The sequence below is a fragment of the Pogona vitticeps genome, chromosome 6 (assembly GCF_051106095.1).
Source record: "Pogona vitticeps strain Pit_001003342236 chromosome 6, PviZW2.1, whole genome shotgun sequence".
In the NCBI taxonomy this organism is placed as follows: domain Eukaryota; kingdom Metazoa; phylum Chordata; class Lepidosauria; order Squamata; family Agamidae; genus Pogona; species Pogona vitticeps.
Window position 1 is genome coordinate 83,536,336 of NC_135788.1, and position 144,179 is coordinate 83,680,514.

The following is a 144,179-nucleotide window of genomic DNA, read 5'->3' on the forward strand; positions in this document are numbered from 1 at the left end:
ACTACGCAGCGCCAGTAGTTCACAGACATTATGGGCAGAAGGATCTTGCTTCCATCTGCAGGAGCCTTTATGGAAACTAGGTGAAGGAAAGTAGGCAATGGAGATTTGCAGCACCATGAAGAAGGAAAAAAGTCAGAGGTAGAGGGAGAAAAGAGAGATTTTGGTACATCAGTTCTGACCTTCATCTCTCTCACGCACTCGTTTGGTAAGCTTTGGGAAAAATAAAAATAAGAAAATTCTAGAACACAAATCCTAGCTAGCTATGATGACATGAGTCTTTTACTTTGCCCTACATGTACAAAAAGTCACTGGCACAGCAGCTGCTAAGGAATATATAATGCACTGCTGCCTCAGTCTGAGCCCTTCTTAATGCCTCAGTGCTTGGCGTGTCCAGGAACTTCATGAAGGGGGTGTTTGCTGTCATTCACTTTCCCCTTTGGCATTATCAGCTCAGTCTTTTCAATTTCTCTTTCCTCAATTCAGGTTGCTGAATGTCCTTGGTTAAGAACTTTTAAAGCTCACAAATGCCTTGGGGAACATGGTAGGTCTATAGAGATGTTGCCCAGCCCTGAGAGCTACCAGCAGTTCTTTGCTGTGCCCAGTAGCTGCCCCAGAATCATAAGTTATCTCCAATTTGCACCATATTCCCCTCGAATTTACTTCAACATGTAAAGCAGCTGTTCCCAAACTCTGTGTTGGAGTGGGTTGTGCTCCTGTGTCCCAACAGCAATGTTAATGTGCCTTGAGATGCAAAACAATTAAGTAATTAGAGGCTGTTGTACACCTAAAGTCTCCAGCCACAGAGGAAGATGTCTCCAGCAATTCTGCATGCTATACCACTTGAGCTTAGCAGTTTCCTGTTAGATCTGCACTAGGGATATATAATTTAGCCATGTTCACACTAGGGATGGAAATGCTCACCGGTCTCATTCTCACATATAAGAACAAGACACTGCCGTTTCCCCCCTCCTTCTCTGCAAGATATTTTCTGCAGGTATCAATAAGAGGCTTGACACCTGTGCAAAATTAGGATAGCTACAGCCTTGTTAGATGGGTTTCTGAAATTTAGAAGCAATTGATACATTGTTTATATATTTCATCACTGTTCACTCTGCCTGCATTTTGTTTCATAAATTGAAAAGACACTAGTACTGTATATTCAGTACCCATGGTTTGGAAGAAGAAAAAAGGCTTGTTTTCCTGGTCTTGTATTGGAGTGAAGAACATTTGTAGAGGTTAACAATTCCACCATGGGCTGCTTTGACATATCAAGAGGCAACCTGCCTTGTTGTAAGTGCGAAATTTTGTGCATATCCTACATACTAGATAAAAGGGAATCCCACTCCAGCTGTTGGGCCTTTGTTTAGAAAGGTATGGCATACGCCATCCAAAGACTGAGGGTAAGTAGAGATGAGTGTGGATAAGAGGCCAAATGGTGAGAACAGATGAGGAGGCCAAACCCAAGACAGTAGCAACGTAAAGGACAGCCCAAGAGTCTTGTCGGTGATGACCTAGATCTTGCATCATCAGCATTGTGATATCCAAATAAGGAACAGAAAGTATTTCAGAGCAGCCAGCAAAAAGGATAAAGACAAGGATCTGGGAGACAAGCCAGGGCAGACAAGATGGGAGAGATGGAAAATAGCCGGGGATGAGCAAATAGCAAGAACAGCAAAGGTAAAGAGGCTAGAAGCAAGAGGGAGGAAGCAGAATGTGGGAAAATAAGAAAAGTAGGGATGAGAGAGCTGAAAGGCCCCAGTTGTGAAATGACCAGTCTGCTAAGACTTTGAAGTCACTGCAGGAAGCAGGGAACACACAGACAAGCCTTTCAAGCAATAGAGGATTGCCTAATTGATTTTGGAAAATAAAAATCAAACATTAGAATGAAGACATGGGGACTTGTTCCCTTATAGCTTTGAGTATCAGTTCTCCCCCCCCAGATCTGTATTTGCCCCCCCTCCCACCTCTCCAGCCAGTCCTGGCAGAACTGACAGACAGCCTAACTGTCCATGTTTCAACTGTTCTCAGCCACAGACTTAACTGTTAGACTTCCATAATCTGCCTTTCTTTCTGGGTCCTGTAATCTGCACAGAAAGTTGCCCATTGAATTCAAAGCAGAAGTCTACAACTGTAGTATAGTTGTGTCTGAGCAGCTACTGCACTTTCCTACTGCACTCTCCCCAAAACCAAAGCTAGAAAAGAAAGACAGAGTTTCCTTATCTGACTATTCAGTGGGAACCTGGGAGTTCATTGCCAGCCTTCCTGGTAGATGTCATATTTCTCTATGTTCAGCTGCTTCCACCATTCCTGGAAGAGCATGGGTCCTTACCAGTCTTATTTTGTTGTTGTTTTAACAAATTTCCTTTTTCTTTTAATCTATTTGGATGCACAATTCTGTGTGCGAGCCAGTTTGATGTAGTGGATAGAGTCTAGGACTCAGGAGACCTGGGTTCAAATGCCTCCTCAGCCATAGAAAGTCGTGGGGGTGGGGGATTAGTAATGGTAGATTGCTTCTTGAACATCTCATGTACCTCAAAACCCATATTAAGATTACCATAAGTGGGAAGTGACGTGACAGGACATAAAACAGTTCTGCATACCTAGAAACCATGTAATGCTCTTCAAACCTATTGAATAAGGGGACTTCATGAGTGGAAAAGGAATAGACAGATACCTTTTTGTCCTCTCTCCTAATATCTTCCTCTATTGTGATCTGTAATAGTAGAGGGCTGTCAAACCTGAACTGGAACAATTTAGGGCTATAAAGCAGAAGGATTGGGGTCTTCAATTCCAAAGTGAAAAGTGGAAACACATTCATGTTCTCTTCCTTCTCCTGCACTGCTTCTGTGCAGTGTGGGAAGGAGTCTTTTACCAACACAAATCCTCCTCAAATCACCTTAAAGAATGCTTATGGTATCTGGAGGCTCAGCAAACCAGTTCCATCCTCTTCTACTACCTTCTACTTTCACCAATTCAAATCCTTCTATAATCTTCCCAAAAGACTGTGTATTTGAACGTTATCCATTATGGGCTCAATCAGGAATGATGGGCAAATAAACTCGTATGTCACAATTGCGCAGATCTTTGTTGGCAAATCTTTGGGTTGAAATCCCAAGTCTGAGTTTGAGTCTTTGGTACCATATCCCAAGTCCTAACCCCCAATTCTGAGTCCCTATCAAATGTTTTTTTCCCATAAAAAAGGGAAGGGCTGGGTGGGTTCAGAGACACAAGTGAAGTCCACATGACAGCCTGACCCCCATCCATGCCTACCTGCACTTTTCTGCATCCCTGATAGGAGCTACTGTCTTTTTTAAAATAGAAAACGGGAGAGCGGAAGTTCACATGCTGCAAGAACCTAGAACAAATGTCCACAAATATTGGGAACTGAGATTTTTTTAAAAGATATTTCATACCACCTTTTATCTCCCTAAGCCATGACCTAACTTTTCACAGCAAATTTTAACTTTGTCTGTCATTAGTGTTCATTATATTCTGACACATTGCATTAATCACAATTCTCATCTAACCTAGTTCATATCATATTCTTGTATTCTTTCTATCCCTAATCCTATCTGTCTGAAATCTTATATCTCTGTAATCCAAGATCTGACATCCTAGCCACTCACTCACTCTTATATTCTCTCATCCTTCTGACTGCTTTGGCTGAGGAAAGCAGCCACTAAAGGAGGGGGAGGACTCTGTTAAGGCCTCTGCTTTTCGCTTGAACCTCCATAGCTATCTTACCTGTCACTGGACCCATTCATTCCATCTTGTAAACAGCTAACTTATCTATTTGTAGGTGTCATCCACAAACAAAGAAGGAAGGACCCCAAATCATAACAGGAAGTAACTTCCAATTCCTACTTTATTTAGTAGTACTGTGTTTCCCCCAAAATAAGACAGGGTCTTATTAATTTTTGCTCCAAAAAACACATTAGGGCTTATTTTCAGGGGATGTTTTATTTTACAGTCATGCCATCTTCTACTGGTTGCTGCACAATGGTGGAGGGCAGGGTTTCACTTAACAGCGGATTATTTTTGGGGTAGTGCTTATATTACGAGCATCCTGAAAAATCATACTAGGGCTTATTTTCAGGTTAGGTCTTATTTTCAGGGAAACAGGGTATTGACTTGTTTCCAAGACTTGGCCGGAGGTACCAACAGCCGATGTCACGAAACGCATACAATGCAGAACATAGTCAGGCCAAGTCCTTTTATGAAAACAATGTGCTTAACAGGTGTAACACTCCACACGATCTCTTGCTTTCAGTTGCATATGTTGGAGATTGCCCCATTGAAAGCAGTGGGGCTTCTGTATGCATGAGGGGGAGTGAACACCTCTTTGCACAAGTACTGGAAATGGAGAACAGTGTGCACAGTGGAGCCTTCAGTGTTTGTGAAGAATGAAGAGGATTCTAGCCTCAATGTCAAGTGTCAGCCTTTATTGTATGAATGCCACAGGTTAAAGTACAAAGTATGTTATGATGACTTACAAGCACAGCCTGTAAAATCTAGATTTTAGCAGTTTTGAAATCTCATATTTTCATTACAGAGTTCTACTAGTCAGAGGAGTAATATACTGGTTAGCAGTGGCCGAAAGTTGGGGTTTAATGCTAGCTTTTTTTAAAAAAAAACACAGCATTAACCTTACTAAAAACCATTAGTAATTACTAAGTGGAATATTGTTAGCACAGATAATGAGATGGTGTTCTATAAACAGGACATTCATTGAGAGATGATATTTAAGTGATGGTAGTAGATGTATCAGCACATTTCATGAGGATGTCTCATTCTGGGCCAGGATTATGGCTTCAGACCTCTTTGTCATCATCAATGGCAGATTTCCTTAAAAAAATAAAACAGTTTGCTTTATTTGCAACATGGAGGGCTCGGCTGGGTTGGACTCTCACCAGACCTGTGCTTTGGCTTGCATGTTGTTGCTGTGGCTGCTTTTATGCCTTAGATCAATAGCTTGGAGAGAGATATGACCAATTAAAGGCACAAAAGGAGAAGAAGGGAGAGTTATATATGCCCTGCAATGAAGGGTGCCAGATTTCTGGATACTTACAGATTTCTCAGGGAATTGCCGTGCTTCTCTGGAATGGGGAAACACAACTCAGAATGAAGGTTCCTGTAGACAAAGAAAGGTTGATATTTGTGTTCAAGCTGGCTTTAAAGTCTTCATCTCCACCCATTCACATCCAGAACTGTTTGCAAGTGTGTTTGTTTCTCTTCCAACCCACGTTTGCCGTGCCTCTGTGACATCACAAGGACCTGCCCCCTGGTCTCAGTTTTTTTGCCCCCAAATGCCCTAGGATGGGATTCTATTGGTTTTGCAACTCTATCTGTAGGGCAGGGCTTGGCAGATTTCAGACTTGCCTAGTTGCCTTTTTTTTTTAACTAGAATTTTGTAACATCCATAGAAAGACAAAAAGGGGCAAAGACCCTCACAAGTTGCCCTCCCCCACACGAAATGCTCTTTGGGCTCCATGCTTGACCTGCCCAAGTTTAATTTGGCTTCAGGGATAGATTTCTATTGTTGTAGGTTGAAAATGTGAAGAAGATACAATACAACCAGCCACATGTTTGCACAGTTTTCCCTACCCACCAATTTGGCTCAAATATCACACAAGATGGGGATGACCAACTCAGTCTAGATGTCACAACAGGCTCATTACTGAAGGGAATGAATTAAACAGTCATGATGAGACCACTGGAAATAATGCTACTTAGATCAGTAAGAGTGCTCTGCCTTGCAGCTGGATGAAGATCTTAATCTTTGCCAAGATGTTTGAGTGGGTGGTGGCCATAAAACTATAAGTACTCTAATTTTGAATCAATTTGACTTTAGCTCCTGACCTACTAAATGGCCTACACACACACACAAAGACAAAGTGCATAACTCCAATAATTCTGATCATCAAAGTGGCTTTTGATGCCCTTGACTATAGTATCTTTCACCTCTCATTCAGGATAGGTGCTGGGAGCAATATGTGTCCCTGATCTTGTTCTTACTTCTTGGCTTGCTTCCAGAAAGTGCTACAAGAGGGGTATTTCTCTGTTCCATGGTATTTGTATTATAGTATCCTGCAGGGCTCAGTTTAACTTCTATTGCTTTATGTCAACATGTATATTAAACCACAATGTGAGGTTATCTAAGGCTATGAGATGAGATGTCATCAGTGTTATAATTACCTTCGGCTCCCTTTCTCCCTTTCATCAAGTAAAGGTGGGGCAGTTGATGTCTCTCCATTCTAAACAGCACAAGAATGAAACATAATAGATGGTATCTTAGATGCTAGGTTTGCACATTCTCATTCTATAAGGTAACAAAATGCAAAGGAGAATCCAAGTGATAACAAATATGTAGATGGGAATTCCCCGTCAAGAGAGATATTGTCTAGCCACAGCTTTGATTTTGTTTCACCATTTAATTTTGATTTTAAGATTTTCCACAATCTTTTGATGTATTATTTTTGTCAGTTCTTTATCTTTTGTATGCTAACTTCCCCAATTTCTTCACTGAAGGCCACTAAGAAGTTTTCCATTTTTTCACGTTTTTCTTGAGGAACTTCTGAATATTTTTACTAATCCCAAAAATGTTGGGGCAGGTGTTAATCCAGCTGTGTGGGAATGAGTCAAATGCCTTTTTATAGTCTATCCAGGCCATGTTAAGATTCCCCCCCCCATCTTTTTGCATTCTTTTGTATAATTTTATAAATAAGCAGCTGATCTTTTGTGCCTCTTGATTTTTTAAAATTCCCTTTCTGTTCAGTTGGATATAGGGAGTTTTCACTCAAATAATTATATATTGATTTTGCAAGTACTCCTGTGAGGAGCTTGAACATTGTTGGAAGGCATGTAACTGGCCAATCATTACTGGGTTCTTTGCTGTTTTGATGATTTTATTATCAGGAATATTTTATTTTATTACTAGTCTGTTTTCATCCAATATTCAGTTGTAGAATTTTGAAGTAAGTAATTAATTTGCACTGCTTTATGTTGATGGAGACTTGTTAAATGCTTTAACCAAAATCCATGCAGCTCATCTGGCTTTTCACATCATTTACTTGCCTCTTAATCATTTCAGTTGTTATTCATATGTTTTTCATGAGTTTCTTTACAAATGTCTTTAATCCACAAGGCATTTTTGCTATGTCCAGTTGGGCTTTCCCAAATTTCTTTCCAAAATTTTAGAGCATCATCTTTACATAGGTCTAATTTCTTTTGCTCTGCATTTTCTCCTAGTAATTTATAGAATAATCATTGGTAATTTCAAAACTGTGTGTTTTCTCTATACCGTTTCAAGTGTCCACCATATTTTTCAAATTTCTTTGCTGTAGCTGTTACCCATTGTTTTAATTCTTCCTTAATTTCCACATTTGTTTTCCATTCTAGGTCATATATTTTGGATAGTCTGGCTTTTACTTTTTCATGTTTAAATTTTGAATCTTTCAAGTGCTCTAAGTTGCTAATGTCCGCATGTAATTTATTTATTTTTCTTTCCAACCAAATTTCCCATTTTGGACTGCCAGGAATTTTCTAGGGTTTTTTGCAACCAAATTCCATGGTTATTATGGTAGCTGTGCTCTACATGAGCTTGTTTATTTCTTTCAGTGTGTTGGTTGGGATTGTTCTGATTACTACATTTGTATCTGTTGGCAGATCTTTTACTGGTTTATTATTATTATTATTATTATTATTATTATTATTATTATTATTATTATTATTATTATTATTATTATTATTATTATTATTATATCTACCTTAATTTTTTTAATAATAAGGTGAGATATAACTATATAGTTATAGTTATAGCTCCCCATATATATACTGCACGCACACACATACGCGCATGCACAACTTTGATCTATTTTAAAAATGTAGACCACAGTAATGTAGACCCATTATTGCTGAAGTGAATAATATTTATTTCAGAATGAAAATGCAAACAGTATTTGGCCAAATCAGATGATGTTTTAAAGCTGAAGAATGACAGATGTAACATTGTAATCAACAACGGCGCAAGTCTCACAGCTTTGCAACTTGCAAGTCAACAGGCTTGGCTTGGCCTTGGCCTTCAAGCAGAATGTGTACATTTACCATTTTTAAAAGTATCATGGATATGCACAGAGGTACATAGGTTTGAACTTAAATTGCAAGTAAAGCAAAAAAAACCAATATTCTGCTTTGAGAGAGAAAGAAATTATACGTTTCTATAAATGGATGTATTTAAACTGGTAGCCTACCTTTCCACATATAAAAAATGTATATCAGTGATGTGACAGGTACTGGCCAATAGGCATTTATCAACTGTTGGCTTTCCCCTAGTTCGAAACTGAGCATTCTGAAAAGCTTAAATTGGGATAGCAAAAAGATGTTTCACTGAGCACTAGGCTACTCTTAAACAATAACCCTATATTTTTTTTCAGAAGTAAGTTGAATCGAGTTTAATGGGAGCTAATTGCCATATAGTTGGGTATATGACTCCAGCATTTAACATTCATTGTCTGTTCACATGCTAATACCACTGGGCATTTTCAATGCAAAACGTGTTGAAAATCACAAGAGGAGTCACCTCTCCCGTTTCCCCTAAATAACTTTGGGAGAAAGTAATCACTGGGGATAATGACTCATGTTTTCTTACCCCAGGCAATAAAGCTTCTGTGATCTGCCCTTTCTCTCTCCTGTGCCATGATAAGGCCCACTTTGCCTTAGGAATCAGAGAAGCGCAGCCACTCCCACTACCGAGTAGGTGGGGTATGTGAAGCGCAGTGTAGGTCGCCCGAATAGCTCTTTCATCTCTAGGGAGATGAAAAGGACCACTGATTGTTATCATCTTATCATTGGAAAGATCTGACCTGCCAAACCCCATGCTCAATCAATTCAGCTAACATCCGAATACGCTGTTAAGTAAGCCCATGAGACATATTAAGGGTCCACAGAACAGCTGGATGCAAGACTTAATGTTTGAAATACAGAAAAAGAAAAACTGGATTTCAAGACCATACGCCTGTTTTCCATCATTAGGCAATTCTAAGCAAGATACAAATATTTACAAAGAGCCTAATTCCAACAGGATATTTACAATTTCAATATCCTGTTTACTAGCTGATGCAAATAGCGCAGGTCCAAAAAAACCCCATGGTTTCCCTTCTATTTCAGTTCTCATAAAGTACGCACAAACTGCTAACATTTACAATACAGATGGAGTCTCACGTTCGTTGACATTAGTGATTATGAAAATGATAATCAAAGGGAAACTCTAATTGGTGCTCCATTGCCTAAGAGCAGCACATATAACATGTAGTCAGGTTGCCTTAAAGCGCACATTTTAAGCAAGAGATACCTCTGTGGTCATTGAAGTGATGCTTTTAGAAAGGAAAAACATTACATTTCTGAAGCTCATAATTTCTCTCTAACTAAATTATGTAGTGACAGTGGGAACACTTTACTATGAGGTCTGCAAAAGTAGTAGTAGTAGTAGTAGTAGTAGTAGTAGTAGTAGTAGTAGTAGTAGTAGTAGTAGTAGTAGTAGTAGTAGTAGTGGTAAATTGTTAAGTCAAAATCAAAGAAATTTTGAAATATGGACCCAAAATGTCACATTTTGGAAGGCAAGGTTGCAAGTGTCAGAAGACATTCAAAGGGTTTCAGTGCCACCAGAATCACTTTAGAGGAGGTCCCATAGGTCAGTGGTAGAGTACAAAATCTGCACACAAGAATTCCCAGCTTGGCATCTCCAACTAAAACAGATCACATTGTGGCAGTGAGAGAGTTCTTTGCCTGAGATCAGAAACAACAGACTTCACTGATAAATTGTCCAGTATCTGTTCTGTTATAGAAGTGTCTCGTATTCCAAATTTGAATTTTGCTTTACCTTCCTTATTCCACATTGCAAAAATAGAAAGTGGAAAATGTAGCATAGTCTAATGTGCAATAAATCTTCCTAGTTATTCAGCAGACAACAAAATACAGGATGAGACTATCCTGATGTGATTGAGACAGGATTGTCCAACACAACCTCACATGCATTATGATAATCACATTGGAACAAAGCATGCAAAGTGCAAAACCACAATTCTTTGCCCCCATGTTTTAACAGCTGTATAGCCTCATGATCTCAACACTACTGGGAAAAATGTCTGGACATCCCTTCTCCATCCACATCTAACTTTTTATGCCACCTAACCCAATAAACAGCTTTGCAAAATTGAATGCTTGGGCACTTCTATGAAATTTTCCTATTCTAATTGAGGCATTGCCCATCTGTGATTTTTTTTAAATTAATGAACAGTTCAGTATAGGAGTGGCTTATGAACTGAGCAGGGGGAAGCACCTCATCCACAAATTTGGGGGACACCTCCTCCCAGGCTCCCAAGTAGCCTATCGCTCAGTGACCACTGCTTATGTATAGAGATGGCCAGTGCTCTACTACCATCCTTGAGGTCCATCAAACTGGCACTATATTGTCATGTGGGATGCGATTCATCAGGATATTGTTCTATAAAGGTGATCAAAAGCAGTTATCCAGCTTGCCCTGCCATGTTCTCATTTCTCTTCATGCTCTGCCTAGGAACAGACACTTTCTGATATTTTATGAGGGAAACTTTTAAGGTACTCTAGGCAGTAACCAGTCTATAAATCTGAAACTTAAATAATCCTGGAAGTATTTCCTTTAATTGAAAGAAGGGATATAGACCTGTAAAATGCACAAATAATCTAGATTTACAAGATTGTATACAGTAACAAGGTTTGTGATCTTGGGTGCTTTGCTTTGGGTCTGTCTTTATCAGAAAAACAAAACAAAACAAAAACTATTGCATCCTCAGGCCTAGGTTTCCATTTTGACTTTAGGTGTTGCCAGGATAGAAATGATTAGCAATAATTGTAATAACATTAGGAGCCTCCAATTATAGTGCTATGGAAAAAATAATTCCACAAAATGCTGGCATCTTCTTTGCTGTCTCACTGCATGTTACCAGGCAAAACAAATACACCCGATGGCTTGAGACGCATCTTGGAACCTGCATTCTTGGACTACCTTTCTTCCGATGACTAATTATAGTCCTCAAGGGAAGCACAGTTTCACAAGCCATTTGCTGCATAGTATGAGATGGAAACCCCCAAATAGAGGCAAGGCCTACACTAGGGGCTGAGAAAAGTGTCTGTGTCACAACAATGCTGTTTTTGTGGGCCATATTCTTTCAATTCCCCCTTTTTTTCTAGCAAACAAGCAGAACTCCAAGACTGCAGGATCTGTGTTACACTATTTAAATGGGTCACAGGCCCTACGTATACTGTTTAGCGCATCCAAAGTAGAGATGGGGGTATTCGTTTATAAATACAAATATCCCCACACAGCTGGAGTTAACAAGGGTCCAGCCCCCGGGGCCAGTCCTCCCTCCCTCTGCCAGGAGTGGCTAGATGACCCGGAAGAGAAAAGCACTTGGGGGCGATGGGAAGGATGAGTGGGGCTGGCGGCAGACGTGTGAGTGGATGGTCCAGCCCCGGGGCTGGACCCTCATTAACTCCAACTGTGCAGGGATACTCATTTGAATACGAATATCCCCATCTCTAATCCAAATACCCATGTTTCAAACTTGTAGGCATACATCTAGTCACTTTGAGTTTCTCTTTCATTCCCTCATTTACTTACTTAGAACTTTTTGTCATTTTCAGTGCTGTGTATGGCCCCTGGAGAGTTGCAGGGGTAGAAAATTAGCTCCTAAACCCATCTAATTTGCCTGTCTCTACCTGCCATGTAATAGCCCTAGTACACTAGAAAAGGCTACTTGATAATGTATTCTTGATTTCTTCCCTCTTAGGCCTTGGTAACATGAGGGAAATGTTCTCTGGTTATCACCCAGTTTGATTGTTGGTTTTTTTTCCCCAGTCACACAATACACAGTCAAGATTGAAATATTTTCCTGACCAGCAATATAACTGTAGTTTCTTTTCCACTCCCTGGGAGGGTTGTATTATTTTGTACCTCTGTTGTACCTCTGTTGTATTCATGCATCCCTTACCAGAATTACTTGTGTGTGTGGCCTGTCCTGCTTCAATTCAGTATTGAAGTCAGGAAGGTGGCCGCCATTATTGTGGCACACACATTTATATATTATCGTTTATAAATACAAATATCCCCACGCAGCATATAACACAGCAAAAAACAATGTGTCAAAATGCTGCTATTGTAGCAATGACTCAAATTGCTCTGTGACATACTTTTACCAACATATTGATATATAGGTCATTATATATATATATCAATATGTTGGTAAAAGTATGTCACAGAGCAATTTGAATCATTGCTACAATACCAGCATCTTGACACATCATTTTTCGCCAATCATTGTGAGAAGAAAGTTGGGGGGGGGGGTTGCAGCAGGGGAAAAGAAATGGCAGATTAAGCTGAAAGGCAGAGGAAATGGTGGGGGAAGTAGAGGGACCAATGCGATTCTGCAGGAGCAGCCAGCACAACAAAGGACATATTCCCCTTCCCTATCTATCTATCTATCTATCTATCTATCTATCTATCTATCTATCTATCTATCTATCTATCTATCTATCTATCTATCTATCTATCTATCTATCTATCTATCTATCTATCTATCTATCTATCTATCTATCTATCTATCTATCTATCTATCTATCTATCTATCTATCTATCGGGGCTGAATTACCTCATAAAGCAAGAGAGAAAACAGACTGTTACAACTAGATGTTCTTGGGACATTCGCCCCGGTATATACACCATGTGACTGAGAATCAGCACAGTAGAGGTATGGAAAGTATTGGAAGAACTAGAGAATATTTCCGTCATGTGACCAGAGCTTTAGACTTGAGCCAGAGCTTGACAAACTACTTTTTGGGGCTACATCTTTCACACTCTCCCAGCCAAGCTGATCATTAGGCCATGCTAACTGGAGGATTCTGGAAGTTGTACTCAAAAAAGTAAGTTTTCAAAGATCTATTTTTAGCAACACAAAAGCTGGGGATTTGCTTCATCCATGAAGACCAGAGAAGCCCCAAAGGCCACATTTGGAGAATTCCTTTGGAGAATGTAAATGCATTATGCATTATGTGAAAAAGCTAAACAGAGCAGAAAAGAAAGCAAAAGAAAATATGTGAAACTACAATGTGAGAGTTCCCTCAGTCATGGTGGGAGGAAAATAGAGTCAACAAACCTGTGAAGCTAGTTCCCAAGGAAAATTACCACAGTCATCCTGAACTCCTGGTATTTCCCTTCACACTCTTCCACTGACAGGGAAGCCTCCCTTATATAATCTCTATGTTACTTTTTCTTCCATAAAAGTGCCAAGTACTGTTATTTGGTATTGCTGGGTGGATGAGGACTTGAACTTGAAAAACGCTGCTATAAATGCTAAGGATACATTTTCTTTCCTAAGATAACTTACATGTAATGTGTCTATAATGTCTGGTCTATAATGCAGTAGTAGAAATCCTGGGGGTGGGAGCAGTTATTCTAGTCACAAGTAGTACGATGGGTCCTCACAGATGAACCAGACATAAAACTGCTACATCATTAGATACAAATACTCTTCTTTTGAGCAGTCAGAGGTTTCAGGGGTACAGGACACACAATTTTTGATTTTCACGGTCAAGCATTTTCAGAGATTGACAATAGTGTAAGCTATTATGCTTGTCGAACAGATGCAGGAATATTGCTTTGTCATCATCCTTGAGGGAACTGTATTTATTGAAAACCTGTTATTAGAGGTACTTTCTTTAACATCCATACAAGTGGTCAACTGCAATTTCGGTACTACATGAGTAGTAGTACTAATAATATCTATAGAATGGAGCATTACAACATGCACAAGGCACCTCAGCTCTCCCACAACACCAAAAATGTGTTTGTTTGTTTGTTTCTTTCGGAATATTCCCTTTTGCCCTTCAGAGGACATGGACTACACCCAGGACTCTCCCCTGCTCCATGCCTCCCAAACATTTTTAAAATATTTTTAGAAGATTTTTTTGCCATTAGAGAATGAAACGGGGCTTTTTCAGTTTCCCTGAAGTCAAATTTATTTTTCAGCTAGCAAGAAAGCATTGTAATGACATTTATTTAAAAAAAAAATAAGCAAATTAACCTTATTGATAATACCCCTCCCTCTTTAGCACCTCCTTGTGGGAGTGAGAACTTCAGATCACAATTTTAATCTGTAAATTCCCAAGAGTATTCATACTAAAAGGGAGATAGATAGATAGATAGATAGATAGATAGATAGATAGATAGATAGATAGATAGATAGATAGATAGACAGACAGACAGACAGACAGACAGACAGACAGACAGATAGACAGATAGATAGATAGATAGATAGGTGGTGCTTAAAATTCAGTGTATTTAATAATTAGCTAACCAGCATTAGCAATAAAAAGGGTGCTATTTTGGCTGATATTCAATTCTTTTAGAAAAAAAATCAGTCTCTTTATGAGCACTTGTCCCATAAGAATACAAGTTTTTGCTTCAAAATTTTTTGTTATCTGGTGGTTTTTCCAATTTGATACTGGATGCACTTTTTAGATCTAGTATTTCATGAGTTTCACTCTGTGTGCTTTTTAATGTGAAGATTTTGAGCATTATTTGCTTGAGGAACCTGTCTTATTTTATCAACAATATAAAAGGTACACATGAGCAATAACAAAAAAATGTGTACTGGATTTAAATGTCTCTTTAATTTCAATCTGTTTGTGGCACACCCTGGATAAAAGAGCTAACTCCATGATCTCCATAATATGTCAGTCCAGTATTTTTTTTTTCAAGACTTGGACTCTCTCTCTCTCTCCCCCACTCCTCTTCCTCCTCCTTTGTCCTTCTCTCTATTTTTATCCTTTATTTGTAACCAGGAAGTAAAACTAACTTCTCTGACAGGAACCTTTGCCAAATCCCAGGCACTTTGGCTCAGAGACTCAGGTCTCGAAGCTTCTCCTAGCATCCAAGCCTACAATGTACTTTTCCAAACTGCAGCCGGCCCACCAGTACACCTGTGTTCATGTCTTCCTCATTCAAGTGATCTATTTACCTGGAGCACGGGCATGGCTTCCTATGTGTATATTATTGTCATTGGGTTCTTCAAAAAAAATTTGACAGTTCCAGGTTTTGCACCAGAAAATGACTCGTAGACTCTTTCAGATTATTAACAGGTTTATTTGGTACAACTTTAGGGTAATCAATGATAACTTCGGTTGGATCCATATAACTCAACTCGGGAAAGTGCCCATTCAACTCAACAGACATACTCGCGCGCACATTGTCTTTCAATAATGGGGTGCCGGTCCAAAACGTTCTTTGTCCATCATCTTTTGTAGTGGAGCACTCCTCATGGCACACACTGTGCCACAGCAAGGGTGGCGAGCCCCGTCCCCCTCGGGTGGTGGTTGGTTGTAAGCGGGGTCCAGGGATACCACCTTCTTCCAGCGTCCATGACTCCTCAGAAAGACCACCACGGTCCATTCAGAAGTCTCTGTAATGGTGACTTCTTCTTTATTCTTCTCTGGGTCTGGCAGCAATCCTCCCACTTTCAGGTTCGGGAAATCCTTTAGCAAATCACATGTGCGCTCATATTCCCTTCTCATTTCTCCCTTCAGCATCTCCCCTGGGATACTGAACTGTCGCTCCCCTGACTCTCCTCTTATATCCTCCTCCCAGACTGTGAGCTTTAGCTCCTCCTCCTTTCCTTTCCCTTCCTCTACCAAACACACCTCTGTTTTAACCCTTCCTTCTCTCATTATCTCTGTTTTCACCTCTGTTACGTTTTCTTTTAATTCTACAGGCTCACGTTTCCTTTTTGGAGGAGACGACGCACTCTCCTTTTCTGGTCCTCCTTCACAATTATACATCAAAGCTGAAAATGAAAAAAGGGAAAAAAAATCTCTCCACCTGCCATTTTCATTGCTACACAGGTAGGATCCTTCAGGCCAGAACCTCCATTTCATACAGGCATAATCCAATGTCCAGCAATGACCAGCAGAAGAAGCATCTTTTTCCACCCACCTTCTCTTTTTCAACTCTCTTGCTGTCCATCTCACCTGTTCCTCTTCCAGCCAAGGCCTGCAGGGATGGGGGTAGGTGGGAAGCTTTCTGTAATCATCAACTTCTTTCCTCTTTGCTGAAAGAGGGCAAATAGGAGAATAGGGTGAAAGGGCTTGTCTGCTATTTAGCAAGATGCCTGAGGAAGTCTTGCATGGCAAATAAAGAATGTGGTAAAGAATCAATAAAAAGAACTTTTAAACCATTTCATGCCCATGAACTGTGTGCATATTCCTTAACTGCATGCCAACTATTTTTTAAGCAATTCTCTCTCTATTTACTAGGAAATGCAGATTTTATGGCAATTTTGTTCTCCTTTATCCTCTTTTCTGGTTTCATCTGAGGCACCACCGAGTCCCAGATGTATGATTGGCTTCCATGACCTGCGACTAAATTGGACATTTCTGTTTCACCAAAACCCGAGGCAAGGCATCACTAAACAACACGACACAAGGGAGTGCAGACTGCTAATTTATGTCTGAATACAAATCTGGAATGTGGGACGTGGTGGCGCCGTCGGCTAAACCGCAGAAGCCTTTGTGTGCTGCAGGATCAGAAGACCAGCAGTCATAAGATCGAATCCATGCGACGGAGTGAGCTCCCATCACTTTGTCCCAGCTCCTCGCCAACCTAGCAGTTCGAAAGCATGTAAATGCGAGTAGATAAATAGGTACCATCTCGGTGGGAAGTTAAACAGCGTTCCGTGTATAGCCGCGCTGGCCACGTGACAATGGAAACTGTCTTCAGACAAACGCTGGCTCTATGGCTTGGAAACGGGGATGAGCACACACACACCCAGAGTCGAACACGACTGACTAAAATGTCAAGCAAATTAACTAAAATGTCATTTACCTTTTACAAATCTGGAAACGATGACTACAGTTTAAATTGCAGTGCAATGCATCAATCTGAGGCCAGAGGAATAAGCAGCCTCAGGAAGCAGCCATAATAGTTAGTTAGGGACCTAAAGATTCTCTGCATGTGGAACTATAGTTGCCCACTTCCCCAAAGGGGCAATCAGTAGGGGGGAGATTACATTGAAGAAACATTGAAGAGTGTGCATAGCAAAACAAAACTATTCTTCAGAACTGCTGCTCTGATCCTCCCCTCCCTCTTCTAACTAAAGTTTTAATCATGAGTCTTCCCATTTCCTCTGTTTTGAGTAAGTGAAATGAACTGGGTGTGAGTGAAAATGAATGGGATGGGGAGGGGGTGCTTACATAGTGAATTTGGGAAGAACTTGGAAAAACACCCAGAGGCCAAGCTGGCTGGGGAATTTTGAGGGTTGTAATCAAAAAGCAATGTTTCCAAGTGAGAAGGTGAAAGAGTGAGTGAAGGGCTATGCAAGAGAAAAGGACTGGCCCATTTTCCTGGCCCTTCTCCTGGGCCAGGACTCCAAAGAATACATTGCCTGGGGATCACCTGTTCAAGTGAGGTGTTTTGCATGGATCTGGTAGGAATTCCTGACTAGCCTCACATCTGTGAGTATGCATTCTTAGTTCTTGTATGAATGGTTGTGGTACAGTTGGATTCTAGACTGTATGACACTGATAACTGTTGGCCTGGCATTATGTACACATAGGGCAGGGCAAGGCAGAGCAGGGCTGGGCAGGGCAGGGCAGGGGACTTCAAAGCATATGCAATAGCTCAATGTACAATTTCAATGAACACAGCCTTTCCCACCAGACTCCTGGTACCAGATGTTTATCTTCTATAAATCAGCAGCCTTGTGATGTCATCCCTGATGGATGATGTCACCAGGCCCAGCCTTGTAAGTCTTAAGCTTTAAGATGTCTTACCACTCCTACTGATACAAGTGTAAGTGCATACATAAGTGATAAGCATTTCATATTAGTAATAATTTTAAAATGTGACATAGGGGGAGTAAGAGACAATGTGGCATAGTGGACAAGATGTTAGATTAGGAATCAAGGGTTCAAAGCCCTGCTGAGCCACGGAGACCTACGGGGGGGGGGGGAGTGCAATGCTAAACCACTTCCTGGACACCTCACATGTTTTGAAAACCCTACTAGGTTTGCCGGAAGCTGTAAATGACTTGATGGCAATAACAATATCAAAGTGGGGGAAAGCAAAGATCTAGCAGTAGTTGAGAAATAGATAAACAGTATGTGAAGGTGCTGGAAGTGAATAGGATGGAAAACATGCTTGAAGCTTGCAACTGATTAACAGCCAGACTCCCCTGTCAGCCAGATGTATTAAGACACATCTGAAATACCAAACAGAGCAAAGCTGTTCATTACTAGAATAAACAACAACTATTCTAAAAATACACTCCACGGTTGTGGGATCCAGTGCTTGTATACTCTTCAGAAAGCTTCTGTGACATCCTCTACCACTAATCGGATGGTCATCCATGGGATAACAACTTGGACACACACATACACACACACACACACCGTGTTCATGTCAGAAAGATAACTCTATAGGCCTCACTTTTTAATGGTGGTAGAGGAAGAAATAAATCAAACAAGAAGAACCTGATAGCTACGTCTTAATTGTTACTGTGAAATTACAACATAATGTTCCTCTTCTTTCCTCTATTTCTACTGAATACACCATTGTAGAAAATAATGCAAATGGCAGGATGACTAGACTTTTCCGTTCTACCTGGTTTGGGCACTTAGATATCACCACAGGCAGTTCACAAAGGCAGTGAAAGGTAATGGAGAGGGAGTGAGGGAGGGAGGGAGAAGATTGGGAGTTAGAGGGGCAGCTTTTCTATGAAATACCAGCAAATGTGTAACCACTGACAGGTTAATCTATTTAGCCCTAACTAGCTTTAACATTAATTCTGGCACTGTGACCAACCGTCAGTCTCAAGGTAATCAGATCAGTCATCCCTCCACTCTAAATCTGGTGCTGTTGAATGGCAGGTCTGTATTCAACAAATCCCAGATTATTCAAGAGCTTATTCTGGAGGAGGATGCAGACCTGGCATGCATAACCAAAACTTGGATGGGAGGGGAAGGGGGTGTTCCCTTGACTCTTGCCTGTCCTCCTGGTTATGCAGTCCAGCACCAGGGTAGACTGGAGGGGGGGGGTGTAGCCATTGTTTATAGAAATACTCTGGAGGTTGTTAGGTACTCTAAGGTGGTGAAGCTAGGTCTGGAGGCCCTCCATGTGTCGATTGGGGCCAGGGATGGTATTGGGATCTTGCTGGGTTATCGCACTCCCCACGACCCAGCCATTTCCTTACCGGAGCTGGCGGACTTTGTCTCCCGGCACTGTTGGAATCCCCGAGGCTTCTGGTCTTGGGTGATTTCCACATCCATGCGGAGGCAGAGGTTTCCAGTCCAGCTCTTGAGTTCTTGGAAACCAAGCTTCCTTGGACATGTCCCAACATGTTACTGGCCCCACCCACATGGGTGGTCACACACTAGACCTGATGTTCTCCACTGAGCGGAGTGAGTGTGGTCTGATGGTAACTGACCTTGTGTCAGTTCCCTTGTAATGGTTGGAATGCTGTTTACCTTCCCACCAAAGTGGTACCTATATATCTACTCGCATTTATATACTTTCGAACTGCTAGGTTGATGAGGAACTGGGACAAAGCAACGGGAGCTCACTCTGTCATGTGGATTCGATCTTATGACTGCTGGTCTTCTGACCCTGCAGCACACAAAGGCTTCTGAAATATTAGTAAGAGCCCCATTACTTAGACCAGTTGCGGATAGATCACGAACTATACGGAAAAGTTCCGCCTGCTGATTTGAAGCTTTGCTTATCCAGACAACGAATTACCGACATCTCTTGATCCTAGATTTCTCGACATATCTAATGACAATATAAGTTCTGAACTGATGCCTTCTTTTTCAGAGATGAACAGAGAGAGAGAGAGAGAGAGAGAAATACTTTTCTTCACAAGGTAAGAAACCCTGAAGCCTTGGAAGAGGTGCGTGATTTGCTATTGAAGAGTAATGTTGCATTCCCACAGGCCTCTTTCAAATCCTTCAAAAGACATTCCTCAAAGCAGGGAGTGACCGACCAGTGCTCCAACACCCACAACACACACAGTGATAGCTCCTGGAAAGAAGACTGTCAAGTTACAAGCTAGGGACCCATCCTTTGAAGGCTTCCCACTTTGTGGGCAAGGATGGAGTCTTGGGCCACATATATAAAAGGCCTCAAATGAGCTCCAAATTTGGTCAAAGCAAGGCACTCCCTGGGAGCTATCCTTGGTGCTAAGATCATTTCTCTCAGTCCCACTATCTTCACAGGTGCATTTGGTGGGGACACATGGGAGAAAACTTTTTCTGTTGCTGTTCCCAGACTTTGGAACTTCCTTCCATGGGAGGCCTGGCTGGCCCCATTTTTGCTATCATTCCACAAGCAGGTAGAAACCTTTTTCTTCAGGCAAGCTTTCCCTGAGGGACCGGCTGCCTGTGGGTTGTGGTGTTTTGTTTTGTTTTGTTTTTAATGGATTGTTGTGCCTTAGTGCTTTGAATGTGTTTTTGATGTTGCTTTTGTTTACCTTTTTTTGAGTGTGGTATTTGTTTAATCCTCTTTAATATTTGTATACATACTGTTTATACCTCTAAATATTGCCTTTTCTTAATGTAAGGTGCTTCAGGTCCTCTTTAAGATGAAAGGTGGACTAAAATAGTTTAAATAAATAAATAAAATACATATATGACTTCTGGTGGCCCATATGCCCTCCAAACTGCCCTGGACCTGACAGACAATGGGCAAAAACCCTCTCAGTTCCTTGAAAGTTGTCCACCCCTTACCTAGAGGGGGATTCATTCATCGAATGAGTAAGAAAAATGATATGTCCATTACCCTCCCAAATACGTTCGAGGAAACCAGCATGAACACAGAAGAATCAAGATGTTTATCTGCAAATGAAATACTAATGCATTTGTCTGCAGCACATTGTTTACTGATTCATGCTTTTATTTTGGGTTAATATTGTTGGAACTAATCCACTCTGAATGGGTATAATCAAGTGGGAATTTTCAAGAAATTAGCCGTGTTGGTCTGTTTCAGCAAATGCAGTATAGCAGAAATAAAAACAAAAATATAGTGACGTTAAAGACTAACAGATGTAATGGATTACAGTCCGCTTCATCAAATACAAAGATCATGATCCACAGAAGCTCATCCTGAAATGGACCTTTAAAATGTGTTTGCCCTTTTTGTTTTTAGCCAACTGGGAAAATTCTTTTGTGATTTCAGACATACACAAAATGTTGACTTTTGTTCTGGAAGCTGGGCCAGTCCTTCTGTTACACAGAGTGAGGCAACTGCCTCATGTAGCAAATGACCAGATGATGCAGGGGTAGCACAACATGCTCTGTCTAGTGATCCTTAAACTAATTTGATGCCCCTGTGTATAGTGGAGGACCCCTGGTTTAATTTCACCAAAAGGGCTTGGCCTGCCCTGTCTGGTTTTCACATTGAGCAAATGTAATACTATTTGCTATGTGAAAATAGTACACCCTGTATTAGAACGAGCAACCAACACTTTGAAAAATGGTAGGATTATGAAATTAGGTGATGAGGTGGTGATATTATATTTATATCATTAAACTAAATATGAAAGAGGAAGTTCCAATGAATGGCTCTAGTTGTGTTAGTATTAAATGAATACCTGTCCAGGGCAGTAATCCAATGTTTCCTAGCAATCATAAACAGACAGTCTAGGAGAGAACTTAATTATAGGGTTAAAAGTCAGTGGAAATGTTTGGGTGACCCTGCCCCATACACAGGGTGAAAAAATCCCCATATGAATATCACCCTGTTTCTCCTCTCATTTGTGGTGAATAATACTCAGTGATATCACAGGAACATGTACAAACGCACTGCATTTGGGCCAGTATACAAATCTCTTGACCTTCCTTCAGCTGCAGAAAAGCTGAATGACTCACGGGCAAGCAAGCTCCAGGATGTTGTTCTCATTGTTTTTCAGCCACAGCAACGGAGGCTTTAACCTGAAGAAGGCTCCTTTACTGAATTTTAAGGGACTAGCTGCACCCTCCTTCAGACATCTCTATTCATTCTGAATTCAATGGGTCCAGGAAATCCGCTACATAGGTTTACAGCCTGAATTCCAAATCAGTGTGCATAGGACTGCAGCCCCGATTAATGGGTTTTGCTGCCCCTGTGACTACGCAACTCAACCCAAGAAAGATATTCCATTGTCTTTTGTGGCAGGAGTGGGGAGCCTGCTTCCCTAAGGGGCTGTAGGACAACAACTCTCATCGCCCCCAGTCAGACTGTGGCCAATAGTCAAGGACAATTGGAGCTGTAGTTGCACAGCATTACAAATCACAGGTCGATGGTCCAAATCCAAAAAAACTCATGATCCTACTGCTGGATTATTCCTACAGTAGGACCAGGACCAGACCTGGCACGGGTTATACCTGTTCAGCAAAAGGATGATTGTGCTTCATGCTATAGGTGCCACCATCTGGGCACTAAAAGGTATAGCTAGATCTAACCAGCTCCCCAAACTGTGCAATTCATCCCTTACAGATACTGCAGCCTGCTTCAGAAAAGTATGAATATTTAGGTTAGATAAACTGCTTCCCAAAAATGCATGCATTTTAGGAGACTGAGCTACATTCTAATCACTTCCATCCAGTCTATACTGCACCCCTATACCATCAAGAAGACATATGGATTCTCAACATCAGCGGAGCAGGACTGCAACCAATAGGTAGTATTATTTTCACTTTAATTTGACCCCAGTTGGCTAAAGTTTAGCCGCTAAACTAGTGAGTTTACTAAATTTTCACCCCAATCCCAGATAGAGGAACTCCAGGTTTTCTGTGTCGCCCTGTCCCCCCAGCTAAACAGAAAAATGTAGTTTCAAAAGAAATTAAAATGGTGTGCATAGGCCTCCACTTCATTGTTTTAAGAACTGGTGTGTGATATTCAATCCACAGCTTCCTGCGCTGTAACCTTAAAGCAACAACTCCAATGCAGCCTGCATCTTACTTACATCTCAGAAAAATGGCTGGCAAAATCCATTTTGCCAGGAACTATTATTTTAAATTCTTTACACCACTACAAGCCTGATGAAGTCATTGGTACTGATCCACAAAAGCTAGCAGACTGTATGCTTTTTAAATTTGGGGGGGGGTCTATAAAGGTATCTCTTGATAAGATGGATTTATTTATTTATTTATTTATTTATTTATTTATTTATTTATTTATTTTATTTCTATCCCGCCTATCTGGACATATTAGCCCACTCTAGGCGGCTTACAATAAAAGAAACAATATAATTTTAAAACATTGCACCTAGACTGAGATAGAAATCAAAGAAAGATATAAGAAAAGAAAAATCGTCAGGAGTTTTCTGTTGGGAAAGCCTGCCTATACATCAATGTTTTTAGTTGTTTCTTTAAAATGTCCAGCGAGGGAGCCGCGCGAATCTCAGGAGGTAAGTTGTTCCAGAGACGAGGAGCCACCGCCGAGAAGGCCCAATTTCTGGTCTTCTCCTTCCGGGCCTCTCTCGGCGCTAGGCTCCTCAGCCTCACCTCCTGGCTCGCACGAGTGACACGGGTAGATCTTGGTGGGAGAAGGCGTTCCACCAAGTATCGAGGTCCTAAACCGTTTAGGGCTTTATAGGTAAGCATCAACACTTTGAAGTCGATGCGGAATCGGATGGGCAGCCAATGCAGTGCGGCCAAAGTGGGCGAGATATGTTGGAATCTTCTCACTCCAGTAAGTAATCTGGCCGCAGCATTCTGCACCACCTGTAGTTTCCGCAGCAACCTCAAAGGTAGCCCCACGTAGAGCGCATTACAGTGGTCTAATCTTGAGATTACGAGCGCATGCACCAAGGTAGTAAGCGCCCCCACATCAAGGTAGGGTCGCAGCTGGGCTATCCGCCTAAGATGGAAAAAAGCGGTACGGACCACAGACGCCACCTGAGATTCCATAGTGAGCGCCGGGTCCAGATGGATCCCCAAGCTGCGGACCCCATCCCTGGCGGGCAGAGTCACACCCCCAAAAGTGAGGGAGTTTCCCAAGTCCCCAACTGTGGGAGCGCCCACCCTTAGTACCTCCGTCTTGTCCGGGTTCAGCCTCAGCCCGTTCTCCTGCATCCATTCCAATACGGTCCCCAGGCAACGCTGAAGGGACAGAACGGCATCTCCTGCAGTTGGAAAAAAGGAGATGTAGAGCTGCGTGTCATCCGCATATTGATGGCACATCGCTCCACACCCCCTGATGACCCGCCCCAGCGGCCTCATATAGATGTTAAACAGCATTGGGGAGATGATCGACCCCTGTGGGACCCCACAATTGAGGCTCCACGGGGCCGAGACATTCTCCCCAAGCTGTACTCTCTGGGGGCGGTCCTCCAAGAAGGAACGGAGCCAGGCGAAAGCCTGGCCACCTATTCCCAACTCGGTGAGCCTCCCCAGGAGGATACCGTGGTCAATGGTATCAAAGGCCGCTGAGATATCGAGGAGGACCAGCAGAAACATTTTGCCCCTGTCGGCCTCCCTCAATAGGTCATCACACAGGGCGACCAATGCCGTTTCTGTTCCGTGGCGCGGCCTGAAGCCCGACTGGAATGGATCCAGGGCATCTGTTTCATCCAGGAACGCCTGAAGCTGATCGGCCACCACCCTCTCGACTACCTTGCTTAAGAAAGAAACATTGGCGACGGGCCTATAATTGCCAATTTCGTCCGCCGCCAAACTAGGTTTCTTTCTAATGGGCCTAATGAGTGTTTCCTTGAGGGCAGAGGGAAATCTGCCCTCAAGGAAAGACCGATTAATTATTACAGTAGCCCATTCCGTTGTTGAAGGCCTGGCTGCTTTGATTAGCCAGGCCGGGCAAGGATCCAAGGAGGAGGTGGTGGCACGACAGCGATCAAGCGTCCTGGCGACAGTATCGGACGAAACAGGCTGAAAGGTATCAAAAATCACCGGACAAGACGGAGCGCTGGACATCTCAACTCGACTCGCTGTATTCAAAAAAGGAGCGAGGTCCCGGCGGATGGCCTCCACTTTAGATTTTAAAAATGCTGCAAATTGGTCCGGTGTAAAACTAGGGGGAGGCCTATCACCCGGGCCAATTCCGGATAGGTCGCGTACTATACGGAATAATTCCGCCTGCTGGTTAGACGCCTAGCTTATCTGGTTAGCGAGGTAAGTTCGACTGGCAGCCTTTACCTTAGCCTGGTAAAGGTTAGTAGCGACCTTAACAGCTATACGATTGAAACCCGTCGGGTCCTTTCTCCATTTGCGCTCTAGCCGTCTCCTGACCCGCTTCGACGCCCGGAGATCCTGGTTAAACCAGGGCGCCGGGCGATCTCTGCGGCGGAGAGGGCGTTTAGGCGCGATCGTGTCTACGGCACTAGCCGCGGCGGTGAACCAGCCGTCAACCAGTGCCTCGACAGGAGCACCAGCCAGGTCAGCCGTAACTCCTCTCATGGCATCCTGGAATCCAATCGGATCCAGTAGCCTTCGAGGGCGGACCATGACAATAGGTCCCTGCTCCCTGCGAGGGGGGAGAGCCATCTTGGTGACACATTTTATTAGGTGGTGATCCGACCATGACAAGGGAACCGACTCGAGGTCAGTCACCATCGGACCACTCTCACTCCCGTTGGTGGAAAAAACCAGGTCTAGAGTGTGGCCGCCCACGTGTGTAGGGCCGTTGACATGCTGGGACATGTTCAAGAAGGCCATGGTCTCCAGGAACTCAAGAGCTGGTCCGGAAGCCTCTGCCCCCGCATGCATGTTGAAGTCCCCCAGGACCAATAGTCTCGGGGAACCCAGCAATGCCGCGGAGACAAAGTCCACCAGCTCCGGAAGGGAAATGGCTGGGTCGCGGGGAGCACGGTAACCCAGCAAGATCCCAATTCCGTCCCTAGCCCCAATCCACACGTGGAGGGCCTCAAGACCCGGCTTTACCACCGAGGAGCGCCTAACTACCTCTAGGGTAGACTTGTAAACGATAGCTACTCCCCCCCCCCCGTCCCTCTAGTCTACCCTGGTGTTGGACAGCATAACCGGGCGGGCAAATGAGGGCTAGGGGGGACCCCCTCTCCGCCAATCCATGTTTCGGTTATGCAAGCCAGGTCTGCATCTTCCTCCAGAATAAGATCATAAATTAGCTGGGTTTTATTAGATACAGACCTGGCATTCAACAACACCAGGCGTAGAGTAGATGTGGTCAAATAGGAGATGGCAAGAATAAACATTGACATCCTGGGCGTCAGTGAACTAAAATGGACGGGAATGGGCAAATTCAATTCAGACGATTATCATATCTACTATTGTGGGCAAGAATCCCATAGAAGAAATGGAGTAGCCCTCATAGTCAACGAAAGAGTGGGAAAAGCTGTACTGGGATACAAGCTCAAAAATGATAGAATGATTTCAAGATGAATCCAAGGCAGACATTTCAACATTACAATAATCCAAGTTTATGCACCAAGAACCCATGCTGAGGAGACTGAGATTGACCAATTCTATGAAGACTTACAATACCTTCTAGAACTGACACCAAAGAAAGATGTTCTTCTCATTCTAGGGAATTGGAATGCTAAAGTCGGGAGTCAAGAGATAAAAGGAAAAACAGGTAAGTTTGGCCTTGGAGTTCAAAGTGAAGCGGGGCAAAGGCTAATAGAGTTTTGTCAAGAGAACAAGATGGTCATCACAAACACTTTTTTCCAACAACACAAGAGGTGACTCTACACATGGAAATCACCAAATGGGCAATACCAAAATCAGATTGATCATGGTCTCTGCAGCCAAAGATGGAGAAGCTCTATACAGTCAGCGAAAACAAGACCTGGAGCTGATTGTGGCTCTGATCATCAGCTTCTCATAGCAAAATTCAAGCTTAAACTGAAGAGAGTAGGAAAAATCACTGGGCTAGTCAGGTATAATCTAATCCAAATCCCTTATGAATACACAGTGGAAGTGAAGAACAGATTTAAGGAACTCAATTTGGTGGACAGAATGCCTGAAGAACTTTGGATAAAGGCTTGTAACATTGTACAGGAGGCAACAACAAAAGGGATCCCAAAGAAAAGGAGATGCAAGAAAGCAAAGTGGCTGTCCAACAAGGCCTTACAAATAGTGGAGAAGAGAAGGGAAAGAAAATGCAAGAGAGGCAAAATTTAAAAAAAAAATGAATGCAGACTTCCAAAGAATAGCAAGGAGAGACAAGAGGGCCTTCTTAAATGAACAGTGCAAAGAAACAGAGGAAAATAATAAAAAGGGAAAAACCAGAGATCTGGGAGTGCCTGACCACCTTATCTGTCTCCGGAGAAATCTATATGTGGGACAGGAGGCAAGAGTTAGAACTGGATATGGAACAACTGACTGGTTCAAAATTGGGAAAGGAGTATGACAAGGCTATGTATGACTCCTTGCTTATTTAACTTATATGCAGAATACATCATGTGAAAGGCTGGACAGGATGAATCCCAAGCCGGAATTAAGATTGCTGGAAGAAATATCAACAACCTCTGATATGCAGATGATTCCACTCTGATGGCAGAAAGTGAGGAGGAATTAAAGAACCTCTTAATGAGGGTGAAAGAGGAGAGCACCAAAAATGGTCTAAAGCTCAACATCAAAAAAAAACTAAGATCACGGTCTGTGGTCCCATCACCTCTTGGCAAATATAAGGGAAAGAGATGGAGACAGTGACAGATTTTACTTTCTTCAGCTCCATGATCACTGCAGATGGGTACAGCAACCATGAAATTAAAAGACACCTGCTCCTTGGGAGGAAAGCAATGACAAACCTAGACAGCATCTTAAAAAGCAGAGACATCACCTTGCTGACAAAGGTCCTCATAGTCAAAGCTATGGTTTTTCCTGTCGTGATGTATGGAAGTGAGAGCTGCACCATAAAGAAGGCTGACTGCCGAAGAATTGATGCTTTTGAGTTGTGTTGCTGGAGAGACTCTTGAGAGTCCCCTGGACTGCAAGGAGAACAAACCTATCCATTCTGAAGGGGAAAAAAAACCTGAGTGCTCACTGGAAGGACAGATCCTGAAGCTGAGGCTCCAATACTTTGGCCATATCATGAGAAGAGAAGACTCCCTGGAAAAGACCCTGATCTTGGGAAAGTGTGAAGGCAAGAGGAGAAGGGGACGACAGAGGATGAGATGGTTGGACAGTGTCATTGAAGTGACCAACATGAATTTGACCCAACTCTGGGAGGCAGTGGAAGACAGGAGGGCCTGGTGTGCTCTGGTCCATGGGGTCATGAAAAGTTGGACATGACTTAATGACTAAACAACAACAAAGGTATCCCCTGCTCTTACATTTGTATTATCTAATGACTACATGACTCTCTTTTATTTCTTTTTTTTTATTTCAAACACTGGCCCAGCTGGGCCACTGCCTCACCAGGATCTGATGAAAAAAGGAAGAAGAGTTAAGTGTTATAGTTATAAAGGTATCTCATACTGGATCGTCACCTATCCTCACTTAGAAGATTCCTTTAACATCTAAAATAACATATTTTAGGTGTTAAACATAACCTGAGATGAAAACAAAATACTGGGAACACTACATCTCACCATGTTGTGGGAAAGAACAACAGTCTTGCAGCCGGCACACCTTCCAGAAGAAAACTCTCAGCTAAGAGGAATACCACAACTTTAGCATGGTGCTTATGACCGCCATTCTTCCCAGCTTGTTCTGAAAAAATACTGTATTTAATGTTATTGAACATTAGGAGACCAGGAGAATCCAGAGGTTTGCACTCCCCCCCTTGTCTTCCCAACACAAAATGTCTTTTTAGAGTGGATCCCATACTGAAATAGATCTAGAATGATTAATATCATCAGTTGAATCTCCTCACTGAAAGCAGGCATATTTGCAGTTGGCCAACAGTGGACACAGCCTTCAGGGTTGAAGGAAGGTCTTTGCAGCAGTGATTCTCATCATTGTTTCAATCAAAATGGCCAGGAGGACCATTCCTTTGGTCAATGAGACATGGATCCTCTTTTGAATGCATTCTTACTCTGCGTTCCAACTTGGGTCGTTTGCACAGCCAGGCAGTCTTCTGTGCATGGCAGTTTTTTCAGGGCTAATGGTGCTGGTCAGGCCAAGGATATAGAAGAGAACAGATGATCAAAAGGAGACAAATAGCTTGGTCAGGCTGATTGGGGGATCCTTGGAACTGTAGTCCATAAAAAGGAGCTTAGAAAAGCTCATTTGTTTGTCTAATGGTTACAACATCACGAGGAAGAAGCAAAATATTAAAAGTTAGGTTTTGGACTGCAAATGTCAGAATGGGCCATACTGGCTTGGGGGAATTCTGGGGCTTGTAGTCTCAAACTAACCATTTCCAGTTTTGGACAATAATTCCTTTCCTTTGTTTACAGAGCCTCATAGATGCAGAGGCGCCTGATACAATTCCTGTCTTTCATTTGAGGAACCTCACATCTCATGAATGTAGTCTGAAATTCACACACCACAAGGTTTTGGGACTGGAGTAAAGCTGAATTGCTGATTATTCTTCCCTTATGTCCTTTTACACACACACACACCCTTGTCTTTCTGAAACAAATCTATATTTGAATATACATTTTGGACACAAGGAGAAAAACCTGGAAATTTATGTTTTAGACTATAGCTGCATGAATTCTCTAGATAGCATAGTCACCACACATGAGGGCACACCCATGTGTCCCAAGGAAGTTTCATGTACAGCTATTTCCATGCCCGGGTAGTTGTGTTAAAGAAATTCAGCTGGGATCTCTGCAGATACCCTGATGGATACCTAAGCACAAGAGGTTCACATGACAGTGCAGACAGAAGGACAAAACCAATATCATGTGGAAACCTTGACCTGAATCCAGTGGCTAATCCCAACTATAGATCACTCATTGAATCAATTGCTGAATGGTGTATCAACACATAAATGAATCCCATTGATTTTATGGATCTGCCAGTATGATCGAGGCCATATGTTTCAGGAGAGGCTTTGTCTTGACTCCAAACATCCACCCAGCTAGCTGCTTTCTGTCAATTTTGTCTGGAAGAAGTTCTGGACACATTCAGACTCCTATTTTCCCCAGGCTTACAAACTTCATTTTCATGAGAGATGCCGAGGACTGAAGCAACAACTTTATGTATGCAAATCAAATGCTGTACCTTTGAGTTACAGTCCATTTTTAAATGTTCTCTAAAAATGTAGGCTTTACTTCCTAATTCACCGTAAAGGTAACACCAAACAGTTGGCTCTGACTTAGAATCTGAAAATATTACTTTGGGGGCTACATCACTCAGATCTCCTAGACATTTTCAGTGCTAGGTGGTGGATTTAGACAGTTGTATTCCAAATAAATAAATAAATAAATAACTTTCTAAAATTCATTTTTCTAGTGCCACCCAACACATCACATGCTGTAGCTGTTGGCCACCTTCTACTCCTTAATGGCTGCTTGGCAATAAAAAAACATAACAGCGGAGAAAGGAGGGAAGGGCGACATATGATGTTAAAATTTGTAAAAACTTGGTGAATGAGGCAGAAAGCATACACACAAACTCCAAAATAGAGGGAATCCCACAGGATATGAACCTCAGATCTCTCTTTTGCCATGAGCAAGAATCATGTCTATCTGTTCCTCCTGATTTTCTGGCAATGACCCCGTCCACATGGGCATTTGTCCTTCTGTTTGGTATGGTGATGGTTGAGGTTGGTCCACTTTTTTTCCCAGCGTCCACACATGGACATTGCCAGAGCAGAAAACTTTGCCTCAATCCCACCTTTTTGAATCCATATGAGGGGTTTTAATTTTGGCAGAAATTGGAAAGCCCTGGATTAATCTATTCCCATTAAGTGTGGTCACTTGGAATCAACTAAACTAGAGCATTGCAGCTCTTTCCAGCGTCAGTTTCCAGTATTCTGAAGTGGTTTATAACCTATTAGAAATTGACCCCTTCCCCTGATCGTCTGCAGAGGGACAGGGGAAGTAATTTTTTAAAAATTGTATCTGCTAGATCATTGCTGATACAATGAATCACTTCAATTAATTTTTTTTTAAAAAAAATCTTTGCCTTTCTATGTATTGCCAGTCAAAATCCTGGCTGCTTTTCAATCGGCAATACACAGACAGGCAAAGAAAACTATTTTTTTTTTAAAAAAAATTAAGTGATTGATTGCATCTGCAACAATTTAGCAGATATTTAAAGAATAATTTTACTTCCCCTGACCATCAACAGATGGATTTTACTTTTCTGTCTCTCCTTGCCCTCCCAAAATCTGGCCATCAAGCTGGAGATTTTAGCAACTATAGTCCAAAAACAGTAACTTTTGTCAGCTCAGATCTACACTGGGTTTATATTTCATGGAGGTTATTTCTCTGTAGATCCTCCTGCCAAAGCTAAGAGGGAAATATGTACATAGCAAATAATAAAACCATGGTGCTGCTCTGAGTTGGATCCCACAGAATTGATTTGATGAGCTTACACTCCTCTCTGGGCGTGATGGCGGTGTCTGTGTGTGTTTTCACTCTGTCTTGACTTCCTGTCTCTGAGGTTGTGCCAGTGTTGATTATAATTCTGCCAAAGTGAACTCATTTCAGATCCTCAAAATTGTTCCCTACAAAGCACGGGGCAGTGGTACTTTGAGTGTGCCTATAGTTTTGGTATGCATTTCCTCAGTTCTGACTAGAGATGCAGAGGAGGGGCAGGATCTGTTTCGATCATCCCAAAGTACAGGATACATAATAATGGGCTCAAGTTACAGGAAGCCAGAATTTGACTGAGTATCAGGAAAAACTTCCCAACTCTTCTTAACAGCTTCCCAACAATTTGAACTTCCTAACAATAAAAAAGTGGGATCAATTACCTGGGGGGGCGGTGAGTGCTCCAACACTGGAAGCATTCCAGAGAAAGTTAGACAGCCATATGTCAGATATACTTTGCTTTGGACTCCTGCATTGATCAAGGGGTTGGACTTGATGGCCTTATAGCCCCCTTCCAACTCCATTATTCTTCTGCATGATTCCATGTGTGTTTAGTCGTTTAGTCGTGTCCGACTCTTCGTGACCCCATGGACCAGAGCACGCCAGGCCCTCCTGTCTTCTACTGCCTCCCGGAGTTGGGTCAGGTTCATGTTGGTTGCTTCGCAGACACTGTCCAGCCATCTCATCCTCGGTCGTCCCCTTCTCCTCTTGCCATCACACCTTCCTAGCATCAAGGTTTTTTCCAAGGACTCTTTTCTTCTCATGAGATGGCCAAAGTACTGGAGCCTCAGCTTCAGGATCTGTCCTTCAAGTGAGCATTCAGGGTTGATTTCCTTTAGAACTGATAGGTTTGTTCTCCTTGCAGTCCAGGGGATTCTCAAGAGCCTCCTCCAGCACCACAATTCAAAGGCATCAATTCTTCGGCGGTCTGCTTTCTTTATGGTCCAGCTCTCACTTCCATACATCACGACAGGAAAAACCATAGCTTTGACTATTCTGACTTTTGTTGGCAAGGTGATGTCTCTGCTTTTCAAGATGCTGTCAAGATTTGTCATCGCTTTCCTCCCAAGAAGAAGGCGCCTTTTAATTTCAGGGCTGCTGTCTCCATCTGCAGTGATCATGGAGCCCAGGAAGATAAAATTTGACACTGCCTCCATATCTTCCCCTTCTATTTCCCAGGAGGTGATGGGGCCAGTGGCCATGATCTTAGTTTTTTTGATGTTGAGTTTCAGACCGTTTTTTGCACTCTCCTCTTTCACTCTCATTACAAGGTTCTTTAATTCCTCCTCACTTTCTGCCATCAGAGTGGTATCATCTGCATATCGGAGGTTGTTGATATTTCTTCCGGCAATCTTAATTCCGGCTTGGGTTTCTTCCAGTCCAGCCTTCCGCATGATGTATTCTGCATATAAATTAAATAAGCTGGGGGACAATATACAGCCTTGTCGTACTCCTTTCCCAATTTTGAACCACTCAGTTGTTCCATGACCAGTTCTAACTGTTGCTTCCTGTCCCACATATAGGTTTCTCAGGAGACAGATAAAGTGGTGAGGCACTCCCATTTCTTTAAGAACTTGCCATAGTTTGCTGTGGTCCACACAGTCAAAGGCTTTCGCATAGTCAATGAAGCAGAAGTAGATATTTTTCTGGAACTCTCTGGCTTTCTCCATAATCCAGCGCAAGTTAGCAATTTGGTCTCGAGTTCCTCTGCCTCTTCGGAATCCAGCTTGTACTTCTGGGAGTTCTCGGTCCACATACTGCTGAAGCCTACCTTGGAGGATTTTGAGCATAACCTTGCTAGCGTGCGAAATGAGTGCAATTGTACGGTAGTTGGAGCATAATAGGAATAATTTTGGGACTGCACTTTGAGGTTACTTTGAGTGCACTTTGAGCCAACTGCACTCAATACTGAGGGTTTGTGTGTTACTGTAGCTAAAAGAGAATCCTATGAATAAGTATGCGGGTTGGTTAATTTCCATCTCATTGGATTCACTTTACTTTTTTGCTAGAACCCAGAGGCGCACGAAACCAAGTAGTTCAAAACAGTGGGTGAGGACGGCAGACAGTCACACAAAAGAGTGACTCAGGAAAGAAGACAACTCCCTTCTACACTCCCATCCAATGAGCCTACTTAGAAAAAGTATACATCTACCTAGACAGTATTTTAAAGATGTAACTGGCAGCGATGCATCCCCACTTCTATCTGTAGGTTAAGTGCAAGAGGACCCAATCCAGTCTGGGATCTTAGTATGTGAGGGGGCAGGGTTAAGAGAGTGTTATTTCTAAAAAACACACATGATCCTTTTTAAAAGTCTTGAGATCAGACATGTAACAGCAGATCTCACAGGCCAAGTCTGCTGCTTCTGGAATATCTGCTGGCACAGGAGTAAGAAGGCTTGGGTGCTAGGTCTACCAAGATAGACATGGCCTCCAAGAAATCTATCTATTAGATTCTTTTCAGTTGTTTTTAACTGGGGAGATGTGTTATCTAAACATCTTTCTACCAGCAGGTGAAATTCCCTAAATTCTTTTCCTCATTGCTTTCATCTCATAATGACCCTTGGCCATAGTTAATAAGTGAACATGGAAGGTTCATTGAGCTCACCATCCCTGAAGGGCTGCGCTCTACATACCACACACAAAAGACTCAAGTGTATTCGGAACCATAAAGAAAAGTAGTGGAGTTTGCCATAAGAAACAACACAAATCCATAATCCTTACCGGGCCAATAATTTTAATAGCCCACCTCAGAAATCACAAAAAATGGGGAAACATTCTCAATTATCGGATTACTAGATCTCTTTGTCAGACAAAAAGGAGAAAGGACAGGTGAGGAGGGGGAAAGTAAATGCTGACTTGATATGGAAGTCACGAAGTCTACATGGTCCAAATCTTAAGACGAAATATACACTCAGGCATGCAAATTGATCTCTGGTGATGTGAATGGTTCTTAAGTTCCACTTGTGACTGCTTCTAGGTATAAGCAGCTTGTGCCCCTTACAAGGAGGCAACTGGCATGTTTGGAAGAGGGCTCTCCCTCTGTTCAGCCCACAAAGCTGCCCCTGTTCTTAGAACTGCAGGGAAGAATCATCCTGGGATCATTTTGAAAATACCAAATCCAGCTGTTACTCAGAATTTCCATCCTGGGGTGAAGCACACTTGGTTTGCAGGAAACAGAACTAGGAAGGAACTGGATATTGACAAAGGCACACTGCAGATCATTTTAGAATTGGAAATTAGAGGGGAAATTGTGGATAAAAGTTAAATTGGACAGCGGATTCTTATTAAAATGGATGAGAAAAAGCACTGACTTCTAAGGAGCCACAAGGCATGTGACTAATGTTTACTATCTCTTTTTAAGCTATATGTGAATACCTGCACATATAGCTTTGTCTATCCCTTAACACCTTTCATTGCTTCCACAATTAACTGCATAGCCCCAGTCCTACAAAAGCTTACTCCATCAGGAAAATGAAAAACAACACTGGCTTATACTGCATATTTGTCACACACGATTCCCCCATTCCAAACCCTGGAACTCCCTCCCACAGGACGCTGGCCTGGCCCCATCTTTGCTGCCCTTCTGCAAACAAAGACCTTTCTCCTCAGGCAGGCTTTTCCTTAGTGACTGTGTAAAAGACAATGAACTGGATTGTTTATATTTTGTTACATCTAAATCTGCTTTACCTTATTTTTTAATATAATGTTACTAATTCTTTAATAGCTGAATAATTTCCTGTTTTTAGCTTTTAATATTGTGTTTTCAATTATGTCAGATGCCTTGGGTCTCTTTTTAGGAGAAAGGCAGGGTAAAAATATTTTAAATTAATAAACAGTAGCAATAGGGTTATAATAACAGCACTATTTTTCATAGTAATATGTCGAGAAATTCCCAAATAAGAGAGATTTGAATTAGAAGGATTACAAAGCTCTACTTTTTTTGTTGAAATGAATTTGAAATAACTACTGATAAAATTTAAAGAAGAAACTGCAAAGGGTTACAACTGAACAGTAAGAAGATAAAAATCCACACAAGAGTTACATGACAATGTTTACAATGAAGAAAATGACACTGTTAAAGATCTTCTTGATCCAATCATCATTTCAAATGAAGAATGCAGGCAAACAATGAGAAGAAGATTGAAACTGGAGGGACAGAAATGAAGGAACTAGGGAGAAAAAAAATCAGATGTAATTATGTGTCACTGGACACCAAGGTCAAGCTCATCCAGATGATGGTATTCCCAATTGCTGTGTATGGGTGTGAAAGCTGGATAGTGGGGAAGGAAAATAAAGTTTAATATGCAATGTGATGTTGGAGGAGAGTTTTACAGATACGTACAGTGCAGCTCCAGAGAGACAATTAAGCAAGTTCTAGATCAAATCAAGCCTAAGCCCACTAGAATTACTACAATGACTAAATTGAGCCTACTGTACTTTGGACATGTGAGAAGCGAAGACTCACTGAACTCCTGTTGCTTAAAACAAGAAATTACAACTCGAGTAGGACCACTGAATTAGTGGAGATTTGGTGAGTCAATGCCTCCATAAGTTCCATTGATTCAATGGGTCTGCTTTAGTTGCAGCTTAGTACACTAAGTAACAGGATTTCAGCCATTGAAATCCCATGCACACTCTACTGTCACATGTCACATCAGTTCTGTCTTATGGATGTCTAGCTAGAGTTTCTGAATTTTGTGAAATATTTAAGGGGTTGTTCTTTCCAGTGCTACCTCCCAGAAAGTTTCCATGGCTAAGTGGGGGTTTGAGCCCAGGTCTCCTGAGTCCTTCCAACACTCTGTCCACTTAGAGTGAAATCAATGGGCAACATTTGATCCCCACGTAGTCATGCTTAGAATAGATTTGTTTAAATCAGTGAGAAAAGTTAGATCCAAAGTCATACTTAGAGAATATTGATCTTGGCAGTTTGACTAGAATCACACATGGTTTGCATAACTCACCATGACTATTTGCAGCTAACTGATGAGGGTCCAAGGTGCATTGCTGTTATGTCCCTGGAAACATGACCAGTCACATGACGAAGATGCGCTGAAGCACCTTCTTTGAACACCATCAGGATTCTAGCCACTGATTTAAGTGGGCTGATTATAATTACTAGCTCTAGTTCTAACACTTACTTCTGAGTAAAAATGCTTTGGAGTGGGATTCCTAGCCAGCATTTTGTTTTCCCACTCTGTGGATTAAAGAGCTTTGTTGAGTGGGTAGGCTGCATTTGACTTTAGTATTGCCTTCTTTTCACTTTCTGTGTTGTGTTGTGTTAACAATGTAGAGATGTCTCCCTAGTGGAGGCAGAAAGAGCATGTTTATGGCAGCTGGTGGTAGCACTTCACTATTTGTGGATTTATCTGCATTCCAGATTGTCCAGTCTTGTGACCTTCCCCTTATTGATCAACTGAAAGAAACGGAAGAGATGGGTAGCAAGTACTGTGAGTAACTTCTTGAAGCAGGGTTGGCCAAAAGTCCTGTCCCACTATAACCCCCCCCCCGCTGTGCCCATCCATGAACGATCAGATTTCAAAGTGGCGAGAAAATCCACACTGTGTATGCTCAGAGACAACCCTGCATCCCTTGTTCCTATGCTGTACAGAAAGCAGGGACTGGGAGGGAGCCAGGCCTCAGGTCAAGCCCCCTGTGGTCATTGAAGTCCAAAGCCGGCAGCCATGGGCTCTGCTTAAGAACAAAATCAAACCGAACTGCATTGGTTTCGAAGTTCTGGGAACCTTGTTCTTTCCTAAAGGAAAGCATCATCTTAACTGCATTTGATAACTGGAAAAATACTGTATATCTTTAGGAAAACTCCGCAAACTCATTGCTAAGGAAATATTTCATTAATCCGAGTCTAGGTACCCCCAAGCCCCTAACAAGTTTTCAAGGCCTCTTGATCTACTCAAGGTTCAGGTACATTGCTTCCACAGCTGGAGGCTCGGCCATGCCCTACAGGCGTCGCCAGAGCTGTCCTTTGTGACTTTCCCTCCTCCCTTGAGGAATCCTTGCCGCGCGTCTCTGTGCCTCCGGTGTGGCAAGACAGGTGGCGGGAGAGAGAGAGAGCGAGAGAGCGAGAGCGAGCAACGCCCCGCGGACCGAAGGCCAGCCAAGTAGGTGACGGTCCTTATCTCCCACCCACCCCTCTTCGTCCGCCCGCCAACCCCCGCGCCCCACCTCCGCCCCCGAATTGCATCACTAGGGAAATTCGAGGAGGTCCGGTAGACTTCCGCCGCTCCCGGCCTTCCGCCGCTCCCGCCCCCGTTCGGGGACGGTATAAACTCGAGGGAGCGCCCGCTGGAGAGGAGACTGGCGAGGACTCAGCCGCGCAGGAGCAGCCGGAGAAGCGCCCGACTCTGCCTGCCTCGCTCTGCTCCTGTTCGACCGTCTCTGCTTTTCCCCAAACTTCTCCCTTTTCTGCTCGCCTTCCGACGGCCCCGGAGCCACGATGGCCGGCCAGATCTCCCGGAGGATCGCAGGCGCCCTCCTTCTCCTAGGTAAGCCCGCGCCTCGCCTGCTAACCCTTCTTTCGCTCCAGGATGGCGCTGTCCAGCACGGCCAGGATCGCCCGGCGAGCGCCGTCGGCGCGCTTCTCTCCTCCAGAAGGCGTCGTCTCCGATCAATCGTGACTTTCCCTTCTGCGCTGCGGCGGGGAAGGGCGACCGGCCGAAAAGCGTCCGGTCCCGGCTTGCTTGCCGCCTTGCTGTCATCTGGCGATCCCTTCCCAAGTGACAGCTACCGACTCTTTTCTAGCCGGTCTCGGCTTTGCCTTCTTGACAGCCAGAAGCCGGCGTTTTTCATTCATAGGAGTACAGTACAGAGAAATGGTTTGCGTTGCGTAGAATCATAGAATGATCTGTTGTCCTTCATCAAAGGGGCAGCAGCTTTCCCAGGTTTCAGGCAGGATTTTTTAAAAAATCTTTCTCTCCTTGGTATGTCATCCAAACCCTGACCAGGTCTGATTTTACTTAGCTTTCAAAATGAAGCAGAATGGCTGTGTTCCGGGTGGTTTGCTGGTTATAATGTTTAGCTTTGGGTGGGTTTCCTGCTTTACGACCATTTCAGTAGATTCAAGACTGGTTTCCTTCCGTGGTCTGGGTTAATTAAAAGGATCATTTGGCCAGCAGTGTAAGGAAGGACAGTTTATAACACCTGACCCTAAGTGGGCTTACTTGGAAGTAAGGAAAAGAGAACTCTGAGGAGCAGGGCACAACTTTTACTTAGAACTGGTCCACATCAGGATTCCTGGAACTCCCAGAGGGAGATCAGAGGAAGGAAAATTTACCTTTTGGACTACAAGTCCCAGCATCTCCAGGATGGCATGACCAGTGGCAATACTGGTCAAGGAATTCTGGAAGTAATAGTCCAAAAAAAGAAGAGGGGAACAATTCTAAGCACTCTCCTTCTGAGTTCATCTGTTCTTTGAACAGTTGATTGTTCAGATTTTAAACCCAGACTGTAATATAGCTTTACATTTTATGTAAGATATTCAGAATGCATTGTGTAGAACTGAAAACTCAAACCAACTAAACTAAAGTCAAATTAAACCAATAAAAAATAAAAGCAATATGAATATTAGCGATGAACAGTAAATAAGTGTCATTTCAATTCAGCCAATGTATTTGCGAAGGCTTTCACGGCTGGCATCTAATGGCTGTTGTGGGTTTTTTGGGCTCTTTGGCTGTGTTTTGAAGGTTGTTCTTCCTAACGTTTCTCCAGTCTCTGTGGCTGGCATCTTCAGAGGACAGCACTCTGAAGATGCTGGCCACAGAGACTGGCGAAACGTTAGGAAGAACAACCTTCAGAACACGGCCAAAGAGCCCAAAAAACCCCACAACAACCATCAATTCAGCCACTTTGCCACAATGCCAAAAGCTAAGGAACCATGAGGACATCTTTTTACTTTTAAGTTTCTTTAGGAACCATCAAAATGAAAGATGGAGCAAGCCCATCATATCTCTGAAGGGCAGTGGCCATCTTTCATGCCAGGCAGCCCAACTAACTTCCAGCTTTTTGGCCATTCAAGCTGGGCCTCCATAACTGACCATAATAGTTGGGTAGGTACCTCCAGACCTAGTTGGTGCTCTACATTACTTGCTCTGAAGTACAGTAATTTTTGAAGATTAATACTAGGTGATGTAGAATTGGCATAATGTATTCCAAATTCTAAACTCCCATCAGCATCTGGGCATCTACATTGTGCACCAGAGGAAGCTTCCGAACCATCTTCAAAGGCAGCCACATGTAGTGCCCATTACAGTAGCCTATTCTGGATGGAACTGGGACACAAATGCCTAGGATCTTTGATAGACTTTGAGTTGGCATATCGTGCTACTCCTTGCCACTGTTGCCACTGGTGCTTCTACTCATTAATGTCAGAAATCATTGTCTGCTGTCAAGGCTTTGCTGCAGATTGCTTTTGTTTTAAAAATCACATTTGCTGAGTCTGTGTATATCTACAGGATTACACTGGAATTTTTCAGCTTTAAGATAACAGGACCTTTGTAATAATTTTAGTGCTATTGATCTTTGACTTTGAGTTATATAAGGAGAAAGACACAGATAAGCATGTGTTTCCTAGGAATGAAATGGCTCCATACCTAATTATCTAACTAATTTCTTGCCACTTAGTTCACAACATACCCTCCAAAAATCTTCAGGAGATCAAATTCTACTGCAATCAATTTTTCATGCATTCCATTCCCAAATCTGTCTATACTTGTAGTGAGACCATTTTGTTGCCTACAGATATGGTTCCGCATGAATGCATCTGAGCAATGCTGTTTTGCCAGGCCCATTCATTTCAATGGAGTGTCCCCTGGAGAACTGCCTGCAGGGTTGTGCCCATGATCATTATTTCAGACTAGTAAAAGCAAGGACTGTCATTAGGAAAGACAGTGCACATGTGAAGGGAGCTTGCTTGTATATTGCAGGGAATCTTTGGAGATCCAGAAGGTATCTGTGTTTCTCTACAGAGATCTCACATGCATGCGCAGACACACTTAGCCGCTACCCACATGCATGGCCCTCAGACCAATGGATGTAGCCAATCCCTGCTCTAGTCTAGCACTTTGGTGTTGCCTCCCAGCACCTGCCACGCTCTCACTCTGCCCAATAGCTGGGCCAGGCCTAACTTCCTGCCAGCGAGGATCAGGTTACAAGATCGGACAAGTCTCTCCCCACTGTAGTGATTCCTGCCACAATGAATTTGCTGTTTATTAGAGCATGGAAACGATTGACTGATTTTAGATTACAACTCTCAGAATTAGCCCTCTGTTTGTTGGAGAATGCTGAGAGTCGCAATCGAAAAAAACGAACTTGGCCAAATCTAGTTGTTCTCACTCACCTTTCCTCCTGAGGAGTGAAAGGCAACCATACTCTGACAGAGGAGAAAATTAAAGAAGCTCTTTGGACTGCCAGTGAGGTATGATTTATGCCTTTCCCCTTACCATGGAAAAAAACCACTCTTGAGAATTCAACCAGCTGCTTATCACAGCTTGGAAAGTCACTTTTTAGTTCCCAGAATCCTTCAGGTAGCATGACCAATGACCATCCTAGCTGGATATGGTTTCCAATCTCTGCACAGCCGCAACCTTGTTTTCTCCTTTTCTTTCTCCCCTCCTCCCCGATCAGCTTTATATGTTAGAAATTGGGGAGGGGGGGGAGTTGTAGAAAAGTGTTCCCAGTATTTGCTTCCAGCAGTATTGTAGCAAACAGATTTATTGTGGTGGTATCTTTACACTTGACAGTTCAGGTCCAGTTGTGTAATCTGGTTGCATTTCAACACTGTAGGCTTCAGGGAACTAAAGTGCATCCTGGAAGTTGCAACAAGGTGCTAGAAACAGGTATTTGTATAGGTCTACACCTCTATGTCCTCCCGCCCCCCCTTTTTTTCTTGCTAAGATTTCTTAACCGGGTTGTTAAATGACCCAAGAGTTGCGTTATGCCCGTGTCCTTCTGACTTGCAATTCTGAGCTTTTCTCAAGGAAATGTGGCCACTCCGGTTGCACCTCCTAATTACAGGGCAGGTGTTTCTTCCCCTGCCAAGCCCATTTCAACAGGAGCTTCTCAGTTTCTGTTGTTGTTTTTAAAACACCGAGCCAGGTAATTCCCCATCACCTTACATCCCAGCTTTAATAGAAACCCTCTGAGCCAACATGTGAAAAGTAGGCAGGAGGGGGACAGAGTCATGATGACACCCGGGCGCCACTGAACATGCTGTACAGGTACTGGGAGTATTTTTGGCCCATCTTATGGCTGCAGTGTAAATTACAGGAATGCGGGCCACCATGCTTGGCATAGGTTGGGTAGGATCTGTGCTAAGTACTCATGAAGCAACTCTCTTGGGCAAGTCCCCGGTCCATGGACTCCTATTTGCTGGCTGCCCTTCCCAGACAGCTTCAATTGATGTACATTTCTCACTGAGGCCAGGAAGACAAAGGTGTTTCAAGAAGAGCTAACATGATCACATGTGTCACAATCAGAGCTCAGAAAAATTACTTTTCAGACTCTGCTTTTTAGAGTCCCAAACTAGTGCCACTGGAAATAGATAAGGGTCCCAGGAAGGTCCTGTGAGGAGCTACCACTGTCCATCAATGGTGCAGTAGAACCAGGGCTTGCAGGGTCAAAGCCGTGGACCCTTCCGAGTAGCACTGTCTGTGATGACATCTGTTCCCTCCGTAGGCTTCTTTTTTCCCTTCTGAACGTAGCTGTAATCATCATAGTAGCTGAGGGAAAAAAAGGCAATTACAAGTTCTCCTTGTAATGAAATATATGTGTGGGTGGTTTGTTCTTGAATGAACAATTAAGAGCCTTTAACTTTACAAAACGATATGTTCCTTGTTTGTTTTTATGGATGGATCCAGTTGCCTGCATTTTTTTTAACTGTCCTGAGGTGGAGGCTATCGCAATGAGCTTTCAAATTCACCACTTCTACCCGCCAAGTGCAGCCTGAGGCAGTTGCCTCAGTCTGACACATATGTTGATACGGAATGAACACTAGCAGCCTATCCACTTCAGTGATGGTTCTATATCCTTCAGAAGGACTTTGTACCATTTAACATATGGAAGTGTATTCCAGTGACACTCCAGAGGCCATATTTGTGTACAAGACTTGCAACCAAAATGTTGCAGTATCAAATGTTCATCATTCCTGCCAGACAGCATGCCCTCTTCCATTCAATGCCCCCCACCCACCCATTCTCAGTCTTCCATTGATTCTCTGGCCCTAACCATAGCATGCTTATGACTCATTTAGAGCCCAAGATTTTTTTTAATACTCTGCAAATTATGGGGTCCCACTAAGAATGCAAACACTTCCCATGACCTTCTTTGTGGTGTCATTTTGGATATAACTGTGTGCATGCTCACTTATAACATCCAGTTATTCTTAGTAGTAGGTGATCAGAGTTGTGGACATAATCTCTATACTGGAATTCTTAAGGCATAATTATTACAGTATTACTTTAAATCATCTGTGGTGTTTAGTTTCATGTAAAATTCTCAGGCTATCAGAAAGAGATAGCATGTATGAGAAAGCCAGAAGCATAAGCCTCTATCAGACTTGTGGCATTGAAAGCTTAGATGCTGACTGGTTGACCTCATGTTGGCCATAAGCCTTCTATTCCCTTAAAGAATAAGAATATTTCCAAACAAATAACCATAGTGCAGCTGATGGACAGACCAGCCCTACCATTAGCCATAGGGTGCTGTGAAAAGTCAGCAGATCTTTAGTTATTCAATATAGATGGGTTTGTGGTCTGAATGGAGGGCAGGGTGCCTCACCCTGGAATTCTGATAGATGACCCATCTTTTGCTTGGTCCATGAGCTGCTACTGCTATTTAACATGTTATTGGTACCTGTGGGATTTTCTGCCTCAGGAGTTAAAATAACTGGAGCAGTTTTGATGACAAGAGGGGGCTGCATATGTTGGGTTATTCTGCTTTAAATTGAAAAATGACTTCAGCCAGCTATGGGGATAAAACCTCACAGAGGCTGTATGGAACGAAGAGCTAAATGTGTTAGGCTGAAGAGTGGGAATTAAACTGAGAAGGACGATTAAAACCTAGGGGTACCACGGAGCGAAAGCTTCAGAAGCTGAAGGCAAGGGACAAAGGACACAGCAAAGAGAGAAACAGAAACATGAGGGAAGCACAAATGGATGAGATAAAGGCTTGAGGGAAAGCATTGAGGTCTGTGAATAAAAGGACACAGAGCTATCAGGCCTAGCCAATTCTTTCCCTGACCACATCTGGTCTTTTTAGTTTACCCCTTGCACCCATGGACTGACTTGGTTTTGACTAGCACAGAATTTGGGGTGAAGCTGAAAGTTTGTATCACTAATTTCTTCTGCCTCCCTCTGTTTAGTGGTGTGCATTTTCCCTTTATAAAGACACAAGCATGCACCAGCCTTTATATTTCAGTATGGGCAAGCCTGCTTGCAATGCAGAGCAATGCTACTTTTCCAGTAGAGCAGGAAGATAAACATCATGAACATTCCACCAGCACAGCAATAACAATAACTATAACATTCCAGTAAGGCCATATTAAGCAGCCATCCTCTCGCTTATAAAGGATAAGATAACAGTATTTGTTTAGTAACCCAGGTAATAGTATTAAATGCAAACATAACTCCACCTTCTTCAGACTTGACTAATCTACTAGATGCGCTTGAGAGCAAGGGGAGAGAGAATGGTGTATCGAACTGACCAACGGGTAATGATTAGAGGAAGGACTGCTCCTTAAGGCAAATACCTTATCCATACTTGGGATCTCCTTTGCCCTATCATTGACATCACCGGGACTTAATTAGGAAGGGCACTTGAGAGCAGGGAAAGTAATGCAGATCAGGAAGATCATTTAGAGGTAAGAGACTGGTATACAGAGAAGAATATAGGAACGTGGTTACACCAGAACCTAGAAGCATTTTTCCCCTTTGGCCGGTCACTCCCAGAATGCCCAAGAATGCCGGGAGTTGTAATTCAAGTTACTTTGGTAAGGGCTACAATTCCCAGAAGATTTTGAGAATTGTTATTAAGGGGGGAGGGAACGTTTTTGCAAGCTCTGATGCTAGGGATGGTGGCAAGTCTTTGGATCCAAATCCCAAGTCCAGGTCTTTCGTACCGAGTCTCAAGTCCCAAGCCCCAAGGCCAACTCCCTATTAAAAATAAGTTCCCTGCCCCCAAAAAAGGAGAGGGGTGGATGGGTTCCGAATCACAAGTAGAATCCAAGTCACTGGGAAAAAAGTCAAGTCCAAGTCAGGTCACCAGTGCAACTTAAGTCTGACTTGACAGCGAGTCCCTCAGCTCAAGCCCCCATCCTTCTCTGATGCCTACCAAGCATTCTTGGGCGCCTTGCATTTTTACCTCCATTCTATCTGGCAGCAATTGCTGAAGAACCTGCTTATTACAGGGGTCTGTGTCACCCTTTGCCTGATTTACGGCTTCCCTCTTCCCATTCCCTAGCCCTAAATACTTGACAAGTGTAGTTGCTTGCAACATCAACACCCTTGATCTTCCGCCATGGCCATGTTGTGAATTTTGCATCCGGCTAAAGGGTCACCAAACTCTGTCTTCCCACAGCTGTGTTCATCACCTGATTAAGCATGTCTTGAAAATATGAACAGATCAAACATCACTAATAGGACATATATAAGTTCTTGAAAGTAAAATGTTTTCAGTGGAATCAGTTTGCATGCATCTGCTAGCCATGAAGTCTAGAAAAAAAGTTCAGATTATGTGCAAGCTTCCCTTCCCTTCAGCTTTGTAAGGAAAGGATTAATTCTGCTCCTGCATATACTTGCAGGGTGCCCTCGTTGCTTATAGTCATTAGCCTCCACAAAACCCACTATTGGTATTGTGTGGTATTATTTAATTTGGCTGCAGGGTGGTGGCTCAGGTTGAGTCAGCAGAACACATTCCACCTCTTGAGTCACTTTTTCCATCACTGTTGCGGATTCTCTTGAAAGATTACCATTCATCTAATAGGAAGGGTTCTGTTACCTTTGTCTCCCTTTGCATAGCCTCTGTGTAATATTTCTGTTAAATTCTGTATGATTGTTTTGAAGCATGTCAATGTTGCCCCTCAATTAAAACAAAATATTTAATTTATATCCCATGCAGTCCTTAAAGATACAAACAAGACTTTTATTTCATAATAGTTCCTTGAAACGTACATAAAAGGTTTATTCACCTTAATTTAGTACAGTAGTTTCTATGGACGGAAAAGAGCAGATACGGATTAAATGGTTTTCAATGCATTCCTATGGGAAATGCAGATTCAACATAAGAACTTTTCAACTTGAGAACCACCTTTCAATACGGATTAAGTTCTTAAGTAGAGACCCCACTGTAATCCTATAATAAGAGCCAGTTGTAATAAAAGTCCTAAGTGAGCTTTAGATAGCTCTGCATAAGTCTAAGATGGTCTAACATAGTTCTACAGAACTGATCCAGAGCAGGGTCTGGACTGCAGCTCCATAGTCAACCTGTTATTATTAAAATATGTGAAATCATTTCTATGGTGCCTTTGGGAGAGATGAAAGATTGCTATCAATGCATCCAAAAAAAACATGACCCACAGTTTAGAGAAGTTGCTTTTCTGCATTACAACTAAGAATTCTCCTCCAGCATAGACACTTTCTGGGAGTTCTCACTCAAAACGTGATTCTTCCAAGTGCCGAAATCCCATTGAATCTTGACATTCAGTAGTGGTTTCGCTTTTCCTTGCGCCTTCTGCCACAAGCACATCTGTGTAAGCAGGAGAAAACGTATGAAAGGAAAATGCACGTTTATAAATCTGTTCTGAAACCTTTAATGGCATTTACAAGTTACAACCACACAAGCAAAATAGAAAAAGTGAAATTACACAGATTTCACAAATTAGGAGCGAGAAGCAGGGGACAATTTCAGAATTGCAGATAGGAAACCTGCATCAGCAGCAGTCAGGGCATTACATTCATTGCTCATGAACAGGTTTAGAAATCTGTAGGCAAGTACAAAGAGTCCTGTTTGGTTTGGGCTTCCTAGGGTGTGACCACCTGTGTGACAATACACACACACACACACCAAACAACATAAAAAGGAATCAGCTTCCGATCAGAATTGGGTGTAGCATTGCTATTTTGAGTGCTGATGGGAGTGGTATTATTGGCATAGGTAAATCTTGTGCCAAATTTTCAGCTGAAGCAGAATGGTGTGAGTGGCACAAACAGGGCAGAATGCCTGGATTTGTCAGTGCTTGAGAGACCTCAGAAATTCCCCCTTTCCCTATGCCTTTATATTAACTCGGCACATTGTTTTTTTCTCACTAGGTGTGCAGCTCTCTCAAGTCATTCTTGGTACAACTGTGATCCCATTATGTGGCAGAAACAAAACAGAAAACTGCACAACTGCTCTGGGTAAGTCCGACTTCCTATGACTTAATAAAATATTGAAAATGTTATCAGAATCCCCAGTTCTTCTGGCTTTGCCTGTTCAGATTAAGTTATCTCTTAATCATCTATGCATATATAAGTCCATTTTCATCCTTCTTGTATTTAAATATCTTCCCACCCATCTTAATTTTGTAAATATTTAACCTGTATGCTCCTTGGTACAGGTACAGTTCTGATGAAATTACTTGGTAATGTGCCACCTAGATGGCTGATATTCATGCACATGAGTAATCATACTTTAACTATTTAAGGACCAGAGCCATTTATTTTCCTCAAACCTTCCAGGCTGTGACCATAGTGGCTGAGGGATTCTGGGAACTGTTGTCCATAAGAAGTAACATTTCTACATTCTGTGAAGGACATTCCCAGATGGTCTTGTTAGCAACCCTGTGTTATTGGGCAGATCTCATTCTTTCATTCCAAAAGAATATGTAGTACATTTTAAAGGTGGGCTGTATCCTTAATTCATGCATATTAATAAGATAGAGACATAGCAAAAACTCAACTGCCACGCAGTAGGGATGTGATAAATATTCTCAGATTTTTGTTTTCATTTATGTTGAACTTCAAGGTTTCATCCTTGCAAGGATTCCCTCCAAGATGACCATAGACAAGAAACTGAGCAGCATCTAATATTCGACCAGCAGAAAAAAATTGAGAAAGAGTTACTTTTTAATATACAGCTTGCATAATTCCCTGATCAACATGGCCTGCTGCTGGGGAATTCTGAGAGCTCTAGTCCGGGAAGTAACTCTTCCCCTACCCCAATCCTGCCATATTGACTTATCTTCATTGTGTGAAATGGGTCTGACTGGGAGTGGGGAGATGGTCCCAGGTCAACCACTGAAAATTCATTCTTAAGCCTGGTCCTTTCCAAACCTAAAGCAGCACTAAGCCTGGCTTTCTTCCAACTTCATATAAGTAATGGAAAGTTTATCATTAATTTGAAAAATAAACTGTCCCCATCAGAGATAAGCAAGTACTAAACGAGGACATAGTAAAGCTGCCTTATACCCTTGGTCTGTCTATCTCACTATGGTCTACACCAGTTGTGGCTAATTGTGGCCCCTATGGATTGTTGTTAGGCTGCAGCTCCTTCCCTCCAACCCTAGGCAAGGTGGCAAATAGTGAGGAATTTTGAGAAGGACAGTCCAACAACATCTGAAAGGCCATCCTTGGTCTGGCAATAGGACTGCAGGGTCTTAGACCATGAGCTGCTAAAGATCAAACCCAAGAGATTTAGTGAAAGTGTGTACTTCACCTTTAAGCTATGATGACCTCTGCACAAAGACAGTAACTTCATATTGCCTTTTTTTTTTTTGTCATTCCAGTTCAAACAGGAAATAGTCCACGGATGGCTAAAGTTCAGATCATAGATTGCAAGTCGGAGATGAAAAACTACTGCTTGAATGGCCAGTGCATATACGTTGTTGAATTAGATCAGCACTCATGCAGGTAAAAGAAACTGTTGTGGCATAATACAATTATTCATATCTTTGTACTGATCTTCAAGTATCTTCCCCCCCCCCTTTTCCCCCTTACTGGATAGGCTCCTGCACCTTTGAACAACAGCCTGGTACAGAAATAATGGAGGGGAATATTCTTATCTTCATACTAAGAAAGGTTTCACCTGTCTAATTTCTACCAATCACACTGCTGTTCAAGGCACAGGAGCAGCAGCATCGAATTTGGGGCCTTTGTCTTCGAAGTCTGGCTTGGTGTTTGAGCTACAACGACTAGAAGGTGGAAAGGTTTTTGGACTGCAATCCCCAGAATTGGAGATCGCAGTCCATAATGGGCCAGTACTGAGCCAGTATGGGAATTGTACTCCAGAAAGTCAACAAGTTTTCCATGCTCCCCTCGGAGCCTGGAATTCCAAACCCAAGATATCCCACATAATGTAAGAGGGGGCTTTGATCATAGATGAGTCCAGGAAACTCTGAAAAAAACTGGGTGTGCCTACATTCTGTTCCTTGCTATACTCCCCTGTCTGTGAGCATCTCTCAGTCTTCTTACATTCCTTTCATCTTCATCTGTGCTTAACTTTGGATAGCTCATACATATGCATACGCAGGAGTGCAAATGTACTGTTGGACTTAGTCCTCTATTTACATAACAAACTAAGGACATGAGGTATATAAATATCTAAACGCATTATGGAACATCTCATAAAGTGAATAATAAAGTGCCCTACTATAACAGATTAAAGGACATAATTCTACCAAAGCTGACAGCAACATTAGAACTCACTGATTTACAACCAAATTTAGTACATAGGTTTTTTTGTTCGCTGAAACCAGTGAGATTCTAAAGTAATTTGTTTGGACTGGATTGCTCCCTATTGAGACCCATAGAACTACTCCACAGAGCCCAAGAACTTAAGTCAGTAGCAGAGCTAGGAAAAGTTACTTTTAAGGACTAATACTCCCAGAATACCCTGTGGCTAATAGTGTGTATGCCCCATCCAGCTCTTCCTTTTCTGGTGTTCTCTTGGCATGTAATCTGTTTGATACTGGAAAGCAGGCAATATTTCTAACATGTAATCTTCTTTCTGCTGTCCTAGGTGTGATGCAGGTTATGTTGGCGTCCGGTGTGGCCACTCCACTTTTGAACTTGTCCAAAAGCCCCTGAGTGACGAATACTTGGCACTCACAATACTCTCAGTTCTGTTGTTCCTTGTTGCAATTTCACTGGCAATCTACTTCCTCTACAAATGGTAAGCATCTCCTCCTTTAAAAAAAAAAATCTTAGAAAATATGCATTCCAGAGCTATAACCACAATTGTAAGAGAAGCAGAGCCTACATCCATGTGTAGATGGCATTAAGGCATTTCACCTCATACTTCATGTGTACACTGAAAGTATCAGAAGGACGATTTATGGCAGATATTATTGGGACCAACTTGCTAGAGGACTGGAATTGGCAGTAGCTTTTAGTGGAGCATATAATAATAACAATAATTATGTGCTTTCAAGTAGAGGAGCCTTGTGGCACAATGGTTAAACTGCTGTACTGCAGTCAAAACTATGCTCACGACCTGGGGTTCAATCCCAGGGAGCCGGCTCAAGGTTGACCCAGCCTTCTGTCCTTCCAAGGTCGGTAAAATGAGTACCCAGCTCTCTGGAAAGGGGGCAATGTGTAGCCTGCATAATTGTAAATCGCCCAGAGAGTGCTTTAAGCACTGTGGGGTGGTGTATAAGCAGCACACTTTGCTTTGATTCTAACTTATGGAGCCCCTTTTCAGGGTCTTCTAGGTGGAGGATACATAGAAGTGGTTAATATTCCCTTCTCTTCTGGGACTGTGCAGCTGTCCCAATGCCACACCGCCTGGCAATTCTGGAATTCACAGTGGGAAACGGAACTCCGAACTTTTGGCTCTGCAACCAGAAACCTAAGCAACTGAGATATATTCTCTATCAAATCAAATTTCTTACCGTGCTTCTAATGCCTGCAATAACCCATTCGTGGAAGGAAACTGTTTTGAAACATGGCCACCTCTGTCATTAAAACTGTCTAAACATTAACAAATACATTTCCATGTCATAGGCCTAAAGCTGAGTTCTACCAGCTCCGCCTCTAGTGCTTTTATTACAACAAGAAGTAAATAGGTGAACCCCTTTTTGGTGTGAAAATAAAATCACAGGAAAAGCTGTGCCTTCTAAGTCTCAGCAAGTTAAGATGCTGTTAAAGGGGCACAAACTAGTTAGGTTTTTATCAGGGAAAGGCAAAGCTCCCAGAATATCCCGACCGATATGCAGAAAGTTGCTACAGCTCTTTGGTATAGTTAATTCTTCCCCAAAGGTGCTTATGAAGTTGTCCAGGTTTGAATCCCTCCCCTCTCCTTGAATTACAATTGGCCCCAAATCCTCTTGGGATTTTTACATGTGCACAAGAGGAATCGTATGAATTGCCATAGCCAAATGATGAGGCGCCAGGCACATGCCAGCCATGCCCTACAGTCATGTGTGTGACATGCATCTTCCATTTCCTCCATTAGCTGCCATCAGCCAAAGTAACTGATGCCTCCTGAATGTACATAAAATCCCAGCAGGTCTCTTGGCCATGCTATGGTGAATGGCAGCGTCAAGATAGTAGCACTAGACTCTATTTTTCTATTTTTCTTTCCTTTTTTTGGACCTCATTTGCAGTTGGCAGGCCACATGTGTCCAAATACATGTCTGTTTCTGTTAAAACATTCCACAAATATAAATCATCATACAACTGAGTTGAGTCTTATCAAGACACAAAGAAGGTGTAGTTTGTTTGGTTTGGTCTGATTTTTTAAAAAATGCACATCATGCTTCAATGCCAACATTCATTTGAGAAATTTTCCAGCTTAACCTGGAAAACTGTAAGTGTACATCTGACAGAGCCAATACTATGGAACAATTCCAGAATAGGGAACCACACTCTCCATGCCTTTCTCTATCTAATTTAAAAACTAAGGAAATGCCCTGAAGAAACAAATGATACTAGTTCAATGGGCTCTACTGTCCATTGCCTGTAATGTAATTTACATTTTTCTAAAGAGACGCCTCTCTTTAATCTTCACAGGTACCAGAACAAGAAGCGGAGACTTACTGCAAGCAAAGAATACAAAGAAGTTGCTACGGATACTGAAAAAGACAATAAGCTGCTTCATGTGTGAAACAAGAGATTCCTAGATGCCTTTTATTTAATATTATTAAATACTTATTTTATTAATAATATTTATGATCTAAGCAACCAAATTTCAAAGTGATGCTGGTCAGAGAGAGTACATGTACAGGTCAAAGGGCTATTTTTTTAAATAAATAATATTTGTATTTGTATTTTATTTTTTATTCTATTTTATATCTGTGCAATGTTTTGGTAATGTCATACAGCATTTTCCTTCATCAGTAAGTTTGTGAATAGTTGTACGTGAATGTAAACACATATATAATATGAAAGAATGTAATCTCTGCTTGCACTTAATGCACTTAAATGCACTGTGAAATGCATAATTTTGTATTTTTGTCCACTTGAAGAAACTCAGTATGACTGTAAAGATTAAATTTATCAAACCCTTCTAATCATGCTGTCGTGTCTGCAGTAAATGACACATTAACCTCTGTATTTAGCAATCCAGTTGCTTTCACACAGTGGATGAGCCAAGATGATGATGCAGTGTAGGCAAGGTTCACGGGGTCAGATAGAGGGATTAGCTGGGATGATGACATCTACCATCCCCTCTAGGCTTCCCTTTCCCTCTAAATTTAGCTTTAATCCTCACAGAATTGAGGGAATGGAGAGAATCAAGTTTTCCCAGAAATGTTATTTAATTTTGAGAGATACCTGTTCTTACGCATTTGAGGGCTGACTAGTCTGGAGTAGGCGATTAAGAGGCTGCACAGCATTACACAGAGCTTGGGAAAAATTACTTCTTTATTACACCTCTCTGAATCTCCCAGCTAAGATGACCAAAGACCCAGTCATGGTAGAAAGGAACATTGCTAAAATTGGTTTCTAGATATGGATCAGCATAGCTGTTGGCATTATCATATCTTCCTTTGGAGCATCAAGATGGGAATTATCATGATGACAGACTGCACTTCAACACTTACCACTATGCCACCACTGTAGAACCCTGACCTTCTTTGGAGGCTTGCCATGTTTCCCAACAGAAACAATCAGCAATGGCAGAGAAGGTTCCCTTGAAGACAACTCAGTTTGAGCTAAAGATCTTCCCTCACAATGCGCAGCTACAAGAGTGTGTTAATAAACACAGCTGCTCATCTCAACTTGGAAAACAGTGAGGCCCCACCAGAAGCTTAATAATATCAAGTTCCCAGTAGCTCTTGTGATGTATAGGAAGTCCACAGGAAATGGAAAAGCCTGGCAGCCTGAGAACCCAAGCATCAGTGCCCTGCAAAACCTATACACAGAGCACAAGGCTGAATGTTCAGGCTGAATGTTCAGGCTGGCAGATCTCACAGAGGCAGGGCAGGCAAGTGTTGAGAGGGCCCCCAAAACTGTTTCTGAGTGAGCTGGTTGTAGAAACAGGCAGAAGGGAATACAAGTTAAATGGCATTGAGAGGGAAAAATCAAAACTTTTGGAGGCAAGACAAGATCATAGAATCATTATTATTATTATTTATTTTATTTATATCCCGCCTATCTAGCCAACTCAGGACCACTCTAGGCGGCTAACATCAGGTAATAAAAGTATACATACATACAACAACATAAATAATGAAAACTTTACAAAAATAGAAACCAAGTGCAGCGGAAAAGAAAAGAAACATCAGGAATTGTCTGGAGGAAAGGCCTGCCGGAACATCCATGTCTTCAATTGATTCTTGAAGATACCCAGCGAGGGAGCCCCGCGAATCCCAGGAGGTAGATTGTTCCAGAGGCGAGGAGCCACCGCCGAGAAGGCCTGATTTCTTGTCTTCTCCTTCCGGGCCTCCCTCGGCATTAGGCTCCTCAGCCTCACCTCCTGGCTCGCACGAGTGACACGGGTAGAACTTGGTGGGAGTAGGCGTTCCGCCAGATATCGAGGCCCTAAACCGTTCATGAATCATGAAGTTGAAAGGGGCCTATAAGGCCATTGAGTCCAACCCCCTGCTCAATGCAGGAATACAAATCAAATTATATCTGAGAAATGGTTGTCTAATTTTCTCTTGAATGCCTCCAGTGTTGGAGCACTCACCACACCTTGAGGTAACTGATTTCATTGCTGTACTGCTCTGATAGTTAGGACACTTTCCCTGATATTCACCCAAAATCTGGTTTCCTGTAACTTGAGCCCATTGTTGAATGTCCTGCACTCTGGGATGATCGAGAACAGATCCTGCCCCTCTTCTGTATGACAGCCTTTCAAGTATTTGCAAAAGATAATCATATCAACCTTCTGTCTTCTTTTCTCAAAGCTAAATCTGCCCAATTCGTTCAGCCTTTCCTCACAGGGTTTGGTTTCCAGCCCCCTAATCATCCTTGTTGCCCTCCTCTGAACTTCTTCCAATTTGTTAGCATCCTTCTTGAAGTGCAGTGTCCAGAACTGGACACAGTATTGAAATGAAGACTTATCAGTGCAGAATACAGGGGAAATAGGGCACTGCAGGATTTGGAGACTAGACTTCTATTAATGCAGCCTAAAATTGCATTTGCCTTTTTTTGTAGCCACATCACACTGTTGACTCATATTCAGCTTGTGATCTACAACAATTCCAAGATCCTTCTCACTTGTAATATTGCTGAGCTAGGTATTCCCCCATCTTATTAACTATGTATTTTTGGTTTCTTCTTCCTAGGTGCAGTACTTTGCATTTATCCCTGTTGAATTTCATTCTGTTGTTTTCAGCCCAGTCCTCAAGCCTATCTAGATCATTTTGGGCAGCAGTTGCTACCATTCCTGCTAATACTTGCATCCTTCCTCTACATGGCATTAGGAGAATTTCTTCCAGGCCCTGCATTGCTGCTTGCTGGCAACAAGAAGGCTCGTGAGATATCATGCTGGTCCCTCCTCCGTCACTTCCCCTTGCTCCTCCATTTCTGGGAATGTACAAACGGCACTTACATACAAACACAAGTGAGTTCTGGCACCAGCCAAGAATGGATAGAAAGGGATGCCCACGGTTCAAAGTCATCTAACACACAAACATATGCAAATTCCAGCTTTCTCCTCACCCTGAGATTTGTCTTCCTGTTTTGGAGGCCCAGTTAAGCATTATAGTTTATTGAGACTTCAACTGACATCTTGACACAAGCCAACCCTAATAAGGACAAAAGAAGCTCACAAGGCAGACAAAGAACCTCCATGGCCAAATGTATGTTTGCAGATCTCCCTTTCCCCAAGACTCAATGAAGAAATTGTAAGTTTTGCCTCCAAGTTCCTTTGATCTGCTATTCCCGAGGAAGATTGGCAGTAATGAGCTCAGGAATGCAAAGGTAAGTGTTGGTGAGCAGGAATCAGAAGTCTTATTTTTCAGGAGTCATTATAACCTTCACTTGCCTTGGAGATGGTGTAAGGAACTGCAGTGCTAATGGATGTTTCCACCTCTTGATACCATCCATGTACATAAGTGGCTCCCAAACTTGGATCCCCAGATGTTCTTGAACTAAAGCTCCCAAAAATCCTGGCTTCTGAGAGTTTTAGTCCAAGAACATCTGGGGACCCAAGGTTGGCAACCACTGATGTACATAGATCAATCACACTGTATGAATAATGACTTCAGAGTTTACTAAAGTTTGTTCGTGTATTATGCTTAAAGGCCATTCACAGATGTGTTCCCATTATATCCCGCCCATCCTTCAAGATTGTCATGTTGCCATATATCAAGGGTAGGCTAATCATGGCCCTCCAAAATTAGCATTAGCCAGCATTCCCAGTCCTGAGGAATGGCAGGCATTGGAGGCATCAACATCTGGAGGGGTGCATTTTGCCAGCCTTCTAATATATATGGAGATTTTCCATTTTATCTTCAGAGCTGCCAAGTGAAATAGATTAGGTCTCCATCAGTGCTATTAATTACAGTACACAGACCGCATCTCAGGAGCTGTACCCATCTCATAATTCCTGTTCAGGTGTTATAACCTGAACATGGAAGACCAGCAATCATGGGGAAGCTAGATGTATGCATGTAGGTCCTACCTTCCATTCTTCTGGCGATTTTATGAGTATTCAGCAGTTATAGAACTGTAAGTCAGTGCAATTGCAAGCCCCTTTTCAGATCTTCAAGCTGAATGCATGAAGGACTAATCGATAGCCAGGGAGGACACTGGAGACTTCTGTGCATCCTCACATCTCCACTGCATTCACAACTCTCCTTGCTTTGGGGCTAAAATACTCAAATACATAGGCTATAATCACACCTGTATCATCATAACTGGCCTATTAATGCAGTGATCCCCAACCTTGGGCCTCCAGATGTTCTTGGACTACAATTCCCAGAAGCCTTCACCACCACCTTGGCTGGCCAAGATTTCTGGGAGTTGAAGTCCAAGAACATCTGGAGGCCCAAGGTTGGGGACCACTGTATTAATGGACTGTGCTAGAAAAGAAGGTGTTTGCAATCCTTCCACTAGAGGCTGCTGCAACAACATCAGAGGCAGAATAGAGGAAATAAAATTGATTTGAGCTAGTATGTAAGTAGTTTTAATGAAATAATTCAACCATGCATAAATGCAATATAAAAATGTATCATCTGCTTTACAACCTAGCCACTCAACAAAGGTTTCATTGTATTTTCCCTTTCCCCCCATTCATATTTTGTGAGTCACTTTAACCCATAGCCTTTCCTTTGTTTGCATTTCTATAGTGTGCATATTTCTGCTGTTAAAGAAGAGAGACCAGCCTTCACAGTGCATTGTGGGGTTGCCAATTGAATGTAAAAATAATCAGCCTTGACTGCCTGTTTTTATGAAAATCAGCAGGTGGAACATTTCTGAACTAAATGTTAGGACCCAGTAATTATTACAGATCAATATTTCCTGGAAAAGACAGATTCTGCATCTTGATCAAACACTAGCAACCCTACTTCTTGATTAATCCTATATCCTCCAATCCTATATCATGGTAATACACAGGAAATAGACAAAGCTGCTTATTTTGCTTTCTCTCACATTTTGAGTTCTTAAAACAATATCATATGGTTCAATTTATGAAGACATTTTTGAATGGATTGAAATTCTCACCCACCTGCACCAGCAAAATTCAGTGAGTACAGCTACCTCCAGCATGGAGAAGACTATGCTGATCCCACTTACCATACAGCTGTTAACAACTAGAAGCCTGGCAGGAAAAGGAAGTGACAACCTGAATTCTATATTGTTAACATGGTTGAACACAAATGGATCCATACATCGACTATTAAAAGTGGAACACTCAAAACCCCCTAACTAGGGCTGGAGTGGAGAATTTACGATCTGTTCTTGATAGTGAGCTGGGGGTCTTATCAGCTTGAGCCAACATAGCAAATGTTGAAAACATTATGGATGTTGAACTCCAACATCTGGAGGGCCTTAGTTGCCATACGGTGGTCTAAAGGGATGAATCTCCTTTTCTCCCATATTTGAAGCTTTAAAAGTTATTTTGCTTTTGTTTAAGAATAAAGCAGTGACTTTTGTTAAACTTGCAAAAAAAAATAATCCAACAAAATACGCAGAATCCCTGAATGGCTAGAATTCTGCTTGCTTGCATGACTGGATGAGGGTGATTGTATAAGCTTCTTGAACACTCTGGCAACTCTTCTTTACATATGTAGTGATAAGAAAATGGGTCACATGACAAGTCTAAAGAGAGGGAAATAGATTAAAGAGCTCAATAGACCGGGGAGAGGGAAAGGAACACTCAGCAGAGAGGCAGGGCTCTCCTAGAATTCAGAGATGGGAGAGAACAATTGGTTAGTGCTGGACAGAATAGTCCCTCCCAGTCAGTCAAACCACACAGTATGCAAGGTTGTAAAAATTCCAACACAAAATTACCCAACAGTCCTTTTAGGACCACAAATGACAAGAATTTCTAGCTCTTAGTTTTTTTTAATTTTATCTACATTTCATAAATGCCCATCATTTTAAATTTTGCAATGCTCTGATACAAATAAAGAAAGAAATTCTATATTTTAAGTAAAAGTTTTAAAGGGAAAATGGATTTCATTCTGGGCAGAAACTGATCAGGGAGCAGGCCCTCCTCATGTGAAGAATTTCCTAGTGTAGCAAAATTATTTCAAGCCTGCTGACATCATGAGAGCGACAGTAATATCAAATGTTACCAACAAACAATAGGATTTCTAAGGAAACATGCCAATAACAACAGAAAAGAAAGAAAGGAAAGAAAAGAAAACTGTTAATGGGTTTCTTTGCTTATTCACTGCTTGCCTTGGGGAGGGAGAGCCTCCTCTAAGACCGTGTGTGTAATCATTATGTCTACAGGCTTGCCCAGGCTTTGTTCTAATGAGTGTACACATTTCAAGAGCTGGTACAAAAATCTTGTTTTGGCAAAGAACAGAGAGGAAAGGAATTCACATTTGTTCAAAGCTTCCTTTTGTGGTACATACTTTCTGAGTACATAAAAATTCAACAGGTTAAATTCTTTTTTTAAATGGTTTTCAAAAAATGTTATTGTGCTTCTCATTTAAACATCAACTTGACAACAACAATGCACATTTATCACCTGCTGGAATGTTCAAGGTGGTTTAGACTAAACATCAATGGAGGCGCATTTTTCTAGTGAATATTTACTTTATTTGCATACCAGGCAATAACATTCCTCCATCATGCGACCGTATAATACAGGGGTTGATAAGATTGCTCTCCAGCATGATAGCTCACCTGTAGCAGCGCAAACCAGAAGTAATTTTGCAAGACTCAAAGAACAAACAGTACTCATAGAAATAGCTTGTGTAAAAGCAGAATCAGTTTCTTTAGGTCCTGAGTAGGTCTGATTTGTTCTTCAGAGGGCCAGTCAATGCTTCTAGGCTCTTCCAGATGGGGCATTTGTTCTTTAATTGTACCTTACTCATCACTGAAGTTATCTACAGTTCTCCCGCCTCCCAGACATTGTGAGGCTGGTCGTGACACAGTCATGGCCAAAAATATTGGCACCCTTGCAATTCTGTCAGAAAATGCAACCAGAAAAAGCAGCCACAGCCAGGTAGAAAATCCACACCCTTCTGTAGTTTTCTGTCCTCCTCCTTGAAGGCCGTTGCGATTTGGTGTGGGAGTCTGACTTTATCACCGTTGCAGTTTCCATCCACATCATTTCTGCAGTCCTAACTTCAGCTCTGATGCTTTCAATCTGATGGGGTATAAGCATACATGGAAGGCTACTAAATTTTGGAATATTTATTTAAGGATTTCAAGAAATTGAGATGGAGGAATAGGGAGTCAAAAGAAGCAAAAGAATAAGTGGCACTAATATTCAGGAAGAAGTCACCCCCTCCCACCAGTTAAATTCTATATGCTATTTTAATTTGTTTGCTTGTTTGATTGCTTGTCTGTTTAAAAATATTCTTACCTCACCTTTCCCCCTAAGAAGGCTCCAAGGCAGCTTACATAATTAAAGGACAACATTTAGAGCTAAAAACAATAAGTATACAAATATTTAAAAAGATCAAACAAATTCCACACTAAAAGATGGTAAGCAGAAGCAACATCGAAACACATTCAGAGCAGCAAGGCACAGGAATGTATTTAAGAATCCCATTCAAATACCCAGCCATTCGGGGAAGCCTTGCTTGAAGAGAAAGGTCTTCACTTATTTGTGGAATGACTGTAAAAATGGAGCCAGCCTGGCCTCCTGTGAGAGAAAATTCCAAAGTCTGGGGACAGCCACAGAGAAGGGCATTTCCTGTGTCCCCACTAAACACACCTGTGAAGATGGTGGAACGGAGAGAAAGACCTTTCTTGATTACCTTAATACCCAAACAGGCTCATAAAGCGAGAGGTGGTCCTTGAGACAGCTTGGACCCAAAGTTAGGGCTTCATAACTTAGAATCAGTACTTTGAATTGCGCTTTTTGGTTTGTTTGTTTTTTGGGGTAAACTTTATAATATCACTATGTCTATCTTCCTCTCTCCAAAAGTTTGTTTAATACTAGGGGCCATCAGAATGTAAGAGAATTCCTTTTGCATCTTGTCTCCCCACTCTTTTGAAATTTTAAAATATCTCTAGCGGTGGAGCTGGAGGTTGGGAGTCCAATACCACTGTGCGCCCAGTGGTAGAAGAGGCCGTCTGTGTGGCTTTCAGCAAGCTGTGTGGTCCCCAGGATGCCCCTAGAAGAAGGGGATACACTTCTGTGTATTCTCTACCTAGAAAAACCTGGAAAGGGTCACCCTAAGTCAGAGATGACTTGACAGCACACAATTATTTATGCAGATGTCATTAAACACTGCACTTTGGGGCCATCGTAATCATGCAGACAAAAAAGAAGTGGCAAGAGCTTATGAAAACTGGCCCTGCCTGAAACCATTTTTGCACTGGTCAGTGTTTTACGTCCTGTGCCATTAGGCCAGCCTTGCAAATTAAACTAGAACAATTTCCAGCTGTTATTATTTTAGTAGCCCACCTGCCCACATATTTCTCAGAACACATTTGTGCCCTTGGTTAGTTCATGATTGAAGCAGAGGATGTCCCCACCCAACTGGGGTGAATCACCCCCTGTTCAGTCCATAAACCATGCCATTTGGGGCCAAAGAGGATGGTAGGATAAGAGAATAACTGATTTTCCCTAATACCTTCTTACTATTTGCCTGGGGGCAGCTCATACTGGCTGTCATGACCAAGAGAGACTGACTGCTTACCAGCTTGCACAAAGCAGCTCTCACCTGGAACAGTATCTGTATTTCCCATTGCTGCTCCTTTGACTCACCAGGATGTGGGAGAAGGAGTAGCAAGCTAGCACAAGATAGCATCCAAGCTGTCTGCCAGTCTGAACCTATGGAGGGATACCCACAATTTCTATTCTGCCTCTGTGTTGTTGTGTCTTGCTTTTTAGCTTCTCTCTACCAGATTCATTGTGAATATATGTGTTTTTCTCAATGTTTTGTTTAAGGTAAACAAGTACCTATCCACACATGAGGCTGGCAGATATAATAGCAGTTCACATGGAAATTCCAATGGAACTGGCCTGGACTCCAGAAAATGTTGATAAGGCTGTTTGGAAAACCAGAAGACTGGATTTGCTATTGAAGCAGGGATACAGGGCTTTTCCTTTGGTTTTACTCTGGTAGAAAACTGTATTTATTTTCTATGTGTTCTCCCAGAGCTGCAAAACCCACTGCATTGCAGAGTATTCTACTAATCTTGTGGGCCATTAACCATTTACATGTATTTTGCCACCAAAATTGTTTGCCCCAAAGTAACCTCTAATACGCATGCAGTACACTGCTGTTCAAGCCTCCATTTTATGGTTACATCTCATGTTTCCAGGGTACAATGCTCACACTCACTTAATCATTTTGTGTGTGTGTGTGTGTTCTGTGCCATCAAGTCGAACCCACTTAGGGTTTACAAAATAAGTGAGATGTTTAAAGAGTAATTTTATGAGTTGCACTCCCCCTGAGTTGCACTTCAAGCTGGTCATCAGAAACACCCTTTTCCAACAAGAGGCAACTCTGCACATGGACATCACCAGATGGGCAATACTGAAATCAGATTGATTATATTCTCTGCTGCCAAAGATGGAGAAGCTCTATACAGTCAGCAAAAACAAGACCTGGAGCCAATCGTGGCTCTGATCATCACCTTCTTGTAGCAAAACTCAAGCTTAAACTGAAGAAAGTAGGAAAAACCACTGGGCTAGTCAGATGTAATCTAAACCAAATTCTTTATGAATACACAGTGGAAGTGAAGAACGGATTTAAGGAACTAGATTTGGTGGACAGAGTGCCTGAAAAACTATCAATGGATGCTCGTAACATTGTACAGGAGGCAGCAACAAAAACCATCCCAAAGAAAAGGAAATGCAGGAAAGCAAAGTGGCTGTCCAACAAGGCCTTAGAAATAGCAGAGAAGAAAAGGGAAACAAAATGCAAGGGAGATAAGGAAAGTTACAGAAAATTGAATGCAGACATGCAAAGAATAGCAAGGAGAGACAAGAGGGCCTTCTTAAATTGGAGATATTAAAGGAACATTTTGTGCAAAGATGGACATGATAAAGAACAAAAAATGGTAGGGGCCTTAGAGAAGCAGAAGGCATGAAGAAGAGGTGGCAAGAATACACAGAGGAATTATACCAGAAAGATCTGGGTGTCCTGGACAACCCAGATAGTGTGGTTGCTGACCTTGAGCCAGACATCCTGGACAATAAAGTCAAGCGGGCCTTAGAAAGCATGACTAACAACAAGGCCAGTGGAGGTGATGGCATTACAGTCAAACTATTTAAAATCTTAAAAGATGATGCTGTTAAGGTGCTACACTCAATATGCCAGCAAGTTTGGTAAACTCAACAATGGCCAAAGGATTGGAAAAGAACAGTCTACATCCCAATCCCAAAGAAGGGCAGTGCCAAAGAATGCTCCAACTACCGTACAATTGCACTCATTTCACACGCTAGCAAGGTTATGCTCAAAATCTTACAAGGCAGGCTTCAGCAGTATGTGGACCGAGAACTCCCAGAAGTACAAGCTGGATTTTGAAGGGGCAGAGGAACTAGAGACCAAATTGCTAACATGCACTGGATTACGGAGAAAGCCAGAGAGTTCCAGAAAAACTACTTCTGCTTCATTGACTACACAAAAGTCTTTGACTATGTGGACCACAGGAAACTATGGGAAGTTAAAAGAAATGGGAGTGCCTGACCACCTTGTCTACCTCCTGAGAAATCTGTATGTGGGACAGGAAGCAACAGTTAGAACTGGATATGGAACAACTGATTGGTTCAAAATTTGGAAAGGAATACAACAAGGCTGTATATTACCTCCCTGGTTATTTAACTTATATGCAGAATACATCATATGAAAGGCTGGACTGGAATTCAGATTGACCGTAGAAATATCAACAACCTCAGATATGCAGATGATACTACTATGATGGCATAAAGTGAGGAGGAATTAAAGAACCTCTTAATGAGGGTGAAAGAGGAGAGTGCAAAAAATGTTCTGAAGCTCAACATCAAAAAAAACTAAGATCATGTCCACTGGTCCCATCACCTCCTGGCAAATAGAAGGGGAAGATATGGAGGCAGTGACAGATTTTACTTTCTTCAGCTCCATGATTACTGCAGATAGAGACAGCAGCCACGAGATTAAAAGACACCTGATTCTTTGGAGGAAATCGATCGGAAACCTAGACAACATCTTAAAAAGCAGAGACATCACCTTGCCAACAAAGGTCCTCATAGTCAAAGCTTTGTTTTTTCCAGTAGCAATGTATGTAAGTGAGAGCTGGACCATAAAGAAGGCTGACCACTAAAGAATTGATGCCTTTGAATTGTGGTGCTGGAGGAGGCTCTTGAGAGTCCCCTGGACTGCAAGGAGAACAAACCTATCCATTCTAAAGGAAATCAACCCTGATTGCTCACTGGAAGGACAGATCCTGAAGCTGAGGCTCCAATACTTTGGCCATCTCATGAGAAGAGAAGACTCCCTGGAAAAGACCCTGATGTTGGGAAAATGTGAAGGCAAGAGGAGAAGGGGATGACAGAGGATGAGATGGATGGATAGTATCATCGAAGCTACCAACATGAATTTGACCTAACTCCGGGAGGCAGTGGAAGACAGGAGGGCCTGGCATGCTCTGGTCCATGGGGTCACGAAGAGTAAGACACAACTTAATGACTAAACAAAAACAAAGTCCGTTTCTATGGCCGTGTGGGGATTCAAATGCTAGTCCTTCACTCTATCCACTGCACCACACGGGGAATCTTCATATTACAAATGCAAAATACGCAGCATTTCAAACATTGACACATACTTCATGTGGCAAAGGAGGGCACAAAAGCTAATACTGTATCTTTCTGGCACGTCTCCTTCTCACAGCAGCATTCAACTATACAGTGATGAATGTGGCTTCTGAGCACATTGGCTGGGAGATTCTGTGGTGTTGTAATTTAAAAAGATCATCTGGAGATGCTGGAGTGGCGGCAGCACATTGTCTCAGAGACAAAGTGCAGCTCCTATAAGAGAAGCTATTATGGAGGAGCACCTTCACATATACCATAAAGAGTTAGTCTCTGGATCGAAAGGATTCCCACGTTATCACAGTTCTAGATATTACAGGAGGGACTTAGATCATTGTTACGTCATGCACTTCTCTCATCGTCCACCAGCCACCAATGATATGAGCGGAGTTTGGAGAGACACATACAGTAGTTGTGCACTGTTGCACCAGGCCATATTACCAATGCCTGAAGTAGGAGCCAATAGCACCTGACCCTCCCTTCAGAGGGACTTTTTAAATAGCTGCTGTACTATTTGGGCACCCATTCATCTCTCCTCATGACACCACCTGGTGACTCCATTGCATAAGTGAAGTGGCTGCAAAGAAATATAACTGAAGTCATACTCAAGCAGGGTGAACAAGAGTTGTCAAAGCCCTTTTTATGCCAACTAGGGCTAACCAAGTGCAAACAATGAAACAGTGTTTTAAGAGCTTTCCTGAATATAAGCCAAATAGCAAATCAAGTTATAAAATATTCTCCAGATGATGCTCTGATACTGTTTTAAAATTGATTGATTGATTGATTGATTGATTGATTGATTGATTGATTGAGTGAGTGAGTGAGTGAGTGAGTGAGTGAGTGAGTGATTGATTGATTGATTGGATTACAACCTCCAGAATCCCCAGTGGTATGGTCACTGGGATACTGGGAATTGTAGTCCTAAATTATAACATCCCTGAGCTCTGGGGATGACCTTGCTATTTTGTTGTCAACCTGAATACTGTACTCTAGCAAACCAAGACTGTACAATACATTTGGGCAACCCATGAGTTACAAGATTGAATGTAACTATTCCAGTATTTACTACAAAGGACTCTGGGTTACACAGTGCAGCTGCTTTGGTAGACGGCAAAAATCTTCAAGTCCATTCTAGACCTCAACACCCTAAACTGGCTTTGGTAATTCTGGGGCTCTCATTCTGTTGCACAACTGGATTCTTTATGCTGAAAAACTGTGACAAGAGTGGGTGTGGGGAGCACAGATCTGCCCTTTATCCTTTGAATCTAGGATTGTGCTTAATTGTCAATGAATGCATGCCCTTGAAGAGGTGGGTGCTGCTGGATTGATCTGCCTTGGAGAAAGCAGGTGAAAAGACACAATAGCAATTCCTCAAATGCCAAGGGAAAATCTTGAAATGACAGAATAAGTCATTCACTCAGGAAGGAGTGGGAGATGACTGGCACAAACGTTGGTGACTAACACCTTAGGAACTTCAGGTTACTGCAGACTTTGCTGCAAAATTAACCCTTTAAAAGTGTCCTTTTTATTTAAAAAATGGATAATTCACCAGGTATTGATTTTTCAATACAGCATGTGGAACTACAGCAATGTGTCATTTTCAGCAGCAAACATATTTGACCAGGTTATATGTGTGGCTTGAATAGAACAGCTCAAAAGAAGACTACTTCACAATGAAGATAACACAACAATAGAAGATTCTGCTCCATCCGCTGACAAGCTGTAGAAAACAGAAGAATACAGTGAAGTCCTAGTTGTCACAGATCAAGTGGGAAATTTGTGCCTTGGCTGTACCTCTTCAGGTTCCAGGTGGGATAAATCAGATTACTGAGTTCTTCATCATGCACTGTAACATGCACCCTGGAATAGAATGCCAACATATCCTTCTTTAAAGTAGATAGTTCTCCATTTGAAGAATTGTCCTCCTGTTTCATGGTGGATGTATTCTTTTTTGGTGGCATATAAGACATCACCCTATCTTCCCATCCCATTAGTTACCGTGGCTGAACAGGGAAAGCAGAGGCTTTGATTGATAAATGTATCCAATCAGCTCCTTCTCATTTTCTTAAGGGTTTGGGTGGAAGTCATTTTATAGAAGAGATGGAAACAGCACACAGTGATATAACAACTGATGTATGTCAGGAAAGATATGCTACAGCTTGTCAATTCTGTATGAATTTCAGACATGAGGTCAGTCCCAGGAGTGGTTATTATGAAAGCACTGTTCAGACTGTTCCTCTTAAGGCTTCCCAACCTTGAGTCCCCCAATATTCTCGGACTGCAACTCTCAGAAATCCTGGCCAACACATCTAGTGATGAAGGCTTCCTTGAGTTTTACTCCAAGAACATGTGGAGACTCAAGGTTGAGAACTATTGCTGTAAAATAACCGATTGTTGCCTAGCTAGATGGCTTGACAGAACTGTCTAATCATGGTATTTGCTCAGTTTAGTTTAAATGAGCATGTGCCAATTTCATGCAAAAACACCCTTCTTTTGTAAAGAATGTCCTCCTCTTTTGTTTCCTGTCCTCTATGTTCTGAATTTTGGTGATGGAACAAGTAGCCATCCTAACCAGAAACTAACAAGCGCTTGATTGGCTATAATTCTGAACCAGACTTTAAAATGTTAGACATGGGACATAACTACCCTTCCCCTCCTCACGTATATGTAAATTAGGCAAACAGCCAGAGGTAAATGCATTTCTCTGTGAAAATGCCACTTCTAGCAAACTTGTTTTCCTCACAACATTATCAATATAAAATAAAAACAGTGGATGTGATACTCGTAGGAACAAAGTTAGCACTGGTAAGTCACATTAATTTCACCAGGAGAGTTAAGACACATATACATAAATTTTGCAACAGGACTTTCAAATGTTTGGGCAACAGTAGTCTGTCTATCACATGTATGCCCTGAGATTTTAGACTGAGGTGAAACCAAATGTAACAACAAAGTGTGTGTGTGTGTGTGTGTGTGTGTGCATGCATACTTACTTACTTACTTAGGCATCCTTCAGTCTCGAAAGACCACAGTAACGCGTTCTGTATAAATGTCCTCTCCAGAGCACAAAGCCTGGGTAGAATAACATGGAGGATACCCAAGCAGCAAATCCCCCCTCTCCACGTCGCTGAAATAGTCCAATGGAAAGGCAAGAGCCAATACAACTGGTTCCAGCGACGTAGGAGTTGCCAGAACGACACGAATGTTCTGGCATGCATACACATGTGTGTATATATATGTGCACACGCACACCAGTCAGGTGATATAGCCATGCAAATATATTTCAACAAGTTACTAGCAACATGATTTGTACAAGAGAGGGAGAGAGAAAAAGTTTCCCTTGGTTTCTAACTTTAATCATTTGAAAAATTAGTTGTCTGTTCTAGATTATAAAACAGATATGTAGGGATTTTTAAAATTATTTCTGTCTGCCTGTACATATGCATGCATTTGCTTGGCTATAAGCTAAAAAAGTATTTTTTTAAAAAAATGCACAGCACCCAATAAAAGCAAAAATAATGAACACTCTAACACTGGGACTTTAGGAGGACAGATAAATAGTTCTAAAATAGGTTAGGATTGAAAAGGTAATATTTATTCCTTCATGTTTCTATTTTGCAAACACAGAGCAATGCTGTATCTATCTTTAAAGGAAGCTGCCTCTCACCCACCCTTAACTTCTGTTTATGAGAGCCAGGATTTGTTGACCAGCTGGATGCCAGCAGACTCAGAGGGCTGCAATAACGGTATCCACACAAATATTATTGGAAGTAAACAAACCAAGATTGTATTGGTTACAGCAGCCAATAGTCCTGGCTTTAGCACAGAAAATCCTATCTGTATTGGTCAACCTGCATGCTGGCTGATGGAGAACAGAGGTGGCCAGAACCGGAGTTAACCACATGGGCATTCACCACTGTGCGGCCCCATCTGCCAGCCTGGATCCTGAAAAGTACTTCTCCACCCAGTCCCCTTGCCTGGATCCATCCTCAAGCTTCAAAAACACCTCCAACAAAGTTATGACAAAGGGAAAACCACTCGTTGCTATACCTGAACATTACCGCCCCCGACACACACTTACAAAAAATCCTACGGAGAGTGGATAGAAGAAGGCCCACAGCCGAAGAGCTGCTCCAGTCAGTGTGTGTGCTTGATTTTTCATAAGAGTCTCCACTTCAAGAAAAAAAAAATCAAAAAGGCACTCCAGACTGTGGCAGAAAATACTGAAATAAAGTGACAGAAGCATGCTGTTTGTACTTCAGGTTTTTAATAGGAATATCTTGCTTTCTTCTTTCTGCTTCCCCACTCCTTAATAACAAAATAGTAGTTTTTCACGGCAACCAAATAAAGTCTTCTTGTTTTTTGTCCTGAGTGGAAAAAAAGTTTATAAATGTAAGCCTCTTTAATTGAATTGTATAGGAACCAGCACTTAAAATCGATATCTTAGGTGCCATTGCAATGTTTTTCAATAGTTTCCTTTTCCATATAGGAAGATAATTAATAGATGTTTGTAAATAAAATGTCCATACCAAGCAGATTTTCTCTGAGTAAACCTCTTCCCCTCTTTACAGCATAAAGTTCCCACTGTCACCATGTGCGGGAGGGTTATATGACTTTGTTCCCTGGTCAGGACTGATGGATAATGTTAGAGAAAATTTTGATTGTAATATCTGTGCAATTTATTCTCTAAACCAGCAATTCTCAATGAAGGCTACAGGCCACCCTGGAGGGCCCTGGCATATTTGAGGGGGGGGGCACAAACTGGAAACAGTTCTTTACACATCACCTTATAAGGTTTGTTATGCAACTTATACAATCCTGATTCGGCCTATATTTCCTTCATATTATGTTTATGGCCATGCCCCCAAAAAGGGTTTGAGAATGGCTGCTCTAAACAGCATCTGCTTGCAAATGGAGGACATCGTGTGTATTGTTTTCATGCATTCCAAGAGAGTCCACTGTGTTTTTGTTGCTCTTACTATGTACTGTCAAGTCATCTCTGACTTTTGGCTACGCTCTGAATGAATGATTTCTAAAATGTCCTATCACTAACAGCCCTTGCAAACTGAAGGCAATGGTTTCCTTTTATTGAATCAATTCATCCCAAATTCAGTGTTCCTCTTTTTCTGCTGCCTTTAGGTTTTCCTAGCATTATTGTCTTTTCCAGCAAGTCTTGTCTTCCAATGTGCTCAAAGCACAATAGCTTCGGTTTCATCATTTTTACTTCTAGAGAGTGTTCACACTTGATTTTATCAGGATCCACTTGTCTTTTGGGCGGCCCATGATGTATTATAATATATGGGAGAATGTTAGGTGAAAGCTTAGAACCTGATTTCACACATTCAACCAAATCTGTGCAGGAAATTGCCACTAGAAAACCAGACACAAGAGAGAAAATAGTTTCTTCTTTTATGAACAGCTTTCTTACCGTTGACCTTTTCAAACAAGCAGAAAAGTTAGAAACTATCGATTAATGGTCAGCAGAATGACAAAGAAATTATTATTTTGTCCACTCGAGGACATAGGCACTAACATCCCATAAAAACAACATGAAGTCCTCCTGATCCTAAATTTTGGCCCTGTTCAGAACTAGTCATTGCAGTAACATTCCTCAGCAAAGAGCAGAACTAAAGTCTGGGACAAACCATGTCTTGTGCAGGTTTGTAACTAAGGTCAATAACGTGGAGCTTTGCCTCAGAGCACCAAAATTTAGAGAGCTTTGAAATCCGGAGGTGAACCTACTGATGAAAAAGAAGTGGCAACACTTCCTGACTAACATTCCCTCTAAGCTGAGCAGCCACACAGTGATGCAGAGCTGCATCAGGTCTGCGCAGCTGAGCCAGTGTGGCCATCCACTGGCTTCCAGTTGTGGCTGGAACCTGATGCACATGGGGTGGGGCCCAGTATTTCGGAAAATTAGTGGGAATGTTGTTCCTGACCTTACTCACATTCCTTTTTTAAAAAGAAAAAAACCATAAACTTCCACCACATTTTCCTTCTCCTTTTTGGGAGGGAGAGCTGTGCCCATGCAGAGGGTGCAGTGAGAGCCTTGTGTGCTGCTTTCCATGGATGCCAAGACAGCTAGTTATAGATTTGGTTTTGCACGAGGCAAAGAAGATTAATGATACCGCCATGCTCCCAAAAGCCTTGTGCCCACCATATGAAGGGCAATATTTCTGCAATCCTGTCTGATGTGAAGGATGCTTGCACTTCCAATCACTGCTTAGTAAAAGCAGCCTTCGATGTACAGTGTCCTGTTCAGTTTAGTGGCAAGCATCTCTACCTTAAGAGAACTGGAGCCGGCATGGCTGGGAGGCAACTATCTTCCTTTGCCTGAAATCTTAAAAGTATCAATGGTCTTGAGAGCAGACAGTTTTGAGCTGCGTATGCTAATAGTCTAGAGCCTGGAAAAGTTACATGTTTGGACTACAGCTCCTAGAATCCAGAGTCAGATATTTTCTAAACACAGAGGCAATTTTCCCAAATTACTAACCATAATGATGCCTGGCTCAAGAGTGGGTGGGAGATGTCCTTAGTTAAAAAACAACCAACCCTCTGGAGAACATTATGTTTGGTGCAGACCAGCGCACACCGCTGGAGTTTTCATTTCATGTAAACATAGGAAGGGAACAGCAGTATGTATGAGAAAAGGAGCAGAGGGAGTAGTAGCAGAGGAGAAACAGATGGGGGCAGTACATCTCTTTCCACCTCTGGTGGCAAGAAAGCTTGGGCTGCCCCACAGAGCAGAGTGGCAATCTGTATGCACGTAAAAATTGTACACAAAGGTATGGAGGGCAGAAGGCAGACTTGGACGTCACAATCCTACTTTCCACCAATGCACATTCAATATTTATGACGTGGTTTGAATAAGTGTTCCTTATTCACAAAGAATTTCACATTATGGAGATAAGAACTCTCCTTTTCAGTGTCTGAAGGAAGCTGAAAAGTGGCAAGAAAGAAGTAAATAATGTCCTGTGACAGGATGGGTTTGGTCCTTCCAGAATTTTGGGTTACCTGCTGTTCCAATCCACAAACTACATAGCACATTTAGGGCACAACTACATTAGCAACAGAGAGCAATGTAGCACAAGTCACTTCGGAATGGTTGATTAGTCCATTCCTTCTGTTCATATGGAAATCACTCCTGCAGCTCTTGTGGTTGCAAACTAGTCAACCACATGTTGGTGTTAGATCACTTTGTTTTGGTCCATTTGATCACAGTGTAACCCTGTCCTTCTCCTCCCACCCCTTGCCTTCTCTTTTACAATAGCTGTCATCTGGTTGGGAAACAGCTTGCTTCCATTTGCTTGTTGCTGGTCATTAAATGCTGTGTTTTTATGCAAAGAGGAGGATACAAAGTGCCACATTTCAGCCTGACATATTTTTTTTCGCTTAATTTTTTTTGGAAAGTGGCATAGCACTCAAGTGGTATAGCACAATACTGAAAATATATTTCAAAAAATTAAATTTAAAACAAATATGCCCTTTTTTCACTTCAAAGTAGGATGGAGGATGTCATCTACAGTCACAGACAGACCATATCTACCTTTACACATCATCAGTGATATGGAGGAAGAAGAAACCCCGAATCCCACAATGGAAAGAGCTAGGCAATTACACAGCAAGAAAGCCACATTTATTTGAACTGATCCTAATTGTTCCAAATAATCAGTAGGCTCCAACCCTAATCTGGAATGGATTGATCCCCATTAAGGTTGGGTTAGAAAACTCCAACAAGATTGTCATTTAGTAGATGCTTTTTTAGAGCGATCCCAGCCATTCCATCAGTTACAGAACAGGATAAACTCTCATGTAACCAGCTTCTTAGATTATAACTGGGCCAAACCTGTCTGGCGTGAATCACTGCCTAGTCATGGGTGATAACCAAACATTTTATAATGGCCAAAATACTGTTCCAAGTCTTGCAAGAGCAAGAAATCCCATACTTCACAAGGTTTCTCATTATCCCTTTCTCCTGTTCCAATAGCAAAAAGGTCTCTATCACTGCAAGATCACTTTCAGTCCCATGATACCCAGGAAGCTTCCAGACTGCAAGTACCACAAATACCCTAAAGCAACTGATGGATGAGAAAGACAATGTCACCTCCAAAGCTGCCAGGTTACTATCCCATCCCATGATATTTCAGGGATGAGATGTGAGACTGGGAGGTAGGTCTTTCCAATGTCACATTAGGCACTTGTAATGTCAGTGGACAGGTAAGAGTTAGAAAAGGGTCAGAACTGCTTCTAGGCCAGTGGATTTTGTAAATGCACATGAGGAAAAAAAACAGGTAAAAAACAACTAACTAGGAAATAGTTGCCGTACATGTTAATTGTCAACCCCTGAAGTGTTTTCTGTCATTTCTCTGCAGCTTGCATTCTGTAGTGGCTGTACCTACAAGCACAAAAAGCACATTAAGAGTTTTTCTAGACCCTGTACAACTCTGGGATTTTTGGAAGGCTCGCTGCTGGTCTACTAAGAGATTCCACCCCTCCCCCCCAAAGTACCAACCACTGGCCTGCTGTCACCAGGGCTTATGCAACAAGAAGGCTCATGAGTTGTAACACTGGTGCTACACTCCCTACTTTGTTCCAAATGATATGATAGGCCAAAGTGCATGCTCCTTCCTTCACTCACTCCTGATCCTTCTCTTTGCTTCCTGGCTTTTTGGTGCACAGACATTAGGAATGCACAGCACACATGCAAATATATTCATGCTGAACCAGTGAGCCCAGTCGTCAGCTGGGGAAGAGTAGATATAGGTACTTTGGCTTTACAAATACCTCATACACACACACACACAAAAACCCAGTATTTCTCCTCCTGCTGCACTTTTCACCCCGAAACTTGTGTCCCTGCTTGGAAACGCAGGGAAGTATCATAGCTCCTGACATCAGGCCAGCTGGTGGCCCGATACCTGGCAACACTATTCAGCCCCGCAACCCTCCCTCACTTCCTGCAAATGCTGCCACAGGTGGGCTGGGTCTCTCTATGCAGCTGAACATGAAGAGAACAGTGAAGGGATGATGGAATAAATGGGAAATGAGTGAAAGTGCAGAAACACCCAGATTCAATGCTGAGTCACGGGTTTCTGCAGGTTTCCCTCTTGTCATTTGCTCTGAAGTGGAATAGTGAGGGAGAATAATTCATGTTTGAATACCCAGGTCAGTTGTGTGCCACACCCTCAGGAACTCCAGCTCTCATCTGTGCAGTTAGAGTAATTTATCTGTATGCACTTGTTTCACTTCCTTTCAGTTCATGCATTTCATGCATTCCAAGAGTAAACTGAATGATTAATAAGTTTCTCATTCTCTGTGTAGAATATTAAGTCGTTTTGACAGCAAGTATATATTAACTTTGAAACTCCCACTTCATAGGAATGCCAGAGGGACAGCCTTATACACAGTTCACAGTTCACAGAACTATTATTCAACTGCTCTGAAACAAGGTCGTGGAATTATATAGTATAGTGAAGTTCCATACTGCTTTCCTATCAATAAATAGTCATAATAATTGCCTATATAGAACCTCAACATGTTCAAAGCCCTTCTTATCATTACCTCAGAAAGCTTTATAGCATAGAATGAGACTATTGCCTTGACACTACATTTGAAGGGTTAAGGTTCAAGAGGGGAGGAGATGGGCATACCTAAAACAATGGGCAAAAGAGGGAAAGGCCAGGAGGGATGATGCAGTACAAACCACAGTAATAGATGCTAGAGTCTTTAACTAATTGCCTCATCTATCTTTTCCCCATTTCCAACTGCTTAACAACTTCTGTCATCAACTGGATTTTAGAATGCGTGTTCCCTAACATTCAATGCCCCACTGAGGGAAAAGCTGATTGCTATGAGGGTGGTGGAAACTAGTCGCTGTAAAATGGCAAAGCAATCCCTTCTTAACAGAATAGCTCTCTGCACCCTCAGAAAATGCTAAAACAGAAGACCCAGAGGACTAAGGCATTGTGGTTAAGCTTAAATTCTTGAAATACTTTTTACCTCTCAAGGAGACCAGAATTATCATGCACTTTGAAGGCCAAGAATGACGGCAGTTGACTTTCCTCCTACCACAATGGTGTAGGAAACATGAAATTAGGTATAATACTTTGCTTAAAATTTCTAGCACAAATCAAAGCAGTTAGAAACAACAATCGTGTTTGGGTGCACAGTGGCTGTTATTGTGAAGAAGAAGGAGAGAATGCATGTTCTAACTCTGCCCCTGCCATTTCCAACCTCTCTATATTTGTGCAAAAGACCTGCAGTGGTGTTATAATCACATCTTGATGAATGCAGTGATTGAGTGCTATACTATGTGCTATACTATGGTGGAAACAACAGAGCTGGATTGAGCATATTCTTGCTTTCCACATCTACAGACACTGAACACTTGAATAGGAGTAATTTTACAGCTGAAACAACCAAACTACTAAGACTTTTAAAGGTACAGTTTCCCTCTCTCATAGTGTGGATTGAAGGACTCAACCTCCAAATCATTGCTTCCCAACCTTGGGTCTACTGATGTTCTTGGACTAAGAATCCCAGAAGCCCATAACTGCAGACTTCATTGTTCCATTTCTGAAGAATGGAAGAGAAAACACAAAGGTTGAATGCAAATGCAGGAGCAGCTGATAGCTTTAATCAACCATTAAGAATATAAAACAAAGGTTAAATGTGATCCTGAATTCCAATTTTATAAATGAAGTAGCGTTCACATAAATGGCACAGGGCCATTTATTTCTCCAGTTTTGACATATTAATGTCAGCTAAGGTTTGACCACTGGCATAGGGTATAATCAGATAAACATATTTTGCACTATGGCACAATCCAGTGCAAGCTATTTTCCAGCACTCAGACAACATACAGGAGATTACAAACTTTCTCGACCCTGCTCTGTGCCCAAGCTGGACCGACCTTCCTTCCTTCCTTCCTTCCTTCCTTCCTTCCTTCCTTCCTTCCTTCCTTCCTTCCTTCCTTCCTTCCTTCCTTCCTTCCTTCCTTCCTTCCTTCCTTCCTTCCTTCCTTCCTTTCTTTCTCTTTCTCTTTCTCTTTCTCTTTCTCTTTCTCTTTCTCTTTTTCTTTCTTTCTTTCTTGAAGAGAGATCACTCCCAGGGAAGAGACCCTTTCAAGCATGATCAGACACGATCCTTTATCACTGTCTGATTGTATACTTAATATAAAAGGAATCAATACACTATGTCCAGCATGTAACGCAAGAACTGGCAGGGTAGGTCACACAAAGGGTCTGTTCACACCAGCACATATTTGATAACAATCGCTACTAAGCCTGACCACCAAAAACAAAAAGATAAATGTCATTCTGACTCTGTGTTACTCTACTCATTCTGTTTCACAGAATGCTAAGTAACTGACCAGCAAACATGTTCTAGTAAGAGGATTTGAGATTTAAAAGGCAACAAAGATAGCGTTTAGCCTGTGTAATTGTACACACCTTGCAATATTTTGGTGAAGCCCGGGTCAGCAACCAGTTTGAAGTGGAAACTTAATTTTTATTTGAATAAAAGCTTAAAGAACTAATTACTTTGTCTTCACCTACTCTTTCATCTCATCATAGTTAAGACAAAGACAGAAATTTTCTACTGTCCCTCTGGTTCCTGTCCCACTACCACTACCAGCAACAGAGGCTTTGATAGAGTTTTTGCCTTCTTAATCCCATGGCCATCTAGACATGATCTGGTACAATAACTTACTTTTTTAAAAGGATTAATAACTGCTCATGGAAGTGGAAAATCAGTTCAGGGCCGTGGTGTTGAAGTACAGTGGACCCTTGACTTACAGACGGCTTGACTTACAGACTTTTTGAGTTACAGACTTCTCTGGCCGCAAAATTTAGGTTTGACTTGCAGACTGAGATTTGACTTACAGACCAGAAAAAAACCAAAATGGAACAAAAACGGCCTGTTACGGGATTAATCGGTTTTCAATGCACTGTAGGTCAATGGAGACTTGACTTACAGAATTTTTGACTTGAGAACCGCCTTCCAATACAGATTAAGTTCTCAAGTCAAGACCCCACTGTAGGTTTTAATTCCATTGTCACAAGCTCACAGAACAAGAAGAAGCAAAACGGTGATGGGAAATGTGATGTATAGGAAAGATCCCATCCCCAACTTCCAATTCCTCTCATGCATTTAAGCAAGTCTTTGTGTAAGTGTGTATTTCTGTGAAGAGACAACGCAGATGCAAGGTCTAGCTGTGCCTACTACCACCTCTTTGACCATGTCTACCAGCATATGGCCCTATGCTGCGTGCAAAAAAATTTTGCCTACTCATGTTTTAAAACAAGGCACACAAGAGGCTTACAAGGAGATTTTCCACGTTTCTACTGCTCCAAGGAGTTCAATTCCTCTTGAAAACAAGGAATAAATTCCTTTTCAAGGTAGACAGTAGCATAGCAAATCCAGCAGCAACAGTTGTAGAGTGCAAAACCCTGCTGGATGCAGAAGGACACAACTGCAGAAACCCAGCCTCCAGGTATTGCCTGCTCCTGGTTCAATCTGTAAAACATCCCTGCTGTGCCTTCAGTATCTAGGGCACTAGTGCCCTCTCTGAACCTACATAAACCCCAGGTAAAAGCCCCAGCATGGGTTTATGAAGAATAAATCTCATCAGATCACCAATTGAACCAGTTACCTCAAGAGGTGAGTGCTCCGGCACTGGAGGCAAGAGAAAATTAGACAGCCACCTGGCAGATATCCTTTGATTTGGATCCCTGCCTTGAGCAGGGGGGTGGACTCGATGGCCTTATAGGCCCCTTCCAACTTCACTAATCTATGATTCTATTTTTGTCTCTCTTGATAGACCTGCCAGTTGAATAGATCATGGTCATATATTCAACACAGTAGATCTTGATGATGGTTAAAAAATTTGACATTTTTAATGATATGCTTCTAAATAAGATGGTAACGTGTGCGTTGGACTATACCAGGAGTCATGCTGCTGATATAATTTTTTAGCAAATGCTACTGAATTTCCATGCTGACCCAATTGGAGTTTGGTGTTAGCCATTGAACTAAGGGCTGAGTTCAAGGGCCAAGTTGTCATTTGGTGGGTAAAAATGTCATTTGGTAAATGGTTTGCCTAATGAAATCAGAAAGGCAGGAAAATCAAAGTGGTATATAATATATCCAAGAAAACTAAGCTGGTGCCAAATGAGATGTAGAGTAATAATTGAATTCTCCAGTGAAGCCTAAGACATTCCAAGTACCAAGATGCTAGGATTGGGCTCAAACTAAGGTCATCAGGCACTACATATCCTCCTGTAGCCACTCAGACAGCTATTATGTACAGTGGTGCCTCGGCTTACGACCGTCCCTACTTACGACCAATTTGACTTACGAACAGCTCCAGTCGCAAAATTTTGCTTCTACTTGCGACCGGAGCTTCCACTTATGAACAGAAAAAGGCAGGGGGGAAAGGCAGGAAAGTGAAATTGCAAACTGTAGGTGGCAAAAGAGGCTGCTTCTTTGTAGCCCTTTCGCCCCAACAGGATCGAGGAGGGACTGCCTGGCTTCTGCTTCTCAGTGAGCATGTGTGTGTTTGCAGGGAGGCTTGGGACTGCCTGTTATGCAAGGTAAGGTGTTGTTTTCTGCTTTTTAAAACTATTCTGGGTGTTTTTGCAGCACGGTTTTAGGATGGTGGTTATGTTTCTGTGCTGTGATGGGTCTTGGGGGTTTGTTTGTTTTTTGGGTCCCCCCCCCATTTCCGTTGGGTCTTGGGAGGTATGGTTGCTTTTTGGGTTTTTTTCCCCCATTTCTGATGGGTCCTGCATGCTTCCCTTGCTTTTCCCTTTGTTTTCTTAGCATTTCCGACCTTGTCCCTCTGTTCTCTGTGCACTTCCAATCTGCTCCGTTTGTTTTCTGTGCATTTGCAATGGGTCTTGCACGCTTGTTTTTCTCCCCCCCCCCCCTTTGGCCGGAAGGGATTAATCACATTTCCAATGAGTCCTGCGGTGATTTTTTTATGTTTTTTCCTTTGGCCGGAATGGATTAATGGGGTTTCAATGCATTCCTATGGGAAATGGTGCTTTGACTCACTTATGTCCATCTTCTGGAATGGATTATGGTTGTAAGTCGAGGCACCACTGCATAGCTGAAGGGCAAAATAAAACACTTGCATTGTATTTGCTACTAGGATTTGTGTTGTAGAACTTTCTCCACTTCCCCTTCTTACCCAATTTAGGACTCACTAGGACTGAGAGAGTGCGCGTGCACACGTGTTTGGGGCTATAGACGAATGTCTGCTTTCTTCTTTTTTGAGTTTTGAGTAGATAGGTCATAATTAGTATGTGCTGAATCTGCTTTTCTGTTTCCCTCCCCATCTTATTTATTTTATTTTTCACTTAGTGTAACTGTCACTGCCTACTGGCTTTTGCATCATTTCCAGAACGGTGCCTGTGGGCAGAAGCGAAGTCTTTCTGCATTTCCCTTCCTATCCAAGATCGATCACATCTCCGAAACTGAGGGTGCTCCGTAGCTCCCATCCCCATTCCAAGTAACAGCCCTTGGTCTCCCTATTTACAATAAAGGCTTTTTCACAGGCTCTAGAAATGCACAAAAACAATCGCAGACCAGCACAAAGGCCAGATTAGGCTGTCGCCAGAATACCATAGCGCAGATCTATCACTTATTTGGGCATGGACACGGACCAGGGAGTGGAGGGGAGGCAGGACCCATCCAAAGTCTTGAGACAGGCAGGAGAGGGATGGGCGATGGTGAACTGATGGAATTTCGGCCAGAGTTTGGAATCGTTCGTTTTCAAAAGACTGTAATCCCTAGAATTTCCCAGCTGATGCGTGGCTACAAAATGGCTGTAAGATTCCGAGGATTGCAGACCCCAAAGGAATACCTTGTTCTAAATCTGATTATGTGGAATTTGTAGTTCAGTTCTACCAGTGGTAGAACTGAACTAAGGGCAGAGCGGATCCTTCCGTGCCCTTTACTTCGGAAGTGGGGGCAGGACGTATGCCGGGCCCCTCATCGCCCTTCGTGGGCTTCTCGGAGGCCTCCGCCGGCATTTCAAGAGCGCGCCTTGAGCCCGTTCTAGCAGGGCTTCCGCTTGCCAAGGTGTGGCGGCGGCGGCGCCTCGGCAGCCCGTGAGGGGAAGAAGGGAAAAGAGCGTGAGCCACGGCTGAATCATCGGACGGCCTCCCCGTGCCTCTTTCGCTCTCCTCCTGCCGCTCCGCCTCCGCGACCTGGCCGCTCTTTGCGCCACACGCACTTGGGTGGTGTCTCCCGGTGGCGAGGCGCACCTGTTTTTTTCCCCCCCACCCGGCTGACGTCGAGCTGCGTCCGACCAGCCGGCCTGCCTGCCCGCCCGCCTGCCTCCCGACGGCGGCGCCACCACATATATATCTCTCGGTGGAGATGGAGCGCCGCTGCCGCACCGCGCTTCACCCTCCTGGCCAGCCGCTGAAGGACTGATTCCCTGTGAGGCGCCCTCGCCGTCCCGCCGCTCGCTCCTTTTTTTTTTTCCCAGGACGCCTGGCCCTCGACGACGCTCCCTCCCCTTCCCCTCAATGCGGGCCGCGCTCCCTCTCCTCTTGCCGCTCCTCTGGAACACAGGTGGGTGGGCGAGAGGGTGGTCCCCGGGCGGGCGGGCGGGCGAGGGGCTTCTCGGGCGGCGGGCGAGGGGCGCGCTGCAAGGGGCGGCTGGGAGTCCCTGAAGCACGAGCTGGACTTCATGAGGGCCCGGGAGGGAACCACCTTCTCTTCTCGCAGGCGGGGGTTGAGCATGTGATCACCTCCGGTCTCTAAGAGGGTTCTAAGGACGACAGGCTGCCCCCTTTGGAAGGTCTCAGCCACTTCCTCAGACACCCTCCTCCTACCTTCCTACTCTTTATGAACAGACCCCCACCCTTAACCCCCCCTTACTGACCTCCATGGCTGCATGGGGACTCTGTCCACATGCCTAGGTCAGGGGTTATTCATTGCACCAGGATGGTTCTGAGAATGATGGTGATGATGATGATGACAAATATGTTGAGAGCTTCATGTTGTCTAATATTTGCAACAATTCTGCAAGGTGAGACCAGTATCACTCTCACCCTGTTGTCAATGGGGCAGGGAGGATGGGTGGATACTAACTTGCTTTCCAGCCACCTACTGAACTTATTAAAGCTGAGGCAAGATTTGAATTCAAGAATGCAGGGGCTCACAGCTCCTTTCTGGTATGTTTATTTGGATGCAAACACCATTATGTTCAAGTAGGACTTTGAAGAAAGTGGCCATAGACTTTCAACTATGGGCACTCCACTTTCATTCCCCTTTTGCAGAAGCATTGGACTGCTCATCTTTAATTTCTGTGTAACATTACTTCAGGGGAAGGGAATTTTAATTACTAATATCGGATAAGATGGCTTGGGAACTCCTCCAGTAATATTTTGTATTGCCAGGTATTGTGGACCAAATACATTGTGCCCAATATGAGATGTGGATGACAACAACAACAACAACAACAAAAGGAGCTTCTGTCATATGTACAGAAGTAGCCAGTTTGTACTAATAGTGGGATTGTTATGGGAATATTTTACATGATGTCCAATATGTCATCCTTACATGATGAGAAAATAAGGTGGATAAATGGTTTTTCAATCATGGTTGTGTTTTGTCTCCCAATCTTACATAGTAAACTAGAGTGTGAAAACATTAGTTTTTGGCCTTCAGCTCCCAGAAACTTCCAGCCATGATGGATGACAGAGTCTAGGAGTTATAGTCCAAAAAAAGTAAATTTTCCAAGCTCTGATTTAAACCCTACTCAGCCATAGACATCCTTAATGAGGGATTTTTTTGTTTTTTGTTGTTGTTTTTTAAATAGCAAAGTTGTTGAAACTTTGGGTGATGATATGCCATAACCCAGAACTTGGGAAACATTTTTAAAATACTGGGACAGTGTAAATATATTCACATTTTTTAAAAAGCTGGTAGCTGCGTCTGGAGTGAGTCACTGCTGAATAAGAGTACATATGCAATAACTGCTTAATGTAATTTTTCAGTAAACACCTCTCTGCTCCTTTTGGCTGACTGGTAAGAATGGCATCTTGATTTGTTTCATTTCTTCTCTGTAGTCTGCCAGCATGCTGCTGGATCCGGGCTAAATGTGACAGAGCAGAAGGAAGACATGCCAATCTTGAAGACTCCCAATGCACCTGCAGCTGAGGTGTTTTCATCAGGAGTTGATTATGAAGAGGAAGATGCGAAGGAGGTGATAGCACCTCAGTTCCTTGTGGGTGATCCAAGTAGAGGTATGTTCAAGTGTAACTTCTGCCTATAAAGATCTTCATTCCTGATTGTGAGTCACATAGAGAGAAGCCTGCTATATGGATGTGATTTTGGAGTAAAAGAGCTGCCAGTTTCATTCTCCCTAAAGAAAATGCATCAATCAAATGAGAACATTTGGTTGGCCAGCTTTGGTTGGTATAGAGGCATGCAAGGTTTGAGTTACACAGGCATTACAGTATTTATTTTTGCCCAGTTCTTCCTCATAATATCCAAAGGCTTCAGTTGGCTTAAACTGAATATGAGTGAATTTAAGATGTTAGGAGTAGCCTTATGTCTAAAGCTTTTTTTTTCCTGAAAGTGCAACAATTATGAATAACTTTTATTATGTTTTTTTCTCCTGAACAAATACATAGAAATACGTATGTGCTATCAATCAGTGCTAAACATTAATAATGCGAATGGCTCCTAGTATGGAACAGTGCATTTGCCTGAAGTAGCAGTTGTCTGAAAAGGCTGAATTTTACCTTTGGTTTAAAGCAGGGGTGTCCAACCTTTCACCTTCCCTGGGCCACATTAGAAGATGAAAATTTGGTTTGGGCCGCACATAAATTTGGTTTGGGCCGCATGGGGGGGCAGCCCTAGCCGTCCTCCACGGCCCCGCTCCAAGTGTGCTTACCGGCAGCTGCGATCTCAGACAGCAGAAGCTGCCAGCTTCAACTCCGGCGGCTTTATGGGGCCAGGAGGGGGTCCACCTATTGACGGGGACGGCACAATGCAGTCATGCAGCCTCCCTGTCCCCTCCCCTCCCACTCCTTCCTTCCCTCTCTCCCCCTCTACAGTTGTGACATGCCCTGGCCGCAAGCGCCAGCAGTGTAACTTGAAACTTTGGAATTTCTTTAAAAATAAAAAATTGCACTGGGCCGCATTACAAGCTGACCTGGGCCGCATGCAGCCCTCGGGCCGCAGGTTGGACAAGCCTGGTTTAAAGTCTGCATTAAACGGTCCAGGCTTTCTCTTGAAAAACAATAACCACCAGGGGTAAGGATACATGTACATAACAGACTGGGGCAGATACAAAGTCTTTCCTTCTTCCCCAATGAATCTTGAGAAATCTAGTTCTGTGAAGGCGAAGGATCTAGTAAGGCTCTCAAATAAATAGTGCTCAGCATTCTGTCAGAACTACAGTTGATAAGAAGTGCCCTGCTGGATCAATCCAAAGGTCTGTCTAGTGCAGTGTTCAGTTCCCATAGCAGCCAAACAAATGCCTGCTGGAAACCCTAAAGCAGAACATGACTGCTTAGCACTCTGCCACCATTAAGTGTTTGCAAATAACCATCAGGTCTAGTATTATGAGGGATGCAGTGTCCATGATGTGCTATCCACGTACAATTTTATCAAACACTGTAATCTTTCTCCTTAATAGAGTTGCTCCTGTCCCTCAATAATTTTAATTTCTTCTTTCTTCTTCCTTTCCAGTTTTACAATTTGCTTCTCTTTTTTTTGGTACAATGACCAGAAATGTACACAATAGTCCAAGTGCAGTCACACCAACATTTATGTAGAAGGGAGTGCAATACTGGACATTTTATTTTTAGTTCTTTTCCAATTAGGGACAACATGGAATTTACATTTTTTCCAGCAGGTGTACACTAGGTCACCATTTTCTTTGGCTTCCCATCACACCCCCAAGATTTCTCTTGGTTCATCACTACCAGCTTGGATCCTATAAGCATATATGTGAAGGTGGGACTTTTTGTCCCAATGTACATCGCTAACACTTGCTTACGCTGAACTACATTTGCCATGTTAGTGCCCATTTTTATTGTCTGAAGAGATTCTTAGGGAACAGTTTGCATTGTTTTTGCTTTAACCACCGGAAATAATTCGGTCGGTATCATTTGCAAATTGAACTACTTCATTACTCATCCCAAATGCCAGAACATTTCTTCTCAGAATTGTTTTGGAGAAATATCTTTGAAATTAATGTTTTTTCCCATCTCTGTATAGAACCAGTGGCCAGAATCCTGTTGAGGATATATGCCAGCATAAAAGTAATTGCATATATCATAGCTGCTAATTGCTTCTAATGAGTGAGTTGCCACTTACATTTCTCATCAACTGTCAAATCAGACAGCTGGCACACAATAAGAAATGCAAGCAGCACCTCATTCATTAGTGGCAACTCACGGCCACATTTTATGCAATTACACTTACACTGGTGTAAATTCCCAGTGGGATTCTGGGAATGTATTCTAGTAAAAGTCTGCCTTAAGAATCTGTCCAATAAGGAATCTTTTCTAATTACAATATCAAGACTTAAGAGAGAAATTAATTGATTTTATTTAAAAGTCAAGATTTTCATTTTCTTCACAGAATAACACAGAAATCAAATCAAGTACAGGCAATTTTTCAATAAAGTTTTCTACTGCTAGTATTTATTTAAACTGCTAGGTTACAGGTTAAATAACCTGTTAAATAACCTGTAACGTAGCATAGAGAAGTCTTAAGCATCAAGCGGCTGAGTAGAAATGTGGATTTTTTCTGTATCATGTTGACTCAATAGGATTATCTTTTATTAATATTACTGTACATTTAAACAGCATCTCAAAATTTGGAACCAGATGAACATGTCTTAATCACACACTGGCATAACTACAAGTTGTGCAGGGGCCTGTGGCACTCATAAAGGATTGAAGGGTCGTGATCACTTTCAAATAGTCCTTAACAATCAGTCTTGTCTTTGTGACAAATTTAAATAAAGCTAAGAAATTTCTGTTAGCTCTGCCCTCACTACAACACAGATCTAGAGTTTTTTCAAGTATAAAATAGTGTAAATGGGCCCATAGGTTAAACTTACTTTTTTTTTACAGGATACAATATGTTTTGTATGACTTGCACATTTTTCATCAACAGATAAAAAGGAATGAATGAGCTCCTTCTATGTATGGTTTATTGTTAGCTTTATCAAGCAGTATGATTTACCAAAGCAGTTGTCATGTTTGTTGAACAAGTTCAATCCTTCGACCTTTCTATATAGAATGCAGGTGAAATCATCAGGCAGATGCCTTAATCTGTTATGTTATTTCAGTTTGGTAAACTGCTAAACTATACAACTGTCAGACCACAATCTCTAAAGGCTTTAAACAAAATAAATCCAACATCTAATCTAAAGCAACATTCTCCATAAACTGTTTTGTGGTTCCTTTTTACGAAGTGGCACATAAAAGAATAAACATGTTTCCAATTGATTAATTTGGAGAACATTAGATAAATTTAATTTATCTGGAAATTACAGTGTACATGGGGTGTACACTGTTTTGAAAGTTCCTTCGTTGTTGTTGTTATAAATTTTTAAGGTCATAATCTGGGTGAGTAGAGTAAATTGGTTTGTTACATCAGGAACCATTAATTTATTTTAATTTTCTCTATAATAAACTCAAGTAGTGCAATCCAGTGTATGAGGCTACTGACCATGCAGCCTAGTTTTTGAAAGCAAGGAGAAGGATTGTCGCGTCATCACCATGTACTAACTTTAGGTTTGAGGAAGAGCATGAGGATCCAGCTAGAATGTGGTCCAGTGTGGTGAGCTTTGGATCCTTGGACAAAATCCAGCCCCTTGAGATTCTGATCTAGCCCATTTGGGGTTCCCCAAATAACCACACTTTCTTCTCTATTACAGTTAGGTGGTTTTCAAGGCTTTGCATGCTTCTCCCCCTGACACCATTCCAAAAGGCTGGAATCTGTCTTGTAAGCTTAGTTACTGCTGGTAAAACTTCAAACTAACCATGCTAGTATTTTTGGTCCTGCCCTTTTTCCTCACCCACCATTGGAATGTGGCCCCCCAAGAACCTCTCTGGAATTGAATTTGGCCCTTGGGCTGGAGAAGGATCCACACCCTAGCTATACTTACTAATTTTAATTGCAATGTAGCAGTGATATTCCAAACAGTATAAAGAAAGGATGTTACGGCATGGCAGAATGTCAGGTAACTCACCTGTTTCCCATCATAAAGTCTTTTAACCACTAATGGAGTTGATTACCTTGACTGCATTTGGACAAACATACTGTATCTTGATTTAGGAAGCCATGGTAAGAATGATTCTCATACCTTGGACGCAGCACTCCTTACTACAGGAGCAGGCAAAGAAGCCAGGAAATAATCAGTTAATTAGAATTTCCTGATTTAACCTGGCTTTTTAGCTTTCGCGTGCAGTGGGTGGAATAAAATAGCGTTATGCTGAGATCTGATTGTTTGATCATAGCCACTATATTAAACTTGAAATGAAAATATACAGCTGTTGTAAAAATTATATACCTTTCAATGTTATAAAGATGTGAGCCACCACAAGTGTTATTAAATTGACCTTATATATAAATGTATAGGTGTGAGTCATCTATTGTAGATAGATGTAATCTCTATGATTTACCTGATTTCAGAAAATAATTTACCTGGTTTTGTACACTTGGTAATGAGTTGGCAGTTAGGTTTGGTTCTCTGACAGTACAACAGTACCTTCCAAGTATGCTTATAATTTGTAAAGTCAATGCTGGAAGTACACTTAAGTCCTTGCCTAAAACCAATAATTTCCTTTCAGCCTGGCCTACCTCACAGTGCTTTTATAATGATAAAATGGCAGGAGAGAAGCATTCATATTAACCTGAAGATCTTTAGAAAAGTACTAGATTAATATATATTGTATATAAATTTATTGTTACATAAACATTATCTTTTTGTTGACCTGCAACATCGTTGTTGTCATTACATGCCATCAAATCAGTTTCACTCTATGGTGACCCTAACAGGGTTTCAAGGTATATGAGACATATAAGGAGCAGTTACCATTGCTGTTCTAAATTGAGCTTCCATGGCCAAGCAGGGATTTGATCCCAGGTCTCCTGAGTCATAGTTCAGCACTGGCCTCTATACCATGCTGGCTTTCTACACTTCCAGTGTAGTTCTCACGTCTGCATTGCAGTGATAACCTTGAGCTTTGGTTCTCAAGCAGCATGCTGGTGCCTGCAGTCTTTTCACAACTTTTTCACTCTGCTGGGGCTGGCTTGCTGTGCCCATTATGAGCCAGAGTTTTAAACCAGGAGATATATTTTTTCTAAATTCACAATGTATGGCTTGTTTGGGAACAAGATCCAATAGTTGCAGTTCTGATGATATTGTAACCTATCCTTTCCCAGTTAGTTAGTTTAGTTGCTCCCAGTAGTGAGAGGAGCCAAGTGCGAAGTGGTAGACTTGCACAGACCACCATGAGTGGGAGGTGTTTTCAAGATGTCTTGCAGTGGTTCAGAAGTGAAGAAGTTCAAACTACAGCAGAATCCCACAAATACATATTTTTGAACTGGCAGACGGTTGTGATACTACTTGCAACATTCCTCAGTTGTATGTTCCATACAGCCCATCTGAAAAGCTAGTATTTTGGGGTTAACCATATTACCACACTTCATTAGAATTGCTAAACATAATCAGTCAACATTGCTTAATTTACCTTTGATGCTGAGTAGTAATGTTTGTGATAAATTAGTTCCCAAGTGTTATTAGTATCTTTGACTTAATTGCATTTACAAATGGGAGTCAGATTTGAGCCTACAGTAAAATGCATAACACAGAGGCTTTCTAAAATGACTCGAATGTAAAAAGCACAAGAAAAGGAGGCATGAAGAACTTGCATCAAACCACACTTTTCTTTCGTGTTGACCAACTCACAGGTGAATCTGAACTATCTGTATTTATTCCAAGGAACTGCCTGGTATCCTTATTTTAAAGGTACAAGATACATGTCACAACACTTACTCTTGCTCTCTGCTCTATTAAATTTAAATAGGTAGAACATAGTTTGTTATTGGCAGGAGGAAACCTTATGCCTTTCTGCACCCTGTGCCCTTCTGCGGGTTCAATGCCATCTAAAGACAAGAACATCTTTTGTCTGGGGATCCTTGTGATATAGGGGAGGGGTTACCACATGATCTACTATTTTCAGAAGTAGGTGAACTATTGTCTGTCTGAGAACATTTCCATGGCTTTTATTTTAGCATGGACTGCACGGCAGCTGGCAGTCACAATCATATCTGCGGTCAAATTGGTGTCTTGGGTAGAATGGACAACCAAGATAGAAATCCTTATTTATTTGCAAGGTCACAGTATAACCTATCTTACCTATGCTACCCAGACTATTTTGGAGCAGGGGTGTAAATAACTTACTGTGGAATATGCAACTTGAAATACATACTGTACTTTCCTTCCCAGGTGAATTACAACTTAAGAAGCCAGAAAAATCAGAAGGTGGGAAAAAGAACCCCAACAAACCCAGGAGAAAAGGAAATAAGGAGAAGAAAAATAGAAAGAAAAATAAACCTCCGTGTGAAGGAGAATTTAAAAATTTCTGTGTTCATGGGGAATGCACATATATTGAAAACCTCGAGACAGTCAGCTGCAAGTAAGTGTCAACACTGAGTGTTGTCTAATTCCTATTTATATAGGATTACTGTTGTAAGAAGCAGTTAATGGAGCAAAACAGAATATATAAGCCTCTTGAAAAATAATTGACTTGACTCCCCCCAAAACAAAAAAGCCTATAAAATCTGAGAAGACAAAAAAATTAAATAAATACATATCAGCAAATAACCTTTTGTATGCAGTGACCGAGCTGCTATCATGTCTTAGAAGCTTGAAAATGAGTTCTGCCGGTGGCTTCAGTCTATTAAAATGAGCCTGCCATTAAACCCAAAGCAATTGTTTGAACTGCTGTGATTTCCATATAATTCAGACTATTCATGGAAAAAAAGTTACAGTTCAAAAATTAGAAGAAGCTATGTGCCATTAATAGGACAAGATCAATAAAAGCAAGGTTTTAGTCACTGTACTTTGACTTCGTTCACTGTATAATGGCAGATTTCTTTCAAATATGCTATCGCATCTGATTAATTCATTATGTCACTTAGAAATCCTTCTGCGATGTAATTTTTTAATATTGTAGCATCCATAAGCAGTATAATTAGTGGACCACTGAATTCCTATGTTAAAAAAGGGGGGAAAGGTGTTTCTTCCCCGGGGCATCCCCTCCAGACTAATCACCAGTTGTTCTTCTGCTGGGAAACCTTGTATTGCTAGAACAGTTGAGGATTAGTGATGTCAAGCACAAGCATGTTATCATGTTACCCTGAAATCATTTCATCTGAATGACTGATTTTCTTGTAGTATTGAAGCAAGTGCATCAGTAACTACATAGTTAATGATATGTGTGGTCAATTTTCAGATGCTATCCAGACTATTTTGGTGAACGTTGTGTTGAACAATTCTTGAAGACGCACAAGACCAATGATGCAGCAAATTACTCGACCACAATTCTTGTGATAGCAGCTGTTGTGCTTTCACTAGTCAGTTTTGCTGCCGTTGTAATCATTGTCATATTCCAGTAAGTAACCCAATTTCATCCTCCATTTAATTGAGAAAATACTGTCGGTAGAGTACAAAGATTGCAGAATAACTTATCAATGTGCATGATAGTTCATATACAGAAAAATTCCTCCAGGAACATGATGACAGCTAATTATTGTGTTGCAGAATGACTGAGCAAAGCATTGTGATGAAGTTATGTATTCTGGGTTGCGTTACATGTTTTTCTAACACAATTTTGCTAATGAAGGCTCAGTCTTGGTATCAAGATGATCCTTTGAGACTTCTAGGGATTCAACTCTGTCATTATTTGAGAACAGTATTGGATTTGGAAGACTGTTGTCCTAAACGTATGAGGTGCATCAGCAGAGTGTGTCACAAGTATAATCTCATGACAAATGAACAACTTAGTAAAGGTTTATGAAAAGCCCAACATTTAATAAATGTGTGACTTGGAGTACAGCTGACAGTTCATAATCTCATTCAGGTCCACAAGAACTGAGTATGTCCATAATGTCGTCAGCAAGTATAACCTGACAACATTATGGACTGGATGCAGCCAGATTTCAGAATACTTGGAGTATGGATGGTATACCATAGCCCCAAAACATTTAACAGTGTTTATTTATTTGTAACATTTATTTCTCATCTGTACTCCAGTGAATTCAAGGATACCTCTCCTTCTCTTCTGTTTTTACCCTCAAAAGAATTCTGTGAGTTTGGTCAGGCTGAGATCGTGTAGATGGCTTACCCAGCAAGTCTGATGGCCAAGTGAGGACTTGAACTGGAGTTGCCTGAATCCTAGTCCCACATTCTAACCACTGCCAAAAACAAACAAACAAAAAAAAAAAAACAAAACCTGCTGCATGTGTAAACCATAGACTATTGTGTCAGATTCAGTAGCTGAATCTGAAATAGCTTCCATGTTATCCTGCATGTGATAACATGAAAGTAGAGGAATTGGTCAAAGCATGGCAACCAATATGACATTGGAAACAACTTCCAGCAGCCCTAACCAGGATAGCCAATGGTGAGAAATGGAAGTACCCATCTCACTAAAAGTAAACATGATACATGCTTGAACTCCATCCATGAGGAATGGCATTGTAACAGCTGCCACACTATTAATATATTAAGTCATAGTAAGAGTTTATGATAATTTTGGTGAGATAATACTCAGTTCAGGCAGACAAGCAGTGTGATATGGAATTGCAGTTCATTCAAAATTGTATTTGCTAAGGACAATGCAGAGTTTTTTTTTCCATGTTAAGTGATAAAACGTAGGATGGTTGTAATAATACAGCCCAAAGGTTGGTGGCTAGTTTCTGTATAGGCCAATGACTAATGCTACATTTCCACCTGTGTAGGACAAAGTGGACTGGCACAAATATATCTCATTTAAAAAGAAATTCACAACATATTACTTACATTGATGGTTGAGAGCTAGTAACATCTTCTCAATTGCTTCAAATCTTATACTGGCTGAAATCTTGTTGCTAGTAATTAGCCTCTGGGAGACGAAATATCCCAGTTAAGGTTTGGCTTACATTGAGCAACAGGCTTTTGGCCACTGAGTTAATTCTGTCTGAGATGTCTGCTACAGAGACCATGTCTCATACATCTCCCATTTTGCAGTAGGAAAGATCTGATTGCTAACTTCACAAGGCTTTTCAGTAGAAAATAGCTAGTATTTACAGTATAATGTTTGTTGAAGATGATCTGTTTTTGATGTCTGATTTTGTAAAGATGAGTACCTTGGATTCTGACTGCCAAGGATATTCAGAATGTTTGCAAACCAAAACATTACCTTATATAAAATTTATTTTTTTCCTTAATAAGGTGCATTAAACACTTTGAATACTATGAAATGCTATATAAATAAATATTCTTAAAAACTTGCTCTACTGCATTGTTGACATCCAAATTTACAAAATGTCTCAGTTATAACAGACACATATCCTACTGTTTCTCTGCTTTAGATCCTTTCGACAATGCATATCTCTTCTAAAATATGCTAGAATAGTTTAGTATTTTAAAAACTGCATGCTTTTTGCAGAAGTCTTACAAACTATCAAAAAAAAAATTCAGTTTGTTCTCTATGACCTAGTGTCTTGAGTACTGCCATAGATCTGGGAAATCATCCAGCAGATAATTCTTCTGTGTAATCATTGAAATGGATGGGAACTACAAAATAGCAGAACTGATAACCCATTCATTTGAATGGGGTTTGCACAGGAGAGTTTCCCCACTGGATTTTGTCTTGATCAATGAACATTAGCTGAAGCTTGTTCCCCATAAGCCTTGGCACAGATCCTTGTCTGTCTTTAAATGAATTTTCTAAACTATTGTTGACTTAAAGTAACTTGCCATTTTCTGTTTTTCTCCTGATCTGTCTGTGTAGCACTTTGATTCAAAATCATTTGCACATACATTTGGGGAAAGAGATCCATTTTCTTGACTGTGTGTGAAGGACTCCAATATTTTTTATCCACAGGATAAGAAAAAAATGTCCTAAATATGATGAAAAAGAAGAAAGGAAAAAGCTCCGGCAAAAAAATGCAACTACCAGCAATGGTGTTTAAAGAGAAGTAAAGGTAGGAATTCCTTAAAATGTGCTTAAAATATTTATTTCACTGGAAGTTCAGTTCTTTTAAATACAAAACATTCTCATTTTTATACAGTAGTTGAATGGATACAAAGGGTGTTGAGCATGTAGTTTCTTGGTCCCAATGTGCAGCAGAAAGGAGAGGAAGAGGTTTTTTATGGGAACGAACACCCCACCAACATCGTCAACACAAAGTAAATGAATCCCATTCTTATGACTAATCTATCTGACCAGTGTCTGAGCCTACATAGTGCAGTGACATGGCTGTGTGTTACATGCCATCGCTTCTGACTTTCAGTGACCTTAATAAGGTTTCTGAGGTATGTGAGCTATTTTAAAAATGATTTTACCAATGCTGCCACCACCACTCCTAGTGAGTTTTCATGGCTGTGTAGGGATTTGAACCCATATCTCCTAATCTGACACTTTCTTCACAACAGTACACTGGTCTCAGAGCTAGAAATGAAGAAATGTTCAAGTTCAAATTTGGCCATTTCCATTAAAATCACTTGGTGGTTTTGTGCAGGCCACTATCTCCCAACAACCCACCTGACATTCTCTGATAATACTGACCTTATTTTATGGAGTTTTTGTAGGGATTACAGCAAGGCAGAAGTACACAAAAGAGTTATGAATACGTGAAGCATTCAGTTTAATATTTTGATTGTCATCAGATTTCAGCAGATCTGACAGCTTCTTATTGGAGCAATTTGTAATCTAGGCAGGGGTGCATTTTAACCTCAAATCAGGGGGAATGGTCCCGTGCTCCAATCACCTGTATTGTTTGTGATAAATTATTTTTCTTTCTAGAACCCTATTCATGATTCAAGCAATGTTGGATCAACATAAAAGGAGAAGCATGTTAGCCCCACCATTCCATCATACAGATGGGCAGTGGCTTTCTCAACTAAAGAGCCTCAGTTGCCCATTTAAATTCTCTATGTTAATTATAATCCTGATTTGCCTAGATTCTGACTCACATGAAAGGCCTTTATAAATAGTAGAGCTTTTCATATCTGTCTGTGTTGTTCTTGCATAGAAGGCAATAAAACTAGGAATGGGGAGCAAGTTTAATAGGCTTCTGCTGGTGTTGTGAATTGATAATGGTGCTTAGCTGTACACCAGTAATGGACTCTTTATCCCCTGCTCTTCCTTTTTGGCTATAACTTTGTGCATACTCTACTGAGGATAAAGAGGCTTGCTTACAACTAATTATACAATAGGTTGCACTATTTTAAGTTGTGGAAGTAAGTAGAGGTGTGATGTCATTCCTTTTCTAGTAGTATTAAGAGCCATTCTGGGGGGAGTACTTGATTAAGACTGCAGTGCAGTCCTGTACCTACATACTTGGTTGTAAGCCTTCAGGCCTTACTCCTGAGAAGTTACAAACATGATTAATGGGTAGAGTTTTCTAAAAGTAAACTTTTAGATATGCCTGAGAAAATAACTGGGTAATACAGGTGCAGATGTTATTTGATAACCTGTCCAGTGCACATGTGTTCCTTGTCATATCAGTCTTAGGTTGCAGAACACATGATGCAATTACATATTTAAACAGGCCATTGATCAGTCTATCCAGGAACTAGCTGCTTTGATTTCAGACAGACTTTTCTTGGGCCTGCTGCCTGAGATACAAGAAGTGGAATACATGCTCAGAGACCTGAACCTTTTGTTCACCATTGCTATTTCTTCCACACACACAATCTTCACATTAAACAGGCATCCAAAGCCTTTTTAAAGGCTTGTGAAAAAGCCACATTTTAGTGTATACAAGAGTCTGAGCTTTTTCTGGTTGTAACTCCCCAGAAAGAATTTATAAATTATTAGCTAGCATGATTTTTAAAAGACAGGTCTTGTGTTACCTATTACTTAATTACTTATCTCTCGTAGAAGGTGAAGAAGCTATTGCTGAAGCACATGCTCTTCCATGGAGGCACGTACGAAAAGTTCAAATCAAGAACCTGGAGGAACCAGTTTGAGACTGAGACCTTGTCTGCCCCCAACATGGAGGATGCAACAAAGAGGGATTTTGCACTCCCTTTTACTTCTTGGCAGCTGCCAGTGAATATAGAACATGCACTGGCAAGGAATATTGCTTATAATTTTCATAGAGCTACTCAGGAGCTACTCAGTACTGGAAAGATCATGTGGCCATAGCCTTGCAGACTTCCCTTTTGCATGTGTTATCTGTCACTGGAAACTGAGGAGCCTGACAAGATAAAATCTCTGTGCATGGGTGGGTGAGAAGGAGAGGTAGGGGAGATAAAAAAAAAATAGGAAATACTTCCGGCTGTACAAAGTAATTATTTACTGACTTCCACTCTCACACCCATGAAGGTGAAAGGGTGGGGGAGAAAAGGCTTTAAGTAAGTCTCTCACGATACTTAAAAGAGCTCTGTGGCTCCAACTGGGACAAATGGCACAGTGCAGGGTGTGTCTCTCCCACACTTCCACCTCAATCATGCTGAGCATTCCCAGTTGCTGTGTGAAGAAGCGGCAGATCAGAAATGTTACTCTTTGGTCCACCATTGTCTGCTTTTTCTTCTGGAAGCCTCTCCTGAGTGTGTCTGCGAAATTGGAGCAACATCCACGGTTGCTGCTGCTATAGTTGAGAACCCTATATGTATACACTGGAAAGTACAGCACAGTTTTTAAGACTGCCACCTCACCGTGAATCTTGCCCAGATATACAGGGAAAAAATATAAACATTGCTCGTTGGTGTTTTTGTCCCCTCTAAGGACAAGCTTGGTCCCCATCATTTGCAATGTGCCAATACTAGGATGACTGATGAATTGTCTCTTTAGCATTCTGAAGCTGGGATGGGCAGGCAGATGCTGTTCCAGCAGAGAAGAATCTTGAGATGCAGCATGAGAGTATTTTAACACCTTACTAAAACTCTTCACAATTCAGGAACTGGCAAACTGCTGTGGATTTGCAGTTTGGGCAGCAAACTTTAAATTGGCATTTGATGATTCAAGTAGTCCTTGGAAAATTTACAGTGAGGTGGGACACATCTTTGCCAGTCCTGTTGCCCTCTGCTTCTCTGGTCTCTTGAGCATAATTCCATTTCAAGTGGGGGGAAAATTAATTGTGCTGATCCACCACGAGTAGCCTGTGGCCTGAGCAGTGGGAGTGCCTCTCTCACATACAAGGTGAGGTGTGCCCCAGCCTGGACCACAGACCATCTGTACAATCCACTGAGAAGAACTGCTTGTTCTTAATCCCCACTGGGAAAGGAGGTTGTCCAGGTGCAGTGCTTCATAGAAGATGCTCAATAATAGCAGAGCCGCCTAGGATGAACAATATAAAGCAATGGTCCAAATCCTCTTGTATCAAGATATGCCCATGCACACTTATGGCATCATCAGTTGTGAGCTTTTATGGCTCATTAGAAGTTTCTTATTCACCACATCAGTTTTAAGATTCTCTTAGGATCCATTTGACCTGGGGAATACTCTGAGGATGGGGAGGGAAGCCTTGAATGTCCAAAAATCTCCACCAACAGTATTGATTCCAGCAACAGTACTGATCCCAGCAGCAGCCATTTTTGAAGCATTAAAGCCCTCACCCCCCACAGACATCCCAAGGTGTCCCCAGGTCAAAAGGGATCCCGAGGGAACCTGAGACCAAGGGGGGGGGACAGTTAGAATAGGAAACTTTTAATGACTTTTATAAAGTTCCTAACTGATTTTGGCCATTGTATCATTGACAGACTTACTATTGCAAACAGTATATTGATTTGGCACGCAGACTGCTTAATGCCCACAAACTTGAATGGAATTTTAAAAAGGTTTACACTATCATGTGAATTCCTACTGAGGAGCCGAAGATTATGTTAAACTTCTTCTAAGTGACGTCCTGTAAAGATGCATCTCAATTAATTGAAGTTAAAAACCTGTGCACACTTTCTTGTACGCTTAAAGGAATATAACGGGATTTATTTCTGAATAACCATGCATACGACTGTGCTGTTACTTACAATAGTTTGTGTATTGGATTGTTTGCAGAAGAAGAGCATAACTTAACATAATGTCTATGCTACCTTTTGTAAATATGTAAGTACAGAGGTTTTCTATTGCTGTAAATAATTTATTCCTGTATTTAATATGGTCACACAACTCAAAATGACCTATTTATTTTATAAATATTTTTTTTACACAAACAGTAGCTGAAATACATTTTCTTTGGCACTCATTAACTTTAATTATTGCAATCTTACAAATCAGTTCCTGACAAAATAACACTAGTGATCTATATTTAAACATAAGTCTTTTATTTGGTTTTGTATCAATTCATTTTTTATGGTTTGCAACAACGGATTAACAAGACTGCCCAGTTGGGCCAGGATGCTGTAGATTTCTTAGCCAACAGTTGTTCCCTCTGTTTCTCCTCTCTCCACTCCAGCTCCATGAATAAAGGGGGGAAACAAGAAAATGTGTTTGTTGTGTAGGTATATGCTCATAAATTAGCATTCATGAGCAAGAGTAGAGGTCCCTGGAATATCAAACATGAAGAAGTGGGAAAATGTTTAGCTGGATCAACTATAGCAACCATAAAGCTGTTCAGCTAGTTTGAGTTAAGGAAGAAGCCAGAATATTTTTGTTTCCTTAAAATCTCACTAATTTGGTCAATTTTACTGCAAGCATATGTCTTCTAAGCAGGAACCATTCTGAGGGAGGAACTGCAAAATTACAGATAATGTAAAGAGGTTTTGGAGCACAGTTCATCTTCAGGCAGAGAACCACATACTTCAAGGCCATGGGTGCAAGAGAATTTCCTCTACGAAACAAAAGCACGCCTGGGAACAGAGTCCCCCTGTTGTGAGGCTGAAACACTTGAAGGAAAGGAGTACACTTCAGACTCCAGAGTTCAGAGATGGACTATCAGTGTGGAGTGAAACTTCCCCAGAGCCATTATTCCAATACCTCTTATAGTCTTGCTTGATAGTCTCACCCTATATCTCATCTGAATGACTCTGTACAATGGCACACCAGCCCTCTCTTGAAAGAGCCAGTAGAACAGGAAAAGCAGAAATGTGGGCTGCCTATTACTGTGTCAACAGGTTTGTCTCAAGGAAGCCACAAATAGCATTTAGAATTAATGGTTGTCATCCTCCTCCCGTCTGTTTTGGTCACACACCATCCTACTAGCCTGCGGTTGTCTCCTCTTTAAAGATGGGTAATCTTACTGAGGAAGTAGCCCCTTTCAGGCAGAGAGATCCAGAGTTCACTCCTTCTTCAGGAGTCTCACTGACCTCCTTAACCCAAGAGATTAGAATTTGTAGGATTACAGTGTGAATGAATGGATTAGGACAGGGTGTGGAACCTTTGGCCCTCCAGACATTCTGATTTACAATTCCCATGAGCTCCACCCAGTATAGCCAATGGCAAGAGATTGTAGGAGGTGTTAGATCTGAAAAAATATGAAGGGCCAAAGGTTTCCTAACCCACCAATAGATTAAGAGTTTTGGATTCCACTTTGGATGAGTTATGGCAATCAGACTAATGATTAACAAATGCTTGTTTATTTTTTTAAAACATAGTTTTATTTATTCATTCATTCATTCATTCATTCATTCGATTTATACCCCGCCCCCCCTAGACAACGTCTACTCGGGACAGCTTACAAAATCATAAAATATCATTAGATACAATTTTAAAAAGTTGGATCCAATACATTCTCCTCTAGGTCACTGATCCAAGATATATTGCACCAGACATGTTGCTGCCATTTTCTACAATTAGAGAGGGGGCAGGGAGGGATACGCTGAATATATATAAATAGTAGATCTTGGGGCTGAAAAGGATAAGGGTATTAAGGCTAATCACAGTACTTCTATCTGAATATAACCACTGTATTTCAGTTCAACCAAGGTCAATGGGGATATTGTGACCAATATCTAGCAATCCCCCAAGTGCTGGATGTTTGGCCAGATCCTTGCAAATGGATTAGCCAGATCTTGGTCTGATTCACCAAAGCAGTTTTGGCTGGAGGCAGACATGCATTTATAAAATCAACAACCACTGTAGTGGTTTTACTGTGAAAATTAACTTACATTGCAAATTTATGATGTAGCAAATCTAGCCCCACATAGGCCACCAGTCTGGCACGTCACTATAGTAGTGGTGGATGCCCGTTATGGTTGATGGTACTGCAACCAGTGTTGGCTGGAGGTAGGGATAACAGGTGGAGCTATGGCAAACATCAGTATTTATAAGTGGGAAATTTGACATTCATTCTCTCATTTTCTAACTCTCTCCACACTAGCTTCTCCCTCCCTGTCTCTCTCTCTCTTGTATACACACAAACAAGCATACACAGAGAGAGAGGCTGAGAATTCAACAAAAGGGGAATTCAGGTGAACAAGGAGGCAGATAGTCAGGTGTAAGCTAGCTCAGGATGACCTGAGACTGATGTCAGGCAGTGCCCCATATGCTCCCTAGTAGGCTAGCCCCCAATGCACACTGTCTGCCTGTCTGTTACTGTTGTTGTTTTAATGACACATTATTTCAATAACTGTTTGCCATCAAGTCTAATTCGAACTGATGACAACGAGAGAGAGAGAGACAGAGAGAGAGAAGAAGAAGAAGAACTGTAGAAAACAAGAGGCAGAATTAAAGGCTGACATGCTTATATTTCTTAGTTCTAGCCCTGCAAGATTTTTACTTATGAACAATCCCCTAATTACTCTGCAAACTCAGTATGTGTTCCCAATGTCCATATCAACTACCACATTCTTCCTTGGACTCGTATATTTTATATTCTTTGGATCCTAGATATCAAGTCCGTTTCAGTCTCTCAGTCAAAGTATGTTATTGCTGGAATAATTCAGTAATCTTTGTTACCACCCTCCACCCCATGGGCAACCTATTATTTAATACTGTATAGCTTTTGGCTGAAAAGGTGTTCTGCTGTGAATTCTGTTCCCTTTCTGATTTCTGGTACTTTCAGAGTTCCCACAAGCCTTTGCTTGAACCTCCCCTCCCTGAACAAACCTTATTCATCTCTGTGATTAAGTCATTTTTAGAAGTACTACACTGTATTAACTATAGAGGGAATGAGAATACTACTTGAAAACATTTCCCTGAAGAGGTACGGTATTTAAAGCAAAAGGTGAGAAAAACATAAAGAGCAGGCCTGGGGAACACACACTATAGCAGTGGTTCCCAACCTTGGGCCTCCAGATGTTCTTGGACTTCAACTCCCAGAAATCCTGGCCAGCAGAGGTGGTGGTGAAGGCTTCTGGGAGTTGTAGTCCAAGAACACCTGGAGGCCCAAGGTTGGGGACCACTGCACTAGAGAATGAATTGGGGGTAACCTGTGTGCAATCATGGTCAGCACTTGAAGGTTTCATCACTAAACCAAGGTGCCAGTTGGGTTCTTACTACAAGCAAGCAAGGAATCTAGGAGCAGCCAAGTTGCAGTTTCTAATCACCTAGGAAACATCAACAAGCCTTGGTGCATGACAGAAAGTCCTCTGCCACTAGTTGCCCAGACTGGGTCCCAAAACATACTATGCTTTTGCTGAAATTGGCAAGTTTCTTTTTCATTTTTTCATATTTCACTCATTTTGGTGATAAGCATAAGTGACTATGATATATGGTCAGTAGTCATATGATCTGACTGGCCTTAGCCATTCAGATGAAACGTCAAGACACCCTGTCCTAGGTTTTCTCAAACCATTTTATTTCAGACATAACACCCACACAGAATTTGTTGTAAGCAAACCTTTTCACCCAGTTTACTACAGCTTTGGCAAAGAGGGGAGAACATTCAATTTGTCTTCAGAAATTGTTTCTAAAATCCAAACACCAGCAGTTGGACCTAACTCAAAGGGCTGTAATGTGGCAATAGTATCTTCTGTGTGTATGTGTGTTTGTGGGAGTACATATTTGCATAAAAGAAGCACTTCCCTGTTATTTCTCTCCATCTCCAGATTAGTGCTAGAGACTTAAGGCAGAAACAGACATTATAGGTCCTTCATGATTTGAGCCAAAATCTCATTAGTGTTAGAGGTGTGTGATCCAGGTTGACTTTCAAGTGTTTGATAATTTTTTTCAAAGGAATCCAATGCTTAAATCCTGAACACCTTTATCAAAACAAATCAAGCTCATTTGCAAATTATGCAAGGTGAGAAGAACCCCTCCTGCTGTGCACTCAAACATTTTCAAGAGTTAAGGAATCCCTTCTTCTAATTCTAGGTCATCCACAACGTCTTCTTCTGCCTCCACATGTAAAAAAGACTGGAAGTTCTGTTTCTCAAGGGGACATATTTTATCTGGTATCAAGGGAACATACAAGGTCAAAGATGTTGAATGATTATTGGATACATCAGCCCACCCTTCTTTGCTGAGAAAAAGCCTTGAGTCTTAACAATTATCTCTTTCTCTTCGTTGTCTTAGAAACTATTTACTTACAGCATTTTACTCTACTCTTCTAGGCAAAAAACATAGCTCTCTGCATAGCTCTTATACAATCAATAAAAGCAAGAGCAAAGAAGACAGTTTTAGCTTCTCTCATTTCCTCAATAGGGCTATATTTCTTCAATCTGAGTGCTCAAAAGGAAACATTGGGATTGGTAGGATCAATTCTTTTTTCCTTGAAATGGGCTCCTCCAAACTTCCTATGACAACATCTGCATTCTCTATGGCCCATAAGATAAGATACAACACCCTTGTCTTCAGCAGTCTTTCTCTTTTCCTCCTGTCTTGCATATTTTACGCCGGTCTTCAGCTCATGACAGTTTTCTGATATTTTAGATCTCAAATCCACCATTCAAAATTTCTTCAGTTGTGAGTTTCATTTTGTTTCATTTCCGGTCCGAAGGCTACAAGGTTATCCTGTTCCTCCTGTATAACAATGTTATAATGATCTTCATCTGTTCTGATGGTATGTGCCAACTTTGTGGCATCAGGAAATTTCATTAACATTCTCCTGTCTTTGATGCCAAGGCTATTAATTAAAATATTGTATAAGATGGGTCCCATAATGAATTCCTGAGAATTCCTGAGAAACCAGCCCAGTGACTTCTGTCTAGAGGGAGAATTTGGCTGCCATATATTAAAACAAACAACTGAGCTGACATCCTCTCCTTAATCTGTTGTTACCCACTTTTAAAATAGCCTAACTCTGTATTCTCAGTTAAGTAACTGTCAGGATCACCTTATTTAAAGGAAAAAAGGAGGACTTTGATGAACTCCCATTTGAAAATGGCTGACATCTTGTAAACAGTTATCTGGGAGGAAGCACCACGAAACTCATGGGAGATATTCTGGAAGATACCTATTTAGGAATACACTAGCATCTATCATATTCTGGTTTCTCAGAACTATTTGCATGAGAACTTTGTTGTGGGTGTACTTTCATTTCAGACAAATCACATACCAAATCAAACAGTCACATACCAAATCTTGGAAGAAAAGTTAATGGATGGAGGATTCCTCCAAAATAGACCAAATCCAAATTTGAACATACCTGAAGATTTGTTAGCCATTACAATTTGGAAGTGAACAGATGCATGGTATTGTCTCCAAAACCAAACACAACTCTCTCCACACTCTCCATATTAGAAAAAACATTGGGGAAGAGGAAGGGGTGTGGTCTTATGACTGGCAGCTCTAATTCTAATCACCGAGAACAGTTTCACCAGGTCCAGCACTACTCTCTAATCACAGCACTCGGGAAGACAGATGACGGAGGACACATTAAAGGACCTATCTGACCTTCACTGCTTTTGTAGATCTCTTACCCAAGGTCCAGAGATACAGTATATTAAAAATGTCTGGGTGGAAATTGTGGGGCTTGCCAAGGTATAGGATCAGGCGCTTGCCTGGAAACTCGTAGATGCTCACACCTTTTTGCTTCTTGTTCCACTGTATGCTGAACATCCAGCATCTGCCCCCACCCCCACCCTTGCGCTTTCTGGACTTCTCTTTTCCCTCATTGTAACGGATTTGATTTGTAAATGTATTACCCCGAATATATTATATCTAAATTTAACTCCCGATATGGGTATCAGAATGTGTGTCATTGAAGCAACCATGTCAGTTTGGCACAGCAAAAACAGTATGTTTTGTGACACAATACAATGCAAATGCAACATCTTGCAGTACTCGTATGCTCTGTACTGCCATCTGATGACCAAACCAAAAATCAAAGCCGCATCTCTTAGCAGTTACAAGCTCTGGGGCTACAGCATCATTTCAACAGTCGTATAGAGCTGTAAGTGATTGGTTTGCCCCTACGACCCTGCTAGAAATAAGATGTTCACATAGTGAGAAATTTTTGCCTGTGCATGATAAAATAAATGAAGCAAAGAAGTACAGGATGGAGTAAAATGTTTTCATTAAAAAGTCTGAGGGCTCTTTCAGAGAGGCATTTTCCCTGCTGTTTGGTGCAGCAGGACAAATGCCTGTCCTTTTTCCAAGTGTCACAAAACAAGCAGACCAATTTGCTCCAATTTGCCCCACCCCACACCTTTTTAAGCCCCTGTCAGGGGCTTCTATATTTTTTTGCGTGGGTTGGTGTACTCTAGTTTAGTCCATTCCAAGCACATGCAATTGCTGGGAACACACTAAAATCGAGCTTTGCAGCTGTCATAGTTGCTAAGGCTCCTTCCACTGTCAATTTCCCAATATCATGAAGTGGCTAAATAAAGGAGCCACTTCAGGATATCAGCAAATTGCTCTTCTCCTGATCCTGTGTGGAGAAGCAGGGGGATTGATGATGATGATGATGAATCTGCTAGATCATCACTGATGCGCTGAATCAAAAGATTATTTTAATCTCTTTTCCTATGTATAAAATGCCAATCAAAGCTACCGTTCCTCTATCAGCACTACAAAAGAAAAAAATAAATAAATTTAATCTAGCTGGTTTAGTGCATATGTGAGGGTTCAGCACAGGCAAAAGTAATAATTTCATTTACCCTGCCCCTCTGCAGAGGGGTCATTTTTCAACTTACAGTGAAAGTTAGCCAGAGGGTCATTTGAGGTTGATATGCTATCTGGATATAAGGATGACTCCAAATGTCATATTGCTCCTCCCCTCAACCTCAAGTGACCCTATTTAGACCACACTAGTCTACACCAACATGAATTTGACCCAACTCCAGGAAGCAGTGGAAGACAGGAGGCCCTGGCGTGCCCTGGTCCATGGGGTCACGAAGAGTCCGACACGACTTAACCACTAAACAACAACAACAGTCCACACCAAAAGGGCCAGTGTAGATGAGCCATTAGGCTGGCTAGGATGCAATATAACATCATTGTTCACAACTGTCTCATCTGAAGTCAGAATAATCACAATGAAATCCAACCTACAGTAGAGGAGCAACGAGAAGACAACAAACTTTATGGGGAACTTTCAGCACATTTTAAGAGCCGTGCTTGTTTTTTCCTTGGAAAATGTTTGAATGGCGAAGTTGGCTCCCGAGCACCACCAGTGGTTTCTTGGACGGCTGTTGATTGGCCACCAGCTGCCCGTTTTTAACCTTACATTGTCTCCTTGCTGTAGAAAGCATTTCCCAGACTCTTCCATTCATCCCAAATAGCTATGCAACATGAATGGAAGAACAGGAAAGCTGTGGCCAGGTTGGGGCTGCAGTCTTAAAGGAAATCTTTCTTTCCTCCCTCTCTCCCTCCTTCTAGGGTAAGGACAGGGAAAACAGCTGGGCAAGATTCCAGTAGCGAATTAATTCAAGACAGTCTTAGATTGTGGATTTAGAAAGATTATGTTGATAGACTAAATGTGACATGGTACCTGCATACATAAAAGCATGTGACAAACATCATTAATTAATGTGTGCCCATTAAAAGGGCAGAAATATCCACCCTTGTGAGAAAAATAAAAGAAGTAGTAATAATCAACAAAATAAAAGTATAGTACAGTCTTTAGGCTGAGACGGAGGGAGGGGGAGAGAGGCAGGCGGGCACCTATGTCAGCACCACCTCTAGGGTCTTTTTCTTGTACCTGCCTACCACACTCTGGACAAACGTAGGATGCTGAACACAATCTCAACTAAAGATCTCTGCCTCTGAGAAGGTTCTTATGGGAGATGGTGGCGATGTGATGGACAAGACCTTTCCAGAGCAGCTAGCTGCAGAGTTAGTCAGTGAAGAGAGCTGAATAACTCTGTAACTAGCTGCTTTGGAGAGATCTTGGCCATCACATCACCACCACCTCCCACAGGAACCTTCCCAGAGGCAGAGATCTAGAACATCTGAGAATCTGCAGGTAGATACTAATTTTACAGGGACCAATTGTTGATAAGATGACCAACTATTCATGGGTTCAATTTGCTTGATACTGTAGGTCAATTGCTGCCTCTATGTATCTGGAAAAAGAAATGCTATCTTGTTATTAGCCTAGCATTTTCAAAGCATGTTCTGGTAAAGTAATTAATGCAAGATGCACTTTGGCCCTGATGTATATTTTTGTTGTTGTTTAGTGGTTATGTTGTGTCCGACTCTTTGTGACCCCATGGACCAGAAAACGCCAGGCCCTCCAGTCTTCCACTGCCTCCCGGAGTTTGGTCAAATTCATGTTGGTATATTTTTACTGTGTGGTTATTTTAGAGAAGTTGTATAGCTTAGGGTGTTTGTGATTGCAGCTACAAGCCTCCACAGAAGGCCAACATTTTATTCCTTCTTTCCATTCCAGAAGAGGCCTTTGCCCCAATTTATATGCCATGGTTGCTGTTACCAACTCACAGTTTTGGACTACATCTCCCAGAATCTCCAAGCTATGCTCTGAGATCCTGAGCTTCGTAGTCCAAAAAAGTAATTTTTTTCAAGGTCTGATTGGGAAGCTGTGTCTTGTTTGCATGCAACTAGGGAAACGCCACTGAAATTCATCTCAAAGTTTGGAAAGGTTTCATTGCATCCTTTTGTAGCATTTTAGAGCGTAGGGACTGTTTTTCTTTCTTAAGTAAGGCTTTCACCGACCCACTGTTACATGATACAGGTGTTTCTCCTTACTAGCAAAAAATGTACAAAAGCATTACTGCACTCCTGAGGAATGAATCATTAAAGAGAACAAAAGAAGGTACCTCCTTTTAGGCATTGTTGCCACCTAGGTTATGAATACACACCCAGCCATTAACCCTTTATCAAAGAAAAGAGAAGACAGTCAGCATTATGGAGGTTTAACTTTATTACATATACAAACACAGCAAGAATCTCACTCTGCCACCTGTAACTAGAATAAGGTTAAGACAATTGCTTCACGAAATCAGTGAGATACTTAGCACCTTAAACAGGACCTGAGGACACAGAGGCCTAAATCCAGTTGTTAATCCTAACCAGAGTGAACCCATGAATCACTGGAAACTGGGTGCATCAACACTAATGTAAGCACTCATGATTCAGTGGTTCTACTCTGGGTGGCACTAACATCTAGGTTTAGGCCAAATATGGAGAATATGTTCCATCACTCTCAATAATGCCTCCTTGAAGAAGGATGGTAGATAATATTGCAGCCCTTGCAGGTGGCAAGAAGTATCATAGTCCCTTCATACAGAATGAATGATGGCACAGGATTCTTGGCAGATGCAGGCTCAGATCCTGTAGAAGCCCTTTTCTCCTGGTGGGCTTTTATACCAGAACAAAGCCCACCTAGAGATAAAAGAATGGAGAATCTGTCATGAAAGGGATTAACCCTGTACAAATTCCTGTTGCCAGTCAGATCTTGGAGGAAGCACCACTAGATTTCCACCAGAACAAACACGGACCTCTGTACCTTCTCAAGGTGAGACCACACATTCTGGCCAATAAATGTGTACAGTGGTGCCTCGCTTAACGGGCGCTCCGTTTAGCGACGAAACCGCATAGCGACGAAGATTTCCCAGTATTAAACTTGTATTTATTGTCAGGTCTTTGACAGCACCACCACGTCCCTTATTAAATGCTGGAACACATTAATTTCTTCCTAGATAGGATATTTCCACAGAATTCTTTAACTAGGCCCCTTACTGAAATATCTGATGGTTTTAAGGATCTCTATTAAGAACGCTTGTCATTCAAAGCCTGCTAGAGCTGTTTCCACCAGTGGCCCATGGTGTCTGTGGCAGGAGAGTCTGATTCCAGAGCAAAATAGCTGGAAGACGTATCTTCCACACACCTGGACCATGGACCAGCATAGGCTGTATTATCAACAGATGAACATGAGCTAGTTTCATAGTCTTGTGAACTCCTGTCTCCAGTTTCCCTCAACATTTATGGCTAAGTAGTAATCCTATCAAGGGATTAAATGATTTCATTTGGCAGTGCATGCTGAAGTTCTTTAGCAGGTAGAGGTTGAACCCTGATATTCAAGGTAGGTGGCAACATGCCAGTGAGATAGTCTCACCTGTTTTCTACTTGCCCCTAGCACTTTTCTTTTCAGAGAAAAGAAGTCTCTCTTCTGATGGCAGAACATGAAAGAAGTGGAGCCGGTGGCCAATTTATGTATTACTGGATTTTTGCTTTGTGACTTTAAATTTGCTTTTAAAAACAAGAACATAATTATAGCTTATACAAGTTCAGTCTGTTTACTCGCCTAGCTCAGCGCTGTCTTCTCTGACTGGTGGCAGCTTTTTAGGGTCTCAAGCAGAGGTCACTCACTTCACGCACCTCCTGGCCTTTTTAACTGGTGATGCAAGGATTTGAACCCAGAACTAGGGGAGGGACTTTTGGTTGTTGTTGTTTTTAGAACCCTCATTTCCAAAATTCACTCAGAAAGGAGAAGAACTTGCTTGCAAAGTTCCATGGAAGGGTTAGTCCGAACGCCCCTTAAGGTGTGTAGATGGTGTTTCCAATGAATAGCCCTCCCAAGAAACTTTGGGACTCCCAGGTAGCCTTGGGATTCCCATAGTGTACCATGGCAATTTCCTTACTTTTCAAAGTAGAAGCAGCCCAGGAAAAGTGTGGCAGTAGGACAGGCTGCTTTGAAGTCTCCTTGTTTTGAGGTTTCCACACCCACAATTCTGCCTTAGGAGGGTCCTGGATGAATTCTGGGAGTGAGAGTCCTAAAAACCCTTAAGTTCCATCTCTGTCCAGGGCCTTCTGAATATACAACACATCCTCTGCCTCTCTGCTAGGTTCTCTCTCAGAATGTCTGAGGTCTGGCTCTTTAGGCACTTCATCTTGTCTGTGCTTCCTGCTGTTAGAGAAAAAAAATGCACATAATTTTAATCAGAGGCAGCTCATCTCCTAGAACAAACCGTGTGCAGCCCCTCTCAAGCTCTTCTCCAGCCTTCCCACTCCTGTCTCCTTACCAGTGACATAAGGACTCTGTATAAGTAGACGCACCAATGCTTTCCTGTTTGTGTGTGTCTGTCTCTCTCTGTGTGTATGCACACAAGCACACACGCATGCATGCATGCATGCATGCATGCATGCACACTTTTGTGCCTGGATTCATTCCCCATTGTTTGCAGTACTTTCTGCCTCACCCATGACAATGGGCCCCAGCCATCACTGCTTTTAATCATATGGTTTGCTGATATAGTCATAAGTTATGTTAATGGGCGACACAGATATATTTGCATTTCCCCTCCTGGAACATTTAATATCAGTTTTCCAAGCATTTGATTTCTCTAAATCTGCCTGATTATCTCCATCCATTTCTGTTGGATCAGAGATTGGGGGGGGGGGAGTTATGTTGTTAAAATAGGTAAGAGTGCCTGTTGGTTCTCCTGGACCCTTTGGTGCCATATCGTATTACCCATATCAACAACAGCAAAAAGGGAAACAGCAGCTCGGGGGCGGGGGGAGACAGAGGAAACAAAATGTCTGTATTACGGGGATAAAATTTTCTCTAGCACAGTAGCATCAGTCACTTAATAGCCAAAGGAGAAGAAACCTCTGACCTAACACCGATTAGGACACAGGAACTTAGAATGCTGCCTTATGGTGGCCAAAATCCTACTGGGCGGTTACTCAAAATGTTGTAACTTTTAAAGGCAAATTGTCATAAATCAAGAAAACTCTGTAGACATTATCTGTTGCACAGTTAACTTGAGACAATTTACCTCTAAAAGTTACATACTTTGCGTAACTGTCCAACAGGATTTCAGCCACTGAATCAAGCCACTGGTCCTTCTAGACCAACCAGCTCTGTCTGGCAGCAGCTGTCTAGGGCTTCAGGCACAGTCCTCTCTTAGTCTACCTCAAAATGCACTGGTTATTCCCTTGTAGTCTCCCATCCACCCTGTTTATCATTTCTGAAATCAGACAAGATTGGGTGTGTTAAGGATGTACAGCAGTATTGCTAGGGTTATATAGCTTGGGATGTTATTTTTTTAAAGTAAAATAGTATTCATTTCTTACTGCTGTATGAGTGACACACTGCATTCTAGTTACTGTTAGTTACTTTACGATTTTTAAAATAGCAACCTGGCTGAGCCCAAAGCAGATAGCATTACATAATACAGCTCTCTCACAAACATCCCAATGGTGTTACCCCATCTTTCTCCTTCTGCTTTGCTACATGAAATCTGGCCATGGATTACAGGTTCTCCATTTCAAACTTAGCCATCTAAGTTTGAATTTTTTAAAAACAAATGGTAATTATTGTACCAGTCACTGGATACTCCTCATGTGTATACCTCTGTATTAGGAAAAGAAAACATGAAATAGGCAGAAAGCTGCCTTTAGGATATTGTTCGTTAGCCAGAACAGGATTCATCAGCACTTCAAATATGACAAGTCAATGACAGAATAACTTCTAGCCAAAACTGAGTCCATGAACAGAAGACAAATGCACCTTCAGTTTGAACAGCAGCAACAAAAAGTCACTTTCTCTGAAAGAAACCATGTGGCTAAAGAAATCCCATGCTTTGGATTACATCACTGTTAGATATCACATCAGCATAAATATGCAAGGTGGGGTGAGCACAGGCTTATTATAAGGACTTGATCCCCATCATTGAATGTCTGCAAAACCCTGAGTGAGACACATTTCAGTATTCATGATCCCGTTGACAGCTAATTAACCTGTCTATTGAAATGCAGTCACCTGGGATTCCTGATCAATATCTCAACCCAGGTCACTAACAGATGACTCTCAAATGGCATGCTGATTGATAGCTGTCATCTAGGCAGCCAATCAAAAACTCACAATAATGTCTAGGCAATCTTTGCAGCTGAAGTTTGAAGGCAATCGGAAAATCTGAATTCACACGAAGCAATAGGAGTTAGAGATCTTCCACTACGTTCCTCATATATTAATTTTTCCTACTTCAGAAATAAAGACAAGAGATGAGATTATCATGTTTCAGATCTCCAAATGCAAAGTATGCACAATTTTCATATCTCGCATATTTGTGTTTGATGACAGTGACTAATACTAAGTACTTTGGGGTACTGCTGAACCTTCTGTATGAGGCAAAGAGGCAGTCACAAAAGGAGCGAAATCAGGGAGCTAGACGGGGTACAGATTGTATTTGTCCTCAGTGTGGAAGGGATTGTCACTCTCGAATTGGCCTTCTCAGCCACACTAGACGCTGTTCCAAGTCCTCCATGCAGAGCACGATACCATAGTCTCTCGAGACTGAAGGATGCCTATGACTACGATGAAGTTCAGCACTCTTTTTTGCAGAGAAACTAAGACATCTCAGTGTTATAGCATGCAGTCTTCCTCACCTCTGCATTTAGAGTGCTTTCTTTTGTCATCTGTCATTGGAAGGTAAATGGAGGCTTAATTTGCAACTCTGTGAGCCAGCTACAGCCTGCTGGGAGGAAGGAGCTAAATCCCAGGATGGGCAGGCCCCCTCAGCAAAGGTGGAAGGGTTGTTGGCTTTGACGGAAACACCTGAGGCAGATGAGGGTAGAATCCCTAAACCCACCCCCAGAGAAATAGCTGTAGCTGAGATAGATATAGAGATGAGTGAGCAAGGAGAGGAGGGGAGGAATTGGGAGGACACCTGGGAGTTTCCGTCACCTTCAGAGAAGAGAGAAAATAATCTAATGGGGGAGATGCTGAAAGGAGCTTCTAAGAGGCCTGCATCTCCGGAGACAGCTGGCTTATCTGAAGGCAAGTTGAAAGCTGAAAGAAAGAAACCCCCAGGGTCAGCTGGTGCTGCACAACCTCCTCTGCTTGCTGGACGCCGTGCTGGGGGACTCAGCTGGCAAAGACTGTTTAACAGCCTGGACCTTTCAGCCAAGACGAGCTGCCATGGGAGTGAAGTAACTTCCTCGGGGCTGGGACAGAATGTTCTCTCAGTCCTGGAAGGACTGGAAAGATAGAAAACTACCAATTCCATCCCTGTTGCTTGGGGGCTAGAGGCCCCATCCTGCAAAGGACTACAGAGACACTGCTTTTCTTTTCTTTTCTTTGTATGCTGAGTTCCATAAAGCTCAACTGATCACCAGTACCTGCTACCTCATCATGGATACAGTGGCTGGGGCCGCTCACAAACTCATATTGTATCTTGAACCTCTGTGGAAATCCAAGAGGACTAGAAAACCATTTTATTACGGTGAATACACATTCCCCTTAATATGAGCGCAGTTCATTTCTGGGGTGAAAGTACCTCTCCCACAATTTTTTTGGAGGTATGACCTTCCCCCCACCCCCATCCTTGTCTATAAGCCATGTCTGCCTTTACATCAAGTTGCACCCTTTTTACAACTACAGTACTCTTATAAGATAGGCCTATATTGCTATTCCTTTTTTGCCAAAGGTAGATTGATGTCAAGAGAAATTGGTAGAGGTGTTCTTCCATTTCAAGGGTAAACAACAGCTCCATCCTCCACCCTGCAGTTATCTCAGAATTGCACAGATACATTAATTCAGGCAATTTTTGCACGTTTGCCCAAAGGCAGCACACATGCCTAATGTGTGAACATACCTTGTTCTTTGAACTGACTAACCTCTGGTTTTTGGTTCTGAAATTATTTTAATCTTTTCCACCTCTCTTTCATCACTCAAGCTCCGGACAGACTTTTGTCTTCTGAAGCCATGCGGCTTTACCTCTCCAGGTGAGGTCATTGCTGCATATGTCAACATGCCTACCATTCACACTTTTCATTCCAATTTGATTCATAGTTTATTTTTGTTCTTTCTCTAGGTAAATCATAATCACTCTTTTCCTCTTCTTCATATAACATTAGGGCTGCTACTTCCATTACAACATTTTAGACAGGGTGTTCTTATGAACACTCCCTTTGTTCTCACATTCCTTTCGTAAGAGACCTTAAAATTTGTCAGTGTCAAAATTTTATGTTGTAACCATTGTGTATAGTACTTTAAGCCAAGAAAAGAATTTACTTTTTTTTAAAAAAGAGAAGCAAATATCTAACTTCTATTAGTTCTAAACAGGCACATCTCACATAGCCTGTGTAAAAAACCTCATCTCTAGCTCATCATGATCAGCTTCTAGTTCTGTCATTATACAGTAATTCCATCTGAGACTTAACTACGTGGCATTGGGTCAGTCATTTTGGGAGAAAAATGTGGCCACTCACAAACACAAAGAAGAGATAAGTGGGTATATAAGTGTATTTTACAACCATTGTTTTCCCACCACCATTGCTGAGGATATGCATGCTAGACATAGGAAAAGAACTGGGAAACATTAATTTTGAGGGATTACCAAAACAATCATGCTGGCCAAGGGATTCTGGTAGTTGTGATCTCAAAAAAGTAACTTTTTGAGCCCTACTTTTCCTCTTTGCCATTCATATTCCCTCTGCTCTGCAGATCTATTTTTAACTCCCACAGACAGGTGGCCACCAATCACCTTATGTATGCAATTAACCTACCACTCCCAGTGACTGCCACAATTGCCATCCAGGCTCTGGTAGCTTTTCCCAGTGCCAAACACTTCAAGCACCAAATATGGCCACACCCTCTGAGTCATTCTATTCTCCAAGAGCTGTTCCACTGATACTGAACCATCAGCTTAATGCAATATTAAGAGAAACATGGAGCATCAAATAAGACAATAGGTTTAGCACATTTTTAGAAGAGATGCTCTCCCAATCAGTACATGATGTTTGTTTGTCATGGTGATTTCCCTCACTGCATAGTGATTAACCATTAGAGGGTAAACACAAGCTTAATTTTCACTTTTGTTTTCTGATACATGTATGTCTGACGAAGTCCTGTTATGAGATGAAAAACGTTAATTATAGAGAACATCCATACCCCATAATACCTAGTTTGCTCCTCATTTCCGGCGCCAAACACATGAGAAGTACAGTAGCTGGAACAGTTAGCATCAGTAGGGTCACCAAATCGGGACGTGGTGGCTCTGTGGGCTAAACTGCAGAAGCCTTTGTGTGCTGCAGGGTCAGAAGACCAGCAGTCGTAAGATCGAATCCATGCAACAGAGTGAGCTCCCATCGCTTTGTCCCAGCTCCTTGCCAACCTAGCAGTTTGAAAGCATGTAAATGCGAGTAGATAAATAGGTACCACCTCGGTGGGAAGGTAAACAGCATTCCGTGTGTAGCCACGTTGGTCACGTGACAACGGAAACAGTCTTCGGACAAACGCTGGCTCCACGGCTTGGAAATGGGGATGAGCAAGACTGACTAAAATGTCAAGGGGAACCTTTACCTTTAGGGTCAAATTGTCCTTTCTAGAGCCAATATGTGTCCTGTGGGCATCCGGATGTGAAGACAAAAAAGGATTATTTAAGGAAAGCAAATACTGTACCTACCTCCTGTTAAGGGATGCTGGCTATTTTGTCACAACTAGCAGCAATAATCCTTAGAAGGGTGTAAGGAATCTAAAGTCACAGGCTTCTCTTGGTCTGCACTTCCCAAACAGTACACAAAAGGAATCCAGTTTCCATTCCAGAATCTTCATGTGGATGGATATTTGTGAGCATGTCTGGTGTGCACATACCCAAAAAGTGCACATAGAAAACTGAACACAATTCAGGATGTCCATGGGCACAGATTTAGAAAAATTGCTTTTTGAACTACAGTCTTCCAAACCTCCAGCTGGCCTTGTCCATCTTTAGTAACTGCGGGACAAAGTTAAGATGACCAGTCATGCACTGACCAAATGTCTGTCAAGCTCAAAAAGTCTTGCACACAAAAGGACTGATACACATTGGAGTGGAGCAACTGAATCTTACAGCATATGTTTTGCAAAGAAGAGACACCACGACCACTTTAAACTGAGCCAGTATGTATCCAAATGAGGGAAAACTTTTTTCTTTTGTTGTTTTCTTTTAAGTTCTGTATTATTATGTGTTATTAGCTATTTGTATTTGTTTTGTTTTTCCTTTTAAATAAAAATTTAAAATTAGGGGGGGTGGAGAATGAAGGAACTAAACTGGATTTCAAGATTCCCGAATCAGTGAAGAAAAGGAATCAAGAGAGCTGATTTCATGTACACTTTATGACTGTAGGAAAAAAAAAATAAGCACAACATCAGCATGAGAAATGTCACCACTGGTAAGGATTCAGCACACAGATACAGTGATATACCCAAAGACCTCTACTTATGTTCTGGGGACTATTTTGGGAGCTCCCCCCCACAGGAGGCTCCATCTTTGCTGTCCTTTCGCAAGCAGGCAAAGACCTTTCTGAACTGCCTGCCTGAGTGGGGTTTTTTAAAAGATTGTTATACCTTACTGCCTTGAGTGTGTTTTTGTTTTTGGTTACTGTTTTTTTTAAGTGTGGTATTTGTTTGGTCCTTTTTCGTATTTTTATATTTATCATTTTGGCTTTTCAATATTGTCTTTTTAATTATGTAAACTGCCTTGGATCCTTTTTAAGAAGAAAGATGTGGTAAAAAGATTTTAAATAAATCAATATTCCACCACTTTGGCACCATTTGAAAGAATTGCATAGAATTCGGACCTTCTAGTGTGCATATCTGAATTCAAAGCTATCAGATGTTTCTGACCATTCAGATGAACCATTCCCTTATTTTCATCATCTGTCTGTCTGCTTATCTAAACCGCATACAGAATACTTCTTCCACAGACGGTGTCTGCAATAGCCATGTTCTCCATTCACTGATACATTTCAGAATTCATGACATTTTCTCCAGGCTTGTGATTCTTGAGAACAGAGGTAATATCATATGTGAATCATTGCATAGTATTACCACTGCCACCCTCCCCCCCCCCCCCCCCGAATTTGAGGAAGGCATGTTTTGTTTTGGCTTCCGGACAGCACTGCAGTACAAACTGTAAATATGCAGATGACAATGACACAGGTGGTGACACAGTGGTGTATTTTTTCACATTTTTCATCTTTCTTTGTATTGAGCCTGCCCCTCTGACATGACTCTCCTTACAGTTGGCCTCTCCTGGGTCTATCTCCTGTTATGTGCTATCAACTGAAAAATTTGCTGGTTAGTGTAGTAAGTGGCAACTAGAGTAAGTCCACTGAATCAGTGGGGATTTAATGAGTCAGCTCCTCCGTAAGTTTCATTGATTCAAGTTGTGATCTATTCTTGCTCGGATTTCCTATGCTAAGTGACATGACTTCAAACATCAAATTGCTTTTGCCTTATGGTGGCCTTAGCAGAGCTTTCAAGATATATGAGGTATTTAAGGAATAGTCTTACCATTGCCACCCTAGTGAATTTCCATGGCCAAGCAAGAATCTGAACCCAGCTCTCCTCAGTCTCAGCCATATCGGAGACAGACCTGTTGTGCTGGCCTGACTAATTTAGTAGCAAAACAGAAACATTTCTAGATACCCTTGCCTACCACTTTAGATATATCTTCCATATTGGCAGCTCATGGACTAAACCAGGAGGCTGGTTCCCCCCTTCTTCCAGGCACAAACCAACTTGAGACCTATAACTGTGGAACAGAAGGCAAACTTAGTTTTAGAGGATAACATTCTGTTTCCTTGAAACATTTTCAGATATGCTTATTGGTTCTAAAAGCATTCCAGATTTACTAGAAGGCCTCTCCTTATAGCTTCAGTACACAGTCTGGTGGACCCAGTAATGTCAGTCTAGGATTTTCAGGATTTTTCGACCCCCAACTACAAGTTTAATTGGAAAAAGCGATCATATTAAACAAGAGACAATGTCTGTCATAATCCCATGAGACATGCTTCCGGCATCACCAGAAACACTGCCAACACCCACCAACCATGGTGCAGCATGCTGACAACGCCTCCATATTTGCCATGCATACCTCCATGACATCAACTTTCCTGCCACACAGATTCACAGCAAATGTTGCTGTTTCACCTCCTGTATGAACTCCTGCACATGTGACATTGGATCATCTTATAAACACAAACGGACAATGGTACAGCTGGACTACAACTCCTGAAATTCTATAACTAGCATGGACACCAGTCGTGCTGGCTATGGCATTCTGGGAATTGTAGCACTGAAGCCAGCACTGCCCAACTCTTTACAAGAAAGCATATATGGACAGTGTGGCTAGAAAGCAAGACCTTTTATTATTTTGTCATCATCATCATCTATTGTAAGCTGTTCCAGTATTGTGAGAGTAGGTCTTTCTGTAGCCAAAACATAGAAAGAAAGAAAGAAAGAAAGAAAGAAAGAAAGAAAGAAAGAAAGAAAGAAAGAAAGAAAGAAAGAAAGAAAGAAAGAAAGAAAGAAAGAAAGAAAGAAAGAAAGAAAGAAAGAAATTTTCATATTTGGGCTCTCAAAACTGTTCCAGTGAGAGAAAGAAATTTACCCATATAAGCCTGTAACACCTGTAACAGGGTGTGGAGCAGGGAATCAGATTTCTGTGAATGGCTACAAAGAGTGGCCTAAAGGTTATGTAACTTGCTCTGGCTAACTGACAAGGTGCATGGATGCATCTTGAATGCAGAGTTGAGTGACTGACCAGTCATACAACTGGGACACATCCAGCACTTCATCAGTTAGCCTCAATTAACTGCAACAAGTTACTGAAATGGCAGTAGCATTCTGATGACTGGTAATATGAAAATCTGTCCAACACCTGGAAGGTTGTGTGGTTTTCTTCCTTGGAGGTCCTCAAAAATATTTTTAGGAGGCATCTAAACAAATCCTGTTTCACATCCTGTGCTATTTTAGCCATAAAAACATATGATTCTGTGGCCTAGTTCAGTGGTTCTTAACCTGGGCGATAATGCCCCCCAGGGGGTGATTTCATTTTTCAGGGGGGCGGTAGAACGAAAAGGGGCAGCGTGGGGGCGCTGGAGCAGAAGGGGGGCGGTAGGGGGGCGCTGGAGCAAGCGAAACCTGTGAAGATGGCTGCAGCCTCTTTACAATGTGCATGAATATATATTTTCCTCCTATCTTAATTTAGTTTCAGAGTTTTTGTCTTGAAATTTTTAATTCCTGCATTTTATGCCCTTTTTATATTTCTTTTTGAGTCTTAAAATTCGATTGCAACTAAATCATTAAATGTTACTTTTGGGGGGCATTTCATTTTCTTGGAATTGAATTTTGTTTTCAGGGGTCATTGGATTTAAGTGTCTTAAATAAATAAACAAACAAATAAATAAATAAATAAATAAGATATAATAAGAAATAAGAGGGGAGCGATGATAACTTCCTCAATGGCTCAAGGGGGCGTTTCTTTCAAAAAGGTTAAGAACCACTGCTCTAGAGCAGTAGTTCTTAACGTGGGCGATAATGCCCCCCAGGGGGCGATTTCATTTTTCAGGGGGGCGTTAGAATGAAAAGGGGCGGCGTGGGGGCGCTGGAGCAGAAGGGAGCGGTAGGGGGGGCGCTGGAGCAAGCCAAACTTGTGAAGATGGCTGCAGCCTTTTTACAGTGTGCATGAATATATATTTTCCTCCAATCTTAATTTAGTTTCAGAGTTTTCCTCTTGAAATTTTTAGTTCCTGCATTGCGGTTTGTTTTATGCCCTTTTTATATTTCTTTTTGCATCTTAAAATTCACTTGCAACTAAATCATAAAATGTTACTTTTGGGGGGCATTTCATTTTCTTGCAATTGAATTTTGTTTTCAGGGGTCATTGGATTTAAGTGTCATAAAAATAAATAAATAAATAAATAAATAAATAAATAAATAAATAAATAAATAAATAAATAAATAAATAAATAAATAAATAAATAAATAAATAAATAAATAAATAAATAAATCATCACCGCAGGGAGGTGGGCGATGATAACTTCCTCAATGGCTCAAGGGGGCGTTTCTTTCAAAAAGGTTAAGAACCACTGGCCTAGTTCATACAGCAAGACAGATAACCGACTTCTTTCTTCACTTCTTGTAAGTTTCTCATAAAGGGGATGGGAACATGTGGCCTGTCAGATGTTATTGGACTACAACCTCCATCAGCACTTGCCAGCATAGGCAATGGTAAGAAAGGATGGGAACTGTAGTCTATCAATATTTGGATGACCACACATTCCCATCCCTGAACTCTCAGAAATAGAGATAGTCACAAACTGCTGTTTTGGTGGTTTGTGCCAGTTTTCTTTTTAGTTGAACTGGTGTCCAGTGCTTCCCAGCCCTGCCTCCCCCAGCAGGCGCCCACTCAGAGGCACTGCCCTAGCTTCCCTGCCCCACCTCCTCCAGACACTGCTTCTAAGTGGGTGCCTGCTGGAGGAGGCAGGGCGGGGAATTGTCAAATACCTGTTCAGCTAAAAAATAAATGGACACAAACCATTGAATGAACAATTTGTGCCCATCACAAATTGCTAGGAAAAAAACCCTAGATTTCCCAGTACAGGTGCTAGGAGATGACAAAAAGACATTGTTCTGCCACCATCAGACCTAGAGTTGCAGCAGCCACAATCAGTGCTGGTCTAGGAAGAGCAAGCTTCATCTTTTCCCCTTGTTTTTCTCTCCCCACCCCAAGAGGTGAACACTAAAATGCCTTGCTGTATCAATTCAGATGCCACTTCCCATTTTCATCTATATCCCTCAATAGTGCAATGTGAAGGTTGGTCAGAAAAGTTATCTTTTTCATACAACTGTCAGAAATCTCTAGTTGTCTACAACTGCCCCCCAGAGAAGTAACTTTTCCAAGGTCTAGCTGGGGGTCACCAAGCGATCTGACCTGAAAATACTTAGGATAATGCCCAGTCTTCTGACAGGTTGATTGATTGGTTGATTTCATTTTTATACCGTACATTCAGCCACAGGCCACTCTGGGCAGCTTATAACAAAACACACAACAATTAAAATACTAATTTGAAAAAACCAAAAATTAAAATTAAAGTAAAAAACCAGGTTGGATGTGAGTGGAGGGAGGGCAATATCAAACCTGCCTGATCACTAAGATCTGCTGGAGAAGCCCTCCTCTGTGTTCCACCTTTGAGAACAATTCATTAGGTGGCGACATGGGGTATGGCTTTTTCTGCCATAGCACCACCCTCCATTAACATTTTCCTTGACTTTCTTGCAAGTTTTTGTCCCTGCTGGAAACAGAGGGCAGCACTTGTTTGGCTTTGTTCTGGGGTGGGGTTGGGCAATATAGTGCTTCCTATTGTTTAAGATAGTCTAGTCAAAAGGAAGGAAGGAAGGAAGGAAGGAAGGAAGGAAGGAAGGAAGGAAGGAAGGAAGGAAGGAAGGAAGGAAGGAAGGAAACTCTGTCAGAGAAGTCATGCATTTATTAATTTTTATCTAATTTTAGATTAGATTATTTTTTTACCACAGTGGTTCTCTGCCTTTGGCCCTCCAGATAAGTTGGACTTCCACTTAAACAAGAAGCAGTCTCTTTAAGAGAAGTGCATTCTTGAAGGGGAAGTTTGAATGCGAATCCCAATAAACTCCATTCTTCCCTGTGATCAGCTGCTAAAAAGAGGGGTAGAATATTTGTTTCATGTGGAAGACCTCCTTGCTGAATCACCCCCAAATCCTAAACATTTGGCCTGTTTGCTTCAAAATGTAGTAGAAAGAGAAGCAGAGTGTGAGAAGCTACTTTTCAGACAACAACTGCCTGAACACTCCTCACCGCCACCTGCCAGCATGGCCAGTAGCTATGTAGGTGAGGCCTGGAGTGGGGCAAGAGCTTTGTGGAAGTTGTAGTCCAAAGAAGTAATGCTTTAAACTCTGGATAAAAAACAACACGCCAGTCTCTGTGGAGCCATCCAGTTTATGTGTTTTCTCCGCTTGGTTAAGTAACGGCCATGGCTCCACAGAGGCTGAACGTATTGCTTGTTTTCACCCAACAAGCCTTTTCCTTGCCTCAAGGCCTGGCTGCTAAGTAGATTCCAATGTGGATCATATATAGGCTCCTCATCGGCTAGCTATGATGTAACCCGACTTCTGAAGAAATGTCTGGGAAACAAGAGAAAGCTTTTCTCACCAGGTCTGTCAACTACATGCCCTAGTTGTTGCACTATAGATATGTTTCATGATTCCTGGGAATGTGGAGTATCTACATAGGCTTCCGTGCCTCCTAAGTCAGCAACATCAGACACAATAGGATGATAAGCATCTCACTTTTCCAAGAATAGAATGGAACATTTGGAAACCCAACTTTAGGCAAAGCAAACCATTAAACCTAGATCATTAAACATGACCATAGAACATTAAACATGACCAAGATGCACTCATTTTGGACTGAGAAGATAGGTGGTTCGAGAGAGGGGTCAGGGTACATGTGCATATAGAAAATCCCTCACTCAACGGGGGAGGAGGCCTTAGATACAATCTGTTTTCTATTTATCATGCTGCCCTTTCATCAGTCCCCAGAAAGATCAGGACCACACCCATCAGAAAGACCACTGTTAATGACTGTTAACAAACCATGACAATGGGTGGAGAAGGACTGCAAGGATGGGATTTTCACTCAACCTCCCCCCACTTCTCTGACCATCTAATGAGCATGTTCATACCAGGGGGAAGTGAAACCAATGTGGAGAATATGTCAGCATTCCATAAGGCAACTCAAAAAATAAGGATGACCCAAACAAAAACTATAACTTTGAAACTGGACCTCGGATCAGTAAAACTGTTCATATAAAACAGTAAAACTGTCCCCCCACCCGCCGCAGATGTCAGAGACCTGTTTAACTTGTTTACCTTGAAAGAGAATGGTCAGACCCAGCACACACACACCCTTTTTTTAAATTTGGAAGAAATCCAGGCTTTGGGGGGGTTTGAAAAAAGTCATTTGAGAGCAAAAAACCTTTCTTATCAGCTCAAACATTCTAAACTAAAACATGCTCATAAGCTTGAAAGGGGTGGGGGGGAAAGGGGAAGGAGAACTGAACTTGTAACCCTGCTAGTCAGGACCAAATTAAATGGCTCCCAAGAGAACTTTTTAATTCCTTCCTGGCCAAACAGATATTAAAAAGAGTTTATTTTCTGGTGTAAACATAGTTTAAAAGTAGAGAAGTAGAGGTGCTTGGGTGCCTATTCCACTCATCTTCTCACTATATAATTATTTGGTAATTAAGGGGAAAAACCTATAAAGATGCTATGTGCTATCAAGCCACTTCTTATATGTGGTGACGATGGGCCTGTATGGGGTGTAATAAATGTGGGCTGGATTGGGCTAGAAAGGGTCAGTTAAAATGGGAGGGAGGAGTGCTCCTACCATCCTCACAGCAAACAACCCCTTGTAGACTGATCAGCTATCAATTATGCTATCAGTTTCCCAGATCCTCTGCAGAAGGAAAGGGAAAGCAATTTGTTTCTCCCTCTTCTGCTCACTACTATTATTGAAAAACAACCCCACAAATGCTTTGAGCCTGGATGAGAAGTGGAAAATTGGTGAAAAAAGGAATCAGCTTCTGGGATTTTCCTTTGCATGGTGTTACCTTGTTAATGGTAGTGAGCAGAACAGATTATTCTGTGTAGACCATCTTGACTGTTGCCATTGGGTTTGTTACCATTCAGGTTGCCCTGTGCTATGTAAAGCTTGGCAGTCCTTTTCCTGTTGGCAACTTGGGCACGATACCATGCAGCAGTATTGGGCCATTTTCTGGCTTTTAGAATTTTGTGTACAGAATCCCACATTCATAACCTGGAGGTTTTTTATTTTTTAAAGAACTGAATTATTGCACATTTGCTTGCAACATGGAAAACTCCTCATTGGAATCAGTGTACCAATGGCAGAATAAATATTGTGCCTCTATAAACCGAAAAGACTGAAAGAGGCAATGAAGTAAAGATGAAGTAAGCAAATCCTGTGTTCTAACAGATTTGTAATTTGAGTTTTCTAGCCATCAGCAGAATCCTGGGAAGTATTTTGGTCAACATCAGATGCAGTAGACCTCAAGGCAGAAGGAAATGCAGGCAGTCACATAAACTCATATAATGATAATCACTATGTGCTGTCAAGTCAGTTCTAGGTAGATAATACCCCAAAGTAGTTTACCATTCCCTACTTCAGGGACTATGCAGTTTCCCATGGCTATGCAGCCTGAGTCTTCACCCAGGATGCACAGTGGGCAATCAGACTGCTGCTCTGGAGCCAGATATGATTTAATGCTGTGGTTTTCAGGGTTCTCAAACCTTGGAGAAAATTCATTCTCCTTCAGTCTCCATGTTCGCTTGTAAATATAATAGGCTTCTCCTGCTAACCTGACTTCCCATTATTTATTTATTTATTTATTTATTTATTTATTTATTTATTTATTTATTTATTTATTTATTTATTTATTTGTCACAGACTGTCTTCTACCCCTCAGTGCTTTTTAAAAAATAAAATTAAAAATACAATAAAGTATACATTAAAAACCTTTAAACTATAATAGAAATTAAAATGCACTGAATGATTAAAAAGCATGTGAAACTTTAAAAACAAGCTTACTCAGATAAAAAGACAGCATTGACAGACTCCGTTATGGTGACTGAAAGCATGCCTGAAGAGGTGGGGCCTCAGTTATCCTTTCATAACAGATAGAAGCATTATTTATTTATTTATTTATTTCATGAAATAAATAACTTGTGACACTCACTACTGTATTTCTATTAACCATGTACAGTATCTACTCCCTGGGCAATTGCCATTCTGTTTTTTCCCCATTTCTGACCTCAACAGAAGTTAGAGTAAGCAGTACGAATATGGTTTTTGACTGCTGATAGGATTCTTTTCTCTATTTGTGTTTACTGCCAATAGTACTACTGCAGTCTAAATGTCCTTGAATACCGTTTCTGCAAATGGTAAATATAAAAACCAAATGGCCTTCTGGGAAACAGTGAGATTTTTCTTTCTATGATGATGGAACCCAGGTTCTTTGATAGAGTGGTTGGTGGAATGTAACAAGATATGAAAGGCTGAGAGATGGAAGGCATTCCCCCCCCCGTAAAATGTGTAAACAATATAATTGGAAGGGTTGTTTGGGAATTATAACAGACACACTTCATGGACAGTAGAAGGATTTTGAGGACAGTAGAGCTTGGTCTCTTTAATGATACTGTATAAACCTGCTCAAAATATTTACTACATGAAATTCATTTTTGTGCCAAGAAAATGTTTGAAGCTGTTGCAACAGAAACATACACATACACCTATATGTATATAAACGCAGGATGAAAGAGAAGGAATGCACTTTCTAGATTTATAACCTGTCTTTTCCCCAAAACTGGATTCAAGGCAGCTCCGTGTTAAACAAAGGAATACAATTAAAATGCAAAACAAGAACAACTACTAAAACAGAATAAAATTAAAAGCACAATTTGAACCAATTGAAACACAATCTAAAAAACACGCAAATAAGAAAAGTATAGCATTGAAATGGTAAAAACAAGGCCTGTCCCTCTGCTGCCAGGCAATTTCCAAAAGCCTGCCTGAATTTAAAAAAACAAGAGCCATCATTTAGTAATTATATTAACTGCATATATTATGCACTTATTATAATTACTATTACTATTGTTTGTTTTTAAAATGTTTTTATCCTGCTCCTCAAACCCGCTTCACATACAAGTCATTTTAAAAGGACAGACCTTATCCTTCCTAAAAAGATATGGCACAAAAGGAGCAAAGAGACAGGAGAGGATGCTGTGGTTGGCCACCTCCAGGGAGGCCACGAAGTGTAGGACTAGAGAATCGGGCTGTCTCAGGGGAGGTTGCCTCCTGGTGGATGCATTGCCCGGCGGAGCTGCACCAGGCCGCTTCCCTCCCAATGTTTAGAAAGCATCTACATTTTAGAGAAGCATTTCAAGATATCCCCTCCTTTCTAATTGTTGTCATTTACATTCTTACATTGATATTATTGTGGGTCAGGTGGAAGGAAGGAAGGAAGGAAGGAAGGAAGGAAGGAAGGAAGGAAGGAAGGAAGGAAGGAAGGAAGGAAGGAAGGAAGGAAGGAAGGAAGGAAGGAAGGAAGGAAGGAAGGAAGGAAGGAAGGAACATGATAGACGGACGGACGGACGGACGGACGGACGGACGGACGGACGGACGGACGGACGGACGGACGGACGGACGGACGGACAGACAGACAGACAGACAGACAGATAGATAGATAGATAGATAGATAGATAGATAGATAGATAGATAGATAGATAGATAGATAGATAGATAGATAGATAGATAGATAGATAGATAGATAGATAGATAGATAGATAGATAGAGGTGAAAGGGGGATCATCTTTCAGCAGGACTAGTGGAAACGGCTCTGCTTTGCATCTCATCTGCTTCTTTCCCAGTATAGTGAAATTAGTAAGATTGGGGATGAATGAATGAAATTTCACTGCTTCGTACCTTGCTGCTCCCCCCTTTCCCCTTCCTCAGTCTCCTCCTTCAAGAGGAGGGAGAAGCCCAAGCACCTGCCTTAACAGTGTCTTATGCTGCTAGTTCTTGCGACTGTGCTCCCATGCATTACTGCATTCCAATGGGCTGACACTTCAAACGTGTCTGAAATGTATTTCACCTCACAATAGTACAATCACGAAAACTATGTGAACGTAACCATTGTTTATAGAAACACAGTGAAATTTTCCAGCAGGAAGAAAGTCACAAAGCAAAGTGTGTCAATACGAAAGCGTGGAACTCCCTTTGCCCACTGCCACCTTAATCTCATCCTCTCCCTCCTGACCAGAAACCTTGAAATTTTGTCATTCCATATTCTTTTCCGTTTGAGAAACTGGATCAATTTAAATGTCGTAAAGCATTGACAAAGCAGAAACCTGGCATCGTTCTCAGGCAGCATTTTTTTTCTTCCAGCCAACGAGTATCCAACTGCCTCCTGTTCTTCTTGCTGAGCAGGTTCATGTTTGGTTCACACAGGCATGAGGTCAGAATAATGAAGGTTTCATCGCACAGATTTTTTCCTGTCAGCCTATAATAAAGGCTGGAACAATGTTTCCCGATATATCCAAATAATTGGGACATGCACGAAAAGAAGTCTTCTAAGCATGGGAAGCAGGAAACTCCCAGCAAATGTTTCTCCACAGCATATGATACCATGCAAAGGACAGGAAGCTGTGTATAAACATTTTTGGGCTGCAGGGCGCAACAAAAAAGGGAAAGATCAGTGGTGGCAGTAGGTTGGCATAAGGGAAAATAGGATTCAGTATGTCTACACTTCACATTTATAGGAAGCTGATACTTCTTCAACTTTCAGGGCTTCATCCTATGGGAGCATGGGGTGTATAGTTTCATGAGGGTTTTTGTATTCCCTGCTGGACAGCCCTCATGCATTCACTGAGCTACTAAACCACATAATACAGTACTAGGAAAATGTAGGACAGAGCCATGACAAAGTGGTATTATCCTGCTGTAATTGTGTGATGCATATCAGCGGTCTCCAACCTTTTGAGGTCCGTGGACTGGCTGAGGAAGGTGAGGCACCCCCCCATGCTTGCGCGCATGCAGGAACAAGTGTGCACTCTCGCACGGGCACGCTTGCACACTCGTGCACATGCACAAATAGGGGCGCAGTGCTCGCACAGGTGTGCTGGAGTGCGCGCACCACCACAATCGGGCTGTGCAGGGGTGAGTGCGTGCGGGGGCGGGAGGTCTGTCTCAGCAGCCCGGTCTGGCTCAGGCCACGGATCGGCACCGGGGGTTGGGGACCTCTGATGTATATAATACACCCCACACTGGCATCTTTGGAAGCAAGCCACCAAGATGCACTGTGATATGACAAACGAAAGCAGAATAGAACTCAAGTAGGGGCACATGTGCAAAAGAATAACACTAATGTCAACATGGGGTATATGCTTTTTCAACTATAATCCCCATATTTCTTCAGGCAGCATGGTCACTGGCTATCTGAGTAGGCTACATGATCTAAAAACCATTGGAACTATGCCCATCTTTCTGATCAGCCAGATGAGAATGAAAGGAGGGCAATATTTCACAAGGATCCTTTAATTAAGAATAGTGTGCAAAGTGTTCTGTGTGTCTCTCTCTCAGTCTCTCTTTCTTCTCCAAAGCAAGGAAAACATTTATTTTCTCAACTTGATTGAAGCCCCTCACTTCTGTGGAAGAAATGAGATGATTCTGTCTATGGACCTTGCTGGGATAAGAACAGGAGTAATACGGGTTTAGATTGGAGGGGGTAAATTTCAGTGTGGTCATAGCAAAATGTAAAGGCCTGCTCAAGATGAAATGTCAAAAAAAAGAGAACATTTTAAGGGAACTGTTGCTTTTGCAGCTAAGAATAACCAAAAACAAACATTCTACAAAGGAATCATTACATGTTGATAGCTGATATCTTCTCTAGAACAAGAGTAGGACTGTGTTTCAGACCAAAAGTTGAATCCAATATTAGGAAAATTGCAACTTTATGTTTAGCATTTCAGTAGTAGATATTTGTTATGGAGGAAATGGTGGGACCAAAATAGCAGAATATTTTAGATGAAAGTAACTTGGCCAGTGACTTAAAGCCTTTGAGAATTAAAAACAACTGACCTGCATCAATGGTGGGAAACCATCACTCAATGACATTTGGGGGGGAGGTTGTGGCTATTCAGTCTTAAATAATGACTAAAGTTTGGATCACTGTTATCGTATTTTTCCGTATATAAGATGATACTTTTGTCTAAAATCTTTAGACTAAAAATTGAGGGTTGTCTTATACATGGAAGTAAGCCGAGAGAACAAAACGGCCCATACCTTGCCTCTGCAAACAGGCTGTGTCGAATCACGAGGCTTAGCTACCTCCAAGCTTCCTACAGTCAGGAGACTTAGCTTCCTCCAAGCACAAGCCTTATGTACATGATCTCAGCTGATGCTGAACAAACCAATTGGAATACACCTCATTAGAAGTGGAGCATGTAGACAGTGCTCAGAGGCAACAGGGACTCATAATGTCTGAGTGTTCTAAGCCCAGAAGCTGAATATTCAAAGCTAAGTTAAGATTTCTTAATTCTGGGTTAGAAAATTGGGAGGTGTCATATACATGGGAGGATCTTATAGACAGAAAAATACGATATATCAAAATTTAATAAGATATAGGTTTTAAATAGTCTTAATTCTTAATTCAGGATGCATGTCTTAATTTAATCCAGTGTGGTGCAGTGGATAGAGTGATGGTCTAGTGCTCAGGAGTCCTGGGTCTGAATTCCTGCTCAGCCATGGAAATTCACTGGGGATGTGGAACTGATAAAGTCACTCCTAAAATATCTCATTTACCTTGAAACCCCTATTAGGGTTGCTGTAAATCAGTTCTAATTTGACGGCATACAGCAGCAACAACAGTTTAAATTTAAGCTGCAATACAGGACAAGAATCGTAGGGACATTTAACAGCTTAGTCTGGTGCAAATATTTAATTCAGACAATCAGCCTCTGGCAAAGTTTATTGTGATGTGTTGAGTGCAATCTTCTGCATACATAATTACAAATAAAACCACCCATCTCTGCTATAAATATGCTCATATATATGCAGCACTGCACACATCAATACAGAGCAGCAAATCAGATGCAGCAGAAGAGTGCCTGCAAAGATGCACAAGAACGTGTTACAGTGCACAAATCTATACAAAAACAGGAAGGAAGGACCTGGGAAATACAACTTATAATAAATAATACAATATTTGAAGTAAATATCTGCATGAAGCATGGGTAGGTGGCATGTGACTCCCAAGTACCCATGGGCCACCAAGTAGCCCTACATCTCACAAGTAATTTTTAATAGGATGAAAATGGAAAAATATGCAACTTTTTGTATTGGCTACTTGGACAATTTTTTCATGTTTTCAAGGAACTGGGACCCTGGGGGGCCCTATACTTCCCACAAAGAATTTTCAGTTTTTAAAAAAGTTTTCGCCATCTGAGGATGCAAAGGAAATTTTCCAGTGGTTTTTTTTTTAATTGGTAAGAAAAATCAGAGGGCACACGAAAAAGTTGGGCCACCAAGGCCCAAGGATGAATGATTAAGTCCCCCAGATCACTATGCTTTATCCACGTTTAATATAAATAATCAGTGCACAAATCTATACAAAAACAGGAAAATTGTGAGCCAATGAATCTTGAATGAAATTTTAAAAAATATGCTGTTTCTCTCTGAGGAAGGCATTAATAAGTATCTAGGAGCCTCATAGTTTTCTTAACAGGCCCAGCTCAGCTGGTCTTTCCTTCCTTCCCACCCTGCACAGACTGCAGTGAACTACCAGAAACAAGCCCAGCTTCCTTTCTCCTCAGCCCATCATGTCTCTACAGTCAAATACATCTCTCCAACCTCAAACTGAGAAATCCTTCTCACCCTCTCCCTCTCCCACCCAGCTCAGACATTGACAGAAAGACGCTTTCTCCGTTATAGGGTTGCCCGTTCTTTGCTCCTGGAGGACTGATTGCCCCAAGAGGAGGAAAGAGACAGAGAGTCAGACACACACACAGAGAGAGGAGGGGGAGTCACCTATACTTCACTGGAAGGCCACCCTATTCATGGGAGAGCAAGAAAGTAGGAAGGGTCAGCGAAACTCCAGTAATACGTCAGATTAATGCTGCTGCACTTGAAGCATCGCATTAATTTAGCACTATACCACTTACAGCACTATACCACTCACACCAGCAAAATGTTTCTCCTCATGAATTTTACCCTATTTTGGGGGTTCAGTTGATGCAAGGCCATTATCGATTCTTTTGTCCCCCACCCTGTGCTATCGTTGCATCAAATCCAGCCCATTGGGAGGCTACTACTATATTTGTTCTACGTTTCCTCACACAGTACAACCGACATCCCACTGAGTGTGTATTCCAAAACCAATTCATTTCCTATGCATCTGGCATTCAGTCCCACCTCCCTTACCCGCTGTTGTTCAACTCCCTTAATCTTTAAAAACTGAATTTTCAAATAGAAATGTCAGTGCCTTGGTATACTTCTGTCAAATACAGAGCATCAGTTCTCCTACTGTCTTTTGACTGCCACTCCAGTGTGCTGTGGGTTCTCCTCCATAGAGGGTAATAAAGCACTGAAATAGGAAGAAATGGCCCAGATCAGTACATGGCCAGCAAGGGTGTTTTGCCAACATAGTGATGTACCTACACACATTTTGGGTTATAAAGGGAAAAGCACCAGAAAGGCACAAGAAAAGGAATAGGATATGTCCCGCTCAAGGGGGTGTAAACAAATGTACTGCATCTAATTCACCCCCCAAAAAGTAAAATGCTTAAAAAATGTATGAACCACTATCATAGGATATATGCCATGTGACTATAACACATGACTATACAGGAAGCAGAAGATGCAAGAAAGAAGGGAGTTATTTCTCTAGTGTGACCATGACCAACGTATAGTAATAATAGATGGTGAGAACATGAGTTTAGTACTTCTCTTGTATGTGGCTTCTAGCCCTGACAAATCATAGCAGGGTATGGAAGGAGAAGGAAGTTATTAAGAAGAGGGGAAGAGGATGGTGCTAATGAAAAAGGAGGGTGGGTGACCATTGAGAATTGAAGTGATTTGAGGAGTGGTGGGGTTTATTGTCCCAAAACTACCTGAGGAAAGTTAAGGTTGAAGATGGATTTAAACATCAGAGTGCACTTCTAATTAACCCTACTTAGCCCAGCTTTGAGCCATAGCTTTTCATTATGCTGAGACTGATATACTACACCAATACTCAGGTAGTCTCATTGCATGATGTATATGCTTGCAGTGCCAGGATTCTGAAACTGTGGAGCCCAGCTCACAGGTTTTGAGGGTGGTAAATGGAAATCCCCATCATTTGGAGAGAAACATATGAAGGAGGATACTTAAACAAGGCTATAGACATGTACCTGTTCAATAAACTATAAGCTTCTCATGTTGATTAAAAAGGGCAAGAGCAGAGCTCGGAAAAGTTCGCACTTCTTATGTAATTCATTACAAAAACATCCAAATATAACTCATTGCCATTAACACAACAATCAATAAAAAGAAAACTAAAGTACTTTCCCCCAACCCAGGAAAAGCGTAAAAGGGATTAGATTTAGCCTATTAGATTTAACCTGTTCACCAAGTAATTGGGAAATGTTACTTATGACATGGAACAGGAATCTTTCCACCAAGACTTTGTTACTCTAATAAGTAGCAAAGTCCTTAAGGGCTAACACGTTTTATGTGGCTTAACTTTTTGTGGAATGGAGGCCACTTGCCTCTGAAGAAAAAGACTGCAGCCCTCAAATAAAACTTGTCAGTCTTTAGGAAGTCACAATACTCTTCATTCTTGTTAAAACATACTAACAAGGCGACTTTCTTGTCAGGGAGTGTCAGTACTTGTAACATGTTGCTTACTGGATCTATTCCAGTCGGGCTTCAGGCCGTGCCACAGTACAGAAACGGCATTGGTCAGTCTGTTTGATGACCTGCTGAGGGAGGCCAACAGGGGCAAAATATCTTTGTTGGTCCTCCTCAATATCTCAGCCGCCTTCAATACCGTCGACCATGGTATCCTCCTGGGGAGGCTCTCCAAGTTGGGAATCAGTGGTGTGGCACTTGCTTGGCTCCGATCCTCCTTGGAGGACCATCCACAGAGAGTACAGCTTTGGGAGTGTGTTTCGGCCCCATGGAATCTCAATTGTGCGGTTCCGCAGGGTTTGATTATCTCCCCAATGCTGTTTAATAGCTATATGAGGCCGCTGGGTGGGGTCACCAGGGGGTGTGGGGCTTTGGCCATCAGTACACTGATAACACCCAGCTCTACATCTCCTTTTCTCCAACCACAGTGGATGCCGTTCTGTCCCTTCAGAGCTGCCTGGAGGCTGTACTGCAACGGATGCAGGAGAATGGACTGAGGCTGAACCCAGACAAGACGGAGGTCCTGAGAGTGGGTGGCCCCTCCATCAGTGGTTTGGGAAACTCCCTCTCTTTTGGGAGAGTGACTCTCACCACGAAGAGTGGTAGTCCACTCTTGGACCACCACAGCTTGGAGGTCCATCTGGATCTGGCGTTCACCATGTAAACCCAGGTAGCATCAGTGGTCCACTCCGCCTATTTCCATCTGTGGCAGATTGTCCAGCTGTGTCCCTATCTTGATGTTGGGGCACTTACCATTCTGGTCCATGAGCATGTAGTCTCGAGATTAGACTATGGTAACACACTCTATGTGGGGCTACCTTTGAGATTGATGTGGAAACTTCAAATGGTGCTGAATGTGGTGGCCAGACTTCTCACTGGGGTGAGAAAATATCAGCATATTTCCCCCACTCTAGCTGCCTTGCATTGGCTGCCCGTTCATTTCCACATTGATTTCAAAGTGTTAATGATGACATATAAAGCCCTAAATGGTTTGGGACCTCAATATCTAGCGGAACACCTCCTCCCACTTAGATTTACCCGAATCACTCATTCTAGCCAGGAAGGGCACGTGAGGGGCCTAATGCTGAGGGAGGCCCAGAGAGAAAGAACAAGAAACCGGGCCTTCTCGGCAGTGGCCCCTCACCTTTGGAACAGTCTGCCCCCAGAGATCTGTCTGGCTCCCTCGCTGGGTGTTTTTAAGAGCAAACATAAGACCTGGTTCTTTAGGCAGGCTTTCCCTCCTGTCATCACTTGAATATTTTGCCCATCTTGAACTATATTACTACTGTTGTTTTTTTACTTTATTATATTGTTTTATTTATCTATTATTGTTAGCTGCCCAGAGTAGACTTTGGTCTATATGGGCGGGAAATAAATAAATAAATAAATAAAGAAAGAAATAAAGAAAGAAAGAAAGAAAGAAAGAAAGAAAGAAAGAAAGAAAGAAAGAAAGAAAGAAAGAAAGAAAGAAAGAAAAAAAGAAAGAAAGAAAGACAAACTCCAAACAGATTTGGGCTACAAGCATTGTTACAGATCCTGTATTACACACAGTGGCATAGTACTCTGCTTACAACCTGAGTTTGATCCCAACAGAATCAGATAGCCAGTTCAAGGATGACTCAGTCTTCAGTCCTTCTGAGGTCAGTAAAATGAGTCTCCAGCTTGCTGGGGGGAAAGAGCTGTTTGCATAATTATATTGTAAACTGCCCAGAGAGTGCTTTAGTACTATGGGGCAGTATATAAGTCAAAACAACAACACTTTAGAACAGAATTCTTAGTGCAATCCATCAAACATACAGTGATATATCGAAATATAATGGGTTTGATTTTGATTTAGTTATACTAAAACTATGGGGTTTCAGTTAGCCATCATGATTGCAATAAGATTCACTCTGGCTGGATCTGGATCCAAGCTGATATTGACACAATGGCTGAAATCCTGTTGCTTAGCATAGTGAGTAGGCTCACTGAATCAGTGGAACTTGGAGTGGAACTGACTCACTAAATTCCCATTGATTCAATCTCTAGTTCCAACTTCCTACCTTAAGCAACAGGATTTCAGCCACTGTGTCAAAGTAAATAAGGGTATAAGCAGTCGAATTTATATTGAGTGTAATAATAATGAAGCAAATTTCAAGGAATTTGAAATTTTCCATGACTCCCAAATGATAATGTGCATTGTTTAGATCAGGGGTCCCCAACCCCCGGTCCATGGCCCGGTGCCAGTCTGTGATCTGGGCCGGACCGGGCTGCAGAGACAGATCTCCCAAGCCCCCTTCCCCCCACATGCACACACTCAATAGCCAATAAGAGGTAACAGATGAGCTCCCTGAATCAAAATATGGGAAGGTTCAGCAATTAACAAGTATTTTTAGAGATGTCCTAGAAATATATATATCTTTCAAAGATTTTGAGTAAATGGTTTTTGTAGTTTTTTTGGGCTGTTTGGCCGTGTTCCAAAGGTTTTTCTTCTTAACATTTCGCCAGTCTCTGTGACCAGCGTCTTCAGAGGACAGGAGTTAGAATTCTGTGTTCTGGTGTAGTGTATGGGATAGTTCAATATTTGATGCTGTGGGATCAATTTTTTGTCCTTTTAAGGAGATTGGGTGATTATGATGATCGGGGTGGGTTTTTTTATAGGTGTATAGTTGTGATAAGGGAGAGATGATCTGTCACTGTGATTGATGTGTGTCGTTAGCTAGTGATCACTGGTCCTGGTGGATGGGTAGAGCATTGACCTTTTTGCAGGTTGTTTTTTTCAGTGCTGGGAGCCAAGCTTTGTTGAGTTTTAGACTTTCAATGGCTTCCCTGTGTAGTCTAACATAATGATTGCTGGTGTTGTTCAGTACAACTGTGTTTTGAAATAGGATTTCACATCTTGCTTGTTTCAGGGCATGTTCAGCTACTGCCGATTTTCCGGTTGTTTTAGTCTGCAGTGTCTTTCATGTTCTTGATTCTGGTGTGGATGCTACATTTTGTGGTCCCAATATATACCTGGCCACAACTGCAAGGTATCTGGTATACTCCTGCAGAGGTGAGGGAGTCCTTTTTGTCCTTTGCTAACTGTAACTTTTGTTGTATTTTTGTGGTGGGCCTGAATACTGTTTGTAGGTTGTGTTTTTCCAAAAGTTTTCTCATGCGGTCCATAACCCCTTTGATGTATGGCAGAAATACTTTATTTGTAGGTAGCTGTTTTTCTTCTTCAGTTTGGCATTGTTGTTGTTTTGGTTTGATAGCTCTTGTGATTTCATTTTTGGAATAGCCATTTGCCTGTAGGGCCCAATTCAGGTGATTGACTTCGGTGCTGAGAAATTGAGCTTCACAGTTCCGATTTGCATGGTCTGCCAGTGTTTTGAGTAAATTTTTTTTTTGAGTAAATTTTTGAATTGCACTAAATTAGAATTTTTTAATTTAATTACTTGTTTTCCTTTGTCCTAGTTACCAATTAGTTCACAAAAAGCTAAATAAATATCCTGACCTCCCCATGGAATTGTCCCCCTTCCCTGTTTAGTGCTATATTCAATCCCTGGGTGGTTAATTACAGCAGAAAGAACCAATAGTGGGTTAACCCTCCTCTACACTTACATTCTGCAGGGAGAACTCTCATGCTTATTAGCATATAACAAAGAAATTAAGATTTTCCCATGTAAGATCTGCCTGTATTTAAGATAACATGTAACTGTTTAACTCTCTGAGCATCATGTCTATTTTAAAGCCCAGTAAAGTTCTGAAATGCTGCCATCTTCTGGCCAACTGTAAGTATTAACAAGAAAGTAGAAAGAGCATAGGCTAGTAATCTGGATAATACATTTTCATCAGTAAACATTGCTTCTACATACATTCTGTAACTTTTGCCTTTCAATATGTAAAGCTCTTTGACCTGTCTGCAACACTGCAGATGCCTGATCTCTTTAGATCAGCAGTTCCATATTTACTCTGGTTTTTAAACAGCTGAAGTCCTGTTGCTTAGTCCAGTAACTTGCAACTAGAGTAGTCTTGTTGAAAGAACAGGACTTATGGATCCCCACTCATTCAATGGGCCTATTCTAGTTTGAATTTACTACACTAAGCAACAGGATTTTAGCCAATGAATTTTAGAAGGCCAGTTTGGAGATTTTGTTTAGGTGAGGGAAAAGTGACCACAGGTTTTGGAAGGTTTTCTTGAGTAGTGGTGGCAGCACATTTTTCTTCTCAAATACTACTGTGATGCCATAGCAGTAGAGTATTTGCTCCCTTAGCATGACATTACTTCATCTGTTATTCCAAAAATGATAATGATGTAGAAATAATTAGCCCTATCAGCAGTGCTAGCAAAATATCAATTTGGGGGAGTCATGACTTCTACTGTTCAATAAATCTGTGCCCCAGAAACTCATAAATGTTTTTAAAGTTTTAATATGGTTGTACGCCGCTCAGAGACCACTGGTAATGGTGTGGATAAAAAAAATCTTGTAAATAAAAATAAATAAATAAATAAATATAGTGGTACCTCACAAGGCGATGACACAGCTAAACAACAAATATGCATAATGATGACTTTTTGCGATCGCTGTAGCGATTCGCAAAACAGTCATTCCAATGGGGGATTTTCTCTGGACGTTGATTAGGTCCGTGCTTCATGAACTGTTTGTTCACAAGACGACGATTTTTACAGCTGATTATCAGCTTTGCAAAACGCCTGCCCTATGTTTTCCGGACCCATGCTTTGCAGGACAGCCATTTTTACAGCTGATTCGCTCTTGCAAAATGGCTTCCCTATGGGTGACCTTTGCTGGACGATAAGGTATTTTCCATTGGAATGCATTAAACCGGGTTTAATGATGACGATTTCGCTAAACAGCGATTTCAATGGAATGAATTATCGTCGTCATGCAGGGCACCACTGTACAGAATTAGACCTAAAGAAAGTTCCTTGTTCCTTGCTTGGACTACAGATCCCACAATCCCCTAACCAGAGTGGCTAATGGCATCACTAGCAGGTTGATGCCAGCTGCTGTAGTCTGAAAAACTCATATTTCTATCCTCTCTCAGTATAATTTCAGAATTTACATGGACAGTTGGATCCTCCTATTATTCACACTTCAGTTCATACCACTCTAGCTTCTTCTGCTGCAGGGCCCTGGCTTGGCACATTCTTTACAAGAAAGCCCCTCTATGATGTCTAATATCTTTTTAGAAGCAGTGATGAGCTCCCGTCTGTCCTTTAAAAAAAATACTTTTACTTCTTCACTAGGTTTCTGTGCTGGGATATTTTTAGTGCTTTGCTGATTTCTAATAATTTTATCAACTGCATTGGCTGCAGATCTGTGAGACACCAAATAATTTAACAAACCAGCTGATGCTTGCAAGTGACAATATAGATAGCTTAATCTTGCCATTGAAAACAGTGCCAAGATATTTTGCTGGTTCAGGAAGCTTCATCACAGACTAAATAGTTCCCCTAAAGGTTCTGAAAAAGAACTCTGAGAGTTTGGCTAAAGGTGTTATCAGACAGGGGTTCGTACCATGGTTTGTTCTACTTTGGGACCAAGCTGGTTCTCTCCTTTTCCTGGCAACCTCATGATGTACAGGCCATCACAACCCAGCTCATCTTTCATCCCTGCCTACCTGTACCTTTTTGGGTCCTTAGCAGGGGCTACTGTCTTTTGGCCCAGGTAGGACTACTCCATTTTAGTTCGCTTTTAGTTTGTGTGATTGCTGAGATTGAACCAAAGCAGATGGCTTAAGATGTCTTGTTGCTTAAACTTCTTCATGAACTTAAGAAATGGAAAACTTTCTCCTGCAACCCTGTAGAGGAAATGGAAGGATGTTTTGAATTTCCTACAATTGTTAAGTGGCTTAAGGAAAGCACGGAGGAGGAGACAAGAAGGGACAAGATAGGGGATTATTAAACTTATCCCCCCCCCTTTAAATGGAAAGAAGGTCCAAATGGGGTTGTGTGAGATGCATTGTGGTTTATTTTTCCATGTAGATGCAAGGATGACCCCAAGTGACATACCGCACCTCAAAGTGGCCCTTTTTAGCCCAATCCAGCCCAAACCAGACTGGGATAATGTGACTATCTAATCACACCTTAAAACAGATCCCCTCCCACCAGTGTCCCACAAATCTGGCTCCTATACAGCTGTAGGCAGGCCAAGAGTTTCATCACAGCATCTTTTGAGGTGTTGCAAGAGACCCTGAGACAGATTTCCTTTCATGATTTTCCATAGCATCCCTAAATGTTTTGCTATTAGATAGATAGCTTGTATAATCGGGACCATCCTGAGATCAAACACATTTCTCTCTCTACAAATGTCTCTCCAGTCCCAGAGGGCTCCCTTGAAAAATCTTCTTGGGTTTTACAAGAAAGAGCTGGTACTCTTTCCCAGACATTAAAATTTTAAGTCCACAGGGCCTCCAGGCCTCCAACACTCCAAAGAGAAGATTGAAACAGACAGGAAGGTGGAGACATCTCTTCACCTACAAAGATTGGTTTGGTAGCTCAAAATGGAGTAAAATGGCATTAGTCCCATGTGGCTAAGAATCTTGGCTAGTACCCTATTGCCTAAACACAGTGCCAAAGGGAAAGTGCAGGAATGTGCCACTATCCCTCTCTGGAATAGTTCTTGTCACATGCCCATGCTTGCCCTGGTTGTGAGCTTGATCACGCAGATCATCACCAATGGGAAGCCTGACGGAGCAAGGGGATGGATACATATTTTTGAGAGATCTGAAGCCCCAGAACATGTGACATGTGCAACATCATGTCTCGTGAAACAAGGTTTGATGTTGGCATTATCCCCAAGGACCATCCTCAGACATGAGTTAATTTATTGCTTGGCAGTTATTATGGTGGTAGCATGTAAATCGTCTTTAAATAGGTCACAGCCTCATTATGAGTTATACCACCCAAATATTGCAAATGAAAGTCCGCACCCATAGTTCGTTGAACTATTTCTTGAAACAGAAGGCCTATGTATTTGCTTGCTTGTCTGTAGCTGAAACTGGGATTAAAGCTGTGAGTGAAGAAACGGTATATATCTCATACACAAACAACACTGTATACCCAGAAGTGTGCTAGAGATTCACGTGTTAAGTACAAATGTTTGAAAAGGACTTTCTGCCACATGCATGTAAACTAATGAAGGAGGTGCTTCCTTCCCTCATTCAGAAATGTCTCTGAGCTTAGAAAAGTTACTTTTTTCAACTACAGCTCCCAGAACCACCATACTGACTAGGGTATCCTGGAAGAGGTAATCTAACTTTCCCAATTTTTATTCAGTCATTGGGGGGTGGGGGAGTATTTCCAAGCTGCTAACTCTCCTGTGAGCATTTTTCCCACCTGCAATGAGTCCATCACACACACTTTGAAAGCGGTACTGTTAGCCTGTTTCACCTTGTATGGCAAAGATTAAAACAGCAGGCTTTTCAGTTGTGATGCTTTAAAGACTGGCAAGTCTGTTTCTTTGTGCACTTACATGGATTGCAATCCAGTTCATCAGACAGGACACACATTTTGTACACTTTCACATTCTTTCCCGCATCATTATCAAAAATTTTCTTCCTCCATGTTCAGAACATGTAGAAAGGAAGATTTGGGGGGGGGGGGGGGAAGGGTCCAGCTTCTTCTCCACCCTTTTCGTCTGGGAAATTTTACCCATGGAAAGCGGTCAGCCATATACTTTGATGAGCTTAATTCTCACACCCTTTTTCCATTGTAGCTGAGAGGGTGTTACCTGGATTCTGTCTCACATCTACATAACCAGAAATTAAGCAATGGAATGCAATTCTAAAAACCTAGATTGACTTGAGGCTGTGGGAGGTTTGCTTTTGTGCCGGAATTGCTTCTGGGAATGTCAAGGGTAGCCAAACAACCTGACTTCCAATTATGCCTGGCTATGCATGCTATACTGGAATGTACTGTACAATATATAGTTTTCATACACTTCTCTTGTGCTTGGGCTAGTTTGAACATCTTTTGGCTTTTTGACAGAGCTGAAAAAAGTTACTTTTTGGATCATGACTCTCAAAATCCCTTAACCAGTGTCACTGCTGGGAGTTGTGACCAATTCAATTTCCACAGAATTAACTTTTCCAAATTCTGTTTGAAATTCATTAACAAGAATACTACTTCTTAGAAGACATTTGTGAGCAAATTAGGCCATGCAGATAACAGCACATCATTAGAACCAGGGGTGGGAGGATGACACCTGTCTGCTTATTCTAACATAAACTTGCCTCAATACTCATCTGGCAAATTAGCCTGCTTTTGTTTTGCAATCTGTCAGCTGGGAAACAACATGTCTTTGTTTGTGTGCCTGATGTCTCAGACATGTAGCACTGAAACATTTGTGTGCCTGGAAGTATAGAATTATAAGAGAAGGAAATATACATTAGGACCGCAGTATCTGGGAGGGATCAGTTCCAACCCTACCCCACTGCGGATGCCGAAAAACATGGATGTATCAAACTCTATACATTGTGTGGTCTTTGCCTCCCTCTAGTGGCCAGTTCTGGTCAATATGTCCTGGAAATGCATACAGTATACAGTGGTGCCTCGACTTACGATCATAATCCATTGCAGAAGATGGACGTAACTCGAAACAGTCATAAATCAAAGCACAATTTTCCATAGGAATGCAATGAAATGGAATTAATCCGTTCCGGCCGAAGAAACAAAATCACCAAAAAACTATCACTGCAACACCCATTGAAGGGGCCTGGCAGATTTCAGGCAGGAACTTATTCCAGAGCTGAGGAGCAACTGCCAAGAAGACCTAGTTTCAGGTTCTCCATTTCTAGGCCTCTCTCAAGGTCAAAACTCTCAACCGCCCAGCCTGGGAAGATCAAATGGGATGGGCAGATCTCAGTGAGAGGAGGCGTTCTGTCAGGTATCAAGGCCCTAAACCATTTAGGGCTTTATAAGTTAACACCATCAACTTGAAGCTGGCATGGAAGCAGATGGGTAACCAATGCAGGGGGGCCAGGGTGGGAGAAATGGATGTTTCTTAACAGCACTCAGTAATCTGGCTGCCATGCTCTGGACCTGTTAAAGTTTCTGTAACAGCCTCATGGGCAGCTCGACATAGAGAGCAATGCAGTAGTCTATTCTCAAGACTACCAGTGCATGAACCAGTGTGGTGAGGGACTTGGTGTCAAGGTAGGGACGCAGCTGGGCAGTCCACTTTAGGTGGAAGTAGGCAGAATGGACCACAGACGCTATCTGAGGTTCCCTTGACAGCGCTGGGTCCAGTAGTAAACCCAAACTGCTAACCTCATTCTTAGCGGAGAGAGTAGCCCCCTCCCAAGGAGAGGGAGGCACCCAATCCACAAACACCAGGAGGCCCCACCCACAGGATCTCTGACTTGCCCGGGTTCAGCCTCAGTCTATTGTCACTCATTCACTCAGCACGGCATCCAGGCAGAGCTCAACAGATGGGACAGCATCCTCTGCAGAAGGGTGGAAGGAGAGATAGCGCTGGGTGTCATCCATGTATTGGTGACATGACGCTCCAAAGCTCCTGATGACCTCCCCCAGGGGCCTCATATACATATTAAACATCATTGGGGAGATTATCGACCCCTGAGGGACTCCACAGCCAAGGCTCCAAGGGGTGGACATCATCTCGCCAAGCTGTACTCTCTGAGGGCGGTCCTTGAGGAAGGATCAGAGCCAGGTCAAAGCCAGGCCACTGATCCCCAACCCAGAGAGCCTCCCCAAGGGGATACCATGGTTGACAGTATCGAAGGCCACTGATGGGTCGAGGAAGACCAGCAAGGACATTTTGCCCCATCAGTCTCCCTCAAAAGGGCATCTTGCAGGGTGACCAATGCCATCTCCATGCCATGGCACAGCCTGAAGCCAGACTGGAATGGATCAAGGGCAGCGAGCTCCTCCAGGAGTGCCTGAAGCAGATCAGCCACCACTCTCTTCACTAGCATGCTGAGGAAGGGAACATTGGCGATGGGTCAATAGTTGTTTATATTATCTACCAGCAAGTTAGGCTTTTTACGGATTTGATAAATGTCTCCTTGAAGGCTTGGGGAACCCTGCCCTCAAGGAGAGACCCATTAATAATAGCTATAGCCCATTCCATTGTTACCAGCCTGGCTGCTTTTATAAGCCAGGCTAGGCAAGGATCTAGGGAGATAGCGGTGGCCCTACAGCGCTCAAGCACCCTCTCCACCTCTTATGACATCACAGGCTGAAAACATGTTAAGCTCATCAGGCAAGGCAGTGCAGTGGACATCTTGGCTTGATCTACTGGAGAAGAAGGATGGTCAAGGTCCCAGCTGATGGCCACCACTTTACGTTTTAAAAAGGATGCAAATTGGTCATAGGAGGTATTACTGGGAGGCCTGTCACTATGACCAACCATACAAAAGAGTTCTGCCTGATGGTTTTGAGGTTTGCTTGTCCAGGTATGTTCTCCTAGTGGCTTTCACGTTAGCTAAGTACTGTAGATGTTTGACACAATTTTTGCGGCTTTTAGATTAGATTCTGTCGGGGCCCATCTCCAGATGCTCTCCAGCCTCCTCCCATTCTGTTTCATTGCCTGCAGATGTTGGTTATACCAGGGGGATGGGTGGGCTCAGCAGTGGATGGGGCCTTTAGGTGTGATCATGTTGACAGCCCTGGTAGTGGTGGCATACCATCCTTTAACCTCAACAGAAGCACCAATCAGATCAGCCTGTATCCTCCATATTACATCTTGGAAACCAATTGGATCTAATAGCCTGCAGGGACAGACCATCTTAATGGTCCTGAGAGGCTGCATTTTATCACGTGGTGATCCCACCATGACAAGGGGTCCGACAGAAGTTCAGTCACCTTCAGATCACTCTCCACCTGCCCTGTTGAAAACACCAGGTCTGGCATACGGCCCACCACGTGGGTGGGGCCGTTGACATGTTGGGATATGCCCAAGGAAGCCATGGTTTCCAAGAACTCAAGAGATGACCAGTGGCTTCCATCTCAGCATAGATGCTGAAGAACAAGGAGCCTGGGTGATCTCAAAATCAGCACCGAGGCGAAGTCCGCTAGCTCCAGAAAGGAGAGCACAGTAAACCAGCACCATCCCAAATCCATCCCTGGTCCCCACTTACATGTGGAGGGCCTCTAGGCCTGAGATAAAAGTGCTTGACTATTTTCTCTTGGTCAGCCAGCATGCTTCCCTGTTCATCATTCAGCATTCCTAATCTAGACTTAAATTTCTCGTTGATTTCTTGGAACTTCAGGAAGATATCTTTTGTTTTTCCTCTTTTGTTGTTCTTCTCTATTTCTTTGTATTCACAGATAGTGAAAAGCTGCATTCAGGGTTCTGAACCTATTTCAGTCACCTTTTAAAAATGTAAGTGTTTCGTCCATCATCCATCTAGGTTTTTCTTTCCCGTTTACTATAGGAATTGTCTTTGTGCAGTCGTTCTCCTGCTTCATTTCTGTCCTCTAGGCTAAATTTTCCAGCAATATTTGGTTCTGCTTTTTTCCCTACTTCCGTATTCCATGGCTGCAAACTGGCAGCGGTCTGAAAGTCAGGCAAGTTCACATTTTGCCGTTTCTATCAGTATTAAAGGGAAGTAAACAATGAATCTTATGAAAAGGTGTAATTCCTGGAAACTGAGTATGAAATAAATATTATAATTCTGGAGCACTTCAGAGCTAAAATGTATCTATTATTTTCCTCCTGCTGTCACAGGATCAAATTCAAATTTCTTTTGTTTTCAAAATCAAAAGAAGAATAATCAATGTCAAAAGATTTTAATTTGCTTTGAAACGCTGTTTTACGTTTGCACAGTCCCCATTTATGGCGGGCTGGGCTTCATTCATCTCCATCTGCAATTTTGGCTGTGTACCTGCAGACCGGAGGTGGGTCGCCACTTGCTGCTACCAGTTTTCAACCCACACCAGTGGGAATGTGCTGGTGCATTTCCTTTGATATAATGCCATGCTGATGTACTGTATCCCTGGCAATAGATCAGTGCAAGTGCCTTGGTAGCTAGGTATGTGTGCTTCTATAAAGCCTGCATCCCTCTACAGATGCCCTCCCTGTTCCACCTCCTTATCTGTCCCACGCTCAATCATGTTGTTGTTTTTTAAACAGACAAGTTATGTCTCTTTCTCTGCCCAGTTTCTTCAAATGCCTTTACGTTCGTTTGCATTTTAAATTGTACTCATTGCTTAAATGCATTCCCCCCCCCTTTGACTAAAGTGTCTTAAAACACTTTAACTGGAAGACTTTGAACCTTAGACAGGTCGAGCTCCATCAAACTTCCTGTCCAGAAAAAAAGCTCCAAGGTAGCACTGGGGCAGGAACAGGAAGCTGGACAGAGCTTCACCACCATCATCACCACTAATACAATCGACACATCATCACCACAATCATTGTCATTGTTGTTATTTGCATAATGGAAAATGCCATAGGCAGAACATTGGTCCCTGGGCCCACTCTTCTCCCCTGCTCTGGTGAATTGCCTCTCCCCTGCTTACATGACTTTGCCATGCCCACTAGTTGGGGAGGATCATTGCAGCTTGTACACACACAAAAACCTGCGACATCCCCAGACCAGGACTCTGGCTCAGAGATGGAAGATATGTCCAGCTGAACAGCTGGTCTAGCAGGATGATGGGCAAGCTAAGCCTCTCTTTCAGAGGACAAGTCTACTTAGAGCTCTGTAGACCAGATCTCCGGCTCAGACAGAAAAGCAGGAGGCAGATGATAGCACCCAGGCAGAGGTCTGGCTTACCTAGATCATGGATAGACCAGATCCTCCCCATCAGAGAGCCAATCTACCTGAAGCTCTATTGACTAGACCTCTGAGCTGGATGACAAAAATCAGCTCATTAACGTATAGGATGTTGTACAATATTTATCTGTATGCGTGCTGGTTTTGTTTTTGCATCTCTGTCCCCACTGCCAATCCCCTGTGGATGAGGGGAAATGCTGGCAATGTGTTTGGCACTGTAATTATACACAGTATAACATCCAATATGTACAGACTGGTGAAATAATGTGTACTTACACACACACACACACACACACACACACACACACACACACACACACACACACACACACACACACACACACACACACACACACACACACACACACACACACAAAAATTACTCCTATAATTTTTAGATTATTATTTTTTGGTGCTGCTCCAATGGCTAGTTACAGCTCTGAGGCTGGCTATCGATGTAAGCAATAAACAACAAATGAGTGGTGTCATGGCGCGATAGGCCATCAGAAGAAGAAAGAGACTGCAATGAGCAACTCAAAAACTGCAAGCACATTAAAAATCCTGACATAAGGTTCAGCAGATGTCATGTCTGTGTTTTAGACAAAGTCACTGCCAGACCACAGAAAAAAAACACAAGTGCTTCCCGAAGCAAGTCCTTACTTGTCCAGATTGTCATGTTGAAATCAGGCACATTCCAGGGGCAAGTTTCAATTCTCACTAGGTGTTGGCAAATATTGGCCCTTTACTGTTTGAATAAGTGAGGAAAGGACTTTTTCCTGGTGGATGTTTAATGTGAGTCTGTAAGCTTTGTGGTTGCTGGCCCACGCCTTTAAAATAAATACAGCGATCAGTTGTAGTAGGTGCAGTAAGCAGGTCACAGGTTGAAAACAATAAAGGAGCCACAGGAGGGAGGGAGTACAGTCTCTCCACATGACAGGATTAACCAGCTGGTCAAGCCATGGGGGAAACCAGACAGCCCCAAGCTTCTGCAGTTTTCAGGTATCTATTTACTGGATACCCATTCGGCTTTCTTCCCCCAAAATGGGACTTAAGGTGGTTTACAAAAACAGAAATATATAAAAAAATTAAATGCAGAACAAAATCAACTGTTTAAATAAAGGATTTTTTAAAAATTAAAAGAATTAAATTAAAAGCACAATTTAAAGCAGACCCCCCCAAAAAATCATCATTAAGTATTAAAAGGTAGTAAGCTCCACAGCCAGTCAGCTGACAAAATCCTATTTGGGACAAGGGGTGGGGAGACTTTGCCTGCTGGTGAAAAGGGCCAAGCTAGCTTCTCTTTCTATGGAGTTCTTGAGCTTGGAATCAACCTGCAGGAAAGCTCTCTCGGCTGTCTCTACCAGACATCCCTCTGAAGGTGGTTGGATCAAGAGGAGGACCTCCTTTGGAGATCTCAAAGTCCAGGCAAGCTTATACAGCCCTGCAAAGGGCCTTGTCCCAAGTTGGAGAGGGCTTTACATTTTGCAATCAACACTTTGAACAGCACCAGGAAACAGATCTCTGCCATTAGCATTTTGGACCAGTTCACATATCCTGACAGTTTTCCAGACAAATGCCTTAGCATCACAATATACTTCGCAGATATCATGTAACCTAAAGAAGAAATTCCTTAAGAGTCAACCCTAACACAATAACAGTTAGCGAACAAGGAAGAGGCCCTTTCTTTCGATTATGGAATTTCTGTGGCTTTGTAAGAGACAGAATTTGAAATATGAGATATTCAGGATTCTGAAAGAGAGGTTTAACAAATTACTTTGTGTTTTTGTTTTGTTTTTTTGCATTTCGTTTTTTATTTTACTCTCCTCTTTTTTTTTTGGCCTTTCATTTTATTGATGATTGGTGGCATTTCCCCCGATTTCCTTTATTGCTGCCTGGATTGCCTGGCTACCTGTCCTTTACCTGGGGGGAGTGGCCTAGCGTAGGCAGGGCTACAGGGCCAGTTGCCCTGGGCGCAAAATTCTTAGGGGCACATCATTTCTGCCCTGCCCCATACGAAGCCATCAAGCAAGGAGGAGTGCGGAGTGCGCCGTGGGTGAGAAAGCATTTCAGCCTCACCTACTCTTGCCTCCCCTCTTCTGGCTGCGCCTGCCCCACTTGCTCGGTTTCCCCCTCTCGGCAGGCGGTGGTGGCAGGGTTGGTTGACAGCCAAGCGGACCCGCCTCCTTGGGGAGGGCAACCTGGAGGGCAAAGAGTGGTCCAGAGTAGTCTGGCTTCCCTCCCCCCAGCCAGCGGTCGGGGGAGGGTGCTCCGCTGGTGCTGAGGCCCTTCCCCTCCTGCTTCTCAAGGGGACCTCAAGGGGACACAATACTTGCCTTGCCCCAGGTGCTGACAACTCATGCTACGCCACTGCCTGGTGGACTACTGCCTGCGCTGCTAGACTGAAGCTATCAAAATGTTAGCAGGGAGAACTGTGTCCGCCCCCCGCCCCCACCCCTAGCAGAATCTGCAAGACATTCTAGGGATATCAGCACAGGAAGATCAGGCCAGGAAATGTTGAGAACTAGCGCTTACAGAATCCTAGAGCTTATAGACAACCCCATTTTTAATGCAATATGGTCAGTGAGGGTTCCCCAGAGAAGAGGCGGGTCGTGTTCCTCTGCACTGATGTGCCTCTGTAATTGCAAATGATTTTCGCCATCATTTCTCTTATATGACAGATGTTTGAAAAAAGTAAATGGCGCAACCCATAATAATTCTGCTAGACTTTGAGCTATTTCATATGATTAAGTCACCAGTGAGTAGCAGACAGCACCAGCATGAACTCCAGTTCCCCTCTGGTGACTTTCCATTGTCTGCTTCCAGTCAATGGAAGGAAAAGAGCCAGTGGATGGCTCACCACCTCAGAATGCACCTGACCCTCCCATACTAATGACTGCTCTTGCCTAATGAGCAGGTGACTAATTGTTTCAACCACGAGATCAAATCTAATCAAGTTCACCATGGCACTTGAAACAAATGAATTAAAACCTCTGAATCCCTTCTTGAAATATCTTAACCCTCCTCCACTGTCTTGCAGCTGTATTGAACATGCAGCTGTATGAACAGTTCATACAGGAACTATTTTACTCTTGCCAATGATTGGTTTACTTTTATCTGTGCTCATTTAAAATTGACATAGAATTCTAAAAGACTACGACTTGCATTTCACGGTCTATTAATCCCATTATTTATAAATTCCCCCAACTAAATGTGTGTTTATGCACACATACAATTATATGAATTTGCTAAGTGGGGATACGCCACACTTCACATATTTGATGAAGCAGGTTGTAATTCACAAGAATACCTTTGCTACAATAAACGGTCAGACCTAAATCCTTTCTCTCTATCCCACCATCCTCACAGGTGTGCTTGCTGGGTACATGGGAGAGGGTCTTCTGCTATTCTGGAACTCCCTACCATGGGAGGTGAGG

The 144,179-nt window shown here is 42.1% G+C and overlaps 2 protein-coding genes and 2 long non-coding RNA genes across 6 annotated transcripts; 3 read left to right on the forward strand and 1 right to left on the reverse strand.

The window, feature by feature from the left end:
- Positions 1-5,064: 5,064 nt before the first annotated feature.
- Positions 5,065-16,422, reverse strand: LOC144583704 (uncharacterized). Its single transcript, XR_013537624.1, has 3 exons — positions 16,022-16,422; positions 6,196-6,254; positions 5,065-5,131 (listed from the first exon to the last, which is right to left on the reverse strand). It is a non-coding gene; the product is annotated as an uncharacterized LOC144583704 (long non-coding RNA).
- Positions 16,423-37,669: 21,247 nt separating this feature from the next.
- EREG (epiregulin) lies at positions 37,670-51,972 on the forward strand. Its single transcript, XM_020796010.3, has 5 exons — positions 37,670-37,981; positions 46,796-46,882; positions 48,250-48,373; positions 49,482-49,634; positions 51,473-51,972. The coding sequence occupies exons 1-5, from the start codon at positions 37,933-37,935 to the stop codon at positions 51,564-51,566; spliced, it is 507 nt and encodes a 168-aa protein (XP_020651669.2). The 5' UTR covers positions 37,670-37,932; the 3' UTR covers positions 51,567-51,972.
- A 1,758-nt stretch (positions 51,973-53,730) lies between these two features.
- LOC144583597 (uncharacterized) lies at positions 53,731-71,616 on the forward strand. The gene is made up of 2 exons (XR_013537483.1): positions 53,731-61,549; positions 61,585-71,616. It is a non-coding gene; the product is annotated as an uncharacterized LOC144583597 (long non-coding RNA).
- Positions 71,617-76,836: 5,220 nt separating this feature from the next.
- On the forward strand, positions 76,837-102,377 carry AREG (amphiregulin). 3 transcript variants are annotated; one of them, XM_078377719.1, is made up of 6 exons: positions 76,837-76,870; positions 80,363-80,539; positions 86,773-86,962; positions 87,782-87,940; positions 90,416-90,515; positions 92,417-102,377. In XM_078377719.1, exons 1-5 carry the CDS (start codon positions 76,864-76,866, stop codon positions 90,501-90,503), a joined length of 621 nt encoding a protein of 206 aa, XP_078233845.1. In that variant the 5' UTR covers positions 76,837-76,863; the 3' UTR covers positions 90,504-90,515; positions 92,417-102,377. The 3 variants fall into 3 exon arrangements, with proteins under 3 accessions (XP_078233845.1, XP_072860132.1, XP_020651748.2); XM_073004031.2 differs by lacking the exon at positions 76,837-76,870 and adding an exon at positions 78,348-78,860 and having other exon boundaries at positions 92,420-102,377; XM_020796089.3 differs by lacking the exon at positions 76,837-76,870 and adding an exon at positions 78,350-78,860.
- The last annotated feature ends 41,802 nt before the right edge of the window (positions 102,378-144,179 follow it).

Coding starts and splice junctions, on each gene's coding strand:
- EREG (XM_020796010.3), top strand. CDS start 37,933: ATGGCCGGCCAGATCTCCCGGAGGATCGCAGGCGCCCTCCTTCTCCTA. Junction 46,883..48,249: donor AAACTGCACAACTGCTCTGG/GTAAGTCCGACT, acceptor TTGTCATTCCAG/TTCAAACAGGAAATAGTCCA. Junction 49,635..51,472: donor ATCTACTTCCTCTACAAATG/GTAAGCATCTCC, acceptor TAATCTTCACAG/GTACCAGAACAAGAAGCGGA.
- AREG (XM_073004031.2), top strand. CDS start 78,815: ATGCGGGCCGCGCTCCCTCTCCTCTTGCCGCTCCTCTGGAACACAG. Junction 78,861..80,362: donor GCCGCTCCTCTGGAACACAG/GTGGGTGGGCGA, acceptor TCTTCTCTGTAG/TCTGCCAGCATGCTGCTGGA. Junction 87,941..90,415: donor GTAATCATTGTCATATTCCA/GTAAGTAACCCA, acceptor TTTTATCCACAG/GATAAGAAAAAAATGTCCTA.